The following is a 144,179-nucleotide window of genomic DNA, read 5'->3' as shown; positions in this document are numbered from 1 at the left end:
GTGGAAATCTGCAGAAGAGCGGAGGGGTTGGGGGGGGGGGGGGGGGGGTTGTTTGGCGGGGGCGTTGGGGGGGGGGGAGATCAAAAAGGAAATGGTGGGGAGCATTCAAAAAGGAAATCGGGAGGGGCATTCAAAAAGGAAATCGGGAGGGGGGTGCGTACAAAAAGGAAATGGGGAGGGCACAGGCCCAGCATGTTCCCTCTTGAGAGGAGGGGGAGGAGGAGGGAAGGGGGGGACGTTCAAAAAGGAAATGGGGAGGGTACAGGCCCAGCATGTTCCCTCTTGAGTGATCCAAAGGAGTAACAAACTCAGAGAACCATGGATAACCAAAGACATTCAGGATTAGATGAGAAGGAAACAAGAGGTTTTTAGCAGGTACAAAGGGAGGAAATGAACGTAGACATTAGTGGAGTAGAGAAAGCGTGCGTGGAGCTTAAGATTAGGAGAGCAAGGAAGAGATATCAGAAAGCTCTGACTGATAGAAGTAGGGAAAATTCTGAGATATTCTATAAACTTATCAATGGAAAGAGGGAAAGCAGAGAACGAGTAGGACCCATTAGTGACCAAGGGGGAAATCTGTGGGTGGAGCCAGAGGACATTGGTAGGGTATTGAACAAAGACTTCACATCTATCTATCTTCACCCAAGATAACGAGGAGGTAGGTATGGAACTCAGGGAGAGACACTGTGAGGTTCTTAAGTAAATTGACATTGGGAGTGACAAGGTATTGGAGGTGTTGGCAGCCTAACAAAATCTCCAGGTTCAGATGAATTGTGTACCAGGCTGCTGTGGAAGGCACGGGAAGAGATTTCATGGGCTTTGACCCAAATTTTTAATTCCTCTCTGGCAACGGGGAAGTGCCAGAGGACTGGAGAACAACTAATATGGCTCCATTATTAAAGAATTGTTGTAGAGATCAGACAGGGCACTACAGACCAGTGAGTCTCACATCAGTGGTATGGAAAGTATTGGAGCAAATTCTGAAGGAGAGAATTTATCTCCATTTGGAGAGGCAAGGTTTGATCAGGGATGGTCAGCATGACTTTGTCTGAGGGAGGTCATTCCAAACAAATTTGACTGCATTTTTTGAGGAGGTGACTAGGTGCACAGATGAGGGTAGTGCAATTGATGTAGTTTATATGTATTTTAGCAAAGCATTTGACAAGGTCCCACATGGGAGATTTATAAAGAAGTCCAATGCACAGGGAAACAGGGGACACAGTTCAGCGATCCAGTTTCACCCGGCAACTTTGTAGGTGCCAGGATGTATTCTGCAAGAGCCCCGAATCGAGCTCTGCGCCGGGTTGATCGCAAGTCACCCGTCTCGCTCCACCCAGCATAGTCTGGATTGCTTCTTCGCTGGGTGAGATCCAGATCTGCAGATTTAAATCAGCCATTGGGCTCATTTAAATACCCAGATGCTGGAATCAGCCGGTGCCCGGGACTCAATGGACTGTGAGACTTTGCCAGATGCCATTTAATATTGGTCCACACATAGGGGAACCAGTCATAACGGCACCTCTTGGGGTCTCGCGGGCCATTAGAGACACCCGGGTGGTTGGGGGCAGGGCAGGGTAGGACCCTGGCACACAGGCACCTTGTCACTGTCATCCTGACACACTTGCAGTGCTACCTGGGCACCCTGGGAGTAAACAGAGAATTGGGTGCATGGTTTTCGCTATCACTCTCGTGAGACTGGGTCTCATAGAGCCAGCAACGCCGGCTCCACTGACATCAGGGCGCCATCTTTAAAAGGCGCCATGATCTGCGTGAAAGTAAAACTCCTTGCAAGCAGCCCCACCAAAAGCATTGGGGCAGCACCCCCTCCCCTCCCAAGCATTGGTGCAACAGTAAGGGGATCAAGGGTTATGGGGATAAGACAGGAAAGTGCAGTTGAGGATCCTATCAGATAAATGGCAGAGTGGACGTGATGGGCCGAATGGCCTACTTCTGCTCCTACGCCTGAAAGAAATGACAGATCAGTTCAACACCCGCCACCTCGCATAAAGGGATCCCCCCCCCCCCCCAATGGGACTCCCCAGAGGGCCCATCCCGGCACTGTCACCCTAGCACTGTCAGGTTGTGACTGCTGGGGGGCACTGCCTGAGAGTATCCCTCTCCCCCTCTTAAGTGGGTGAGGTATGAATATTCAGTGACCAGGAAACATACAGTGGGGAACCCCTATAATGATATTTAAATTGATTGAAATGAAGTTCCTGCCTTTTCTGGGCATGAACCTCGTTACGCCATGGGCGAGGGGGCGTGGAAAATTGGGAAACGAGATCTCGCCGTCGGGAATCCCGTTTCCCGACTCTCGTGTGATTTCGGACTGTGTCGCCGTTAACGCTGACGGCTGACATGGATTCGAAACCGTCCCATTATCAAATTTTGTTTTGTCCTAATCTGAACAGTCTTTCCTTCTTCAATGTCATTTTTTACACTGGTTGATTACGTTTGTCTGGTTTGGATATTTCGCTTTAAATTTTATTTGGTTTTCCATCTCATTTATTTCATCCGTCTGTCCTCAGCCCCTGTTCCCCCACTGCTGCCTTTCCTTTCCAGAGGCCGCTAAATCAATGTGAAACTTGTATGGTGAATTTTTAATTATTAATTTTAAAGTAATGTTAGTATTTAAGATTTACTGTCAATATAATATATTATGTAACAACCCTGTGTGAAAGGTAATTAAATTGATTCATGCACATATTCATATATTATCCGATTACAGGCTGGCAGCCCACGGTCAGTCCTCTCTGTGTCTGACCTTTCTCTCCTCCATTAACCGCAATGCCGGTTTCATTATTTTTAAAAGCATAAGTGAACTGTGCGTTTCGGGAATTCGACCCATTGGAGGTGGAGAATCATGGAGGCCCCAGAGAATACCCGCTAATGATATGCAAACGGCGTTTACTATATAGGCGTACCAGAAATCATTGACACTGCTGTCGAGGCAACGGAGAATTACGATTTGGTGTGAAATCAGCGGCCACCACGATTTCAGCGATTCTCCGCCAATCACCGCATATTTTTATTTCCTAACCGACTCGATATCCGCCACAATAATTTGCAAGAAAAACTATTTGGGATGCGAGTTCCCTTCATACCTATTAATTGTGACTATAAAGCTTATGCTTACATATATGTTATACTTGATGGAACCCTAAGGATTCTAAATTGGAGGAATTCCGAAAAGTAAGGGCCCAAGGAATCCAAGGTAAAGTGGCTCATTGTATCCAAAATTGGCTGAGAGGCATGAAGCAGAAGGTGATAACGGAAGGATGTTTCTCTGACTGGAAGTCTATCGGTGTTGGAAGCCGTGGGATTTTTGGTGTACATTAATGATTTGGACTTAAATGTAGGAGGTATGATCAAGAAGTTCATGGATAACATGAAAATTGAGTGGCAAATAGTGAGAAGGACAGCCATAGACTGCAGAAATATATCAATGGACTGGTCAGGTGGGCAGTGGAATGGCAAATAGAATTCAACTCAAAATGGTAGGACCTTGGATAATACTGAAGATCAGAGGGACCTTGGAGTGCATATCCACAGATCCCTGAAGGTGGCAGGGCAAGTAAATAAGGTGATTTAAGTAGGTATATTAAATTCTTGCCTTTATGAACCAAGGTAAAAAATACAAGGACAGGGAGGTCATGCTGAAACTATATAAAACGCTGGTTAGGCAACAACTGGAATACTGTGTGTAGTTCCGCTCACCGCATTATAGGAAAGATGTGATTGTGCTGGAGAGGGTCCAGGGGGGATTTACCAAGATGCTGCCTGGACTGGAGGGTGTGAGCTATGAGGAAAGATTTGAAAAGGCTGGGGCTATTTCCTTGGAGCACCAAAGATTAGGTGGGGACCTGATCGAGGTGTATAATATTATGAGGAACATAGAGAGTGGATATGAAGGCACTTTTTCCATTAGTAGAGGGATCAATGACCAGGGGAAATAGATGTAATCTGAGAGGAAGACGGTTAAGAGGGTAAGCTGAGGAGAAGCCTTCTCAACTGGGGGTGTTAGGAGTCTGGAACTCATTGCATGAAAGAATGGCTGAATCAGAAACTTTGGTAACATTTAAGAAGTATTTAGATATTCGCTTGTGCTACTGTAACCTCCAGGACTATGGGACAAGTGCTGGAAAATGAGATTAGTGAGATTTGTTGGAAAACATGGACACGATGGGCTGAATGGTCTCCTTCTGTGATTTAAAGTGTATGAATCTATGAATGTGAAATGGCTTTGCCAAGAGTACATTGGTCTACTGCCACAATTAAATAATACCAGTTGATCACAAAAAACTGTTTGAGCTTTGCATGATTTCATTTCATGTCAATTGATCACCAATGATGTCAGTTCATCACCATTTGATTATTTGAGATACAAAAATGGGACGGCAAGGTAGCACTGTTAGTTCACAGCTCCAGGGACCCGGATTCGATTCCCGGCTTGGGTCACTGTCTGTGCAGAGTCTGCACGTTCTCCCTGTGTCTGCGTGGGTTTCCTCTGGGTGTTCCCGTTTCCTCTCACAAGTACTGAAAGACGTGCTGTTAGGTAAATCTCCCCATTAGTGACAGAAATAACTTTCAGGTTTCACAGTGCTATTCCAATTTACTCCAAAATCAATGTACAGTGTGATCTAGCTACTTATTATAAAAATAATTGCTAAATTATTACTTTTGAATGCAAGGAACACACTTAAGTGCATATTAAGTTGTTGACCATTGTTAAATGCAAAATGAAGTCAAAATCTTTGGAAGGGTTTTTTCAATAAATTTGAGATCAATTAAATTAAATTCGCATTGAGAATTTTCTCTAATATTTCTGTTTATATTCCCAAATCACTATAAATGGAATAAGATCCATCACATTGCATTTGACATCAGCTGGAAGCAGTAAAGCTTTCAAAATTCATTTATGGGATGAGGACATTTATCGCTCATCACTAATTGTCCTTCAGGGGGTGCTGGTGATCTAACTTCTTGAACCGCTACAGTCCTTGAGGTGTATATACACCCACACTGCTATTAGGGAGGGAATCCCAGGATTATGACCCAGTGACAGTGAAGGAGTAGCGATAAATTTCCAGTCAGGATCGTGAGGGACTTGTAGGCGAACTTCCAGGTGGTGGTGTTCCCATATATCTTGTCATTTAAGATGGCAGTGGTTGTGGGTTTGGAAGGTTCTGTCTAGGGAGCCCCGGTGCATCTTATAGATGGTACACATGGGTGCCTTTGTTCTTCGGTGGCGGAGGCATTGAAAGTTTGTGGAAGGGGTGCCAAGATGGTGTTGAGGTTGTATAGATGGTGTTGAGTTTCTTGAGTGTTGTTGGAGCTGCACTCATCCATGCAACAGGGGAGCATTCAATCACACTCTTGACTTGTAGATGGTGGACAGGCTTTGGTGGCTCAGGAGGTGAGTTACTCGCCACAGGGTTCCTAAGCTCTGACCTGCTCTGGTAGCCACAGTATTAACATGGCTAGTCCAGTTCAGTTTCTGGTCAATGGCAACTCCCAGGATGTTCATAGTGGGGGATTCAGTCATAGTAATGCCATTGAATGTCAGGGGACAATAGTTAGATCATCTCTTGGTGGAGATGGTCATTGCCTGGCACTTGGGTGGTGTGAATGTTATTTCCCACTTTTCAGTCTAAGCCTGGATATTGTCCACGTCTTGTTGCATTTGGACATGGACTGCTTCAGCGTCTGAGGAGCTGCAAATGGCGCTGAACAGTGTTCAGTCATCAGCGAACATCCCTACTTTTTGCATTATAATGGGAAAAAGGTCATTGATTTTCACAGTAACTTTATTGCAGTATTAATGTAAGCCTACTTGTGACACTAATAAAGATTATTATTTTTATTATTATTGATAAAGTAACTGAAGATGGTTGCGCCTAGGACACTACCATGATGAACTCCTACAATGATGTCCTGGGACTGAGATGTTTGAGCTCCAAACACCACAACCATCTTCCTTTGTATCAGATATGACTCCAGCCAATGAAGAATTTCCCCCCTGATTCCCATTGACTCTGATTTTGCTGGGGCACCTTGATGCCAAATTTGGTCAAATGCTGCCTTGATGTAAAGGGCAGACACTCTCACCTCACCTCTCGCATTCAGCTCTTTTGTCCATGTTTGAACAAACATTGACCCTGGCGGAACCCTAACTGTGCGTCCGTGAGCAGGTCATTGCTGAGTAAGTGCCGTTTGAAAGTGCTTTTGACAACCAATTCCATCATTTTATTGATGACTGAGAGTAGAGAGAGGGGACAGTAATTGGCAAGATTGGATTTGTCCTGCTTTTTGTACACAGTACAAACCTGGGCAATTTTCCACATTGCCGGGTAGATGTCAGTGTTGTAGCTGTACTGGAACAGCTTGACAAAAGGCACAGCAACTTCTGGAACACAGGTCTTCAGTACTATTGCTGGAATATTGTCAGGGCCCATGGTATCTAGTGCTTTTAGCCGCTTCGTGGAGCGAATTGAGTTGGCTGAAGACTGACATCTGTGATGCCGGGGACATCTGGAGGAGACCGAGATGGGTCATTCACTCGACTCTTCTGGTTGAAGGCTGCTGTGACTGCTTCAGCCTTGTATTTAGCACAGATATGCTGGGCTCCTCCATCATTAATAAAGAGGAGGTGTTGGGCATCATAAAAAGCATTAAAGTAGATAAGTCCCCAGGGCCTGCTGGAATCTACCCCAGAATACTGAGGGAGGCAAGGGAGGACATTTCTGGGGCCTTGACACTAATCTTTGTATCCTCATTGGCTACAGGTGAAATTCCAGAGGACTGGAGAGTAGCCAATGTTGTTCCATTGTTTAAGAAGGGCAGCAGGAATAATCCAGGAAATTATAGGCTTTACGTCAGTGGTAGGGAAATTAGCTGAAAAGATTTTTAAAGACAGGATTTACTCACATTTGGAAATAAATGGACTTATTAGTGATGGACAGCATGGTTTTGTGAAGGGGAGTTTTTCAAGGAAGTGACAAAGATGATAGATGAGGGAAAGGAAATAGATGTTTGTTAGATCTGCACTTCTGTTATTGTATATCTGTGACACCGCACATACAACTAAACATGCAGAAAGTTTGACTATTCGTCTCGGGTGCAAAGTAATTTTATTTGTGTATCTATTGATCGAGTACAAAAGGAGTTCTTGTTACAGAATTTAAAACATTCTCAATTTAGACCCTGCAGAAGACTTGGTCGAGATGATTGTCCTTAGTAATTACAGATAGTTTAAATTCAAAATACAGTAACAGTTCTTAGGCATAGTTTAAGACAAGATGCGCAGTTTAAGATAGAATGAGAAACTAACAAATAGGATGGTCAATAGCAGAGAATGATTCTAGAATGGAATTTTCAGTCTGTTACCATGATTTTTAAGAAGTTTGTTATCAATCTAAGTCAATCTAATCCTTGCCCCTTTAACGCGTTGATTGGCTTCAATCAATCTGTAATACATTTGATTTCATCTGCGTGTTTGTCAATCCAGTAAATGAAACATTATTTCAGCAATCTTAGAATTAACAATTATGTTGCTTCAACACATTCTTTGGTGGTGCTTATCATATATTGGGATTTAACATCTATGCTTATCATATATTGGTATGTGGTTTATCCAGGGCACGTAGCTGGATGATAGCCAATTTTCTCTTTCGGACAAAGGATTGTTCATGTAAATATTCAGTGTCGACCTGACCTTGTTAGAATGTTGCATTTGCTAGTTCTTTTGCAAGCTGTCTGCTTTTTGCAAACAGATATTTATTTTGCACACTCATGGTGGAATCCATATTTGACTGACTTTACGATTGCCTTTAAATCAATTATTAATTAACCCTCTTTTACCGATAAGAAATAGTTAGTTTCCTTCAATGTTGTATACATGGACTTCAGTAAAGCCTTTGACAAGGTACCTCATGGTAGACTGGTACAAAAGGTGAAGTCACATGGGATCAGAGGAGAGCTGGCAAGTTGGATACAGAACTGGCTTGGGCACAGAAGACAGGAGATAGCAGTAGAAGAGTGCTTTCCTGAATGGAAGGCTGTGACTAGCGGCATTCCACAGGGATCAGTCCTGGGATCTTTGTTGTTCGTAGTGATGTGTTGGGTGTTCTGGATCACATACAGGTCACCAACACTTGAAATAGTGCAACACAATTTTATTGAATCATTAACTGTTTAAACTTACTTAGACTGTGGGTTAATACGATACCAGCTTTAACTAAAGGCCTTTGCCTTTTCCTAACCAGTCGATGCACTCAGCACATGGTGAATGTTTGTGTTGCAGGCTGTGAGCTCTGTCCTCCTAGCTAGCTGCAACTCGAATGAGCGGGAACTCTGATGCCCCCTGTCTTTATAGTGCGTGTGCTCTCATTGGTGATTGGCTGCGGTGTTGTGTGTGTTGATTGGTCCCACTGTGTGTCCATCAGTGTGTGTCTGCACCATGATATACTGGTGTATATTATGACACGTAGTGTATATAAATGATTTGGAAGAAAATGTTGCTGGTCTGATTAGTAAGTTCGCAGCCGACGCAAAAATTGGTGGAGTTATGGATAGTGACGAGGATTGTCAGCGGGTACAGCAAGATATAAATTGGTTGGAGTCTTGGGCGATAAAATGGCCGATGGAGTTTAATCCGGGCAAGTGTAAGGTAATGCACTTTGGAAGGTCCGTCCAATGCATGTAGGAATTAAGCAGAAAATGGTAGAACTCTTGCGAGTATTGACAGGCAGAGAGATCTGGGTGTGTATGTCCACCGATCACTGAAAGTGGCATCGTACGTGGATAAGGGATAAGGTGGTCAAGAAGGCACATGGAATGCTGGCCTTCATCGGTCCGGGCATTGAGTATAAAAATTGGCAAGTCATGTTGAAAATGTACAGAACTTTAGTTAGGCCTCATTAGGAATATTGTGCACAATTCTGGTCGATTTGATGTGATGCTTTGGAGAGGCTACAGAAGCGGTTTACGAGGATGTTGCCTGGTATGGAGGGCATTAGCTATGAGGAGAGGTTAGATAAATACGGGCTGTTCTCACTGGAACAACGGAGGTTGAGAGGCGACCTGATAGAAGTCTACAAGACTATGAATGGCATGGACAGAGCGGATAGTCAGATGTTCTTTCCTAGGGTAGGAGAGTCAAGTGCTAGGGGACATAGGTTTAAAGTGCAATGGGAAAAGTTGAGAACAGATGTACGAGGCAGGTTTTTTACACAGAAGGTGGTAAATATATGGAACGTGCTGCCTGGGGAAATGGTGGGAGCAGGTACGATAGCGGCATTTAAGGGGCATCTAGATAAATATGTGAATAGGGTGGGAATGGAAGGATATGGACTCCGTAAGTGCATACGGTTTTAGTTTCAGCAGCAGGCTTGGAGGGCCGAAGGGCCTGTTCCTGTGCAGTAATGTTCTTTGTTCTTTGTTCATTGAGGATGGGGATATTTGTGCAGCCTCCCACTCCAGTGAGCTGTTTAATTGTCCACCACAATTCACGGTTGAATGTAGCAGGACTGCAGAGCTTAGATTTGACATGTTGGTTGTGGAATTGTTGGCTCTGTCTATTACTCTCTAGTTATGCTGTTTGGCACACAAGTAGTCCTGTGTTGTAGCATCACCAGGTTGACACCTCATTTTTCGGTTTGCCAGGTGTTGCTCCTGGCATGCTCTCCTGCACTCTTCATTGAAGCATTGTTGATCCTCTAGCTTGGTGGTAATGGGGGATATGCCAGGACATACTGCTGCTGCTGATGGCCCACAGTCCCTCATAGATTTCCAGTCTTGAGTTGCTAGACCTGTTCAAAGTCTATCCCATTTAGTATGGTGGCACTGCCACACAACACACTGGAGGATATCCGCAGTCAATATCCAGCAGTTGTGTCCTTTAGGACCCAGCCAGCTCGGTCTGGGATGGTATTACTGAGCCACTCTTGGTGATGGAAATTGAAGTCCTCCACCTAGAGGACATTCTGCACGCTTGCCATTCTCAGTGCTTCCTCCAAGTGGACAAAGAACAAAGAACAAAGAAAAGCACAGCACAGGAACAGGTCCTTCGGCCCTCCAAACCCGTGCCGACCATGCTGCCCGACTAAACTACAATCTTCTACACTTCCTGGGTCCGTATCCCTCTATTCCCATCCTATTCATATATTTGTCAAGATGCCCCTTAAATGTCACTATCGTCCCTGCTTCCACCACCTCCTCCGGCAGCGAGTTCCAGGCACCCACTACCCTCTGTGTAAAAAACTTGCCTCATACATCTACTCTAAACCTTGCCCCTCACATCTTAACTTATGCCCCCTAGTAATTGACCCCTCTACCCTGGGGAAAAGCCTCTGACTATCCACTCTGTCTATGCCTCTCATAATTTTGTAGACCTTTATCAGGGCCCCTCAACCTCCGTTGCTCCAGTGAGAACAAACCGAGTTTATTCAACCGCTCCTCATAGCTAATGCCGTCCATACCAGGCAACATCCTGGTAAATCTCTTCTGCACCCTCTCTAAAGCCTCCACATCCTTCTGGTAGTTTTGCGACCAGAATTGAACACTATACTCCAAGTGTGGCCTAACTAAGGTTCTATACAGCTGCAACATGACTTGCCAATTCTTATACTCAATGCCCCGGCCAATGAAGGCAAACATGCCGTATGCTTTCTTGACTACCTTCTCACCTGTGTTGCCCCTTTCAGTGACCTGTGGACCTGTACACCTAGATCTCTCTGACTTTCAATACTCTTGAGGGTTCTACCATTCTCTATATATTCCCTACCTGCATTAGACCTTCCAAAATGCATGACATCACATTTGTCCGGGTTAAACTCCATCTGCCATCTCTCCGCCCAAATCTCCAAACAATCTAAATCTTGCTGTATCCTCTGACAGTCCTCATCGCTATCAACATGAGGAGTACTGATTCAACAGCTGAGGGGGACAGTATGTGGTGATCTGCAGGTGGTGTCCTTGGCCATGTTTGACCTGGGACTTCATAGGGTCCAGAGCCAATGTTCATGACTGGCAGGGCAACTCCCTGTCGACTATATACTTCAGTGCCGCCACCACTGCTGGGTTCGGAACGGTGATGGCGGTGTCTGGGACGTTATGTGTAAGGTGTGATTCCATGAGCTTGACTAGTCTGTTAGACAGCTCTCCATTGTGGCTCTAGCCCCCAAATATTAGCAAGGTGACTTTGCAGGGTTAACATGGCTGTGGTTTCCATTGTAATTTCCGGTGCCTAGGTCAATGCCAAATGGTCCGTACGGTTTCATTCCTTTGCAATGGTTGAATAGTAATCGCTTGCTAGGCCATTTCAGAGAGCATTTATGAGGCAACCATATTGTTCATTGTCATGAGTCACAAAAAGGCCAGACCAGGTGAGGATAGCAGGTTTCTTTCTCTAAAAGTCATTCATGAACCAATTAATTTTTTTAATGGAAATCGATAATGGCTTCATGGTCACCATTAGACTTTTAATTCCAGATATTTTATTGAGTTTAAATCCAACATCTGCCATGGGTAAAAACAAATTACTTCGGATGCTGGGATCTGAAACCAAAACAGAAAATGCTGGAAACTCTCAGCAGGCCTGACAGCATTGGTAGAGAGAGAGCAGAGCTAACGTTTTGGGTCTGGATGATTTTTGATGAAGAGTCATCTGAACTCGAAACATTGTTCTGTTCTCTCTCCACAGATGCTCTCAGACCTGATGAGATTTTCCAGAATTTTCTGTGTATGTCTCTAGTCCGACGATAAAACACTGTGCCACCCCATGAAGAAATGAAGTCCAATCTTTCCTTTATTTAATATTCATTTATTTAGTCTTGGTTGAACCATCAGCTTTGTGCCATACTGTCTTCCCGTATATTCTCATAAAATATTCAACTTGACTAACTCTATTGATTCATATCTCTAATGATCATAGAATCCCTATCATGCAGATGGAGGCCATTCGGCCCATTGAGCCTCCTTCAAAGCCCTCCGAAAAAGCACCTTGGCCCACTCCCCCACCCTATCCCTGTAACTTCATAAGCGCACCTGACCTATGGACGCTAAGGGACAATTTAGAATGGCCAATCCACCTAACCTGCACGTCATATTCTCTAAGCTCTTCCTAATAACACTTCAGTTACTTTTCCTCTCTGGTTGCCGTTCTTCTTGACAATTTTCCTTTTCATTTACTAACTTATTTGTTCTATGGAGAATTGAGGCGAATGGAATCCAGACAGGCAAATGCTGTGCCTTGTTTCAATGCACCATCAGAAATACGTTGCTGGGGGTTGTAAGGAGTAAAAGACAGATACACTTCTCTAGCAATGAAAGAAAATAACCTGCTGCTGTGACCAAGAAGGCATGGTTAGATGTTGAGGTGGGCAGCAACAGAAGCATAATGCCACATTCCTACATCCTGTGCTAAAATGGTTAATAAACTAAACAGATCAGGAAAGGTGTTGACAGTGGTACATTTATCTACATCTTGTTATGTCCATCACCCCAACACTCTCAATTTGCTTTCTGAACCCAACTCTAACACATCATTCTTCACACGCAGGTCCTTCACAGGTGCAACAACATTCCCTTTAAGTGTTTTCCCTCTAATCCCCATCTGTTCATCCATCATTCCCACTATCATCCTTTTGAATGTCATGCCTGTCCCTCATAGTCACCCTCACTAAGTGCACTCCATCAATCAGGCAAGCTGTGATACTGCATTCATTTTTATATATGCCTGTTCTTTCTCCCGCTACAGAAGAGAACAAGAAGTCCAGGGAGAGTGTAAGTGCTAAAATCTGGGCCATGTGAAAATAATTATTTCAGGTACCTGCAGAGCAGTTGGACTATGCTACACCCCCACACCCAGCACCAATAATCTGTCCCCATTAAAATCAGAAATGTGGCCTGGGGCGAAATTCTCCGGTATCGGCGCGATGTCCGCCGACTGGCGCCCAAAACGGCGCAAATCAGTCGGGCATCGCGCCGCCGCAAAGGTGTGGAATGCTCCGCATCTTGGGGGGCCGAGCCCCAACCTTAAGGGGCTAGGCCCGCGCCAGACTAATTTCCACCCCGCCAGCTGGCAGAAAAGGCCTTTGGTGCCCCGCCAGCTGTCGCGGAAATGACATCTCCGGGCGGCGCATGCGCGGGAGCCTTAGCGGCCGCTGACGGCATTCCCGCGCATGCGCAGTGGAGGGAGTTTCTTCCGCCTCCGCCATGGTGGAGACCGTGGAGAAGGCGGAAGGAAAAGAGTGCCCCCACGGCACAGGCCCGCCCGCGGATCGGTGGGCCCCGATCGCGGGCCAGGCCACCGTGGGGGCACCCCCCGGGGCCAGATCGCCCCGCGCCCCCCCCCAGGACGCCGGAGCCCGCCTGCGACGCCTTGTCCCGCTGGTAAGGTAGGTGGTTTAATCTACGCCGGCGGGACAGGCATTTTAGCAGCGGGACTTCGGCCCATACGGGCCGGAGAATCGCGGGGGGGGCCCGCCAACCGGCACGGCGCGATTCCCGCCCCCGCCGAATATCCGGTGCCGGAGAATTCGGCAACCGGCGGGGGCGGGATTCACGCCAGCCCCCGGCGATTCTCCGACCCGGCGGGGGTTTGGAGAATCTCGCCCCTGGGACAAAATTCTCCGTTATCGGCGGAAAGTCCGCCGATCGGCGCAAAAAATGGCGCAATCCCACTTGCGTCACGTCATAAAAATGGGACGATAGTCTCCGGCCCGAAATGGGCTAGCAGCGACGTAACGGGATCCGCGCTTGCGCAGTGGTTCACGCCGTGCAGCGTCATACGCGCTGCATGGCGTGACGGCTCATAAGGCCGCGCAGCTCCCCCCCACCCGACCGCAACACCCGACCGCAACACCCGACTGGATGGCTGGCCGACGCTCAGCCCCGAGGTTCGAGTCACGCGATGTGGAGGCGCTCCTGGACGCGGTGGAGCAGAGGAGGGACGCCCTGTATCCCGGGCACGGCCGCAGAGTTGCCCCACGCCACAGCCGGCGTCTGTGGAGGGAAGTGGCAGAGGCCGTCACCGCTGTGGCCCTGACACCACGGACAGGCACCCAGTGCCACAAGAAGGTGAACGACCTCGTCAGAGCAGGCAGGGTGAGCCTCCCCTCCCCCCTCCCCCATAACCCCCCTCCCCATATCCCCCATATCCCCCTCCCCCATATCCCCCATATCCCCCCTCCCCATATCACCCCCTCCCCCATATCCCCCCTCCCCCATATCCCCCCTCCCCCATATCCCCCTCCCCATATCCCCCATATCCCCCCCTCCCCCATATCCCCCCTCCCCCATATCCCCCCTCCCCCATATCCCCCATATCCCCAAGTGAATCCAGCCCTAACCTTAACCTCTGCAATGCACGCGCAACCGATGGCGTGCATTCATATACCTGCCTAACACTGTTGCCTTTTACCCCTGCCACCACCCCCCCCCCCCTCCACAGGAGAAGCACGCACACAACAATAGGGAGCATGTGAGGACTGGAGGAGGGCCCGCTGATGAGAGGCCTCTGACCGTACACGAGGAAAGGGCCCTGGAACTGGCTGGCGGACCTGAGGACCGGGAGGTTGCTGATGCAGAGGTCGGGGGCCCACCAGCAAGTGAGCCACCGACAGCCCGTCCCCATATCCCCCCTCCCCTGTATCCCCATCCCCCGTATCACCTGATCACTGCCTGATGTCTAACCATGCATGCTTCATTGTGTATCGCAGGACCAAACGTCCAGGCACCCATCCCCGCAGAAGCACACCGCCCGCAGGATGCCCCTCGGAGACCACAGGAGACGGAGAGAGCCGCACCCTCCAGCATGCGACGCCCGCAGGATGCCCCTCGGAGACCACGGGAGACGGAGAGACCCGCACCCTCCAGCATGCGACGCCCGCAGGATGCCCCTCGCACACCACGGGAGACGGAGAGACCCGGACCCTCCAGCATGCGACGCCCGCAGGATGCCCCTCGGAGACCACGGGAGACGGAGAGACCCGGACCCTCCAGCATGCGACGCCCGCAGGATGCCCCTCGGAGACCACAGGAGACGGAGAGACCCGCACCCTCCAGCATGCGACGCCCGCAGGATGCCCCTCGGAGACCACGGGAGACGGAGAGACCCGCACCCTCCAGCATGCGACGCCCGCAGGATGCCCCTCGCACACCACGGGAGACGGAGAGACCCGGACCCTCCAGCATGCGACGCCCGCAGGATGCCCCTCGGAGACCACGGGAGACGGAGAGACCCGCACCCTCCAGCATGCGACGCCCGCAGGATGCCCCTCGGAGACCACGGGAGACGGAGAGACCCGGACCCTCCAGCATGCGACGCCCGCAGGATGCCCCTCGCACACCACGGGAGACGGAGAGACCTGGAGCAACAGGGAGACGACACCCCCGTCACGTGCGGGAGCGACCACCCAGCGATGAGGGGGGCAGCCACAGGCCCCCGTCACATCCGAGCCAGGACACCACTACCCAGGACACCACTACCCAGGACACCCCTACCCGGGACACCACTACCCAGGACACCACTACCCAGGACACCACTACCCAGGACGCCCCTACCCGGGACACCACTACCCAGGATACCCCTACCCGGGACAGCACTACCTAGGACACCCCTACCCGGGACAGCACTACCCAGGACACCCCTACCCGGGACAGCACTACCCAGGACACCCCTACCCGGGAAGACGAAATACCGGACAGTGACTCAGAGTGGATGGGTAGAGACGAACCCCCACCCCAAAGTGCCATGGAGTCAGAGTGGGACGAAGAGCACGACACAACGCCACTGCTGTCACCAACACCCTCCACCATCGCAGAAACACTCACCACGGTTGGGCACTTTAGTGATGAGGCGTCTGGTACACTCACTGGTGCGCACAACACAGCCGTCCCAGTACAGCAGGTGGAGGAAGGAGCAGCAGAGGGACCGGGCGGTCGGAGGGCAGCCCAGGCCAAGCGAACATCTGCCGCCCAGATGGATCCCGGGTTCCTGCAGTTACCACACCCACACATAGATCCGATGCAACCACCGACACGGAGACGAGCGAAGAGGGTGACGGGCGGCTTGCGGCGGCTGCGGTCGCAGGTGGAGGAGTCCACCCGCGTCCAGGAGCTGGGAGTGGTCCCGGTCATGCGTGCCACCCAGGCTGACACCGCACGGGTGGCGTCCGCGGTGGAGGCAATGGTTGCGACGGTGTCAGACATGGGGAACAGTTTGCGAGGCCTGGGGCCTTCCGTGCAGGCGGCGTCTGTGGCCCAGGAAATGGCTGCCCTCTCACAGGAGGCCATGAGCCAGTGCAGCGCCAGATGGCAGAGGCGCTCAACGCCATAGCCCAGTCTCTGCAGGCCATGGCCCAGTCTCAACAGGCTATTGCCCAGTCTCTGCAGGCCATGGCCCAGTCTCTGCAGGCCATCGCTGAGGGCATCGGCACCAGTGGCCATGTGCGAGCCGGCGTCGCACTGTCACAGACAGGGTTGGCCAACACCCTGGGCTCCATGGCTGCAAACCTGCAGACCCCTGTCGATACCAGCACGGGCCTCCAGGACTGGCAGCGCCAGATGTCGGGGGGGCGTCGGATGGCCAGTCCGTTCGCATCCTCCACCCATGTAGAGGCCTGGGGGCCATCGGGCACCCCGAGGGAGGAAGAGGTGGTGTGGTCCGTCCCGGCTCCCTCTGTAGGGGAGGTCCCGGTACACCGCGACATCTCGGACTCCCCCCCTTCCGTCCCAGGTGCATCGGGTGGGCAACGGGCAGGACAGGCTGGCAGCTCGCCATCCCAGTCACCCGGGCCGCAGCCTGGCCCATCTAGGCCAGGACGTCCCAGGAAACGGCCGCCAAAGGGATCCAGTGTCAGAGGGCAGGAATCACAGGAGTCCACCTCCAGTTCTGCTGTACCGTCTGGGGAACCACGTAGACGTAGTCAAAGGGCCCGTAAGGCCAAACAATTAGACACTGAGTAAGTTGGCACGGGTGCAGGGCACAGATGAGTTTTAGGGGCTAGGGCACGTGCATGAACTCCTTTGGTTATTAAAGTCAATGTTACACCTACTGAAGCTGCCTTTGTGCTCTGTCCAAAGTGTGCGGGCGTGTCATGTACGTTGAGCGCAAGTGTGTGTGTGAGGGGTGGTCTTACCTCAGCCCCAGGTGAGTCTGCCCCCTTCCCCCTGGGCCGCCATCAACATCCCCCGGGCAGAGGACGGGACCGTGCGCTGCAGTGTCACAGCCGCATGCAGGGATGGTCCGGGTGGATGGTGGTACTGTGGCCATGGGTCAGACATAGTCCAACGATGTAGAGCCAGGAGCTCATCGCAGGGCGGGTTGGCATCATCCTCCATGGCCTGCGATAGACACGCGTCCACCCGCAACTGTGTGAGCCCGGCCCGTTGTGCCGCCGGTGGATCGGCAATGGGGGGGTGGGGGGGGGGGTGGTGTGCATGCGGGTGGGGTGGGTGGGGTTGGGGAGGGGGTTGAGGGTGCTGGGTGGGTGGATGGGTGGGGGGTGTGGGTGGTCGGCTGTTGCCATGGTGTGCGGTCTGTGGCCATACTACCCGATTCCGACGCCCATCTATTCAGTGAAGCGGGCGGCTATCAGTCTGTCCCGTGCCCGCTGGGCCAGCCGGTAACGGTGGACAGCCACCCGCCTGTGTCTACCCCGTCTGCCCTGACCATTGCCCCCATCCCCCTCATCTGGGGAGGACTGTGCCTCTTCCTGCTGCTCCTCCACTCCGCCCTCCTCTGCCTGCGGCACATCGCCCCTCTGCTGGGCGATGTTGTGCAGGACGCAGCACACCACAATGATGCGGCCGACCCTTTCTGACAGATACTGGAGGGCGCCCCAGAGAGGTCCAGGCACCTGAAACGCATCTTCAGCACGCCAAAGCACCTCTCGATCACTCCCCTTGTCGCTACATGGGTATCATTGTAGCGGTTCTCCGCCTCATTGCGTGGCCTCCGTATAGGCGTCATCAGCCACGATCGCAATGGGTAGCCCCTGTCGCCCAGCAACCAGCCACTCAGCCGGGGATGGCGTCCCTCGTACATGACGGGGATGGATGACCGCGACAACACGAATGAGTCGTGTACACTGCCTGGGTGACGGGCGCAGACGTGCAGGATCATCATGCGGTGGTCGCAGACCACCTGTACGTTCATCGAATAGGTCCCCTTCCTATTAGTGAACACGGCCCTGTTATCTGCAGGTGGCCGCACGGCGACGTGCATCCCATCGATCGCGCCCTGGACCATGGGGAACCCGGCCACAGCAGAGAAGCCCACGGCCCGGGCATCTTGGCTGGCCCGGTGCACGGGGAAGCGGATGTAGCGGTGCGCCATGGCATAAAGGGCATCTGTCACTGCCCGGATGCATCGGTGCACCGATGTCTGCGATATGCCGGACAGGTCCCCACTCGGTGCCTGGAGTTACCCCGTTGCATAAATGTTCAGGGCCACCGTAACCTTGACGGACACGGGGAGAGGGTGTCCCCCGCCAGTGCCACGCGGTGACAGGTGTGCCAGCAGGTGGCAGATGTGTGCCACGGTTTCCCGGCTCATCCGGAGTCTCCTCCTGCATTCCCGGTCCGTGAGGTCCTGGTATGACTGCCGGGGCCGGTACACACGGGGCGCCCTCGGGTGCCTCCGTTACCGTGGGGCCGCGACGTCCTCCTCCCCCTCCTCGTCCTGTCGGACAGGTGTCCCTCCAGCCTGGGCGGCTGCCGCCTGCCCCTCTGCGGCAGCCTGCGCCGCCTCTCTGGCACGCTCCTCCTCCTCCTCCTCATCCAGGGCAACATAGACATGAGCGGCTGCCACCACGGCGGCCAACATCGCTGGATGATCTGAAAACATGACGGCCTGGTGGGGGGGAGGGGAACGACGACATGTCATCATTGCCCATATCCCCTCCTCCCCCCAGCCAGGTGGCATGGACCGCATGGGTCCAACTGTTGGAGGCTGGCACCTGGCCAGGTGGACCAACTCATTTGCCCTCCCATCACCCTCCTCGGCACGGACCCCCTCCCCAACCTCCACCCCAGCACGGACCCCCCCCAACCCCCAACCTCCACCCCAGCACGGACCCCCCCCCCCCAACCCCCAACCTCCACCCCGGCACGGACCCCCCCCAACCTCCACCCCGGCACGGACCCCCTCCCGGCACTCCCCCGGAGCCCAGCCTACTCTAAACACCCCCCCCCCCCGCCGCACACACATACACACAAGCCGAGACACACCTCTCCTCACGCAATCAGTCTGCGGCCACGCCATTTCCTGCCCAGAGCCAACCCCCCAGGCCGTCACTCACCTCCTCGCTGGTCGGCGTGAGCCTGGAGCACCGGGTCACGCCGATGAAAAGGAGGTTTGATTCACGTGAACGGTCATCACGTCGACGGGACTTCGGCCTATCCGGGAGGGAGAATATCGGCAGGCCGAAAATCGGCTGCCTTGCGCAGACCCGTGACATTCTCCGCGGCAGCGGCGCCATTAACGCCCCGCCGACTTTTCTCCCTTCGGAGACTTCGGCGGGGGCGGGATTCACGGCGGCCAACGGCCATTCTCCGACCCTCTGGGGGGTCGGAGAATGACGCCCAGGGTTTCTATATTTTTTTTTAATCGTCGCCTAGCACCACAACCGCCAATCTCCTGCAGTCCGCCTACAGTTCTGTGGAAGAGTCATATGGACCCGAAACGCTGACTGTTTTTGTCTCCACAAATTCTGCCAGACCTGCTGAGTTTATCCAGATTTTCTAATTTTAGTTCAGATTTCTAGCATCTGCAGTATTCTCCTATTATTTCGATCTTCAATGTTTGCTCAGAGTTCGGGAAATGTATGGGAAGATGGAAAAACAACCCCTAGATGTAGTACAGAATTATTTGGATTGAAATCATTTCATTTTTGAATTTGCATCTTTTAAAAGCCATGTTTTGAAGAAAACATGTGCAGATGCTGCATTCAATTCAAAAGAAAAAAGGTAATTGAAGAATCTGAAGAAATGAAATGAAAATCACTTATTGTCACAAGTAGGCTTCAAATGAAGTTACTGTGAAAAGCCCCTAGTCGCCACATTCCGGTGTCTGTTACGGGAATCAAACCGTGCTGCTGGCCTGCCTTGGTCTGCTTTCAAAGCCAGCGATTTAGCACTGTGCTAAACAGCCCGGGATCAATAATATGGAATGATACAAAACTGGTAGCATTAAACATAAAAATGTTGCATTAATTTTATGGCATAGACCACGATAATCTTTTGCTCACATTGAAACAGGAGATAAATCTGAACCATTCTTTTGAGACCAATTAAGTCAGTAAGACAATCGTATTAGAACTGAACAACAAATTTCACGATAATGGTATTTAATGACTGAACTGCTGAACTTCTGACAAGTTTACTGTCTTCATATTGCCAACTGTCTAAGGATTTTTATATAATTCATTGTAACTGGTTTAATTTGATTACATTTTTACACTTTAGTTGTTCTGCTCTTTACAATATAAACAAAGGATGAATTGGTTGCCACATCTAGGTTACTTAACCAGCTAGTCAGACTGTCAGAGGGGTGTTGCTTACTCACAGTTGAAGGTGAAAGATAGGGAAAATCTCCCAAGTGTGTCTGATGATGTCACCATGTAATCATGTAACACATTACACAGAAATGCAATGGTTTACAAAACGTAACAATTGGCAAAAGATAGTCAACATCGTTTCCCAAAGGTGGAGGAGTCTAGAACTAGAGGGCATAGGTTTAAGGTGAGAGGGGAGAGATACAAAAGAGACCAGAGGGGAAGTTTTTTCACACAAAGGGTGGTGAGCATCTGAAACGAGCTGCCAGAGACAGTTGTAGAGGCGGGTACAATTTTTCCTTTATAAAGCAATTAGACAGTTACATGAGCCGGGTGGGTATAGAGGGATATGGGCCAAATGTCGGCAAGTGGGACTAGCTTAGTGATAGAAACTGGGCGGCATTGACAAGCTGGACTCTATCTGTGGACTACGACTCGATCACCTTTTTTTCATCTTTTAAGTTTTCTTCTCCTAATGATGCATTGCTTTAGCCTTACTTTAGCTCTTTAAACTTATCTATTTTTAGTGAAGGTTGAAGTACCTTGATCAATGTCCACCCAAGGATGTTCACCGGTGTGAGTGGAGGCAGTTTAAACTAAATTGGCAAGGGGATGAACACTCACATACTAAGGTTTGACAGGACAAATTGGAACAGAAAAGTAGGCAATCATTAAAGCAGGGATTTTTCAGGTACATGCGAGGTACATTCCAAAAAAGAGAAATGTAGAGGAAACCAAAGTAAGGCCTCCTTGCATGATGAGTGAGATTGATAATATAATGAAAGATGCATATTAGGTGAATTCTTCAAGTGAGAACCAGGCCAAATGCAGTAAGTTAAGAAGGGAAAAGAAAAAGAAAATATGACTCGCAAAGAGAGAATATATGAATAGAATGGCAGTTTACATAAAAAGGAACCCAATAATCTTCTACCGGCATGCAAGTAGTAAGTGGATATAAGAAGTGGGGTGAGGCCTGTTGAGAGAATAAAGTGATATATGCTAAGAGGCACAAGCCAAAGCTAAAACGTTGAATGGATATTTTCTATATTTAGGACAAGGATAACAAAATATCCATGGAAGCGAAGATAGTAGAGGTAATGGATGGGGTGAAAACCGATAAACAGGATGCACTGAAAAGGTTAGCTATGCTCAGAGACCCTAGCCACCTGGTCTGGATGGTTTTCATCCCAGTTTACCATGGAAGTTGGGGTGAAGATAGCAGAAGGTCCTTCCATAATCTTCCGAACTTCCCTAGATATGGGGGAGGTGCCAAATCATTAGAAAGTGGCAAATGCAACACATTTGTTCAAGTAAGGATATAAGGGCATTCCTAGAAACTACAGGCCAGTCGGTTTATGCTCAGTGCTGATGCAGTTTCAAAAACAATAACCAGTGCACACAATGTGGCTTGGCCAAGAGCCCAGACAACTATTAGATTATGCGAACATCTGTTCCCCAGAGGCAAACTATCTTCTCACTTGACATTGAATACTGTGCAGAAAGACTGCAGGTGGAAATTCTCGATCACCTGGAGGTGCCTTTGAAACACAGAAACATAGAAATTAGGAGCAGGGGTAGGCCATTCGGACTTTCAAGACGACTCCAACAGTTAATGTGATCACAGCTGATCATCCATCTTAACACCTTACTCCCACGCTCTCCCAATACCCCATGACATCTTGAGAGTCTAGAAATCTATCCTTTTAATAAAAAATATTTTTATTGGCATTTCCAACTTTAAAATATAACAGTTTGATGTGTAAGCACATGGGACGAGGTTCTCCGTTGCCCAACGTCGATATCTTATTCAGCGATTGGGCAGAGAATCCCTTCTGATGCCCAAATCGGGGGTTTGACGCCGGTTTTCAATTTCCCCCCCCCCCTGAAATGGCATCATTGCAACACACACAGCCCACCTTTGGAACGGCATTGGCGCATCAGCTGAAGGACCTCCCCCGATGCTCAGCCCCCGATGGGCCATGTTCCCGACCGCGCGGTTGACATGTGGTCTGAACGATCAGGAAACCGGCATGGTAGCCGTGGACTGTGTCCAGCGCCGCCACAGTCGGCCTGGGCCCGTGCTGCTGCCCGGGGGGCTTCCACGAGGGCTGGGGGGACAGGTGGCGTGGGTGCCCCCCCACCCACTTTCTCTTCCTAGTTAATGTTTGCCTCAAATAGGTCTTGGAACAGGCTGATGAATGACCCCCGCACTTTGTGGAAGCCCTCGTCCGACCCTCGGATGGTGTACTTGATCTTTTCCAGGTGGAGAAATTCCGCCAGGTCTGCTAGCCAGACTGCAACCTTGGGTGATGCTGCCGATCGTCAGCTGAGAAGGATTCACCTGCGCGCGATTAGGGCCCTCTTTCCCATATGAATGACTGGCTGGTCCGATAACCCGAAGCTTGCCACTCTTGGGCACGGTGCCACCCTCACCCCCACAACCTTGGATAAATATTCAGTGACTTTGCTTCCTCAGTGCTCTGCGGTAATGAATTCCACAGATTCGCTACCCTCTGAGAAAATAAATTCCTCCACATCTCTGTCTTAAGTGGACAACACCTTACTCTGAAATGTTATCTTCTGGTTCTAAACTCTCAGACAAGGAGAAACAACCTCTCAACGTCAGCCCTGTCAAGCCCACTGAATTTCTGTCCCAATTGCCAGCTGAACTTGCATGCTGGTGTTTTGAGATTTCTGAATGAAGGCATCCAAATCCCTCGGTGCTGCAGTTTTCTGCAGTCTTTTTCCATTTAAATAATATTCAGCTCATTTATTCTTCTTTCCAAAGTGCATAATTTCACATTTTCCTACATTATATTCCACCTGCCAAATTTTTGTCCACTCATTTAGCTTGCCTAGATACCTCCGTAGACTCTTTGTGCTATGCCCACCATTTGCCTTCCCATCTATTTTTGTGTCACTCGCAAACTTGGCAATAGTTTATTCACTTCCCTTGTCCAAGTCATTGAATCATATCGTAAATGTGGCCCCAGCAATGATCCCTGTAACATTTCACTAGTTACATGTTGCTATCCTGAAAATGCCCCACTTAACCCAACTATCTTTCTTCTATCAATTAACCAATCCTCTATCCATGCTAATATACTACCCCCAACACCATGAGCTCTTATCTTTGTAGGTAGACTTTTGCGCAGTACCTTATCGAATGCTGTTTGGAAATCCAAATATATTATATCTACTGGTTCCCCTTTATCTATCCTACTTATTACCACCTCAAAGAATTCTAATACATTTATCATGCATTATTTCCCCTTCATGAAGCCATGCTGACTTTGCTTGACTATATTATGTAATTATCCTTCATAATGGTTTCTAAAATGTTCCCAATGACAGATGTTAAGCTAACTGATCTATAAACTATCTGTTTGTTGTCTCTGTCCCTTTTTGAACAAGGATGTTGTATTGACAATTTTTGAATCATCTGGGGCTGGCTTCTCCAATTTTGAGACTCAGTACTGACGCCACAGTGAAAACTGTGGACTTTAACGACGGTAAAAATGGCACAACAGGTTTAACGATTTAGCAACTCCAAAGGGGCTAGCACCATCGTCATGTGAAACGCAAGCGTTTACAAGCGAAATGGCGACGGATTCGCCGGGTCCGTGATTGCCGCACAACTGCAGCCGCACTTAAGTGATTCAACCCACTTTCTTGCTCCATGTGGCAGGCTGGGAGCAGTTCCAGTCCCCAGGGTCAGCATGTGTGCAGTAAGTGTCTCCAGTTACAGCTCCTGGAAGCTCGGGTTTCAGAGCTGGAGCGGCGGCTGAAGACACTGTGGAGCATCCGCGAGTCGGAAAGCATCGTGGATAGCACGTATAGAGAGGTGGTCACACCACAGGCTCAGACTCCGCAGGCAGGAAGGGAATGGGTGACCACCAGACAGAGCAAGAGAGCGAGGCAGGTAGTGCAGGAATGTTTTGTGGCCATTCCCCTGCAGAACAGATATACCGCTTTGGATATTGTTGAGGGGAATGGCCTCTCAGGGGAAAACAGCAACAGCCAAACTCATAGCACCACGGTTGGTTCTGCTGCAGAGGGGAGGGGTGTTAAGTGTGACAGTGCAATAGTTATAGTAGATTCAATTGTATGGGGAATAGACAGGCATTTCTGTGGCTGCAAATGAGACTCCAGAATGGTATGTTGCCTCCCTGGTGCTAGGGTCAAGGATGTCTCGGAGCAGGTACAGGACATTCTGGAGGGGGAGGGTGAACAGCCAGTGGTCGTGGTACACATCGGTTCAAACGACACAGGTAAAAAAAGGGATGAGGTCCTAAAAACAGAATACAGGGAGCTAGGAAGGAAGGTAAGAAATCGGACCTCGAAGGTAGTGATCTCAGGATTACTACCGGTGCCACGTGCTAATCAGAGTAGAAATGGCAGGATATATAGGATGAACATGTGGCTGAAGGGATGGTGTCACGGGGAGGGTTTCAGATTCCTGGGGCATTGGGACTGGTTCTGGGGGAGGTGGGACCTGTACAAACCGGACGGGTTACACCTGGGCAGGACTGGAACTGATGTCCTAGGGGGGCTATTTGCTAGAGCAGTAGGGATGTGTTTAAACTAATGTGGCAGGGGAATGGGAAACGATGCAGGAAGTCAGAAGGTAGTAAAACAGGGATAGAAACAAAAGTCAGTAAAGGGGAAAGTGTAAGGCAGAGAAGCCATAGTCAAAAATCAAAAAGGGCAACAATATAAGGTACATGACTGAGGGGAGCTCAGTGAATAGGCCCAGTAATATTAAAAGAAATAAAACGGGAAGTCAAAACATAAATGGAAAGCGACGCGGTAGGTTGTTACATGAAGATATGGGTTCAACGACAAGGAAAATGAGGAGAAAAGTGAAGAGGAAAAATAACTTAGGAGAGGTTACTGATCAAAGTGTTAAGATTCAAAACAGAGGTATAAAAGCCAGCATAAGTACGAATGCTCGTAGTATTCGAAATAAGGTAAATGAGTTGATGGCGCAAATCATCGTGAATGACTATGATTTAGTGGCCATTACTGAAACATGGTTAAAGGATGATCACGACTGGGAGTAAAATATCCAAGGGTATCAAACTATTCAGAAGGACAGAGTGGATGGTAAAGGAGGTGGTATAGCTCTGTTATTTAAGGATGACATCCGGGCAATAGTAAGGGATGCCATTGGTGCTATGGAGGATAAGGATGAATCCATTTGGGTGGAAATCAGGAATAGTAAGGCGAAAAAGTCACTGATAGGAGTAGTCTATAGGCCACCAAATAGTAACATTATGGTGGGGCAGGCAATAAACAAAGAAATAACTGATGCATGTAGAAATGGTACAACAGTTATCATAGGGGATTTTAATCTACATGTCGGTTGGTTTAACCAGGTCAGTCAAGGCAGCCTTGAGGAGGGATATATAGAATATATCCGCGTTAGTTTCCTAGAACAGTATGTAATGGAACCTACGAGGGAACAAGCCGTCCTAGATCTGGTCCTGTGTAATGAGACAGGATTGATTAATGATCTCATAGTTAGGGATCCTCTCGGAAGGAGCAATCACAATACGGTGGAATTTAAAATACAGATGGAGGGTGAGAAGGAAAAATCAAACACTAGTGTTTTGTGCTTAAACAAAGGAGATTACAATGGGATGAGAGAAGAGCTAGCTAATGTAGACTGGGAGCAAAGTCGATGGTGAAACAGTTGAGGAACAGTGGAGAACCTGCCAAGCGATTTTTCACAGTGCTCAGCAAAGGTTTATACCAACAAAAAGGAAGGACGGTAGAAAGAGGGTAAATCGACCGTGGATATCTAAGGAAATAAGGGACAGTATCAAATTGAAGGAAAAAGCATACAAAGTAGCAAAGATTAGTGGGAGACTAGAGGACTGGGATATCTTTAGGGGCAACAGAAAGCTACTAAAAAAGTTATAAAGAAGAGTAAGATAGATTATAAGAGTAAACTTGCTCAGAATATAAAAACAGATAGTAAAAGTTTCTACAAATATATAAAACAAAAAAGAGTGGCTCAGGTAAACATTGGTCCTTTAGAGGATGAGAAGGGAGATTTAATAATGGGAGATGAGGAAATGGCTGAGGAACTGAACAGGTTTTTTTGGGTCGGTCTTCACAGTGGAAGACACAAATAACATGCCAGTGACTGATGGAAATGAGGCTATGACAGGTGAGGACCTTGAGATGATTGTTATCACTCAGGAGATAGTGATGGGCAAGCTAATGGGGCTAAAGGTGGACAAGTCTCCTGGCCCTGATGGAATGCATCCCAGAGTGCTAAAAGAGATGGCTAGGGAAATTGCAAATGCACTCGTGATAATTTATCAAAATTCACTAGACTCTGGGGTGGTCCCGGCGGATTGGAAATTAGTAAACGTGACACCACTGTTTAAAAAAGGAGGTAGGCAGAAAGTGGGTAATTATAGGCCAGTTAGCTTAACTTCGGTAGTAGGGAAGATGCTGGAATCCATCATCAAGGAAGAAATAGCAATGCATATGGATGGAAATTGTCCCATTGGGCAGACGTAGCATGGGTTCATAAAGGGCAGGTCATGCCTAACTAATTTAGTGGATTTTTTGAGGACATTACCAGTGCGATAGATAACAGGGAGCCAATGAATGTGGTATATCTGAATTTCCAGAACGCTTTTAACAAGGTGCCACACAAGAGGTTGTTGCATAAGATAAAGATGCATGGCATTAAGGGTAAAGTAGTAGCATGGATAGAGGATTGGTTAACTAATAGAAAGCAAAGAGTGGGAATTAATGGGTGTTTCTCTGGTTGGCAATCAGTAGCTAGTGATGTCCCTCAGGGATTAGGATTGGGCCTACAATTGTTCACAATTTACACAGATGATTTGGAGTTGGGGACCAAGTGCAATGTGTCCAATTTTGCAGATGACACTAAGATGAGGGGTAAATGGAAAAGTGCAGAGGATATCGGAAGTTTGCAGAAGGATTTGGACAGGTTAAGTGAATGAGCTAGGGTCTGGGCAGATGGAATACAATGTTGACAAATGTGAGGTTATCCATTTTGGTAGGAATAACAGCAAAAGAGATTATTATTTAAATGATAAAATATTAAAACATGCTGCTGCGCAGAGAGACCTGCATGTGCTAGTGCATGAGTCGCAAAAGGTTGGTTTACAGGTGCAACAGGTGATTAATAAGGCAAATGGAGCCTTCTCCTTCATTGCTAGAGGGATGGAGTTTAAGACTAGGGAGGTTATGCTGCAATTGTATAAGGTGTTAATGAGGACGCACCTGGAGTTTTGTGTTCAGTTTTGGACTCCTTACCCGAGAAAGGATTTACTGGTGCTGGAGGGTGTGCAGAGGAGATTCACTAGGTTAATCCCAGATCTGAAGGGGTTAGATTATGAGGAGAGGTTGAGTAGACTGGGACTGTACTCGTTGGAATTTAGAAGGATGCGGGGGGGATCTTATAGAAACATATAAAATTATGAAGGGAATTGTCGAGGAGAATACTGAGATTCAGGTTACTAGACTAGAAGGGCTTGAGATTCATAAGGAGGAGGTGTTAGCAATTCTGGAAAGTGTGAAAATAGATAAGTCCCCTGGGCCGGATGGGATTTATCCTAGGATTCTCTGAGAAGCGAGGGAGGAGATTGCTGAGCCTTTGGCATTCATTTTTAAGTCATCTTTGTCTACAGGAATAGTGCCAGAAGACTGGAGGATAGCAAATGTCGTCCCCTTGTTCAAGAAGGGAAGTAGAGACAACCCCGGTAACTATAGACCAGTGAGCCTTACTTCTGTTGTGGGCAAAATCTTGGAAAGGTTTATAAGAGATAGGATGTATAATCATCTGGAAAGGAATAATTTGATTAGAGATAGTCAACACGGTTTTGTGAAGGGTAGGTCGTGCCTCACAAACCTTATTGAGTTCTTTGAGAAGGTGACCAAACTGGTGGATGAAGGTAAAGCAGTTGATGTGGTGTATATGGATTTCAGTAAAGCGTTTGATAAGGTTCCCCACGGTAGGCTACTGCAGAAAATACGGAGGCATGGGCTTCAGGGTGATTTAGCAGTTTGGATCAGAAATTGGCTAGCTGAAAGAAGACAAAGGGTGCTGGTTGATGAGAAATGTTCAGACTGGAGTCCAGTTACTAGTGGTGTACCACAAGGATATGTTTTGGGGCCACTGTTGTTTGTCATTTTTATAAATGACCTGGAGGAGGGTGTAGAAGGATGGGTGAGTAAAGTTGCAGATTACACTAAAGTCGGTGGAGTTGTGGACAGTGCAGAGTGATGTTACAAGCTACAGAGGGACATAGATAAGCTGCAGCACTGGGCTGAGAGATGGTAAATGGAGTTTAATGCATGAAAGTGTGAGGTGATTCATTTTGGAAGGAATAACAGGAAGACAGAGTACTGGGCTAATGGTAAGATTCTTGGCAGTGTGGACGAGCAGAGAGATCTCGGTGTCCATGTATATAGATCCCTGAAAGTTGCCACACAGGTTGAGAGGGTTGTTAAGAAGGCGTATGGTGTGTTAGCTTTTATTGACAGAGGGATTGAGTTTCGGAGCCATGAGGTCAGGTTGCAGCTGTACAAAACTCTGGTGCGGCCACATTTTGAGTATTGCGTGCAATTCTGGTCGCCGCATTATAGGAAGAATGTGGAAGCATTGGAAAGGGTGCAGAGGAGATTTACAAGAATGTTGCCTGGTATGGAGGGAAGATCTTATGAGGAAAGGCTGAGGGACTTGAGGCTGTTTTCGTTAGAGAGAAGAAGGTTAAGAGGTGACTTAATTGAGACATACAAGATGATCAGAGGATTGGATAGGGTGGACAGTGAGAGCCTTTTTCCTCAGATGGTGATGTCTAGCACGAGGGGACATAGCTTTAAATTGAGGGGAGATAGATATAGGACAGATGTCAGAGGTAGGTTCTTTACTCAGAGAGTAGTAAGTGCGTGGAATGCCCTGCCTGCAACAGTAGTGGACTCGCCAACATTAAGGGCATTCAAATGGTCATTGGATAGACATATGGACGATAAGGGAAACGTGTAGATGGGCTTTAGAGTGGTTTCACAGGTCGGCGCAACATTGAGGGCCGAAGGGTCTGTACTGCGCTGTAATGTTCTATGTTCTATGATAGGATAGACGCGGGCAGGTTGTTTCCACTGGCGGGTGAAAGCAGAACTAGGGGGCACAGCCTCAAAATAAGGGGAAGTAGATTTAGGACTGAATTTAGGAGGAACTTCTTCAACCAAAGGGTGTGAATCTATGGAATTCCTTGCCCAGTGAAGCAGTTGAGGCTCCTTCATTAAATGTTTTTAAGATAAAGATAGATAGTTTTTTGAAGAATAAAGGGATTAAGGGTTATGGTGTTCGGGCCGGAGAGTGGAGCTGAGTCCACAAAAGATCAGCCATGATCTCATTGCATGGCGGAGCAGGCTCAAGGGGCCAGTTGGCCTACTCCTGCTCCTAGTTCTTATGTAACCCCCACACACACCATGGCAGCCAACAAGATGGCTGGAAGGAGAGCAGGACCACGGTTGCGGGATGCTGAGCTGGACACCCTCCTGGACGCCGTGGAGATGAGGCGGATGACCATGCACCCCGGCCCGGGATGAAGGTCGTTAGGCGCTGCCTTTCACCGTGTCTGGGCACAGGTGGCAGACGTGGTCAGCGCCGTTGGCGCAGTCGCCCGGACTGCCATCCAGTGCAGATGAAACTACACAACTTCCTCAGGAGGGCCAGAGTGAGTAGGGAGTGCTGTGCCCCTGGCACCAACCCCCTACCCCTCCACACACATGTAACTTGGACTACCCCGGGAGACGGCCGAACCCCCACCCTGCACCACAAGCCAGCACCCATGCCACCGCAATGGCTGGGTGCACTGACCATTGAGCGATTATCTACCCAACCTCTGGGCTGCATGATGCATGCATGCTGGACTGTCTATCAGTGTTGTTGTTTGTATTTGTCCCTCCCCAGGAGAAGGCCGCATACAGCTGCCAAGAGTGGGAGAAGACCGGAGGGAGACCACCAGACCTGTGTCGCCTCACCATGCCTGAGCAGAGGGCATTGGACGTGGTCGGCGGCCCGGGGGAAAGAGAGGTCACCGACGCAGAGGTCGGCGACGGGCGAGGATGTGACACCCTCTGCTGAGTTGCGGATCCTCATGCCATTTGTGTGCCCCCCCCCCACACCCCCTCACCCTCACCCCTCTAAACCCCCCTCACCCTCACCCCTCATTCCCCCCCCACACCGCCCTCACCCTCAAGCCTCACCCATCGTCCGGCTGTCTAACCATACATGCTATCTTGTATCTTACAGGACAGGTCCAACCAGAGCCCCAGGCCCCAGCCAGTGCCAGAGCCAATGCCCCCAGGCAGACGAGCACTGAGGGGGAGAGCAGCCGGAACACCAGCCCTCTGCCTGAGTCCCAGGACACCAAGAAGTTTGGGTCAGAGGAGGACACAGACTTTCCGTCACAACTGTCTCCAACAGCCTCCACCATCCCAGAGACTATCACTTCGGTTGGGCAAATTAGTGAGGAGACTCGTGGGACACTATCTGGTGCGCACAACACAGTCGGTCCCGTACAACAGGTGGAGGTAGGAGCAGCCGAGGGGCCGGACGATCGGCGGGCAGCCCAGCCCCAGCAACCAGCTGCCGCCCAGACGGGTCCCGGTATCCTAGACCATCCAGTCCCAGCCACAGTGCAGGTTCAGTCAGAGACCCAGGGACTAGAGGAGGGGGATGACGACCGGCTTCCAGAACCTGCAGGCGCAGGTGGAGGAGTCCATCGCATGCAGGAGCAGAGAGTGGTGCTGGTCATGCGTGCCACCCAGGCTGAAACTGCACGGGTGCTGTCCCAGAGGGACATGGCCCACTCACTGGCTGATGTGCCACAGACCTTCGGTGTGGTGGCACAGTCGCAGCGTGATGTAGTGCAGTCACAGACAGAGATGGTCCACTCCCTCTGCTCCATGGCTGCAAACATGCAGACCCTTATCGAGACCAGAATGGGCCTCCAGGACTGGCAGCGCCAGGTGGCGGGGGGCCTCAGGCGATTGCTCCACTCGCACCCCCATCCCATGGAGTAGCTCGGGTGCCACCGGGCACCCCGAGGGAGGATGAGGTGCTGGGGCCCATGCTGGTGACCCCCACAGGGGAGGTGTCGGAACACCACAGCAGCTCAGACTTCCCCCCCCCCCCTCCTTGTCCCTGGTGTATCTGGTGGGCAGCGGGCGGAACAGGGTGCCACCACGCCACCCAGGACGCCCAAGCAGCAGCCGGGTTCATCCAGGCCGGGCCGCCCCAGGAGATGTGTGCCAACATTAACCCTTGTCGCAGGGCAGGAATCACAGCAGTCCATCTCCACACTTGCGGTACCATCTGGGGAACCACCTAGGCCTCGTGTTAGTATCCGTAGGGCCAGAAAGTTAGACACCAGTTAGGTTGGCATGGGTGCAGGGCACAGTTTAGTTCTGGGGGCCAGGGCACAGACTATATATACTTCTTCACAATAAACACCTGTGAACACCGTTGAAACCTGCCTCTGTGCTCTGTCTGATGGATGTCGGGTGGTCAGTGCTGGCGAGTGAGGGGTGAGGGATGGGTGAAGACCCGAGGGTGCACCATGCTCCACCCACCTCCTCCCCTCCCGACTGTCCCCAGCACATCCTCCCGAGAAATTCAGACATGTGATGGACCGGCCATCTCGCATGTAGGGATCAGACATGTGGAAGGTGCTACTGTGGGCATGACTCAGACATTGTCTAACGATGTGAAGCACGGAGTCATCATCCACCATCCCATGAACCAGACCCGCTGTCACTGCCAACCTAGTGCCCCCAGCTCGTAGCGCCGCAGGTATGTATAACGGAGGGTGTGTGGGTGCAGGTGGTTTGTGGTGTGGGAGGTGAGGGGTTGTGGGTCTGGGATGGTGGTGTCCATGCCCCTGGTCAGCGACCCCCCTCCCCCCACTTAGTCTGTGAAGCATGTCACGATTAGTGCGTCCCGTGCGCGCTGGCCCTGGTGATGGCGTTGCACGGCCTCCCGTACCTGCCTGGGCCACATGTCCCGCTCATCTGACGAGGCCTGTCCTTCCTCCTCATCCTCCTTGAGCACATTGCCCCTCTGCTGGGCTATATTGTGGAGGCCGCAGCAGACCACCACGATGGGGGCAACCCTCCTAGCCTCGTACTGGAGAGCCCCTCCAGAGCGGTCCCGGCACCTGAAGCGCCTCTCGACAACACCCCTCATCGCCGTATGGGCATCATTTTAGCGACTCTCCACGCCGTTCTGTGGCCTCCATATAGGCGTCATCAGTCACGTCCACAACGGGTAACCCATGTCGCGCAGTAGCCAGCCCCGCAGCCAGGGGGGGGTGCCCCTCGAAGATGTCGGGGATCACCGAATGCGCCAAGATTAAAGAGTCATGTACACTGCCTGGGTACCGGGCGCAGACGTGCATAATGCGCATCTGATGGTCACAGACTAGCTGAATATTTATGGAGTGGTACCCCTTACGGTTAGTTAGCCCCTGTTATCCAATGGTGGCCGTAGGGCGACATGCATGCCATCGATCACCCCCTGGACACTGGCATCCCGGTGATGGCAGCGAAGCCTGCTGCCCGGGCATCCTGGTGAGTGCGGTCCACAGGGTACTGTATGTACCTCTCTGTCTGGGCATACAGGGCGTAAGTGATGGCACAGGTGCATCTGTGCGCCGATGCCTGTGAAATCCTGCATATGTCCCCACTCAGCGACTGGAACAACCCCGTCACGTAGAAGTTGAGGGCGACCATCACCTTGATGGTCAACAGGAGCAGGAATCCTCCCCCATACCCCTGCGGTGCCAAGTATGCCATCATCTGGCAGATATGTCTGACAGTCTCACTGCTCATCCACAGTCTCCGTCTACATGCCCGGTCCGGAAGGACCTCAAGTGACATGCGATTGCGGTACATGCGGGGCCTCATCCGGTACCTCCTTAGCACCTCCTTTCCTTCCTCGGCCTGTCAGGCGGGCGGCCCTCCATCCTGAGCGGCTGCCAACCGCCCCTCTGCAGCCCGCTCCTCTGCTGCAGCCTCGCCTCCTCTCTGAGAGCCCCCCCCTCCCCGTCATGCTGCCACAGGGCGTCATGCAGAGCTGCAGCCATCGCCACGGCGGCCAGCATCGCAGGTTGATGTCCAAACGCCATTATTGTCTGCAGGGGATGACAGACAAATATGTTAGCATGGCGCATACTCCCGTTCCTGAATGCGCTCTAGAACCCTGCTGTGAAACAAACAGCAATGTTCAATAACATCTAGCAATGAATGTCAGCTCTTGACCATATCAAAAGCGGATAAGTGCTTTTCTCTCAGCAGAACGCACTTTACTGTGGAAACCCAGAAATTTCTATGAAGCTTTATGTCCTAATTTGCTTGATCTTTTGTCACAGTTGACTTAATTATGGGCCTTGTCAAAATGGGTGTTTGTTACCTCATCAATGCATCTGCATGTGGATAGATGTGAGACCCTGCATGGTCCCCAGTCAAGTCCCAGAAAAAAAAATGACTTAGAAATTGAGTGCGGCAATTACTTTCACAGCCACTGGCAAAAGATGTCCTCCATGCCCAATGGCACCAATTCCAGGAGAACTTGCCAAACGTACATTATCCTGGACATGCGGAGGCTTTGACAACACTAGTTCTCAATCAACTGCACATGAGACAGTTGATGGCTGTACACCCAGGGCTTGGAGAGGGACCTTCAGACAACATTGCGGGCAGCATGGTAGCACAGGTGGCTAGCACAGTGGCTTCACAGCTCCAGGGTCCCAGGTTCGATTCCCGGCTTGGGTCACTGTCTGTGTGGAGTCTGCACATTCTCCCTGTGTCTGTGTGGGTTTCCTCCGGGTGCTCCAGTTTCCTCCCACAGTCCAAAGGTTAGGTGGATTGGCCATGCTAAATTGCCCGTAGAGTCCAAAAAGGTTGGGAGGGGTTATTGGGTTATGGGGATAGGGTGGAAGTGAGGATTTAAGTGGACCGGTGTAGACCTGATGGCCAAATAGCCTCCTTCTGCACTGTATGTTCTATGTTCTATGTTCTATTTCTGTTCTCCATGTCCTCTGCATCAGATGGAGGCTTCCTGGGCCTTGGTCTTGAGGGTTTCGCTCCCCCCTTTTGTCAGCCAGACACTGCGGCCACAATCTTCTCCTCTCATGCCTGCAAGTGATTAAGCAGGGAGCAATAAATCCAGGCCCTGTCATCCTGGTGGCCCCCTCCCTACAGTATCAATGAGAAACAGACAAGGGTCAGGATCTGTAAGTAAATCTAACCTTCCTGTCAATGGCTCATGAGTGATTTTGGGTTCACAGCCTTGGTTCCTGTGCCAGAAACATCCCACTGGAACATACATGAATGCAAATGTTTAATCAGGCGATGAAATATGTTGAGGGAAGCCTGAGGCTTATTTTCTGGGAAGCTGTAAGGCAACAAGCTTCAAACGCTTGTCTCAGTGCCCCATTTCTCCGATCTTCTTTATCACAAAGGGGAATTGCCATGCTGTGATCAGGCGTTAAACCCAGGGCATGAATTTTTGCCACTGTAGGATCTCTTATTTTTCAAATCAGAGACAAAGGTCTGGTTGTAATGCGAGATTGAGTTTCATTGGAAAAACTTAGTGCACTCCAAAAGCTACAAAAATACAAAATAAATTAAACAAACTCCCAGCGGGGCATAAGGAAGAAAACAATGGAAAGAGAACAAAGGTCAAGAGAGCAGGCAACATGTGCGCCAGTACCTCTATACCTGTGCGGTTTGATACCAGCCCCCCCCCCGCTCTTTGCTCCGTCTTGGCTAGTAAGTCTTGCATTGTGGCTTCTGATCAGTGGTCTTTACCATCACTCACATTGGTATCTCACTTGCTGGCTGTACTCCCTTTGTTGCATTGTCACATCTGCAGTCTTGGGTCTGTAAAACCGATGTGTTTCCACAGTATACTTCCCCACCGACACAAGGGCCGGGATTCTCCCATACCCGGGGTTCCAGGTGGGGCGCGGGGCGATCTGGCCCCGGGGGGTGCCCCCATGGTGGCCTGGCCCGCGATCGGGGCCCACCGATTCGCGGGCGGGCCTCTGCCGTGGGGGCACTCTTTTTCTTCCGCCTTCACCATGGTCTTCACTATGGCGGAGGCGGAAGAGACCCCCTCCACTGCGCATGCGCGGGGATGCCGTGAGCGGCCGCTAACGCTCTCGCTCATGCGTCGCCCGGCGAAGTCCTTTCGGCGCCGGCTGGCGTGGCGCCGAAGGCCTTTCCCGCCAGCCGGCAGTGCAGAAATCACTCCGGCGCGGGCCTAGCCCCTCAAGGTAAGGGCTTGGCCCCTAAAGGTGCGGAGACTTCCGCACCTTTGGGGCGGCGCGACGCCGGAGTGGTTCCCGCCACTCCATTACGCCAGATTCCCCCGCCCCGCCGGGTACGGGAGAATCCCGGTCCATTTCTTCAATTTGGTGATTCCCTGCAATGTCATTGAGAGACCACCATCTGCCGGCACCTATCTGCTCACGTGGGAATGCACGTGGGATGGCAATCTAATCACTGCCACCCCTCACCACCCCCCCACCACCCCCCCATCCTCCCTCATGGAAGCAGCTGGTGCCCAAGGCACTGCCAGGTTTATTTTCATTTTTCTTTTTTTCAAATATTTTTGTTTGTATTTCCAGTTTTCACAGAGTAACAGCTCAAGTGTATCTGATATTCACAAACGGGTTTGTGTCATATTTACAGCGTTTTTTACATGAGGTCCTCCCACTCCCTTACCCCGCCCCCCACCACATCCCCTTCGCCCCCGCCCCTTCCCTCATTGGTAGTTTAGTTCCCCTCTTAGTGTTGCCATCTGCCCGAAGTGCCACGTATTGGCTTCTTTCTGCTGGGGCTTTTATTTTTTTATTGTTTAGAGTTAAGAGATGGGGGTGCCTGCATGGCCTTTCTCCGCCTTCCCTTGCCCCCATGCTTCATTTTGTGCTTCTCTTGCGTTCCCTCCCCTCCCCTCCCCCCTCTGCCCCTTTCCCTTGTCCGTGCCTTCCCTGGTCTTCCTCCCTCTCATCCCTTCCCCTCTATTCCTATTCACTGTTGGCCTCGAACAGATCTTGGAACAGGCTGATGAATGGCCCCATGCTTTGTGGAAGCCCTCGTCCTACCCCCAGATGGTGAACTTGATCTTCTCCAGGTGGAGATATTCCGGCAGGTCAGCAAGCCATTCTGCAGCTGTGGGTGGTGCTGCTGATCGCCAGCTGAGCAGGATTCTCCGACGTTTAATTAGGGATGGAAAAGCCAGGGTATCGGCCCTCTTTCCAGTATGAGGATCAGGATGGTCCAATACCCCGAAGACTGTCACTCTCGGGCAGGATTCCACCCTCACCCCCGCAACCTTGGACATCGCCTCGAAGAACGTTGTCCAGATCTCGACAAGTCTAGGGCAGGCTTAGTACATGTGGGCGTGGTTAGCCGGGCCTCCCTGGCACCATTCACATTTATCCTCCACCTTCGGGAAGAACCTGCTCATTCGGGTTCTAGTTAGGTGTGCTCCATGCACATCTTTAAACTGCATGAGGCTGAGCCTGATGCAGGAGGATGTGGAGTTGGCCCAGCTCAGTACTTCGCTCCAGAGTCCCCAACCCACTTCTGTTCTCAATTCGTGCTCCTATTTCCATCTAGCTTTGTCCAATGGTACTCTTTCCCTGTCCAGCAGCTGTCCGTAAATGTTCCCACAGTTCCCCCCCGCTTACTGTCCGTGTTGATTAGTTCCTCTAGTAGGGTGTCTCTCGGGGCCCTGGGGTACTTTATCATCTACTTGTGGAGAAAGCGTTTAATTTGGAGGTGCTTGAGCTCCGGTCCCATTGGCAGGACCAAGGGAGACGGTACGTCATGGTCAGCGGTGTCCTAGATGGGACACCAGTATTAAGGTTAATGTGTACGCGCCCAACGACACAGACTTCATAAAAAGGACCATGGCGGAAACATTTGACATTAAAGCACCAACTTATCATGGGGGGCGACTTCAACTGTATACAGAACCCACTGACAAACTGGTCGAACCCCCGATCAGGGAAAAGGACGGGCATGGGTAGGTAGCTGGGAACATTCATGGAGCAGATGGGGCGATGGACCCATGGAGGTTCCTACACCCGGTGAGAAGGAATTCTCATTCTTTTCACCGGTCTACAAAACATACTCGAGGACAGACTTCTTTACAGTGGGGAAAGCGGTGCTTCCAGGAATAGTAAGTGCGAATACTTCGCAATAGTTATCTCTGACCACGCTCCAAATTACTTGGATGTGAGGTTGGAGACATGCCGTGCCCAGTGCCCCACGTGGAGGCTAGACATGGACCTGCTGGACAATAACGTCTTCTGCCAAAAAATATCACAAGCCGTAAGCGAGTACGTTACAAACAACCGGAATGGGGAAGTCTCACCTTCCACGCTTTGGGAGGCACTGAAGGCTGTGATTGGGGAAGAGATTATAGCCTATAAGGCACAAAGAGCTTGGGAAGAGCGGGTGACCAGGCAACAACTGATCGACTCCATTCTGGAGGTCGACAGAAATACGCCAAGGCTCCGGCCGTAGATCTTCTGGCGGAGAGGAAAAAAACTATAAATGGACTTTAATCTGCTATCCACCAGGAAAGCAATGCACCAACTCCGCCAGACATGGGAGACCTTTTACACGATGAAACGGTTGGCCCCCGACAGGCTCACCAGCTGAGAAAGCAGGTAGCCATGAGGTAAATAGCGCAGAAATTCGCACCAGCCTACGGGGCATGGTCATTGACTCGCGAGCGAAGGGCAACCTGCCTCCCATGCTAACACAGGCCATGATATCGCTGATAGCCCAAAAAGACAAGGACCCGATGAAAAGTGGATCGTATAGACCTATTTCACTGTTTAATGTAGACGCAAACGTCCTGGCCAGAGACTGGGGAACTGCGTACCGGAGGTGATCGCAGAGGACCAGACAGACTGTGTCAAGGGTAGGCAGTTAACTGCAAATATCAGGCGACTGCTGGGTTTAATAATGACCCCTTCTGGGGAGAGAAAACCAGTGGTAATTGTCTACCTGGACGCAGAAAAGGCCTTCGACAGACTCAAGTGGAACTACCTCCTCGAGGTACTGGAACGATTTGGGCTGCGGACAGGATTCACCTCATGGCTGAAACGCCTGTATAATGCCCCCAAGGCGAGCGTTCAGGCAAACACCACCAGCTCTGAATATTTCCAGCTACACAGAGGCACAAGGCAGGGATGCCCACTGAACCCGTTCTTGTTCGCCCTGGCAATCGAATCACTGGCGATTGCTCGGCGAGACGCGAAAATATGGAATGGTCTACAAAGAGGGGGCAGAGAGCATAGATTGTTGTTCTGTGCGAATGACTTGGTCCTCCATGTCATGGGCCCACAGAATGGGCTGAAAGCAATTGTGCAATTTCTGAGTGAGTTCAGAGCCTTCTCCGGCTACAAAGTCAATTTGGGCAAGAGCGAAGCATTCCCGGTGAACCCAAATGGGGAAGGGACAGAGCTGGAGGGACTACCATTCAAACTAGCTCAAAACAAATTCCGCTACCTGGGATCCAGATAGCCCATGATTGGACACAGATCCATAAGTGGAGCCTGACCAGTCTGGTGGAGGAAGTTAAAACGGACCTATAGAGATGGAATGTGCTTTCGCTTTCCCTGGTGGGAAGAGTGCAGATGATCAAAATTAACATTCCTCTTCCTGTTGAGATCCATTACTGATTTTCATCCCCAAGGCCTATTTCCACAAAGTAGACAAAATGATATGGCGTTTGTCTGGGGGCGCGGTAAGAACCTGAGGATCCCTAAGTCGACATTACAAAGGAGGAAAAATATGGGTGGTCTAGTCTTGTCAAATCTACAGTACTACCACTGGGCAGTCACAGACGGGAGGGTGAGGGGATGGATGCAAGAGTCAAACATGGAATGGGTGAGGCTGAAGGAGTCCTCCTGCATGGGAACGACCCTCTGAGCACTCGCTGTGGCAGCACTCGCATCCCCCCCCCATCAAAGCACACATCCAATCCAATGGTGGTAGCCACATTGAAGACATGGAACCAAATGAGGCAACATCCAGCAGAGGGCAGTAGAGTGGAGCTGCTGATTGGCTGTTGTGGGGGAAATTTGCATACATGCATTGTGGTCATCCTAACTTGAAGGTGTACCTGAGCAGGAGACCCTAGCTTTTCAAGTGAAGACAAGCATCCAGCAGAGGGCAGTAGAGCGGAGCTGCTGATTGGCTGTCGTGGGGGAAATTTGCATAAGTGATAGCAAGACGAGGAATAGGGAGAGAGAGGAGTTGAATACGTGGCTACAGGGATGGTGCAGGAGGGAGGGTTTCAGATTTCTGGATAATTGGGGCTCATTCTGGGGTCACTGGGACCTCTACAAATGGGATGGTCTACACCTGGACCAGAGGGGTACCAATATCCTGGGGGGGAAATTTGCTAATGCTCTTCGGGAGGGTTTAAACTAGTTCAGCAGGGGCTTGGGAACCTGAATTGGAGCTTCAGTATACAGGAGGTTGAGAGTAGTGAGGTCAGGAGTAAGCTTTCAAAGTTGCAGGAGTGTACCGGCAGGCAGGAAGGTGGTTTAAAGTGTGTCTTCTTCAATGCCAGGAGCACCCAGAATAAGGTGGGTGAACTTGTGGCAAGTACCTGCGACTTTGATGTTGTGGCCATTTTGGAGACATGGATAGAGCAGGGACAGGAATTGTTGTTACAGGTGCCGGTGTTTAGATATTCAGTAAGCTCAGGGACGGTGGTAAAAGATGGGGACGGGTGGCATTGTTAGTCAAGGACAGTATTACGGTGGCAGAAAGGACGTTTGATGAGGAATCATCTACTGAGGTAGTATGGGCTGAGGTTAGAAACAGGAAAGGAGAGGTCACCCTGTTAGGGGTTTTCTAGAGGCCTCCGAAAAGTTCCAGAGATGAAGAGGAAAGGATTGCAAAGATGATTCTGGATAGGAGCGAAAGCAACAGGGTAGTTGTTATGGGGGTCTTTAACTTTCCCAATATTGACTGGAAACGCTATAGTTTGAGTACTTTAGATGGGTCCGTTTTTGTCCAATGTGTGCGGGAGGGTTTCCTGACACAGTATGTAGATAGGCCAACGAGAAGCGAGGCCATGTTGGATTTGGTACTGGGTAATGAACCAGGACAGGTCTTACATTTGGAGGTAGGTGAGCACTTTGGTGATAGTGACCACAATTCCATTACGTTTACTTTAGTGATGGAAAGGGATAGGTATATATCGCAGGGCAAGAGTTATATCTGGGGCAAAGGCAATTATGATGCGATGAGGCAAGACTTAGGATGCATCGGATGGAGAGGGAATCTGCAGAGGATGGGCACAATGGAAATGTGGAGCTTGTTCAAGGAACAGCTACTGCGTGTCCTTGATAAGTATGTACATGTCAGGCAGGGAGGGAGTGGTCAAGCGAGGGAACCCTGGTATACTAAAGCAGTCGAAACACTTGTCAAGCGGAAGAAGGAGGCTTATGTAAAGATGAGACATGAAGGTTCAGTTAGGGTGCTCGAGAGTTACAAGTTAGCTCGGAAGGACCTAAAGAGAGAGCTAAGAAGAGCCAGGAGAGGACATGAGAAGTCTTTGGCAGGTAGGATCAAAGATAACCCTAAAGCTTTCTATAGATATGTCAGGAATAAAAGAATGACTAGGGTAAGAGTAGGGCCAGTCAAGGACAGTAGCGGGAAGTTGTGCGTGGAGTCCGAGGAGATAGGAGAGGTGCTAAATGAATATTTTTCGTCAGTATTCACACAGGAAAAAGACAATGTTGTCGAGGAGAATACTGAGATTCAGGCTACTAGACTAGAAGGGCTTGAGGTGCATAAGGAGGAGGTGTTAGCAATTCTGGAAAGTGTGAAAATAGATAAGTCCCCTGGGCCGGATGGGATTTATCCTAGGATTCTCTGGGAAACTACGGATGAGATTGCTGAGCCTTTGGCTTTGATCTTTAAGTCATCTTTGTCTATAGGAATAGTGCCAGAAGACTGGATGATAGCAAATGTTGTCCCCTTGTTCAAGAAGGGGAGTAGTGACAACCCCGGTAACTATAGACCAGTGAGCCTTACTTCTGTTGTGGGCAAAATCTTGGAAAAGTTTCTAACAGATAGGATGTATAATCATCTGGAAAGGAATAATTTGATTAGCGATAGTCAATACAGTTTTGTGAAGGGTAGGTTGTGCCTCACAAACCTTATTGAGTTCTATGAGAAGGTGACCAAACTGATGGATGAGGGTAAAGCAGTTGAGGTGGTGTATATGGATTTCAGTAAAGTGTTTTTATAAGGTTCCCCACGGTAGGCTACTGCAGAAAATACAGAGGCATGGGATTCAGGGTGATTTAGCAGTTTGGATCAGAAATTGGCTAGCTGGAAGAAGACAAAGGGTGGTGGTTGATGGGAAATGTTCAGACTGGAGTCCAGTTACTAGTGGTGTACCACAAGGATCAGTTTTGGGTCCACTGCTGTTTGTCATTTTTATAAATGACCTGGAGGAGGGCATGGAAGGATGGGTGAGTAAATTTGCAGATGACACTAAAGTCGGTGGAGTTGTGGACAGTGCGGAAGGATGTTACAAGTTACAGAGGGACATAGATAAGCTGCAGCGCTGGGCTGAGAGGTGACAAATGGAGTTTAATGCAGAAAAGTGTGAGGTGATTCATTTTGGAAGGAATAACAGGAAGACAGCGTACTGGGCTAATGGTAAGATTCTTGGCAGTGTGGATGAGCAGAGAGATCGCGGTGTCCATGTACATAGATCCCTGAAAGTTGCCACCCAGGTTGAGAGGGTTGTTAAGCAGGCGTACGGTGTGTTAGCTTTTATTGGTAGATGGATTGAGTTTCGGAGCCATGAGGTCATGTCGCAGCTGTACAAAACTCTGGTGCGGCCGCATTTGGAGTATTGCGTGCAATTCTGGTCGCCACATTATGGGAAGGATGTGGAAGCATTGGAAAGGGTGCAGAGGAGATTTACCAGAATGTTGCCTGGTATAGAGGGAAGATCTTATGAGGAATGGCTGAGGGACTTGAGGCTGTTTTCGTTAGAGAAAAGAAGGTTAAGAGGTGACTTAGTTGAGGCATACAAGATGATCAGAGGATTGGATAGGGTGGACTGTGAGAGCCTTTTTCCTCGGATGGTGATGTCTAGCACGAGGGGATATAGCTTTAAATTGAGAGGAGATAGATATCGGACAGATGTCAGAGGTAGGTTCTTTACTCAGAGAGTAGTAAGGGCGTGGAATGCCCTGCCTGCAACAATAGTGGACTCGCCAACACTAAGGGCATTCAAATGGTCATTGGATAGACATAGGGACGATAAGGGAATAGTGTTGATGGGCTTTAGAGAGGTTTCACAAGTCGGCGCAACATCGAGGGCCGAAGGGCCTGTACTGCGCTGTAATGTTCCATGTTCTATGTTCTATTTCAGCATGGTCGAGATGCCCTCCATGGCCTCCATCTGCGGTAACCACAAACCCCCGCCAGCCATATAGACGCCACCTTTAAAAAATGGAGGCAGGATAGGGGGAAGCTGACGGTTAGGGACTTTTACAGAGGGGCCAGACTCGTGACCTTGGACAAGCTGATAGAGAGCTTGGACCTGTTCTTATTATTCTTTATCTCTGTGCAATTGCTGAAGGTTGAAAGATAGTGATCATGTGTTCTCACTGCCAGGTCAGCTTGGACCCTCCCTGTGCGAATATGGAAACACCCACCCTTCGCTGAGGAAGTGAACGTTAAGATTACCCACCCTCAAAGATTTTCAATCCTCTCCTTGTATTTCTTTCTCCCCCATGTCCTTGTGATGGATGTCTGTTTGTTAGCCCATAGAGGTGGAACTGCCTATGGCCAATGTCCACCACAGCCCTTACCTGCTTGAGTTGTGATCACTTGCACAGTTGAGTATGTACCACCCACACACCCCCACCCTCCGTCAAGCACCTTGACCTTGCAGTCATTGAAAACACAATTCTTTCTTACCACTGGTCTAGAAGTGCTAGCATGCTTGTGAGACCCCCAGAAACTGATGTGGTGCTACCAGTGGAGTTTGGTGCTGAATACCCTGAGCATTTCCCAAATCAAGGCAGGTGAATGAGCCTGGAAGTACAAGCGAAGTGCAGGTCGCCAGGTGCACATTTTACCGTTGTGAAAGACATGAGCGTGGTTGCATGTCCGCGTGGTCTCATTCTCCAGTGTGGAGGGAATGATTCCGGCGAGCATGGCTTATAATGAGAGGCAAACTTATAGAAATGATGTGCCCAACATACAGTGCCGGGCACCATGACCCATCATTGACAGGAGGAGTAGATGATCGCAATCTGGTTTTGGAGCAACGTAAAACTGATTTTCGAGAACTTTTGATATTTTCTGCTCCATCCGATGCATCCTAAGTCTTGCCTCATCGCATCATAATTGCCTTTGCTCACTTATGATGCCCGTTACAAATGAGAGTGGAATATCCTGGCCAAAGTTAGAAATGTAGCTGCCTGGCTGCTCATGTATGTCTTGCTCCACTGCAATTTGCATCCCGCCGCAACAGGTGCACAGCAGATGCTATCAGCCTGGCCCTACACTCATCCCTGGAGCATCTCGACAACAAGGACTCCTGCGTCAGACTCCTATTCATTGACTACAGTTCCACCTTCAATACCATAATCCCAGCCAAACTCATATCAAAACTCCCAAACCTAGGAATTGGCTCCTCCCTCTGCAACTGGCTCCACGACTTCCTAACCCATAGGCCACAATCAGTCAGGATAAACAACAACACTTTCTCCAAGATGATCTTCAATACCAGGGCCCTGCAAGGCTGCATACTTAGCCGCCTACTATACTCCTTATATACACTCGACTGTGTGGCAAAATTTGGCACCAACTCCTGGGCAGGACTGGAACTGATGTCCTATTTGCGAGAGCAGTTGGGGAGGGTTTAAACTAATATGCCAGGGGCATGGGAACCTATGCAAGAAGTCAGAGAAAGAGGTGGCAAGGACAAAAACAAAAGGTAGAAAAATGAATAAGAAAAGTGATAGGTGGAGAAACCAACGGCAAAATTCAAACAGGGTGTAGCACCATCGATCACACACGAGGCGAGACGTAAAGAACTTCAATCAAGGCTTTATTGAGCAGACTTGTTCAGACACGTTCCCCAGCAGCTCAGTCACAGAATGCAGCTGCGGGGATTAAACCCAGGTTCTTATACCCCTCCTATCTGGGTGGAGTCCAGTAGGTGGAGGATCCAATCGGGATCGCACGCAGCCTGTGGGTAGGAACATGGCGGCGCCCGTCCCCCCCTCGTGGTGTCCGGGGTCCAAAATAGCGGCGCCCGTTGGCCGCCCGTGGGTCGCTGGGGGGGTTGAGCCCGTGGTCCCATTTGTTCCCCGGAGATAGCGGCGACCCCACGGGACTGGCACACCGCCATTCCTGGTGTACCGTATTACCCCTAATACACACCACCACACAGGGCAATAGAGAAAAATATTGGGAGCAAGACAAACATTGTGAAAAAGACAAACTTAAAGGCTCTGTGCCTTAATGCACGGAGCATTTGCAATAAAGTGGATGATCTATTCGCACAGATAGATATAAATGGGTATGATATAATTGGGATTACGGAGACATGGCGGCAGGGTGAACAGGGATGGGAACTGAATGTCCCAGAGTGCTCAGTATTTAGGAAGGACAGGCATAAAAGAAAAGGTGGTGGTGTGGCACTGCTGGTTAAAGAGGAAATTAACACAGTAGTGAGAAAGGACATTAGCTCTGACAATGTGGAATCTGTATGGGTAGAGTTGTGAAAAACCAAGGGGTAAAAAACAGAAGTGGGTGTCATATATAGATGACCAAACTGCACTGGTAAGTTTGGGAATGGCATCAAACACGAAATTAGAGATGCATGTAAGAAGGGAATATCGGTGATCATGGGTGATTTTAATCTTCACATAGATTGGACAAATCAAATTAGCCACAATGCCGCAGAGGAGGAATTCCTGGAGTGTATACGGGATGGTTTTCTTGACCAATATGTGAAGGAACCAACTAGAGGGCAGGCCGTCTAGTCTCCCACTGATCTTTGGCCTATAGATTACTCCTATCAGTGACTTTTCCGCCTTACTATTCCTGATTTCCACCCAAATGGATTCAACCTTATCCTCCACAGAAGTCGGTGCTGGCGGTGGTGGAGGTGGCACCAATGGCGGTGGTGGCGGTGCTGATGCTGGCCAGTCTTCAAGGAACTCCGGGAGCCTGCCGAAGTCCTCTTCGTCCTCTTGTGCGGAAAAGGGGAGGGGGGGTGGTCTGGTGGGTTCAATATTGGCGGCGCGGTGGGGGTGTGTATTGGGGTGGAACCTGACGGTGCCAGGTCCCCGAGTGAGACAGTATCTTGGCGGCCGTCGGGGAACTCAACGTAGGCATAGTGAGGATTGGCGTGGGGCAGGTGAACCCTGTCCACCAAGAGGTCCGCTTTGTGGAGTCGGGCGTGCCTACGGAGAAGGACCGGTCCTGGAGCAGCGATCCAAGTCGGGAGCAACACCCCGGATGTGATTTTTAACTTCCTGGGGAAGATAAAAACCTGTTCATGGGGTGTGTTATTAGTGGCGGTGCACAATAGTGACCAGATGGAGTGTAGAGCGTCAGGGAGGACCTCCTGCCAGCGAGCGGCTGGGAGGTTTCTGGACCATAGGGCCAGCTGGACGGTCCTCCAAACCGTCCCATTCTCCCGTTCTACTTGCCCGTTTCCCCGGGGGTTGTAGCTGGTCGTCCTGCTGGAGGCTATACACCTGCTGAGCAGGAACTGAGGCAACTCATCGCTCATGAATGAGGATCCCCTGTCACTGTGGATGTAGGCGGGGAAACCTGACAGAGTGAAGATGGTGCTGAGGACCTTGATGACGGTGGCAGATGTCATTTCAGGGCATGGGATGGCGAAGGGGAATCTGGAGTACGCATCGACCACACTGAGAATGTACGTGTTACAGTCGGTGGAGGGGAGGGGCCCTTTCAAATCCACACATTCAAAGGGGCGGGAAGCCTTCACCAGGCGCGCATGGTCTGGCGGGTAGAAGTGTGGCTTGCACTCCGCACAGACCTGGCAGTCCCTGGTGACTGTCCTTACTTCCTCAACGGAGTAGGGCAGATTGCGAGCTTTAACCAGATGGTACAATCGAGTGACCCCCGGGTGACAAAGGCTATCGTGAAGGGCCCGGAGTTGGTCCACTTGTGCGCTGCCACATGTACCTTGGGAGAGGGCGTCTGGGTGCTCGTTGAGTTTACCGGGGCGATACAAGATCTCGTAATTATAGGTGGAGAGCTCGATTCTCTACCGCAAAACTTTATCATTTTTGATCTTGCCCCACTGTGTGTTATTGAACATGAAGGCTACCGACCGTTGGTCCGTAAGGAGAGTGAATCTCTTACCGGCCAGGTAATGCCTCCAATGCCGCACAGCTTCAACAATAGCTTGGGCCTCCTTTTCGACGGAAGAGTGTCGAATTTCAGAGGCGTGAAGGGTGCGGGAAAAGAATGCCACGGGTCTGCCTGCCTGGTTTAGAGTGGCGGCAAGGGCGACGTCTGAAGCGCGCTTTCTACTTGGAAAGGCAGTGACTCATCCACTGCGCGCATCCCGGCCTTGGTGATGTCTGCTCTGATGGGGGCGAAAGCGTGTTGTGCCTCGGCCGCGAGGGGGAATTGGGTGGACTGAATGTGTGGGCAGGCCTTGTCCGCATAGTTTGGGACCCACTGAGCGTAGTAGGAAAAGAACCCCAGGCAGCGTTTGAGGGCCTTCGGGCAGTGGGGGAGGGGAAGTTCCATGAGGGGGCGCATGTGGTCGGGGTCGGGCCCGAGAAGTCCGTTTTGGATGAGATAGCCGAGAATGGCTAACCGGGTCGTGCTGAACACACACTTCTCTTTGTTATAGGTCAGGTTGAGAAGAGTGGCAGTGCGGAGGAATTTATCGAGGTTGGTATGTGGTCCTGCTGGTCATGGCCGCAGATGGTGACATTATCTAAGTACGGAAAGGTGGCCCGTAAACCGTACTGGTCGACCATTCAGTACATCTCCCTTTGGAAGACCGAGACCCCATTTGTGACACCGAGAGGGACCCTAAGGAAGTGGTAGAGGCGACCATCCGCCTCGAAGGTAGTGTATGACCTGTCCGACTTCCGGATGGGGAGCTGGTGGTAGGCGGATTTCAGGTCAATTGTTGAGAAGACCTGGTACTGCGCAATCTGATTGACCATATCAGATATGCGTGGGAGGGGGAACGCGCCGAGCTGCGTGTACCGATTGATGGTCTGGCTGTAGTCCACGACCATCCTGTGTTTCTCCCCAGTTTTAACCACTACCACTTGGGCTCTCCAGGGGCTGTTGTTGGCCTCGATAATACCCTCCTTAAGCAGTCGCTGGACTTCGGATCTGATGAAGGTCTTGTCCTGGGTGTTGTACCGTCTGCTCCTAGTGGCAACGGGCTTGCAATCCGCAGTAAGATTGGCAAAAAGGGAGGGGGGGTCGGCCTTGAGGGTCGCGAGGCCGCAAACGGTAAGGGGGGGTAAGGGCCCGCCAAATTTGAGGATGAGGCTCTGGAGGTTGCACTGGAAGTCCAGGCCCAACAGGAGTGCAGCGCACAGATTAGGAAGGACATAGAGGCGGAAGTTACTAAATTCTACGCCCTGGACTGTGAGGGTGACTGTACAAAAGCCTCGGATCGGGGCGGAGTGGGATCCGGAGGCTAGGGCGATCCTTTGATTGGCAGGGTGGACCGTGAGGGAGCAGCGCCTTACCGTATCTGGGTGAACGAAGCTGTCGGTTCTCCCGGTGACAAGCAGGCACGAGGTCGCATGGCCGTTGATTTTAACCGTCGTCGACGCGGTGGTCTGGTTGTGCAGGCGAGATTGGTCCAACGTCATCGAAGCGAGCTGCGGGTAGCCATCGGATGCTTCGGATGGCGAGCATGTGCGGTTCCGATGTCGGGATGTCCGGAGACCCTGTGGGGGACAAGATGGCGGCGCCCATGGTGTGCACATTGCGGGGTCGGGACAAGATGGCGGCGCCCATGGTGCGCACATTGCGGGGTCGGGACAAGATGGCGGCGCCCATGGGGTGCACGTGGCCGAAGGGGGACAAGATGGTGGCGCCCATTGGTCGCACATGGACCTGGGAGGAGAAGATGGCGGCTCCCATTGTGCGTCTGGCGTGGGGGAGCGGGCGATAGCGTGCGTGATCGCAGCGACTGCGCGGACCTGGCACACAGCCGCGAAGTGGCCCTTTTTACTGCAGGCTTTACAAACTGCAGTGCGGGCCGGGCAGTGTTGGCGGGGGTGCTTCTGCTGACCGCAGAAGTAGCTGCGGGGACCCCCAGGGTGCGCGGATTGGCGTGCGGCGCAGGCGTATTGGGAAGGCTGAAGAGGTCGCCGGCGGGGTCCAGGAGGGGTAGGAAGGAGTAGAAGGTTGGGCAGCGCGGCGGGAGGGGTACGATTGTACGTTACGGGATGCGACCATCATGGAGAGCGCCAAGGTTTTCATCTCCGCCAGTTCAAGCGTGGCCCCATCCAGTAATCGTTCTCTGATGCGGTCTGATGCAATCCCCATCACGAAGGCATCTCGCATGAGGAGATTCACGTGTTCGGCGACCGTAACGGCCTGACAGTCACAGTCCCGGACGAGGGGAATTAGGGCCCGCCAGAAGTCTTCGATGGACTCACCGGGTAGTTGCGAGCGGGTGGCGAGTACGTGCCTGGCGAAGAGCGCGTAGTGTTCCTTAAGGAGTTCCATTGCTTTTGTGTAATTTGTGGCGTCTTGGATCAACGGGAACACGCTGGAGCTCAGTCTGGAGTACAAGACGTTTATCTTCTGAGCCTCCGTTGGCGCAGGGTCCACCACATTGATGTAGGCCTCAAAACATGCTAGCCAGTGAGCAAAGTCTTTCCTGGCGTTGGGCGAGTGCGGATCCAGCTGCAGACGATCGGGCTTAATGCTTCACAGCTCCAGGGTCCCAAGTTCGATTCCGGCTTGGGTCACTGTCTGTGCGGAGTCTGCACATCCTCCCCGTGTGTGCGTGGGTTTCCTCCGGGTGTTCCGGTTTCCTCCCACAGCCCAAAGATGTGCGGGTTAGGTGGATTGGCCATGCTAAATTGCCCATAGTGTCCAAAATTGCCCTTAGTGTTGGGTGGGGTTACTGGGTTATTGGGATAGGGTGGAGGTGTGGACCTTGGGTAGGGTGCTCTTTCCAAGAGCTGGTGCAGACCCGATGGGCCGAATGGCCTCCTTCTGCACTGTAAATTCTATGAATTCGGATATCCATTCTGTGGAAAATCTGACTGTAATAAATTGATGCATGATCAATTGCACAAAGATTAAAGTTGGGTACAACTGTGGCTTTATTGCAGTCAGATGCGTGGCCTCCTGCTGCAGCTGGCGAAATGGCAGGGCACTGGAGGGCATGCATATTTATACAGTTCTCCGTGGGCGGAGCAATCCGGCAGAAGCTACCGGCGAATCTGCAGTGCAGGTCCTACCTTACACCTCCTATTGCAGTGGTTCACCACACACTGTTGCTTCACAGTGCCAGGGTCCCAGGTTTGATTCCTGGCTTGTGTCACTGTCTGCGCGGAGTCTGCATGTTCACTTCATGTCTGCGTGGGCTTCCTCCGAGTGCTCCGGATTCCTCCCACAAATCCCGAAAGACGTGCTGTTAGGTGAGTTAGACATTCTGAATTCTCCCTCAGTGTAACCAAACAGGCGCTGGAGTGTGGTGACTAGGGGATTTTCACAGTAACTTCATTGCAGTGTTAATGTAAGCCTACTTGTGACAATAATAAAAATTATTAAGATTAGTATCTGTCCTGGTCCACCCACTTTGGCACAACGACCAAGAAAGCACAACAGCGCCTATGCTTCCTGAGTAATCTAAGGAAATGCGGCATGTCCACATTGACTCCTACCAATTTTTACAGATGCACCATAGAAAGCATCCTATCTGGCTGCATCACAGCCTGGTATGGCAACTGCTCGGCCCAAGACCGTAAGAAACTACAGAGAGTCGTGAACAGAGCCCAGTCCATCACGTCAACCCACCTCCCATCCATTGACACTGTCTACACCTTCCGCTACCTTGGGGAAATGGGCAGCAGAATCAAAGACCCCTCCCACCAGGACTATTCTCTCTTCCAACTTCTTCTGTCGGGTCGAAGATACAAAAGGGACTTCCGGTTGCGGCTATGCAGAGCTAAGCCTCACGTTCGGCAGCTCCCGCTTGGAACGGACTTTTGGGCTCTTTTCAGGGCTCCCAACGGCATTTGTTCGACATTTCCCGGTGTGGGAAGAAGACTGCAACATTCCCCCGACAGTGTATGGCTTGGACCAGGAGCGGGGCGACAAAAAAAGGGGTGGTGAAGCCAAAGAAAGTGCGAGGGAAGAAGAGCAAGATGGCGGCGGGTGGGGACCAGGCAGCGTGGATGCAGTGGGTGCAGGAGCAGCAGGAGGTTATCCAGCACTGCTTCAGGGAGCTCAAGGCGGATCTGCTGGAGCCGATGAAGGCCTCTATTGATAAGCTGCTGGAGACCCAGACGGCCCAGTGGGTGGCGATCCGTGAGGTCCGACAAAAGATCTCAGATAACGAGGATGAGATCTTGGGCTTAGCGGTAAAGATGGAGGCGCACGAGGCACTCCACAAGCAATGGCAGGAACGGTTCGAGGAGATGGAGAATCGGTCGAGGCGGAAGAATCTGCGGTTCATGGGCCTCCCGGAGGGGCTGGAGGGGTCGGACGTGGGGGCCTATGTGGTCACCATGTAAAACTCGCTGATGGGAGCGGGGTCCTTCCAGGGGCCCCTGGAGCTGGAAGGGCCCATAGAGTGCTGGCGAGGAGGCCCGGGTGTTCGCGCACCTGAAGGGGCTGAAGGCGGATGTGGTCATGCTTCAGGAGACACACCTGAAGGTGGCAGACCAGGCAAGATTGAGGAAGGGGTGGGTATGTCAGGTGTTTCATTCGGGGCTGGATGCCAAAAATCGGGGGGTGGCGATCTTGGTGGGAAAGAGGGTGTCGTTCGAAGCGTTGAGCGTTGTGACAGACAATGGCGGCAGGCACGTAATGGTAAGTGGTAAGCTGCAAGGGGAGAGGGTGGTGCTGGTCAACGTGTACGCCCCAAACTGGGATGATGCGGGTTTTATGCGGCGCATGTTGGGTCAGATCCCGGACTTGGAAGTGGAGGGCCTGATAATGGGGAGGAACTTTATCATGGTGTTGGATCCGGTACTGAATCGCTCTAGGTCTAGGACGGGTAGGAGGCCAGCAGCGGCTAAAGTGCTGAGGGGGTTTATGGACCAGATAGGAGGGGTGGACCCTTGGAGATTTGCAAGGCCGGCGGCTAGGAAATTTTCATTCTTCTCGCACGTTCATGAGGCCTATTCCAGGATCGACTTTTTTGTTATGAGCAGGGCGCTGATTGCGCGAGTAGAGGATACCGAGTACTCAGCAATAGCCATTTTGGATCACGCCCCGCATTGGGTAGACATAGAGCTGGGGGAGGAGAGGGACCAGCGCCCGTTGTGGAGCTTGGAGGTGAGGCTGTTGGTGGACAAGGAGGTGAGCGAGCGGGTCCGAGGCAGCATACAGAGATACCTGGAGGCCAACGATAACGGGCAGGTCCGAGTGGTGATGGTCTGGGAGACGCTGACGGTGGTGGTTAGGGGAGAGCTGATCTCCATTGGGCCCACAAGGAGCGGAGAGAGCAGAGGGAGAGGGAGAGGCTGGTGGGGAAGATGGTGAGGGTAGACAGGAGGTATGCGGAGGTGCCGGAGGAGGGACTGTTGAGGGAGTGGCGTGGCCTCCAGGCCAAATTCGACCTGTTGACCACAAGGAAGGCGGAGGCGCAGTGGAGGAAGGCCCAGGGGGCGATTTATGAATATAGGAAAAAGGCAAGTCGGATGCTGGCGCATCAGCTTCGGAAGCGGGACGCAGCTAGGGAGATCGGGGGAGTTAAGGATAGGGGAGGGAGTGTGGTGCGGAGTGGGGTTGGCATCAATGGGGTCTTCAGGGACTTTTATGAGGAACTGTATTGGTCTGAGCCCCCACTGGAGGAGGGAGGGATGGGCCGCTTTCTGGACTAACTGAGGTTCCCAAAGGTGGAGGAGGCACTGGCGGCGGGATTAGGGGCGCCGATTGGGCTGGAGGAGCTGGCCAAAGGAATAGGGAGCATGCAGGCGGGGAAGGCACCGGGGCCGGATGGTTTCCTGGTCGAATTTTACAAGAGATATGTGGACCTGTTGGGCCCGTTGCTGGTTCGGACCTTCAATGAGGCAAGGGAGGGGGGCTTTGCCCCCGATGATGTCCCGGGCACTGATCTCCTTGATCCTGAAGCGGGACAAGGATCCCCTGCAGTGTGGGTCTTACAGGCCGATTTCATTGTTAAATGTAGATGCCAAGGTGCTGGCGAAGGTCTGAGCCACGAGAATTGAGGATTGGGTGCCGCAGGTCATCCACGATGACCAGACGGGGTTCGTGAAGGGGAGGCAGTTAAATGCAAATGTGCGGAGGCTCCTGAACATTATTATGATGCCGACGAGGGAGGGGGAGGCGGAGATAGTGGCGGCGATGGACACTGAGAAGGCCTTCGATAGGGTAGAGTGGGGGTACTTGTGGGAGGTGCTGAAGAGGTTTGGGTTTGGGGAGGGGTTCGTCAGGTGGGTTAGGCTGTTGTACGAAGTCCCGATGGCGAGTGTGGCCACGAACAGGAGGAGGTCCGAGTACTTTCGGTTGCATCGAGGGACGAGACAAGCGTGTCCCCTGTCCCCCCTGTTCTTCGCACTGGCGATTGAACCCCTAGCTTTGGCACTGAGGGAGTCAAGGAACTGGAGGGGGCTGGTGTGGGGTGGGGAGGAGCTCTATGCGGACGACTTGCTGCTATATGTGGCGGACCCGTTGGGGGGAATGCCGGAGGTAATGAGGATCCTCAGGGAGTTCGGGGACTTCTCAGGGGTCAAGCTCAACATGGGGAAGAGCGAGTTGTTCGTGGTTCACCCAGGGGACCAGGAGAGGGGGATTGGCGAGCTCCCACTAAAAAGGGCGGAGATGAGTTTTAGGTATTTGGGGGTCCAGATGGCCAGGAGCTGGGGGCCCTGCATAGACTTAATTTCACGAGGCTGGAGGAGCAAATGGAGGAGGAGTTTAAGAGGTGGGACGCGTTGCCGCTGTCCCTGGCGGGTAGGCTGCAGTCAGTCAAGATGACGGTGCTCCCAAGGTTTTTGTTCCTGTTCCAGTGCCTCCCCATTCTTATCCCGAAGGCCTTCTTTAGGCGGTCAACAGGAGCATAACAGGGTTTGTGTGGGCGCGAGGGACCCCGAGGGTGAGAAGAGTGTTCCTGGAGTGGAGTAGCGATGCGGGGCGGCTGGCGCTGCCCAATCTCTGCAGGTACTACTGGGCCGCCAATGCGGCGATGGTGCGCAAGTGGGTGATGGAGGGGGAGGAGGCGGCATGGAAGAGGCTGAAGATGGCGTCTTGTGAGGGTACGAGTCTGGAAGTGCTGGCAACGGCGCCGCTGCCGCTCCCCCCAATGAGGTATACCACGAGCCCAGTGGTGGCGGCTACCCTCAAAACCTGGGGGTAATGGAGGCGGCACAGGGGGGAAGTGGGGGCCTCGGTGTGGACCCCGAAATGGGGGAACCACTGGTTTGTCCCAGGGAGAATAGATGGAGGGTTTTCGGGGTGGCACAGAGAAGGGATAAGAAGATTGGGGGACCTGTTTGTGGATGGGAAGTTCGCGAGCCTGGGTGAGCTGGAGGAAAAGTATGGGCTCCCCCCGGAGAACACCTTTAGGTATCTACAGCTAAGGGCGTTTGCCAGGCGGCAATTGGTGGAATTCCCGCTGATGCTGCCACGCACGGTACAGGGACAGGGTGCTCTCGGGGGTGTGGTTGGAGAGGGGAAGATCTCGGCAACATACCAGGTGATGCAGGAGGAGGAGGAGGCCTCGGTGGAGGAGCTGAAAGGTAAGTGGGAGGAGGAGTTGGGGGAGGAGATTGAGGAGGGGATGTGGGCCGATGCCCTCGGGAGGGTGAACTCTTCCTCTTCATGCGCGAGGCTCAGCCTCATACAGTTTAAGGTGCTGCACAGGGCACACATGACCGGGACAAGGATGAGCCGGTTTTTTGGGGGTGAGGACAGGTGTGTTAGGTGCTCAGGGAGCCCAGCAAACCACACTCATATGTTCTGGGCATGCCCAGCGCTGGAGGAATTTTGGAAGGGCTTAGCGAGGACGGTGTCGAGGGTGGTAGGATCCAGGGATAAACCGGGCTGGGGGCTCGCAATATTTGGGGTTGCAGAGGAGCCGGGAGTGCAGGAGGCGAAAGAGGCCGGTATTCTGGCCTTTGCGTCCCTGATAGCCCGGCGAAGGATTCTTCTTCAGTGGAAAGGTGCGAGGCCTGGATCAACGATATGGCGGGGTTTATTAAATTGGAGAGGGTGAAATTTGCCTTCAGGGGATCGGTGCAAGGGTTTTTCAGGTGGTGGAAGCCGTTCTTAGGCTTCCTGGCAGAACGGTAGACAATGGTCAGCAGCAGCCCGGGGGAGGGTTCTATTTTTTTTTTGTTTGTCTATATGGGGGGGATCTGAGGGGGTGTATATCTTTGCTATGTTTGCTGTGTTTCGGCTTGTGTTAATTTATTATTTATGTATAGTGGGGAGGGGGCACTGGGTTCATAGAATTTACAGTGCAGAAGGAGGCCATTCGGCCCATCGAGTCTGCACCAGCTCTTGGAAAGAGCACCCTACCCAAGGTCAACACCGCCACCCTATCCCCATAACCCAGCAACCCCACCCAACACTAAGGGCAATTCTGGACACTAAGGGCAATTTATCATGGCCAATCCACCTAACCCGCACATCTTTGGACTGTGGGAGGAAACCGGAGCACCCGGAGGAAACCCACGCACACACGGGGAGGATGTGCAGACTCCGCACAGACAGTGACCCAAGCCGGAATCGAACCTGGGACCCTGGAGCTGTGAAGCAATTGTGCTATCCACAAGGCTACCGTGCTGCCCCATAGCTGTTTTGTTTTGTTTGCTATTCCATTCTATTGGGTTCCTTTTACATTTTGTTGTTGATATTTTGTGAAAACTTTAATAAAAATTATTTTTTTTAAAAAGAAGATACAAAAGGCTCAGAACACGCACTAACAGATTAAAGCAGCTTGTTCTCCACTTTTACCAGACTCCTAAATGACCCTCTTATGGACTGAACTGATCTATCAAAGTATCTTCTCTACTGAGTAGCACTACACTCCGAATGCTTCATCTGATGTCTATGTCTACGTATTTACATCGTGTATCTATCGTATGTCCTATGTTTTTCATGTATGGAATGATCTGCCTGGAATGTACGCAGAATGATACCTTTCACTGTACCTCGATACAAGTGACAATAAATCCAAATCCAAATCATGACTCGATGAGTCATGCCTAAACCAAATTTGTGGATGAACCTCAGTTAAATGCTGCTGGAAGACTGACAGTTTATTTTTGTTAAACTGCAATGTAGCACACTGGGCTAAATCGTTGGCTTTTAAAGCAGACTCAGGCAGGCCAGCAGCATGGTTCAATTCCCATACCAGCCTTGCTGAACAGGTGCCGGAATGTGGTGACTAGGGGCTTTTCACAGTAACTTCACTTGAAGCCTATTTGTGACAATAAGTGATTTTCATTTCATTACATGTAGAATGGAAATCCTGCGCAGACATAATGTAGCACATCCTTGTACAGTGTCGGAAGTCCTGTTTTCCTGACCCAATATACTACCAACAGATGTTGAAATGACAGTTCAATGGTACAGACTGCATGGCTATGGGAATGACATTGATGAGCCATGAGAGTAACTAATGAGAATGTTTGGGCTGACTTATAATTGGGAAACCAGTTAACTGGCAATGTGGAAGGTTGAACTCGTATTCATTTTCTCTGGCAGGATCTGCTTTGAGTCAAAAATAAAGAGCTAATGTGGTAATCTAACCTTTTTATAATTTACCTTACTCAGAATTTAGTGACACATAGTTGATTTAAAATTCAGTTACACATTAATTGACAGTGTTGCAGAATGAATAAAGTACAGAATTAATTGCTCTCTATGGTACGGAGCATCACATGTGACTGAATATGTGTCTTCCTTTTAAAAAAAGGTGACATTTTATAACTGGATTAATTTAGAGTTTGCAATTGTGCAAGTGAAGTAGCAAAAAATTTAAATATAATGACATCGTTTACTTGTAAATTGTAAAATATTAACATGCGTCTACTGCAGGTGGAATTCTCCCAAACAAAATGACAAAGTGACCGAAAACCGGCACCCAGAGAAACAGCCATATTTTCTCTCCAAATCTTCTGACACTTGGTCAAAAATAGGTGTGGGGGGCATGTTTTGCACCATCACTCTGTTGGGGCATGATAGGGTCAGTAAGCCCGACTGCACAAGGTTCAGGGCACCGTTTTTGAAGGGTGCCCCAATCTCAAGGTGAAGCTATCGGCCCCCCCACCCAAACATCCACCAGCATCGGAACTTCAGTTCCCCCCAACCCCACTCCCCACCTCCACACCCCACATTTCTGCCACAGGGGCCCAGTGCCCCCCCACCCCCATCGCCGGCATCAGGACTGTGTTGCCACCCCTTCCCCAACACAGTGGGACCTCCCCCCCCCCGCTCAAATTGATTTCCTGAAGGTCCCACTCCCTGGCCTCACCCCTTCAGTGGCAGGTTGGCACTGCGAGGGTTCCTGGGGCACTGCCCAGTAAGGCTTCTCACCACTCAAAGGGCTATACTCACCCCCAGCCCCCGACTTGGAAAACAGTAGTGATTACCACCGACGGGAAATCACAGGGGGTGGGGAGGGGACATCTGACATCCCCAGAAGTAACGGCGTCAAGCCGTTTCAACATATTTAAATTAATGATAATATATTATAATCATGTCCACGAGCTCGCTGGACGAAAACCTGATTAAATCAGTGGGGAGGGCCCGGGAACGTTGCATTCTGAGTTCCTGTTGCCGCATATCCCGGTACGGGCTCTCGCAAGTGTTAGTGGCCATAATGGTTTTGAACCTGCGGCGAACGGGCCTGGAAAATCCCCCCTGTATTATTCAGATGAACTGAACAAACAAAACTTTTTTTATTGACCCTCAACTTGATTCATGTGTGAGGTGATTCATTTTGGAAGGAATAACAGGAAGACAGAGTACTGGGCTAATGGTAAGATTCTTGGCAGTGTGGATGAGCAGAGCGATCTCGTTGTCCATGTACATAGATCCCTGAAAGTTGCCACCCAGGTTGAGAGGGTTGTTAAGAAGGCGTACGGTGTGTTCGCTTTTATTGGCAGTGGGATTAAGTTTCGGAGCCATGAGGTCATGTTGCAGCTGTACAAAACTCTGGTGCGGCCGCATTTGGAGTATTACGTGCAGTTCTGGTCGCCGCATTATAGGAAGGATGTGGAAGCATTGGAAAGGGTGCAGAGGAGATTTACCAGAATGTTGCCTGGTATGGAGGGAAGATCTTATGAGGAAAGGCTGAGGAACTTGAGGCTGTTTTCGTTAGAGAGAAGAAGGTTAAGAGGTGACTTAATTGAGGCATACAAGATGATCAGAGGATTGGATAGGGTGGACAGTGAGAGCCTTTTTCCTCGGATGGTGATGTCTAGCATGAGGGGACATAGCTTTAAATTGAGGGGAGATCGATTTAGGACAGATGTCAGAGGTAGGTTCTTTACTCAGAGTGTAGTAAGTGTGTGGAATGCCCTGCCTGCAACAGTAGTGGACTCGCCAACACTAAGGGCATTCAAATGGTCATTGGATAGACATATGGATGATAAGCGAATAGTGTAGATGGGCTTTAGAGTGGTTCCACAGGTCGGTGCAACATCGAGAACCGAAGGGCCTGTACTGCGCTGTAATGTTCAATGTCTATGTCTATGATTCTGTCTACTTTCCTGTCAACTCCCTGTGACTTTCACTCTGCTGTTCAACAAGAATCTATCGAACTCGAACAGCATATAATTCTATTTTTTCAGTTTGCGAGCTTCAGTTATAATGCAGATAGAGATAACAGATTCAAAAATACTGGAGTTTCTGGACATCTGAAATCAAAATACCAGAAAAACTCAGGAAGTCAATCAGTATCTGTAGGGGGAGAAACAAGTTGACAATTTCAATTTTAAGCTCTTCGAGTGGGCACAAATAATCGAGCAAGTGTTTTTTTTAAAAAAATTTAAATTTTTTTTTCCAATTAAGTGGCAAATTAGTGTGGCCAATCCACCTACCCTGCACATCTCCGGCTTGTGGGGGTGAGACTCAAGCAAACACATGCAAACTCCATACGGACAGCGACCCGGAGCTGGAATCAAACCCGGATCCTTTGTGCAGTGAGACCAGAGGGTGAGTGTGTGGATCAGGAGAGGGCACTTGAGCACGGTCTCGCTAATGTTTGCACTGACTGCTGAATTTGGTGCATTTTGAGTGCTATAGTAAGAGTTTGGTGACCGAGGGTGTATAAGGCTTCATTTTTATCTAAAGTTTAGTCTTTCTTTTATTTAGTTAATTAACTTAAAAGTTGCTGTTTGGTTTAGAAGAAGGTGAATTTTCAATCAACTTTAAACAAGCTTCTACTTGTAGGCACTTGCAGCTGAAGCTGCATTAGTTAATTAGTTAATTGGATTATGCCAATTTTCAGAGGCTAGATTCACAGTATAAAAGTGATCCCCTGCAGTGCAGACTTTGTTTGCACTGAGTGCTATAGTAAGAGTTTGGTGACCGAGGGAGTGCTGAATTTGGTGCATTTTGAGTGCTATAGTAAGAGTTTGGTGACCGAGGGAGTGCTGAATTTGGTGCATTTTGAGGGCTATAGTAAGAGTTTGGTGATCGAGGGGGTTAGGTGAGGAGGGAGTAAGGTTCTCCTTTCATTTTGTTTCCGACATTTCCGCAAAGAGTGAAAAGAGAGCCAGGAGTTTACAGAAAGTGTAGCTGACTGGGAGCAGAGTCGGAGGGCGGAGATCTAGTTAGTACACAGGGCAGCTATATTCTGTCAGGTAAGAGGGGATGGAGACTAGGCCAGTTGCATGCTCCCCCTGTAGGATGTGGGTGGTGAGGGATACCACCGGTGTCCCCGCTGACTATACCTGCGGGAAGTGCACCCAACTTCAGCTCCTCAAAGACCGTGTTAGGGAACTGGAGCTGAAGCTGGATGAACTTCGGATCATCCGGGAGGCAGAGGGGGTGATTGAGAAGAGTTACAAGGAGGTAACCACACCCAAGGTACAGGACAAGAATAGCTGGGTTACAGTCAGGGGGAAAAAAACAAACAGGCAGACAGTGCAGGGATCCCTCGTGGCCGTTCCCCTTCAAAACAAGTATACCGTTTTGGATGCTGTTGGGGGGATGACCTACCGGGGGAAGGCCCTAGCGGCCAGGTCTCTGGCACTGAGTCTGGCTCTGGGGCTCAGAAGGGAAGGGGGGAGAATAGAAAAGCAATAGTAGTAGGAGATTCAATGGTTAGGGGAATAGATCGGAGATTCTGTGGTCGCGAGCGAGACTCCCGGAAGATATGTTGCCTCCCGGGTGCCAGGGCCATGGTTGTCTCGGATCGTGTCTTCAGGATCCTTAAGGGGGAGGGTGAGCAGCCAGAAGTCGTGGTGCACATTGGTACCAACGACATAGGTAGGAAACGGGGTGTGGAGGTAATAAACAAGTTCAGGGAGTTAGGCTGGAAATTAAAAGCCAGGACAGACAGAGTTATCATCTCTGGTTTGTTGCCGGTGCCACGTGATAGCGAGGCTGGGAATAGGGAGAGAGTGCAGCTGAACACGTGGCTGCAGGAATGGTGTAGGAGGGAGGGCTTCAGGTATTTGGATAGTTGGAGCGCATTCTGGGGAAGGTGGGACCTGTACAAGCAGGACGGGTTGCAACTGAACCAGAGGGGCACCAATATCCTGGGAGGGAGGTTTTCTAGTACTCTTCGGGAGGGTTTAAACTAATTTGGCAGGGGAATGGGAACTGGATTTGTAGTCCAGCAACTAAGGAAGCCGATATTCAGGACGCCAAAGCGTGCAATGAGGCAGTGGGGAAGGGAACATTGACAAAGGAGAGTACCTGCAGGCACGGAGATGGTTTGAAATGTGTATACTTCAACGCAAGAAGCATCAGGAATAAGGTGGGTGAACTTAAGGCATGGATCGGTGCTTGGGACTACGATGTGGTGGCCATCACGGAAACCTGGATAGAAGAGGGGCAGAAATGGTTGTTGGAGGTCCCTGGTTATAGATGTTTCAATAAGATTAGGGAGGGTGGTAAAAGAGGTGGGGGGGTGGCATTGTTAATAAGAGATAGTATAAAAGCTGCAGAAAGGCAGTTCAAGGAGTATCACCCTACTGAGGTAGTGTGGGTTGAAGTCAGAAATAGGAAAGGAGCAGTCACCTTGTTAGGAGTTTTCTATAGGCCCCCCAATAGTAGCAGAGATGTGGAGGAACAGATTGGGAAACAGATTTTGGAAAGGTGCAGAAGTCACAGGGTAGTAGTCATGGGTGACTTTAACTTCCCAAATATTGAGTGGAAACTCTTTAGATCAAATAGTTTGGATGGGGTGGTGTTTGTGCAGTGTGTCCAGGAAGCTTTTCTAACACAGTATGTAGACTGTCCGACCCGAGGAAGGGCAATATTGGATTTAGTACTTGGTAATGAACCAGGGCAAGTGATAGATTTGTTAGTGGGGGAGCATTTTGGAGATAGTGACCACAATTCTGTGACTTTCACTTTCGTAATGGAGAGGGATAGGTGCTTGCAACAGGGCAAGGTTTACAATTGGGGGAAGGGTAAATACGATGTTGTCAGACAAGAATTGAAGTGCATAAGTTGGGAACATAGGCTGTCAGGGAAGGACACAAGTGAAATGTGGAACTTGTTCAAGGAACAGGTACTACGTGTCCTTGATATGTATGTCCCTGTCAGGCAGGGAAGAGATGGTCGAGTGAGGGAACCATGGTTGCCAAGAGAGGTTGAATGTCTTGTTAAGAGGAAAAAGGAGACTTTTGTAAGGCTGAGGAAACAAGGTTCAGACAGGGCATTGGAGGGATACAAGATAGCCAGGAGGGAACTGAAGAAAGGGATTAGGAAAGCTAAGAGAGGGCATGAACAATTTTTGGCGGGTAGGATCAAGGAAAACCCCAAGGCCTTTTACACATATGTGAGAAATATGAGAATGACTAGAGCGAGGGTAGGTCCGATCAAGGACAGTAGCGGAGGATTCTGTATTGAGTCTGAAGAGATAGGAGAGGTCTTGAACGAGTACTTTTCTTCTGTATTTACAAATGAGAGGGGCGATATTGTTGGAGAGGACAGTGTGAAACAGATTGGTACGCTCAAGGAAATACTTGTTAGGAAGGAAGATGTGTTGGGCATTTTGAAAAACTTGAGGATAGACAAGTCCCCCGGGCCTGACGGGATATATCCAAGGATTCTATGGGAAGCAAGAGATGAAATTGCAGAGCCGTTGGCAATGATCTTTTGGTCCTCACTGTCAACAGGGGTGGTACCAGGGAATTGGAGAGTGGCGAATGTCGTGCCCCTGTTCAAAAAAGGGACTAGGGATAACCCTGGGAATTACAGGCCAGTTAGTCTTACTTCGGTGGTAGGCAAAGTCATGGAAAGGGTACTGAAGGATAGGATTTCTGAGCATCTGGAAAGACACTGCTTGATTAGGGATAGTCAGCACGGATTTGTGAGGGGTAGGTCTTGCCTTACAAGTCTTATTGAATTCTTTGAGGAGGTGACCAAGCATGTGGATGAAGGTAAAGCAGTGGATGTAGTGTACATGGATTTTAGTAAGGCATTTGATAAGGATCCCCATGGTAGGCTTCTGCAGAAAGTAAGGAGGCATGGGATAGTGGGAAATTTGGCCAGTTGGATAACGAACTGGCTAACCGATAGAAGTCAGAGAGTGGTGGTGGATGGCAAATATTCAGCCTGGATCCCAGTTACCAGTGGCACACCGCAGGGATCAGTTCTGGGTCATCTGCTGTTTGTGATTTTCATTAATGACTTGGATGAGGGAGTTGAAGGGTGGGTCAGTAAATTTGCAGACGATACGAAGATTGGTGGAGTTGTGGATAGTAAGGAGGGCTGTTGTCGGCTGCAAAGAGACATAGATAGGATGCAGAGCTGGGCTGAGAAGTGGCAGATGGAGTTTAACCCTGAAAAGTGTGAGGTTGTCCATCTTGGAAGGACAAATATGAATGCGGAATACACGGTTAACGGTAGAGTTCTTGGCAATGTGGAGGAGCAGAGAGATCTTGGGGTCTATGTTCATTCATCTTTGAAAGTTGCCACTCAAGTGGATAGAGCTGTGAAGAAGGCCTATGGTGTGCTCGCGTTCATTAACAGAGGGATTGAATTTAAGAGCCGTGAGGTGATGATGCAGCTGTACAAAACTTTGGTAAGGCCACATTTGGAGTACTGTGTACAGTTCTGGTCGCCTCATTTTAGGAAGGATGTGGAAGCTTTGGAAAAGGTGCAAAGGAGATTTACCAGGATGTTGCCTGGAATGGAGAGTAGGTCTTACGAGGAAAGGTTGAGGGTGCTAGGCCTTTTCCCATTAGAACGGAGAAGGATGAGGGGCGACTTGATAGAGGTTTATAAGATGATCAGGGGAATAGATAGAGTAGACAGTCAGAGACTTTTTCCCCGGGTGGAACAAACCATTACAAGGGGACATAAATTTAAGGTGAAAGGTGGAAGATATAGGAGGGATACCAGAGGTAGGTTCTTTACCCAGAGAGTAGTGGGGGCATGGAATGCACTGCCTGTGGAAGTAGTTGAGTCAGAAACATTAGGGACCTTCAAGCAGCTATTGGATAAGTACATGGATTACGGTAAAATGATATAGTGTAGATTTATTTGTTCTTAAGGGCAGCATGGTAGCATTGTGGATAGCACAATTGCTTCACAGCTCCAGGGTCCCAGTTTCGATTCCAGCTTGGATCACTGTCTGTGCGGAGTCTGCGTGGGTTTCCTCCGGGTGCTCCGGTTTCCTCCCACAGTCCAAAGATGTGCAGGTTAGGTGGATTGGCCATGATAAATTGCCCTTAGTGTCCAAAATTGCCCTTGGTGTTGGGTGGAGGTGTTGAGTTTGGGTAGGGGCTCTTTCCAAGAGCCGGTGCAGACTCAAAGGGCCCGGGGATATGACGGTACCGGGACAGAAGTCCTAACTGACTGCCCCCTGTCGTGGGTGGGGGGGGGGCGGGGGGGGCCTCCTCCAGGGCGGCCAGTTGTCAGGGTCGGCCCGCAGTATGGGTCTGCCATGTTGCGCGGGGCTGCCGCCGCATGCACAGCCGGAAGTGCAGGGCCCCGTATCGGCAGCTGGAGCCCCCTGCAAAACGGAGAATCACTCTGGACTTTCGAATGACTAACGATGTTTGTGCACCTTGGGCGGATGATGGCGCCCCCCTTTGGGTTCCACCTCGGCCTGATGGGTGGCCGGATCTGCAGAGTGTGTGGCAGCCCTTTCACCTCGGGTGCAGCCTCCAGCCTGCTGCCTTCTCCGGCCTCAGGCTGCCTGGGTCTGCCACCAGCACCACGAGGGCTGCCGCTGTGGCATCAACAACATAATCTATCTAGTTTCTATGAGGAATTGTAGAAGGAGGGAGATTGGCAGTCAGTTAAGACTTCTGTCCCGGTACCCTCATATCCCCGGGCCTCCCCCCACCTTCTCTCAGAGTGCCATCCACCCAGCCAGTTGTACTGTGGGACCCCACTCTGCACACTCACCCCCAGCCACAGCGGGAGCCCCTAGACCCCAAACCCCTGGCGGGAACATTAGCGAGACTGTGCTCAAGTGCCCTCTCCTGATCCACACACTCACCCTCTGGTTGCGCGGATATCCCCAGTGCTGAAGCTCAGCTCTTGAGTGTTTGATTGTTGGTTGCTGCCTCTGTGGTGCCAACGCTCCCAGGCTTCAGGCAAAATGTGCAGGCCTCACTATTTGATTGAAATGCTTGGTAATAACACTCATCTGAGACATGGCGCGTGTACCCACGAGAATGTACTTGAGAATATTTTGTTTATTAAACAGTCAACAGTAATAAACATTTGAAAATCAACTATGTAACATTCCACACATCACACAAACCATTAAACAACAAGGAAACATCACTGTTCCACACTGGTACCAATACAAAGCTCTACCAGCTAATTTCACAAAAAAACAAACACACGGTATCCCCCCTCGCAGAGTCGGCAACAGAAATGGAGGATAAGCCTGAGAATGTGTTGTCACATCCAGAACTTTGTTGTAGAAATGAACTGTCCATCAATGTGTTACTTGTTCCTCGTGTCAGTGCCATTCTCCATCCAGGAGCCGCAGCTGTGCAGGCCCTCCCACACGGCCCAATCTCACTGGGACCAAATCCTGGCATCCACATATTCCACTGGTGCTCAAGGTGCAGTTGAACATCCTTGACTTCCAATGTGTTTAACCCACAGTGACGTGCCAGTTACATGCAGCACTCACCACACCAGCAACAAAAGCATCAACAACCTACAAAAGCATTTCTTCAACAGTGTTAGCAGGTGCCCATTTTAGATCAATGTCGCACACCAGGTTCTGCAGCATCTTCTTGCTTCAAACCGGATTGCCTTCTGGACTCATACCTCCCCCTGGACCTGGTGTTCCAGGATCCAAATCGCTTAGCAAAAATTGTCATTCTTTCTGGTTACAGAAAAGGAAGGAAACAGCAACAGCAGCCACCAGACATTTGCAGCCACTAGCAGGAGCAATGAGCAAACACAACCTGCAGCTGTGAAGTGCTCTCACAACTAACACGGCCATCCCTCCTTAGCATAGCCTTCAACTGTGCAGTCAGAGGCTGTTCACAGCCAAAGGGAGTTAAAATGACTCTCAGTATATAACCAAGAGCAGGGCTATGTCCTGGAAGTGTTTTGTAGGACAGACAGGCAGCAGCTGTAGTTGCCACAGCTATGGGTATGCACAATATTGGAGGGACCTGTAGCTCCCGCAGAAACTGGGCCCTTCACCCACCCCAGCCCAAGGTCAACCCCCTACCTATGGCACCCAGCATCCAGCCCAGGCCCGTCCCCCCTCCCAACCCCTGAGCACTGGGGCAGCAGCTCCAGTGCACCTGGGTTGCATGTCAGGGGTTGGAAATAGCTACTCACCTCCTCAGTTCCCCCCAGTAACCATTGCACTACCTTCCCATTTTTAAATAGGAGCCCGCGCAACCTCTCACTGCGGAGCTGGTTAGTTCCCAGGAGGCTGTTAGATTGGGGTTCCATCCCGTTAATGAGATGGAGATTGCTCGTAATTTGTCTCAAATGGTGTCTCATAGAATTGTAGAATCCCTACACTGCAGAAGGAGGTCTTTCAGCCCATTGAGTTTGTACCGACCCTTCTAAAGTGCGCTGTACCCATGTCCACATTCCCGTTCACCCACCCTATCCCCGTAACCCCATAACCTAAACTGCACATCCCTGGACACTATTTATCATGGCCAATCCATGTAGCCTGCTGAGATACCCTCAATTACAACTCGAGAGAGATGATTGGTAATGCAAAGGCTTTAATTAGCAGAGAACCAGGCAGTTGCCGAGAAGTCTGCTCACTGCAAGTTGCCCACTGAACATTACCTTATATACGGTTCCCTGGGGGGGCGGAGCCGGAGGCAGAGTCCCCCAGGGTTCCAAGCCCGGTCTTAAAGGGATCATCACATTAGAGGTACAGTTATCATTCATCACATTCACCCCCTGTTTTTAAAAAAACGCATAGTCCGCCGGGGGTGAAGTGGAATTACATGTCCTTTTTTTTGGGTGGTCTGGTTGTCCGTGTTGACCTTCTCAGCTCTGGCAGTGGTGCGGCAGATACGGCCGTCCTCGGTAGGGGTATATCCGGGAGCACGGTTGTCTGAGCCTTTGCCCGTGTTGGAGCAGGGGGGGTATCCGGCGTGACTAGGGTGATTGGTGCCGGCGCTGGCGGGGGGGAAGGGGGCGCTGGGGGGGGGGTGCTATCAGGTAGGGCCTGTTGCCAGCGGGAGGCCGGGAGATTTCTGGACCGTAGGGCCAGCTGGACGGCCCTCCATACCGTCCCATTCTCCCTTTCTACCTGTCCGTTTCCCCGGGGGTTGTCGCTCGTCGTTCTGCTGGAGGTGATACCCCTGCTGAGCAGGAAGTGACGTACCTCATCACTCATGAATGAGGATCCCCTGTCACTGTGGATGTAGGCGGGGAAGCCGAACAGAGTGAAGATAGAATTAAGGGCTTTAATGACGGTGGCAGAGGTCATGTCGGGGCATGGCATGGCGAAGGGAAACCGGGAGGATTCATCGATCACACTGAGGAAATATGTGTGTCGATCGGAGGAAGGGAGGGGGCCTTTGAAATCAACGCTGAGGCGTTCAAAGGGGCGGGAGGCCTTCACCAGGTGCGTGTGGTCCGGCCGGTAGAAGTGCGGCTTGCACTCCGCACAGACTTGGCAGTCCTTGGTGATCGTCCCTACTTCCTCGACGGAGTAGGGCAAATTTTGTGCCTTAATGAAGAGGTACAACCGAGTGACCCTTGGGTGACAAAGGCTGTCGTGCAGGGCCCGGAGTCGGTCTACCTGTGCCCTGGCACATGAACCTCGGGATAGGGCGCCTGGGGGCTCGTTGAGTTTGCCAGGGTGATACTTAATCTCGTAGTTATAGGTGGAGAGCTCGATTTTCCACCGCATGATTTTATCATTTTTGATCTTGCCCCGCTGTGTGTTGTTGACCATGAAGGCTACTCCTCCTGGCCAGGTAATGCCTCCAATGTCACACAGCCTCAACGATAGCCTGGGCCTCCTTTTCAATGGATGAGTGACGAATTTCGGAAGCATGGAGAGTGCGGGAAAAGAATGCCACGGGCCTGCCTGCCTGGTTGAGGGTGGCAGCAGGGACGATGTCCGATGCGTCGCTTTCTGCTTGGAACGGAAGTGTTTCGTCTACAGCGCGCATTCCAGCTTTGGCAATATCAGCTCTGATCCGGGCGAAAGCCTGTTGGGCCTCGGCCGTCAGAGGGAAATGAGTGCTTTGTATGAGTGGGCGGGCCTTGTTCGCATAGTTTGGGACCCACTGTGCATAATATGAGAAGAATCCCAGGCAGCGTTTGAGGGCCTTGGGGCAGTGGGGGAGGGGGAGCTCCATGAGGGGGCGCATGCGGTCAGGATCGAGCCCCAGAACTCCCTTCTGGACTACTTAGCCGAGGTTGGCTAAGCGGTTTGTGCGAAGCACACACTTCTCCTTGTTATACGTGAGGTTGAGGAGAGTGGCGGTGCGGAGAAATTTAGCGAGGTTGGCGTCGTGGATCTGCTGATCATGGCCGCAGATGGTCACGTTGTCTAGATATGGAAACGTGGCCTGCAAACCGTACCGGTCGACCATTCGGTCCATCTCCCTTTGGAAGACTGAAACCCAATTGGTGATGCCGAAGGGGACCCTAAGGAAGTGATATAGCCGGCAGTCTGCCTCGAAGGCGGTGTATGGCCGGTCCGATTTACAGATGGGGAGCTGGTGGTAAGCGGATTTCAGGTCCACCGTTGAGAAGACCTGGTACTGTGCAATCTGGTTAACCATGTCAGATATGCGTGGGAGGGGGTACGCGTTGAGCTGAGTGTACCTGTTGATGGTCTGGCTGTAGTCCACGACCATTCGGTTTTTCTCCCCAAACCTAACCACTACCACTTGAGCTCTCCAGGGGCTGTTGCTGGCCTCGATGACTCCCTCCTGAAGCAACCGCTGGACCTCGGACCTGATGAAGGCCTTATCCTGGGTGCTGTACCGTCTGCTCCTGGTGGCGACGGGTTTGCAATCTGGAGTTAGATTGGCAAAGAGGGAAGGAGGATCGACCTTTAGGGTTGCGAGGCCGCACACAGTGAGGGATGGTAAGGGTCCGCCAAATTTAAGGGTCAGGCTCTGGAGATTGCACTGGAGGTCCAGGCCGAGGATAAGTGCAGCACAGAGGTTAGGGAGGACGTAGAGCCGAAAACCATGGAATTCTACGCCTTGGACTGTGAGCGTGACCGTGCAGTACCCCCGGATCGCTACGCGATGGGATCCGGAGGCCAGGGAGGTACTTTAATTGGTAGGGTGTACCTTAAGGGAGCAGCGCCTCACCGTATTCAGGTGTATAAAGCTCTCGGTGCTCCCGGAGTCCAGTAGACAGGAGGTCACATGGCCGTTGACTTTCACGCTGGTAGATGCGTTGGTCAGAGTATGTGGTCGGGACTGGTCGATTGCCATGGATGCGAGCCGTGGTTGATCGTCGGGTAGTGAGGCGACCGTTGAGTTGGGGTCCTGAAAAGCCGTTGGTATCCATGTGCTGCGGGGTGGACAATATGGCGGTGCCCGGAGGTCCTGTGGATTACAAAATGGGGGCGGCCATGGAACGCACGATGCGGGGGTGGAGCAAAATGGCAGCTCCCATGAAACGCACGTGTTGTGTGGGGAGAAGATGGCGACGCCCATTGCTTGCACATGGCCTCGGGGGAGAGGAGGATAGTGGCGCCCATTGTCCGTGACCGGGGGGGGGGGGTGGGGGCGACCGCGGCCGCTGAGCGGGCCTGGCACACCGCTGCGTAGTGGCCCTTCTTCCTGCATGCCTTACAAAGGCCTGCGCGGGCAGGCAGCGTTGGCGGGGGTGTTTTTGCTGGCCGCAAAAATAGCATCGGGGCCCCCCGGAGATCACTGGCTGGCGCGTAGCGCAGGCGTATTGGTTGGGTAGCGCCCCCGCTGGGGCGGCTGCCTGTGGGGCCCATGAAGCGTAGGAGGCGTGGGCCACACGGTTGCGAGCGTAGGACTGGACATTGCGCAGGGCGACCGTCATGGAAAGCGCTAGTGTTTCAGTCTCTGCGAGGTCGCGCTTCTAGGAGCCGCTACCTGATATCATCAGACCCAATCCCAATTCCAAAAGCGTCCCGCATAAGAAGATCTGAGTGCTCCTTAGTTGTAACATCTTGGCAGTCACAGTCCCGAACTAGTGGGATCAGGGCCCTCCAGAAGTCCTCGATTGACTCACCAGGTAGTTGAGTACGCGTTGCGAGCGCGTGTCTGGTGAAAAGCGTGTTCGTCTGTTCATAATTTTCTTTGAGTCGAGTCATGGCATCAGCGTAATTGGGTGCATCCTGGATCAGCGGGAAGACCTTGGAGCTGAGTCTGGAGTACAATATTTGAATCTTCTGAGCCTCTGGAACCGAGGTCGGCACCGCGTTGATATACGCTTCAAAACAAGCGAGCCAGTGCTGGAAATCCTTTCTGGCGTCGCTTGCGTGTGAATCCAGCTGCAGGCGATCTGGTTTAATCCGGAGGTCCATCTTCTGAATCTGATACTAATAAATTGAAGCACGATCAATTTGACTGGAGACTAAGTTGAATCCAAACTGAGGCTTTATTAGTATCAGATGTGTGGCCTCCCACAACAGCTGACGAAATGGCTGCGAACTGGAGCCCATGCATATTTATAACCCGGCTCCTGGGCGGAGCTAGCAGGCAGGGGCCCCAGGTGAACCTGTAGTGCAGGTTCTACAGTCCAACCTCTAATATCAGACCACAGTGGTTTACCACAAGTCCACCATTTGATGCATCAACCTTTGAAAAACGGAGACTCCATTTGTGATGCCAAAGGGGACCCTGAGGAAGTGAAAAAGCTGACCGGCTGCTTCGAAGGCCATGTAGGGGCGGTCCTCCAGGCGGATAGGTAGCTGAGGATAGGCGGATTTTAGATCAACCGTGGAGAATACTTGGTACTGGGCGATCTGGTTCACCATTTCTGCTATGTGGGGAAGGGGGTACGCTTCGAGTTGCGTAAAATGGTTTATGGTCTGGCTATAGTCCACTACCATTCGTTGCTTTTCCCCAGACCGGACTATCAATATTTGTGCTCACCAAGGGCTGTTGCTAGCCTCTATGACCCCTTCTTTTAGTAGCCGCTGAACATCTGACTTGTTGAAAGTCATTTCTTGGGCACTGTACCGCCGACTCCTGGTGGCGACGGGCTTACAGTCGGGAGGGATGTTCGCGAAGAGGGGGGGTGGTGCAACTTTAAGTGTTGCCAGGCCACATACCGTGAGTGGGGGCAGGGGTCCGCCGAACTTCAGTGTCAGGCTCCAGTGGCTGCACTGAAAGTCCAGACCGAGCAGCAGGGAGGGCGCAGAGGTGAGGGAGGATATAAAGTTTAAAACGGGCATATTTGGTGCCTTGGAGAGCGAGGTTCGTGACACAATACCCTGTGGTTTGGACCAAGTGGGACCCAGGTGCAAGGGCGATAGTTTGGGAGGCGGGATAGGTGCGCAAGAATCAGCGTCTTACCGTGTCTGGGTGAATAAAGCTCTCCGTGCTCCCGGAGTCAAAAAGGCAGGGGGTGTCGCGACCGTTGATTTTGACCTGCATCATTGAGTTCCCAGGTGCTTCAGCCATGATTGATCGAGCGTGATCGCTCCCAGTTGCGGGTAGTCAGAGTCCTCAGTTGAGTCGGACTCACAAAATGGCCACCGGGTGTCACAAAATGGCCGCCGCTGTTGGTCGCAAGTGTGGATTTTGAAGATAGCCGCCGCCAAGATGGCCGCCCCATGACTCACACGAGGCCGATGACGCGTCAGAAGTGGCGTGTCCGGCCGACGCGCAGCCGCATTGCGGGGCCTGTGGGCCCAGGAGTTCGATTTTTGGGCTTGATGAGACTTTTGTTTCTGGCCTTTGGGCCCAGCCAGGCAGACCTTTATGAAGTGTCCCTTCTTTCCGCAGTCATTGCAGATAGCGGAGCGAGCTGAGCAACGCTGGCTTGGGTGCTGGCCTTGCCCGCGGTCGCCGCGTGGTGCAGGCCTGTAGCGTGGCTGAGTCTGGAGGGGATCGATAGGGGTTCGCAAGGTTCATGGAGTACATGCGGAGATTATGGTGGGCCGCTTCCAGAGAAGAGACAAGCGTTACCATGCCTTGGAGGTCCTTTACTCCATCTTCTAGGAGCCGCTGCCTGGTGTATGTGGATCGTATGCCGGACACGAAAGCATCTCGAATGTGCAAGTTCATATGGACTTCTGCCATCACCTCCTTTTCGATCACGGAGGAGAGTCTGTGTCCCACCCGGGCATGTAGTAAGCTCAGCTTGCGAGGTCCGTCGACTACAGTCTCTGAGGAGTTCAGGTAGGCCTCAAAGCACCGAAGCCAGTATTTAAAAATTTCAGCAGCCTCGGGCGACTGAGCGTCCAAATTGAGCTTCTCCGGCTTTAGACCGCTGTCCATCTCGAAGTATTCTGCTAATTAAATTGAGATACCCTCAATTACAACTCGTGAGAGATGATTGGTAATACAAAGGGTTTAATTAGCAGAGAACCAGACAGCTGCCGAGAAGTGTGCTCACTGCACGCTGCCCACTGAACATTGCCTTAGGGGTGGAGCCGGAGGCGGAGTCCCTCAGGGACTTAAAGGGATCATTACATTAAGGGTACAGTTATCATTCATCACACCTGCGCACCTTTGAACTGTGGGGAGAAACCAGAGCACCCAGAGGAAACCGCATAGACACGGGGATAATATGCAAACTCTACACAGACATTGACCCAAGGCCTGAATTGAACCTGGCTTGCTGGCGCTGTGAGGCAGCTATCCACTGTGCCATCGTGCCACCCCATCTCATCACGTCTGGGAGGGATCCAAAACCTGCCAGTGGGAACAGGCCAGTTAGATCGCGAACCGATTCGCGCTCGACGCGGATCCCGATTTCTACCTCTCCCGCAATTTAACCGATGCACTCAGATTCGCGCCGGTCACAACACAGCCCTTAAATTGCGCCCAATGTCTCCCAAGATCCAATTCACCCATTCTTGAGTGAAAATACATCTCTATGTGTCTAATTCTGAGAACCACACATTAGGAAATATGTCATTGCCTTTGAGAAGGTGTAAAGATTTACCAGAATGCTTTCAGAGATGAGGACCATCTGTTATGTAGAAAGCATGGCGGGATTGTGGTAGTTTGCTTGGAATAGAAAATGCCAGGAGAAGAGTTAACAGAGTTGTTCAATATTATGACAGGTTTTGATTGATTAAATGGGGAGAAACTGTTTTCACTAGCAGGAGGTTTGGTAGTCAGAGGGCACAGACTTAAGGTAATTGACAAAATAACCAGAGTGGAACTGAGGAAAAATATATTTTATTCAGCGAGTTGTTATGATCTAGAATGTACTGTCTGATAGGGTAGTAGAAGCAGGTTTTATATTTGAAAGAATTTTGCGAAAAAACAGGGGGTGTGGAACTAATGAGATAGTTCTCATTCTCCAAAGAGCTGACACAACTATAATAGGTTGAATACTCGTCTTCTTTTCCATGAAGATATGGTATCTGTTTTGTTGTACCATTTTAGCCACAAATACTCTGGGGAACCAGGGTGGAGAAAGTGTAGTGGGTAGGGAAGTCAGAAAGGCATAGTTCCTGGAGATCCTGCCAAATTTAATGGCAGGACTTGTCTTTTTTAACCCTTGTTTCCAGCCGTAAGCCAGTCAGATTGAGGGATAGGCGATGTATTGGCTGGAAAGGTCTGTGGCATGGACGGCATGTTAACACAGTGGTTAGCACTGTTGCTTCAGAGCGCCAGGGTCCCAGGTTCAATTCCCGACTTGGGTCACTGTCTGTGCGGAGTCTGCACATTCTCCCTGTCTCTGCGTCGGTTTCCTCCCACAAGTCTCAAAAGACATGCTATTGGGTAATTTGGACATTCTGAATTCTCCCTCTGTTTACCCGAACAGGAACCTGAGTGTGGCGACAAGGGGACTTCCACAGTAACTTAATTGCAAATGTAAGCCTACTTGTGACAATAATAAAGATTATTATTGTCATTATAATAACGAGGCCACAGCCAAGGAACAGCAATAGATTTTAGGCTGTGTGGACATTGTGGAGAGCCTTGCGTATATTGGGAAGGACACGTCGGATCACAGATGGGTACGATCTGCACGTGTTTGATTGCATGAAAGGTCCAAGTGAACTTTTCGAGGATCCAAGTGTGGGTAATGATATTGTTCAATTGCAGGGAAAGAAGCAGATTAACTTGGGGGTTTGCGGTGGGATGGGGGTGATGGAGGAAGGGGGAGCACCCCTGCTTCCCCTTGGCTTGAGACAATGCTCAATGTCATGTCAATGCACCAATTAAGAAAGTAGAGGCAGAGGATTCATAGATCAGTTAATCTAATGTCTGTTGGGAATTTACTGGAGGACATAATGGAAAATAATGTTCAAATGCCTTGAAAACTTTCAAACGATGTGGACAAAGGAGTATCAACGGACGTAAAGTATTTATATTTCGAGCAGGCTTTTGATACAGTCCCCCATTAGCAGCTGTTAGCTACAGTTGATGTTCATGGGATTGAAAGAAAATTATTCAACAGTTCAGGAAATTGGCTGAGCACAGGAACAGACTGCAGGGATAAAGGGCAGGTAAGTTAATTGACAGGATGTGACTAGAGATGTTGCACAAGTATTTGTGTTAATGCTCACTATATTTATTAATGACTTTGATGATAGGATAGAAAAACAATATCTAAAGTTGTCGTTGACATAAAAATAGGCGGCATTGTAGGTTGTTTAGATGGAAACATAAAATTACAAATAAACATTATTAGACTAGGTGACTAGGCAAAATTGCGGCAACTGAATTTCAATTTACTCTCTTTGTTTTCAACTCTCCCAAGCTATTCACAAGGCAATCCAGTTGCTCGCCTGGGAGTTTGCATCATCTCTTGGAGACATCCAAGATCAGGATATTGGCACCAGCTGGTTCTGAGCATCACCAGATGTGACTCTCTGAACAGAACTCTGAACACAGACAGCTGTCACAGCACTGGCTGTGGTACAGATCACTCCCTAGTCTGCGCCACAGTCTGGATGCAATCCTTGAAGATTTGCATTCAAAGCAGAAATTCCACCTTTTCATCAATGTCTACCATACTGAGCACTGCTGCCTCACAGCGCCAGGGACCCGGGTTCGATTCCGGCTTTGGGTGACTGCCAATGTGGAATTTGCCCATTCCCCAGTGTCTGCGTGGGTTTCCTCCGGGTGCTCCGGTTTCCTCCCATAGTCCAGAGATGTGCGGATTAGGTGGATTGACCATGTTAAATTGCCCCTTCATGTCCAAAAGGTTAGGTGGGGTTACTAGGCTATGGGGATAGGTTGGGGGAGTGGACTGAGGTAGGGTGCTCTTTCAGAGGGTTGGTGCAGACCTGATGGGCCGAATAGCCTCCTTCTGTACGGTAGGGATTCTATGATTTTATGATACTGCCTGGCCAAGTAAAAACCATGGGCGGGATTCTCACTTCTGATGGCAGAGTGGTGACGCCATTGTAAAAACCAGAGAGTTTAACGACGGTGTCATCGGTTCGCTAAGTGTAGCAATCCTTTGCCCTACATGGGGCCGGCATAGCACTGGAGCGACTCACGACATTCCAGCTGCCGATACCGGCGTCAAACGTGTGCCGCGGGTCTGCGCATGCGTGCTGCGACCGGAGTGAACTCGTGCATGTGCGGTAGCTTCCTTCTCCGCGCCAGCCCCGACGCAACATGTCGTAGGGCTACAGCGGCCGGCGCGGAGTAAAATAGGCCCCCACCAGGAGAGGCCTGCCTGCCAATCGGTAGGCCCCGATCGCGGGCCAGGCCACGGTGGCCCCCCCCCAGGGTTGGACCTCCCTGCCCCTCCACCAGGCTGCCACCGACAGGATGGATGCCGAGGTCTCGCCGGGTAAGACCACAAGTAAATGGCGCCGGCGGGACTCTCCAGTCACCGGAGTATCGGCGGACCGGCGTCGGGGCTGCTTCGTGCCCGCCGATTCTCCGAACCGGCGCGGGCTGAGAGAATCCTGCCCCATCAGTTCCCCGACCTGTTTGGAAAGGAGCCCTTGTTATTCCCACACAGAGTGCAGAAGTGAAATGGAAGGTAATTTAATACTACACTTTCAACATATGGAAAATTTGGAGCCTCTGACCACCTGTTGAATTATTTCACTTAAATTTACCTGGCAAGATATATTTTCCAAAGGACCATGAGTTCATCGGTTGATTGGTAAAGCACAGCAATTTTCAAAATGCAGGTATGGCCATTTCAACAAAGTTACAGTTAATGTGCATTAAGACAAACCTGCTGAAGCTTTTAAAAATGAAATAAATATTTCTAAATCCTTTATAATAGAGGTTCTTGTTCGTGAGATTTTCCAAAGTAATTTCTCCAATTTTGACCCTGAGAATAAATGCTTTATTTTGCACAGAGACCTGCGGCAATGCTGAGACTTTTCCTGCTTATTTAAGATTTAGGTGTGCTGTTTGTGACTGGACAGTTGCTGCTGTGAGCATGTATTCTGCCTGAGCGGACTGATATATCCAAAGTATGAATTCTTTGACATGAAAACTTGATGTAAATGGATCGATTCAATCACAATCCAAATGTGAGGAAAAGTCACTGAAATTAATATCCAAATCGGTAAGCCCAGCAGTGTGCAGATTAAATTCTGTTTTATTGCAAGCTGCTAGCAAAAGAATAACTATCTTCTGTCCGTCAGAAAGACATGTGTACATGTTTCTCAGACCCTTGTTTTCATTTTGAAAATGTGCACTTTTGGGTTTCAGTTCACCCTACTTCAATTATTTTTTGAGTACATTTTCATTCCATGATCTTCCATTTACATGCGCAAACAGCTGTTAGACTGGGTTGCTTAGGAACCGAATGCATTATTTCCTTGCAGTCAAAATGATATATATATTTTTTTTAATGATTCCCTTGTATCGCTCAACAATCCTTGGCGAATGAAACTGAATACCAGATGAGCACTTTCGATTACAAACATTGCTTTTGAATGTCTTGCATTCTTTACTGTACTTATTAAGTTGACCAAAGTAATTCAATATGTCCAAGTCAAATAGCTGCATTGAACACATTAGCAGAGCACTTTTCCCTTGAGTGTTCATTTTTAATTGGCAATGTTTTTCCTTTCTATTGGCATTCCAAAGAACTTATTCTGATGCTTAAAGTCAAATATACGATCAATGTATTTTTTCAACTTCCCACCGTGGGCAAGATTCTCCGACCTCCCGCCGGGTGAGAGAATTGCCGGGGGTCGGCGTGAATCCCGCCCCCGCCATCTTCCTAATTCTCCCGCCCCAAAAAACTTGCCCCGGCGTGAGTCGCGCCGACCACCTCGGACAATGGCGGGGTCCGGCGCAACTCAATAGGCCCCGGGGCCGCCCAAATTCTCCGGCCCATGATGGGCCAAAGTCCCGCCCGTTCTTTGCCTGTCCCGACAGCGTAAATTAGAGTAGGTCCTTTACCGGCGGGACCTGACGGTGCAGGCGGGCTCGGGTTCTTGGGGGGTCGTGGAGGGATCTTGCCCCGGGAGGTACCCCACGGTGGCCTGGCCCGTGGTCGGGGCCCACCGATCCGCGGGCGGGCCTGTGCCGTCGGAGCACTCTATTGTTCCGCACCGGAGGCTGTGGTCTTCCACCATTCCCGGTGCGGAAGCAGCTCCCTCTGTGCATGCGCGGAGATGACGCCAGCACGCGCTGGTGCTCCCGCGCATGTGCCAACTCGCGCCGGCTGGCGGAGGCCCTTCGGCGCCAGTTGACGTGGCGCCAACCCCCTTTCCCGCCGTCCGGCAGGGCGCCGACCACTCCGGGACGATTCCGCACCTTTGGGGCGGCCCGACGGCGGAGTGGTTCACGCCACTCCGCCCAGCCGGGACCCCCCCGCCCTGCCGGGTAGGGGAGAATCCCGCCCTGTGAATTCCCAATAAATATTCCTATGTTGCAATGCTGCTCTATAACTGGAACAGTTTGTAGAAAGGTGCAGCAGTAAAATATATGTTCATGTAATGTTAATGAATTTTACACAATATTTTCTTGCTTGTTTATAATATAATTATGACCCATTACAAATACGATTGCTAATTTGAAGTGAGAATCCAGACAGGATTTTAGAATATCTCAGTTTTGGGGTCTTGAAATTTGATTATTGCAAAATGAGATCCGAAAATTTGCTCTCAATGGTGCCTGGGGGAAAACTTATGAAAATAATATGACGCTTTTTAAAATTCTCTCTTGGGATGCAAATATTGCTGGCAAAGGCGCTTATTTGTTCCTCATCCCTAATTGTCTTTGAGAAGATGGTGTGAACCTTTTAGAAAAGCAAAATACTGCGGATGCTGGAAATAGGAAATGAAGAAAGGAAATTTTAGAAATATTTAGCTAATTTGGCAGCATCCGTGGAGAGAGAAACGTTTTCTCTCCTCAAATGCTGGCAGACCTCTGATTTGTAACCCCAACCGGTTTTCCAGATATTCTCCAACACACTGACTTGGTGTGGCCTAGTTTACTGCAATGAAAACATCTAACCGCTTACATATCTCTCAGACCTCCAACAGACTTTTGTTTTGAGGTGAAAACTCCTTGGAGTTTCTGAGCACTCCCTCTCATTCTGACCTGTCATCTCTCACACCTTCCCAATTTCCAGCTTTCTCTGGTTTAAAAGTGAGTATAAAGAAAGGCTTTGTTTTATGAACCAGCTCAAAGTCATCCGCAAGCTCTGCAGCCTGCCTAGCAGTTCTAACTTTCTACTCCTCAACATGTGTTCGAATCATTGTAGGCAATAAATCTTTAAATTCATCCAACAGAATCATCTCTCCAAGGGCATCATAGCTTTCTTCTATTTTCAATGCTCGCAGATACCTATCAAAATGACCTCGTTTAACCCTTTTGAATTCAAAGTAAGTTTGTCCAGACTGTTTTCTTACAGCTCAAAATTTCCATCTGTACTCCTCCGATACCAGCTCATAAACACTTAATACAGCTTTTTATCTCATAGTCCCCAGACCTTTTCTCTGACAGAGAGCATAGACTTCACTAGCCCTACCTACACATTTAGTCTGTTAGGATGGGATCCAAATATCTTGTGGCCATTTCATCTGTTTAGCTATTTTCTCAAAAGCACAAAAAAAACCTTGGCATCTCTCTCATTGAATTCTGGGGAAACTTGTACGCATCTGAACATCTCCCTACTAGTTTCCCATCTGGAAAAACTGTCTTCATGCATTGATGTACCGGTTGCAATTTGCTGAATCTAAATTTAATTTTCCCTTTCTTTATTCATGCCCCCCCATTTTCTGTCACAAACCACACTGATGTTATCTGCAAGAGTATCCCAACTTGGAACACCGGTTCGTAGGGGTGTATAGTTTTGTGTTTGGAATGGTGCGAGAAGTCAAGTGAAACTCCAGTGAGAATAAACAGCCCATTCATCGCGTAACAATTATTAAAGACTATTTATTGAAGAACAGCCAAATACACATGAACAGGACTATTTAACATTAAGGCAAATAAGGAACTCAATAACTAAAAATGCCCACAGTTTATATAGAACATATCGCTTGTTCTAAAATATATCTTCGATCCCTCAACTCCTTAGTATTTCCCCTTTCCCACAAACAACATCCAAATTAAACATATCTATAAATTAAAATTAGCTTAAAGTTACAAATTCAATGATGATAATCATGTCTGGGAAACACCTTGTGATGGTCCAGCGAACATTTTTAAACTACTGCTACGAAGGTTTTCTGCATTGCCTGGGCTCTAAGACTTGGAGGCTGTCAAATATAAAACTTGGCTTCTAGGGTGCTCGCTGGAAAGTAGCTTGCCTGTTTCTGAGGCTTTTAGGTCTCAACTGGCCTCCTTTGCTTCTGTGGGTCCTAGCTATTATACCTTTGTTCAAATTTGATTCTGTATTCTGAGTATTTGGCTGTCTGCCACTATCAAATTACTTGACTCTAAACATTAGCATGTGTATATCTAATTGGTCTTCCCAATTGTCTTGATACTCTGTTTCTACTAATAAGATATTCACATCAGATTCTATCTAAATGTCTTCTAATCTCGTTACTGGAGAGACTCATCTCATCCGGCCTTTTGAATATTAGCTTCTGCTGTCACTGGGCAGATTTCTACCTTTTGTTGAGCAGCTCACCTCCTATTGAGTCTTGTTAAATTTGTGTCAGTGTTGGCACTCGGAAAATCTATGACGGGCAGAAAACCATTATATCCAAATTTGCTGATGACCCAATATTAGATGTTATTGGAAGGAGTATAGATATAAGATTAGACATGATGGGCATGATCCTCCCAATTTAAGTCCAAGTGCTGCCACCAGCGGGGGAACCGGAGTGCTTCCCACTGGTGCTGTCAGCCCTGCAGAGTTGGGATTCAATCCCACACAGAAACATTTTTGGAGAGGGGAGGGTTTTGCGTTGGCCTTGAGAGGGATGGGACGTAAGCTTGTCGACAAGTTCCTTTGCTCAGAGATCGGGATGCCCTGTTTAAAGGGTGCCCTGATCCAAGAATAATATTGCGTCCCCCCACACCCATCACTGGCAAGCCGGCCCCCACAAATGAGTGACACCCCGGTATGCTCTTTGTCTACGCACATGCTCTTTCTATGAAGTACTTCAGAAAAATAAGCAGCCTCTTTAAAAAAATTAATGTGAAGAGCTATAAAAAAATTTAAAAATCCAGCCCTCCTTTGAAATTACCTTGGCCTGTCAGTCAAGAGGCTTGTGAAAGCTAATGGGCCATGACATTGAATGTAAACAGTACAATTCAAAGCTTTTAGGCATCCCACCATGCACAGAGGCTAGAAAACGTTAAATGGGAATGAAATTAACTGTGAAAATGGCACTTCAAAGGTTTTCAACATATCAAAGGGAACACTTTTAATTTCTTCTGAAAGATCATTGATATTGACATGCAGTGAGAGACAACAAAGTAGCCCAATACATCAGAGGGAAGACTTTCAATTAAAACTTGACATGCTGAAAGGCAAGTCAATGATTTTCAAAACTATTGATGGAAGACCTGTCACACAACGTTCAGCCTGGGAAAGACCCCCAGCCTAAGCCCTCCAGCCGAGCTCAAGGGACCCTGAAGCCCCACCTCCTTTTAATAACTCCCCTCAGCATCCTGGGGATAAGTGCAGAGAGGGTGCTAACCGCCTTTCCCCCCTCAATGTCCACGGCGAGAACCTGACTGGGACCAGTGGAACCTGATCGGGACCAGCTCACTCAGGGCTGGTGCAATGGGCTGGGAGGTTCGCAACAGGATTAACGCCCAGCGGGAATCCCATTTTGACCCTCATGCCCAATTCAACAGGCCATCATGATTCCCTCCTGAGGTGAGTGGCCCTGGAGAATCGCTCCTGACCTCTTTGAACAGTTTAAAGGACTTAATAGCTCATTCCAGTTCCAAGGTTCCCATTGCTACGACCCCCTGGGCAAGTGCCAGAATCAGAACTGAAACCAAACTGCAACCCTCCTGACTCTGAAAACATTCCAGTGCGATCAGATCCAATCACCACCTATTACCATTTAGAACACAGTCTTTTGGGCCAATTCATTGGCCACCAGCATGGTTACACAGTCATTAACACTGCTGCCTCGTGGCGCTGAGGTCCCAGGTTCGATCCCGACTCTGGGTCACTGTCCATGTAGAGTTTGCACATTCTCCCCGTGTTTGCATGGGTTTTGCCCCCACAACCCAAAGATGTGCGATTGGCCACGCTAAATTGCCCCTTAATTGGAAAAATAAAAAAATAAGCAAATTTCATTGGCCACCAGCCAAATTAATCAAACTGAGTCCCAGCCAATCTCCTAGCCATTGGTGCTGGACACTACACCACTCCCGTTGAACCAGCACAGACTAACAAAGTGGCCGCTCTTGCTCCTGAAACCCTCTGCTTGAATTAAAGGCACAGGCCACTGCTTTCGTCATCTTGAATTAAAGATAAAATCTGCCTTAATGACACATGTCCACAAATCATCCATGGATCAAAAATGCAACGGAAAAAATAAAAGAAAGAGAAATAAGGGAGTGTACAGAAAATAAACAGGAAGGACCCCTCCACCATCCGACTATAAAGAGCGCTGTGTTTATTTTTTTAGATATTTATTGTCACAAGTAGGCTTACATTGCAATGAGGTTACTGTGAAAGCCCCTAGTCGCCACACTCCGGCGCCTGTTTGGGTACACAGAGGGAGAATTCAGAATGTCCAAATTACCTAACAGCACGTCTTTCGGGACGAGTGGGAGGAAACCCGAGCACCCGGAGGAAACCCACACAGACACAGGGAGAACATGCAGACTCCTCACAGAGAGGGACCCAGCTGGGAATCGAACCTGGGACCCTGGCACTATGAAGCCACAGTGCTAATCACTGTGCTACCGTGCTGCCCATGCTCTCGGCTTATTGCTGTGGCATGGACAAAGAACAAAGAACAAAGAAAAGTACAGCACAGGAACACGCCTTACGGCCCTCCAAGCCGGTGCCGGCCATGCTGCCCGACTAAACTACAATCTTCTACGCTTCCTGGGTCCGTATCCCTCTATTCCCATCCTATTCATGTATTTGTCAAGATGCCCCTCAAATGTCACTATCGTCCCTGCTTCCACCACCTCCTCCGGTAGCGGGTTACAGGCACCCACTACCCTCTGTGTAAAAAACTTGCCTCGTACATCTACTCTAAACCTTGCCCCCCGCACCTTAAACCTATGCCCCCTAGTAATTGACCCCTCTACGCCGGGGAAAAGCCTCTGACTATCCACTCTGTCTATGCGCCTCATAATTTTGTAGACCTCTATCAGGTCGCCCCTCAACCTCCGTCGTTCCAGTGAGAACAAACCGAGTTTATTCAATCGCTCCTCATAGCTAATGCCCTCCATACCAGTCAACATTCTGGTAAATCTCTTCTGCACCCTCTCTGAAGCCTCCACATCCTTCTGGTAGTGTGGCGACCAGAATTGAACACTATATTCCAAGTGTGGCCTAACTAAGGTTCTATGCAGCTGCAACATGACTTGCCAATTCTTATACTCAATGCCCCGGCCAATGAAGGCAAGCATACCATATGCCTTCTTGTCTACCTTCTCCACCTGTGTTGCCCCTTTCAGTGACCTGTGGACCTGTACACCTAGATCTCTCTGACTTTCAATATTCTTGAGGGTTCTACCATTCACTGTGTATTCCCTACCTACATTAGACATTCCAAAATGCATTACCTCACATTTGTCCGGATTAAACTCCATCTGCCATCTCTCCGCCCAAGTCTCCAAACAATCTAAATCCTGCTGTATCCTCTGACAGTCCTCATCGCTATCTGCAATTCCAACAACCTTTGTGTCGTCTGCAAACTTACTAATCAGACCAGTTACATTTTCCTCCAAATCATTTATATAAACTACAAACAGCAAAGGTCCCAGCACTGATCCCTGTGGAACACCACTGGTCACAGCCCTCCAACTAGAAAAGCATCCTTCCATTGCTACTCTCTGCCTTCTGTGACCTAGCCAGTTCTGGATCCACCTTGCCAGCTCACCCCTGATCCCGTGTGACTTCACCTTTTGTACTAGTCTACCATGAGGGACTTTGTCAAAGGCCTTACTGGAGTCCATATAGACAACATCCACTGCCCTACCTGCATCAATCATCTTTGTGACCTCCTCGAAAAACTCTGTCAAGTTAGTGAGACACGACCTCCCCTTCACAAAACCATGCTGCCTCTCACTAATACGTCCATTTGCTTCCAAATGGGAGTAGATCCTGTCTCGAAGAATTCTCTCCAGTAATTTCCCTACCACTGACGTAAGGCTCACCGGCCTCTAGTTCCCTGGATTATCCTTGCTACCCTTCTTAAACAGAGGAACAACATTGGCTATTCTCCAGTCCTCCGTGACATCACCTGAAGACAGTGAGGATCCAAAGATTTCTGTCAAGGCCTCAGCAATTTCCTCTCTAGCCTGCTTCAGTATTCTGGGGTAGATCCCATCAGGCCCTGGGGACTTAACTACCTTAATATTTTTCAAGACGCCCAACACCTCGTCTTTTTGGATCTCAATGTGACCCAGGGTATCTCCACAGCCTTCTCCAGACTCAACATCTACCAATTCCTTCTCTTTGGTGAATACTGATGCAAAGTATTCATTTAGCACCACGCCCATTTCCTCTGGCTCCACACATAGATTCCCTTGCCTATCCTTCAGTGGGCCAACCCTTTCCCTGGCTACCCTCGTGCTTTTTATGTACGTGTAAAAAGCCTTGGGATTTTCCTTAACCCTATTTGCCAATGACTTTTCGTGACCCCTTCTAGCCCTCCTGACTCCTTGCTTAAGTTCCTTCCTACTTTCCTTATATTCCACACAGGCTTTGTCTGTTCCCAGCCTTTTAGCCCTGACAAATGCCTCCTTTATCTTTTTGACGAGGCCTACAATATCTCTCGTTATCCAAGGTTCCCGAAAATTGCCGTATTTATCCTGGTCCTGAATTCCTTTTAACTGACATTTGAAAGCCTCCCACATGTCAGATGTTGATTTGCCCTCAAACATCCGCCCCCAATCTAGGTTCTTCAGTTCCCGCCTAATATTGTTATAATTAGCCTTCCCCCAATTTAGCACATTCACCCTAGGACCACTCTTATCCTTGTCCACCAGCACTTTAAAACTTACTGAATTGTGGTCACTGGTCCCGAAATGCTCCCCTACTGAAACTTCTACCACCTGGCCGGGCTCATTCCCCAATATCAGGTCCAGTATAGCCCCTTCCCTCGTTGGACTGTCGACATATTGTTTTCAGAAACCCTCCTGGATGCTCCTTACAAACTCTGCCCCGTCTAAGCCCCTGGCACTAAATGAGTCCCAGTCACTATTGGGGAAGTTGAAGTCTCCCATCACCACAACCCTGTTGTTTTTACTCTTTTCCAAAATCTGTCTACCTATCTGCTCCTCTATCTCTTGCTGGCTTTTGGGAGGCCTGTAGTAAACCCCCAACATTGTGACTGCACCCTTCTTATTCCTGATCTCTACCCATATAGCCTCACTGCCCTCTGAGGTGTCCTCCCGTAGTACAGCTGTGATATTCTCCGTGACCAGTAGCACAACTCCGCCACCCCTTTTACATCTCCCTCTATCCCGCCTGAAACATCTAAATCCTGGAACGTTTAGCTGCCAATCCTGCCCTTCCCTCAACCAGGTCTCTGTAATGGCAACAACATCATAGTTCCAAGTACTAATCCAAGCTCTAAGTTCATTTGCTTTACCCATAATACTTCTTGCATTAAAACATATGCACTTCAGGCCACCAGACCCGCTATGTTCAGCAACTTCACCCTGTCTGCTCTGCCTCAGAGCCATAATGTCCCTATTCCTTAGTTCTCCCTCAATGCTCTAACCTTCTGACCTATTGCTCCTGCGCCCACCCCCCTGCCATACTAGTTTGAACCCTCCCGTCTGAAACTAGCAAACCTCGCGGCCAGGATATTTATGCCTCTCCAGTTTAGATGCAACACATCCTTCTTATATAGGTCACACCAGCCCCGGAAGAGCTCCCAGTGGTCCAGATAATGGAAACCCTCCCTCCTACACCAGCTGTTTAGCCACGTGTTTAGCTGCTCTATCTTCCTATTTCTAGCCTCACTGGCACGAGGCACAGGGAGTAATCCCGAGATTACAACCCTAGAGGTCCTGTCTTTTAACTTTCTGCCTAGCTCCCTGAACTCCTGCTGCAGGACCTCATGCCCCTTCCTGCCTATGTCGTTGTACCAATATGTACAACGACCTCTGCCTGTTTGCCCTCCCCCTTCAGGATGCCCTCTACCCGTACGGAGACATCCTGGACCCAAGCACCAGGGAGGCAACATACCATCCTGGAGTCTCTTTCACGTCCACAGAAGCGCCTATCTGTGCCCCTGACTATAGAGTCCCCTATGACTATTGCTCTTCTGCGCTTTGACCCTCCCTGCTGAACATCAGAGCCAGCCGTGGTGCCACTGCTCTGGCTGCTGCTGTTTTCCCCTGATAGGCTATCCCCCCCGACAGTATCCAAAGGGGTATACCTGTTCGAGAGGGGGACAACCACAGGGGATTCCTGCACTGACTGCCTTCCCTTTCTGGTGGTCACCCATTTCTCTGCCTGCACCTTGGGTGTGACCACATTTATATAACTGCTATCTATGACGCGTTCCGCCACCTGCATGCTCCTAAGTGCATCCAACTGCTGCTCCAACCGAACCATGCGGTCTGTAAGGAGCTCCAGTTGGGTGCACTTTCTGCAGATGAAGCCATCCGGGACGCTGGAATCCTCCCGGACCTGCCACATCTCACAGTCAGAGCACAGCACCCCTCTAACTGACATTGCGTCAATTAATTAGTAAATTAAAGTTAAAAGTTTTTTAAAAAGTTACTGTTAACTATATGTTTCCTCGCACTAGATTTCTGCTACAAATGTGAAAGCTAAATACAGTACTGTCCGATCTCTGGCTTAGACACCCCTCTAAATTATAATTAAGTCATTATGTTTAATTAGTTTACCAATGCTTAATTTTTAAAATTTAGTGTAGATTCCCAACCAGCCAATCAGGCCGCAGCTTTTCTGTGATGTCACTTCAGTTTCCCCCCCCCCCCCCCCACACACACACAATTTGAAAAGGTAATAAAAGTAAAAATGAGTAAAGATCACTTACTTACCTTCTGAGGGTCTCAGATGCTCTCAGGTTCTCTCCCTGCTGATTAAAAGTTACAGGCCAGAAGAAAGAGAGAGAACAAAACAGTAGGGAAAAAGCACCTTCTCCCACTCTGCACCGAATTACCTCACTGCACCAAATTACCAAGTTTCAAATTCCCACTCTGGATGTGTCTCACTCACTCAGGCTGTGTCTCTTTGACCTGTGCAACACTGACTGAGTGCTTTTGTCTGTCTTTCATACAGACTTCAGGATGACTTATAATACTTAAACTTCAAGGAGAAGAATACAATGTGTACCTTTGTGCCCCTAAACAGGCCTCAGGTGACTGCCAGATAACTGCCTCTCAGCACGGCAGCGATTTACAATTAGGAGTGTAATGGAATACTCACCACTTGCCTGGATGAGTGCAGCTCCAACAACACTCAAGAAACACAACATCAGCCAGGACAAAGCAGCCCGCTTGATTGCTACCCCTTCGACAAACATTCAAACCCTCCATCATCAACGAACAGTGGCAGCCATGTGCACCATCTACAAGACGTACTGCAGTAACTCATCAAGGTTCCTTAGACAGCACCTTCCAAGCCCATGACCACAATCATCCAGAAGGACAAGAGCAGCAGATACCTGGGAACCCCAACACCTAGAGGTTCCCCTCCAAATCAGGGTGGTCACCAGCCTGATTTGGAAACATATCGCCGTTCCTTCACTGTCACTGGGGCAACATGCTGGAACTCCCTTCCTAACAGCACAGTGGGTGTACCTATGCCTCAAGGACTACAGTGGTTTAAGAAGACAACTCAACACCACCTTCTGAAGGGCCACAAGGGATGGGCAATAAATGCTGGCCTAAGCAGCGACGTCCACATCCCGTAAATTAATTTTAAAAACATGATGGAAGAAAATTCATTTGCAGAGAGATATTTGCAGTTTGTAATCAGTTTGTAAATAGAAAGACCAACCCAAATCTCCAACAGACCAAATCCAGTTTACCATGAATTTGCTTGAGATTGCCCACTTAAAGGTTCAATTTGGTCCAAATCCTGTACTGCTGACTCCATTTTTACTGTATACCAGGGGGGAAAAATGCTATTAGCTTTATTTCGAATACTTCATTTTGAGAGCGGCAATCTTTCCCGAAAACAGATTTAAAGGCAGGTAGCACAGTTCACTGATAAATACTTCCCATTTACTATTTATGTTCACTGTCAAGGAAATTAATGTCAGGCACATTACCGGCACTATTTCCTTTTCAATAATGTATCTCGGAAAACATGATACTGTAAAGTTAAGATTCATATAGGAATGGGCAGTGAAATTCAATTAATTTTGTTCAAATTTTAATTGTATTTGAATAGCTGTGGGCAATTTGGAGCCTTTAATTCGCCCATTGCCCATTAAAAATGGTTAAAATAGCAATTTACCGAAAATTTTACAAAATAAAATGTGCAGAATTGGAATTTTATTAGGATATGTTACATCACCAATTTGTGGCATCTCAATTTTTTTAATCGCTTCCGTGAGGCTGTTAACCAGCCATTGGAGAATACATAATCGCTGTGGAATATTTTCTGTTCACTGCTGAAATATCATTCGCACCCTTGATCCTTCCATCTCTCTGCACATTGTAATGAGATAGACTAGATTAAATGATGCAGGTTGATCCCTTGTGGTTTAGGCCACAAATTGAAGGAAGAAAATTTGTCTCTTGTAACTTATCTGCTTGTCTGCCATTTTCAATGTTTCCATCTTTCTCTCTCTGTCATCTTTATTTCTCACGCTCACCCTATTTTCTCTCCTGCACACAGCTAATGAGAAATAAAACAATTGACTTCTCCTGTAAATTCTGTACAGTTAGTATCCTAACAGAATACATATTGCGCACCAAAGAAAATGCTGTGATACTATGAAAGCTACTGGGTTGAATTCTCCGTTTGAGAGACTAAGTGCTGACTCCGAGACTGAATCAAAGGTGTTCTACAGCCCCGGCAAAAGCGCCAGTCCCAGAGCAATTCAGGACATGCTAATGGACCAGCACCAGAGCCATGTGATATTTGTGCGATTCCAACTGACGCCGGATTCGGATTCGGTGTGATCAGGATTTGCAGCGGAGTGCCTGACAAGCTGACAAGCTGGAGCTGCATATATCTATAAATATATAGATATATGCACAGGACCTCGCCACGCATTCTCATTCCAGCCAAGAAGATAGCACCCAGGAGAGTAACCCCAAGATTCGCTTACGCAGAGCTGGAGACACTGTTGGATGCTTTGGAGGAGAGGCAGGACACCCTGTTCCTGGGGTGGGTAGGCGGCTACCGCCCGCAGATGTCAACTCGGCCTGGCGCAGGTGGCAGAGGCCGTGTGCGCCATGGGCCCTGCTGCCAGAACTGGGCAGCACTGCAGGAAATAGCTGCAAGACCTCCTCAAGGTGGCCAGGGTGCGTCACCACCATCACCGAGTCCCTGGCACTAACCCTTACCCTATAACCCCCTCCCACACCCATCACCCTTCGCACAGCCACATGCGGCCCCCTTCGGGCTGACTAGTAGGCAACGCTAGGTGAGGATGGGCAAACCCCAGGGCAGTCAGCGTGATTCACCACCACGGCACCAATCTCTTCCTACACACTCAAACCCCACCCGCCAACAGGCTGCGCACACCCCACCCTGCACCACATGCCAACACCCATACTTCCCACAATGACTGGGTGACCCGCACCCACAGGCCACTGGCCATGCACGGACCCTCTGCGCTGCCCACGTCTGAGTGTCTCACACTCTGCATTATCTGTCCCACGAGGAGAAGGTAGCCCGCAACCACAGGGAGGGGTAGAAAACTGGATGGGGCGCCCTGGACATGCGTCACCTCACCGTCGCAGTGCAGAGGGCGTTGCACCTGGTCGGCAGTGTTGGAGGGCGGGCAGTCGCCGAGGTGGAGGTCAGCATCAGAGACCAAAGTGAGTCCTCAACGAATGGTTATGTCCTTATGGCACACCTACCAGCGATTTAACCGTGCGTCTTGTCTTACTTGTCTTGCAGGATCACCTGGCAGCAGGGCAGATCCATCTGGGGTTCCTCGCCCACCGCCGCAACCCCGAGATTCACCTGGTGACGAGCCGGGACCTGCTGGTGACGCGCACCCTCGCCACAAACCTGCGATACCCCAAAGCACATGACCGGGGCCGGGGCCGACTTTTCGTCACTGCTATCACCAACACCCTCCACTATCCCAGAGACACTCGCCTAGGTTGGGCATGGTCGTGAATAAGCTCCTGGGACACTCCTGGTGCGCAATGCACATGTGCTGCAGTGCATCAGGTGGGTTGGAATACCCTAGGTGCCAGTTGGTCAGAGGACGGTTAACCCCAGGGACAAGCTGCCATCCACCTGGGCCTCGGGCTTCTGGAAAGGATGGTCCCATCAATGTTAGTGGTGCTGATGCAGAGCTGGGGCCTACATGAGGTGCCTGCTGCCAGTGTGCCATCCAGTGCCTACAGGTGCAGTTGAGACCAACTGCCTGCATTGGCAGGAGGCTGTGCCAACCATGCGTGCCACCCAGCCAACAGCACACGAGTGGCATCTGCGGTGGAGGCCTTGGGTGTGAAGTTATCGGCCATGGGTCAAGATGGCCAAGGCCTGAGGCTCTTGGTGCAGGGGGTGATGGAGGCACAGGACAGGGTGGCTATGTCACAGGCTGCCATGTACCAGAGCAACGTGGACATTGCAGCTCCAGAGTTGGCCCAGTCACAACTAGTCATGGTTGTAGGCATCAAGGGCATTGGCCTGGCTGAACTGACCCAGTCCCTGAGTGAGGTACTACTGTCCCTGTGCTCCATGGCCACGAGCATGGAGACCCTAGTAGAGACGAGAGCGGGCCTCCCGGTTTGGCAGCGCCATGTGATGGTGGAGCCTCCAGAGCTTGCTCCTGGCACACCCCTGTCCGAAGGAGTACCCGAGGGAGGAAGAACTGGCCTGTGTCAGTGACTCCCACAGGGGAGTTGCTGGAACACTGCAGCACCTCTGATTTCCCCCCAACTGCCCCTGGTTCAACCGATGGGCAGAAGTCTGCCTCCACTTCCAATGTACTGCTTGGAGGACCCACTAGAAAGAGCGTCAGGGCACGTAAGGTTCGAACGTTAGACACCAGTTAAGTTGGCACGTGTGAAGCACACAGGTTAGTGTTAGTGGCTAGTGCACAATACTTGTATATTTCACGATAAACACTGGTTCACCAACATTTCGAACTGTCTCGGTCTTCTGCATGGAGGGTGTGATGGATGGGCTGGGTGCAGAGAGTGTGCCGGGAAGGGGGGGGGGGCACAGGTGTTGGAGGTGGACATGCAGGATGTTTGAGGTGAGGGATGCCGTTAGTGTCCCTGCTGATTTTACCTGCAGGAAGTGCTGCCATCTCCAGCTCCTCCAAGACCGAGTTAGGGAACTGGAGCTGGAGTTGGAAGAACTTCGGATCATTCGGGAGGCAGAGGGGGTCATAGATAGCAGCTTCAGGGAATTAGTTACACCAAAGATTGGAGATAGATGGGTAACTGTAAGAGGGACTGGGAAAAAGCAGTCAGTGCAGGGATCTCCTGCGGTCGTTCCCCTGAGAAACAAGTATACCGCTTTGGATACTTGTGGGGGGGACGACTTACCAGGGGTAAGCCATGGGGTACGGGCCTCTGGCACGGAGTCTGTCCCTGTTGCTCAGAAGGGAAGGGGGGAGAGGAACAAAGCATTAGTAATTGGGGACTCGATAGTCAGGGGCACAGATAGGAGATTTTGTGGGAGCGTGAGAGACTCACGTTTGGTATGTTGCCTCCCAGGTGCAAGGGTACGTGATGTCTCGGATGGTGTTTTCCGGGTCCTTAAGGGGGAGGGGGAGCAGCCCCAAGTCGTGGTCCACATTGGCACTAACGACATAGGTAGGAAAGGGGATAAGGATGTCAGGCAGGCTTTCAGGGAGCGAGGATGGAAGCTCAAAACTAGAACAAACAGAGTTGTTATCTCTGGGTTGCTGCCCGTGCCACGTGATAGTGAGATGAGGAATAGGGAGAGAGAGCAATTAAACACGTGGCTACAGGGATGGTGCAGGCGGGAGGGATTCAGATTTCTGGATAACTGGGGCTCTTTCTGGGGAAGGTGGGACCTCTACAGACAGGATGGTCTACATCTGAACCTGCGGGGCACAAATATCCTGGGGGGGAGATTTGTTAGTGCTCTTTGGGGGGGTTTAAACTAATGCACCAGGGGCATGGGAACCTGGATTGTAGTTTTAGGGTAAGGGTGAATGAGAGTATAGAGGTCAGGAGCTCAGATTTGACGTCGCAGGAGGGGGTCAGTGTTCAGGTAGGTGGTTTGAAGTGTGTCTACTTCAATGCCAGGAGTATACGAAATAAGGTAGGGGAACTGGCAGCATGGGTTGGTACCTGGGACTTCGATGTTGTGGCCATTTCGGAGACATGGATAGAGCAGGGACAGGAATGGATGTTGCAGGTTCCGGGGTTTAGGTGTTTTAGGAAGCTCAGAGAAGGAGGCAAAAGAGGGGGAGGTGTGGCGCTGCTAGTCAAGAGCAGTATTACGGTGGCGGAGAGGATGCTAGATGGGGACTCCTCTTCCGAGGTAGTATGGGCTGAGGTTAGAAACATGAAAGGAGAGGTCACACTGTTGGGAGTCTTCTATAGGCCTCCAAATAGTTCTAGGGATGTAGAGGAAAGGATGGCGAGGATGATCCTGGATAAGAGCGAAAGTAACAGGGTAGTTATTATGGGAGACTTTAACTTTACAAATATTGACTGGAAAAGATATAGTTCGAGTACAATAGATGGGTCGTTTTTTGTACAGTGTGTGCAGGAGGGTTTCCTGACACAGTTTGTTGACAGGCCAACAAGAGGCGAGGCCACATTGGATTTGGTTTTGGGTAATGAACCAGGCCAGGTGTTGGATTTGGAGGTAGGTGAGCACTTTGGGGACAGTGACCACAATTCGGTGACGTTTACGTTAAGGATGGAAAGGGATAAGTATACACCGCAGGGCAAGAGTCATAGCTGGGGGAAGGGAAATTATGATGCCATTAGACGTGACTTGGGGGGGATAAGGTGGCGAAGTAGGCTGCAAGTGTTGGACACACTGGATAAGTGGAGCTTGTTCAAGGATCAGCTACTGCGTGTTCTTGATAAGTATGTACCGGTCAGGCAGGGAGGAAGGTGCCGAGCGAGGGAACCGTGGTTTACCAAAGAAGTGGAATCTCTTGTTAAGAGGAAGAAGGAGGCCCTTGTGAAGATGAGGTGTGAAGTTTCAGTTGGGGCGATGGATAGTTACAAGGTAGCGAGGAAGGATCTAAAGAGAGAGCTAGGACGAGCAAGGAGGGGACATGAGAAGTATTTGGCAGGAAGGATCAAAGAAAACCCAAAAGCTTTCTATAGGTATGTCAGGAATAAGCGAATGACTAGGGAAAGAGTAGGACCAGTCAAGAACAGGGATGGGAAGTTGTGTGTAGAGCCTGAAGAGATAGGCAAGATACTAAATGAATATTTTTCGTCAGTATTCACTCAGGAAAAAGATAATGTTGTGGAGGAGAATGCTGAGCTCCAGGTAAATAGATTAGGTGGCATTGAGGTACGTAGGGAAGAGGTGTTGGCAATTCTGGACAGGCTGAAAATAGATAAGTCCCCGGTACCTGATGGGATTTATCCTAGGATTCTCTGGGAGGCCAGGGAAGAGATTGCTGGACCATTGGTTTTGATTTTTATGTCATCATTGGCTACAGGAATAGTGCCAGAGGACTGGAGGATAGCAAATGTGGTCCCTTTGTTCAAAAAGGGGAGCAGAGACAACCCCGGAAACTATAGACCGGTGAGCCTCACGTCTGTAGTGGGTAAAGTCTTGGAGGGGATTATAAGAGACAAGATTTATAATCATCTAGATAGGAATAATATGATCAGGGATAGTCAGCATGGCTTTGTGAAGGGTAGGTCATGCCTCACAAACCTTATCGAGTTCTTTGAGAAGGTGACTGAACAGGTAGATGAGGGTAGAGCAGTTGATGTGGTGTATATGGATTTCAGCAAAGCGTTTGATAAGGTTCCCCACGGTAGGCTATTGCAGAAAATACGGAGGCTGGGGATTGAGGGTGACTTAGAGATGTGGATCAGAAATTGGCTAGCTGAAAGAAGACAGAGGGTGGTGGTTGATGGGAAATGTTCAGAATGGAGTTCAGTCACAAGTGGAGTACCACAAGGATCTGTTCTGGGGCCGTTGCTGTTTGTCATTTTTATCAATGACCTAGAGGAAGGCGCAGAAGGGTGGGTGAGTAAATTTGCAGACGATACTAAAGTCGGTGGTGTTGTCGATAGTGTGGAAGGAAGTAGCAGGTTACAGAGGGATATAGATAAGCTGCAGAGCTGGGCTGAGAGGTGGCAAATGGAGTTTAATGTAGAGAAGTGTGAGGTGATTCACTTTGGAAGGAATAACAGGAATGTGGAATATTTGGCTAATGGAAAAGTTTTTGAAATTGTGGATGAGCAGAGGGATCTAGGTGTCCATGTACATAGATCCCTGAAAGTTGCCACCCAGGTTGATAGGGTGGTGAAGAAGGCCTATGGAGTGTTGGCCTTTATTGGTAGAGGGATTGAGTTCCGGAGTCAGGAGGTCATGTTGCAGCTGTACAGAACTCTGGTTCGGCCGCATTTGGAGTATTGCGTACAGTTCTGGTCACCGCATTATAGGAAGGACGTGGAGGCTTTGGAGCGGGTGCAGAGGAGATTTACCAGGATGTTGCCTGGTATGGAGGGAAAATCTTATGAGGAAAGGCTGATGGACTTGAGGTTGTTTTCGATGGAGAGAAGAAGGTTAAGAGGAGACTTAATAGAGGCATGCAAAATGATTAGGGGGTTGGATAGGGTGGACAGTGAGAGCCTTCTCCCGCGGATGGAAATGGCTGGCATGAGAGGACATAACTTTAAACTGAGGGGTAATAGATATAGGACAGAGGTCAGAGGTAGGTTCTTTACGCAAAGAGTAGTGAGGCCGTGGAATGCCCTACCTGCTACAGTAGTGAACTCGCCAACATTGAGGGCATTTAAAAGTTTATTGGATAAACATATGGATGATAATGGTATAGTGTAGGTTAGATGGCTTTTGTTTCGGTGCAACATCGTGGGCCGAAGGGCCTGTACTGCGCTGTATTGTTCTATGTTCTATGTTCTATGGGTCAGGGCCCCCTGGGCAGTCGGAGACCATCCCTGGGAGACAGCAGAGGTGGGAGCCAGATATGTTGCTGCTGCATGTGATAGGGCCTATCCGATGAGTGACCAAACACTGCACAATGCTCCGGTAACCAGACCGGCCCCCCTTCTCCCCGATCCCTCCACCCGCCCCCCCCACCCCCCCCAACCCTGGACTTTGCCCCACCCCTGCGACCACAGGGATTCGATGGGACCATGGATGGAATGGCCAGCACGCATACAGGGATCACCCAGGCAGATAATGGAATGTGCCACCGAGGGCAGGAGTCAGACCTCATCAAATCAGGTGGAGCACCAGAGCTCATCACAAAGCATTCCGCTGAGCGCCTGGCACCAACCTCGATTTTTGGCAGATGTACGATTCTCTGCTCGATTGCCCACTGTGTCTCATTCTGTGACATATGGATGATGTCTTGTGATGTTTTTGAAATTTAGTGTCATTGTGGTACAGTGGCAGAGCCACATTCTGACCGATGGGGCTGAATTTAATGGCTGCGGCAGTGGCTCAATTTACCAGCCAGAAAACCGCAACCATCCCTGAACATGCCGATTAAAATGTTAACTGGCTGCCACAAAGGTTACAAACCTTTAAAGGAAAAATATCCCATCTCTTAGAGTTGCTGTTCAACTAGATGGCTCACAGCTCTTCAGACCCAGCAGTGCCACCGGGAGCAGTGGCCACTGCTGAGATTGCAGCAGGCCTTGGATCAGAAGCATTGTTGGAGACCTATAAGTGGGGTGAGAGGTAACGACTCACTGGAATCAGTCAGGCAGGACCCATTAAGGTGGAGGTGGGGAGGATGAGTGTGAAGAGTAGTGGGGAAGTGGATGGGCACATTAAATGGAGAAGCCCTTTCTGCTGGTGGGGCCCTCCATGGGGCAAAGAGTGCCCAATTTGGAGGACCCTCCTGAGATTGCAGGCCAGGCACCAGGTTATATTTTAAATCTGTTACCTTACATATTTAATATTTTATTGACAGTAAACATAAGATTTATTATTATATGGCTAGAGTAATAGAAATTTGGAGCACTCCCTCCCAGAAGGTAGTGGCTGCTAAGATAAGTGAATCTTTCAAGATTGATATCAATGTTTTATTTTTGTTAGTTAAAGGAAGCAACTAACTATGATGCAAAGCAATGCAAATGATGTTGAAGAGCACATCAGCCATGAACTGTGTCATGGGAGTGCCCCCTTTTGTCTTATTTCATGGCTTCAGTGATGTCATTGTGTGGGTGGAGCTGGGCTGTGGCTCTGTGAGTTTTACTTTTGCTTTGAGTTTTGGACTGGTTTGAGCTGTTCAGGTTGAAAGAAGTGTTTTTCTCTATCTTCCATTTTAAAAGCTGCTCCAGACTACTGGGTAACTTAAAAGAGAATTGCTTTCTGGAAGGAATTCAAACCTGCTGTTTAAAAAGGGGAACAATAACAAGTCTTATACCAGTGAGAATGCCGTGTGCTGGGCCACACCTTTGAAAAGGGGTTTCTGGTTTTACTTGGATTTTGGTATTTAATTGGAACAGTTAAGGGGGAATTCATTGAGGGTTATACGTAGATTACTGTAGCTGTGTGGGGTCTTTATGCTTGTCGTTGATAAAAATTCTTGCTGTGTGTATGTTTATACAAATGCTAATTAAATTCTTAGAATAAAAGTTTTTTTTTTATTAAAAGCGCCGAAGAAGTCTGTTGAATAACACCTGAAAGGCAGTCTCTGCTGTTCATCCCAACCAAATTTAACAAACAGTTATAGGTCAGTTGAGCTCCATAATATACTTTGGGGTTTTTTAACCCCTGGCCCATAACACCTACTATATGTGCTCATGTAAAAATCGATCCCATGATTTTTGGCCTCAAAAAACAATTATTTTTTATGTGCCTCATGTAAAAGACTTTTAACAGGATGCCAGAGCCCCAACAGTTGAGAATCAAAATATTACCAGTACAATCACATCCAAAATCTAAACTCATTATTCATTAAATAAGTCATAAAAAATTAAAGTTCGGTTTTGGGTGCGTTTGGCGGGGGGTGGTTCGTCACATTGGCGAGATCGTGGGCCATATTCAACTGCACTTGGTGCCAACAAGGAGCCCCATTCAGATTATCAACATTACTGGCTCCCTCACTGTCTGATTGACCAGCCCATGGCTCAACTACATGCTGTTAACAAGAGGGAGTTGCTTTTAAACACTCCCTCACCACTCACTCCCAGTCAACACACAGCATGGCAGCGTGCAGAACTGTTCCTCGCTTTAGGGATGCCAATCTCACAAGGCTTCTTGATCCCATGGATGAGAGGCCCCCCGGGGGGGGGGGGGGACTCGGAGGATCAGCAGCAGGGTGAGAAATGCCGATAGGGAGACAGGGGCAGAAGCTGTCAGTGAAGGCAGCATGATAAGGAAGACCGCTGTCCAATGTAGGAAGACCTCCAACGGGTTGCAAGGGTACATTGCCACCTCCTGGAATCAATCCCACCTGCCACCACTCAAATTCCCAAACCCGCCCACACTACCCCTCAATCCACTGGTTGACACCTCACACCCTCCCCCACATCCAAACTTTAAGCATGTTCCTCGAACCCCTTGGCACCCACCAGCACAACCCCTTGATGTCCAGGTGTGGTGCCCACACATGCCACCTGTTATGGACCACCCTAACCCATCAAGCGTATGGCTCACAATCTCACAATGCCGCTCTTTGGCCTTGCAGGGGAAATAGCCAATAATCAATGGGAAAGGGCAAAGCGGGGGTGGGGGTTGGGGGGAGGGGGTGGGTAATCCCAGAGAATTGAGTCCTGACCGTCTATGAGGAATGGGCCTTGGACCATGAGGTTGTCCGAGGAGGGAGCAGTCACCGACAGCGAAGTTGGCCTGCTCCAGAGAGGTGAGGGTCCAATGCCCCTTCAAGCAGATGACCTGTCTCAACAGTGTTGTTCATGTCAGACAAAATGATCCTTCCCTCTCACTGACCATATGCCCATTGTCTCACAGGATCTCCACCTGATGTGGCTGGGCCATCCGGAGCTGTGCCACTACATGCCACCCAAGTGAACACCTCAGAGAAGAGCATCAAGGAGAACACCGGCAATGCGTCACAGCTATCACCCGCACCTTCCACCAGCGCAGAGACATACACCTCGGTGGGTGACGTTAGTGGACAGGTATCTGGGGCACAATCTGGTGAGCACCCACACATCTGCTGATGCACATCAGGTGGAGGCAGGAACATCCAAGGGAGACAGCAGTCAGTGGTCTGCTGGATCCCAGGACACAGTTGGGTCCCAGTCAGATGCGGAGACAACGTTCTCCCAGAGATGATGCAGATGATAGGACACAGCCATGTGGATGAATGATTACAAGACACCAGACAGGGCGCAAGCCCTGGAATTATCCGGTGGCATAGAGGTTTAGAGGTCCGTTGACTTTCATGGTCACAGGGAGCGGCTGTCCTCTTCCTCCACAGGGAGTCATGTGATGCACTGTCTATCTGCTCAGATACAGTCTTCTGCAGCATATGTTGTCCATCATCTCATGTAATGACCAACAATGCTTGTACACCTTGGGAAGTTGTTGGCCTCCCCTTCTGGGTCCCTCCTCAGCCTGATGGGAGGCCAAATCTTCAGGGTGCGCTGTGGCCACCTGAAAATGTGGTGCCACCTGCAACCTGCATTGGCATTGCTGCCTTCTATGTCGGCTGCCCTCCTCAGCTGCCACCAGTACAGCGTGGGCAGCCTCTGCGCGATCTACACCAGCAAACATTGTTTTATCTGGAAGGAATTGGAGAAGGAAAGAGACCAACTATAGTTACTGTTTCCATCCTGGGACACTTAAATCCCACAAGTCTCTGCCATCCTTACCATGACTGCCCACCTTCTCTCAGTATGCGATCCAGCAAGCCAGTTGTGCTGGCAAACCTTGCTGCACAAACTCACTACCGGCCAAATCAGGAGGTCCGAGATCCCACACCTCTGTTATCAATATTAGGGAGGCCGTGATCAACTGCCCTCCGCTCATCCAGACAGTTAACCTTTGGCCGCGAGAGGATGTTCAGAGGAAGCCCTGCTGTTTAGTGTTTGATTGTTGGCAGCTGCCTCTAGAGTACAGGCACACTGTTCAGGTTTCAAAGATTGCTGGACATGCAGTGCACTAGTCATCCTCTGAGACATGGCACATGTGCCTTCAAGAAGGCACTTGATGGAGTTTGCACATTCTCCCCGTGTTTGCGTGGGTTTCGCCCCCACAACGCATATATGTGCAGGATAGGTGGATTGAACCGCTAAATTGCCCCTTAATTGGAAAAAAATGAATTGGGTACTCTAAATTTTACAAAAAAGAAGGCACTTGAGAGTTCAAGAGTGCAAAGTGTCCTCACAATGAACAAGGCTAATTCTTCATTTGATATAGCCTTCAGCTGTGAAGCTAGTGGCTGCTCACAGTCAAAGGGAATGAAGTTGACTTTCAGGAGAAAAGGTGCAGCAGGGCTCTGTCGTGGGGGAGCTTGGTAGGACAGACATGTTACAGCTGTGGTTGCCCCCATTATGGGTCTCCACAATATTTAAAGATGGCTTGAAGGCCTCACAGAGGCAAACCCCATCATCAACCATGGCCCAGAGGCGACCTGTGACTGGAATGCTTCAGCCCCCAACCAAGCCCAACACTCCCTGAAGACCCCCCCCCCCACCCCCCAGCAGCCACCCGAGCACTGGGGCAGCAGCTTTGATGCCATTGAGCTCATGCCAGAAAATTGAAATGGCTCCTCACCTCCTCAATTCCCCTCAGAAGCCATTGTGCAGCTTTACGATTTTGAAAAATAATACTGATCGACGCCCATGCATTTTCCCACGAGGGAGTCAGGTAATTCCCAGGAGGCCACTTCATTCGACGTCAATCTCGTTAATGAGACTGACATGAATGCAAATTAGGATTGATGACATTCCCCCATTTCCGGGCGTGATCCGGAACTTGTAAACGGGAGAGGGCCGGTTGAATCGCAAAATGATTCGTGCCCGGCGCGAATCTCGATTTTGGCTTTTCTCGCTATTCACCCAGCAGGCCCAGATCCATGCCGGGTGCAACGCGGTCGCTGAATCGTGTCCATCGTATTTCTTCCAATCCTTACTGAACAATTAAGACAGGAAGATCGAGTTTGATTTTTGGGGGAGAAACTAGCAGATCAGATAAACAGTGCACATGGAAACAGGGCGGAGGGCCAAGTTCCAGAGTGACCTTTAAATAAAGGAACGCCTGGCTCTTGCATCTTCAGTCATTTCCCTGGCCTTCCTGAGGAGGAGAGGGGAGGCACAGGCCTTGTCAATCAGCTCCTTGCAAATGTCGATACAGTGCAATATACCCTGAAGTAAGGCCTAGGTCAAGGCTTGGGAGCAATCAGCATGGCCTTTCCAGCATTCCTTTCTTTTCCTTTCCTTCTCCTGACTCCGAGCAGTCGTGAAACTACAGGCTCGGCCGTTGTTGCCTTTTCCTTTCCTAGTGTGTGGGGGATGCAATGGAGTAGGCTCTTAACAAAAACATAAAAAGGGAGAGGGCTTCAATGAACAGGTTGTGTGGGCATCACTTTACAATTAACTTGTGGATTTGTTTGAGAGCCATGCAAGATGTGCCAGGTGGGTATGTTTAGATGAAAGTCAACTCCTAAAAAATATTACCCATGTAAAAGTTGACCCCTTAAGGTTTTGTCTATAACACAGGCCGTATAAACTCAACTTTTACAGGAATATGTGCAATATTAATCGTGGGGCAGATCTGAGGTGCCAAGTAACCTATTACTGTTTCTAATGCTCTTATCAATCAAAAAAAGAATCTATTGCATTAGAAAGCGCAGACATCTTTCTAAAATTGCACTAAATTGCAGGCTAAGTCAATGTAAGATATTTCAACTCTCCACATTATTTCACTGATTGCAAGTATTCAATGGCCAAGAATGTGCTGGGAAATAACAGGAATTCAGAGCACCGAGCACTTATTAGTGCATGAAATAACCTACCATTTTTGGCAAGGAAGGGATGCACCACGAATTGCAAATACCACAAACTGCTGGATGATTTGCCATTAGCCGAGCAAAATTGAGATCTCGTCGACAACCTTCCCATGAGTCACAACATATTGCTAATTTGTACTGGAAATATGAATTGCATTTGAAGCAGAAAGTTAGGACTGCTATTTTACAATGTAAGAATTCTGCTCATGCTGAATTAATGGTCTTGAATGAAGTCTCAATCATACAGCTAGCATGTTGAACCCGAAACCACTGTTAAAATAAGTGATGGAATTTTCCATTATTTAAGGGTAATTGCTACAGAAATTTCAAACTGGAGAGTAAACGGGTGTTTTTAATTTCAATATCCAGGCGACATGGTAACGCAGTGGATAGCACTGCTGTCTCACAGAGCCGATGACCTGGGTTCGAACTGGCCCTGGGTCACTGTCCATGTGGAGTTTGTACATCCTCCCCGTGTCTACGTGGATCCCCACAACCCAAAGATGTGCAGAGTAGGTGGATTGGCCACACTAAATTGCCCCTTAATTGGTATAATTTTAAAAAAAATGTTTTAAATTTGAATATCTAAAATTTGCTGTCTGAGTTGCATTGCTTCGCGAACAAAAAAAATCTCGCCCATAGTCTCCCGTTTTCATTTATGTCATTACTGTATTTACTCGATAATTATCCATTAAATCAGCTGCAGAAAATCAAACCTTGTCCAAGGGAACATGAGTATCTTTCGACCAACATGATCTGTGTTAATTAATGACAATCAGCCTCTCAATTTTGAATTGATAAAGTGGCCTGCTTTCTAGACCATCGAGAATTTGGCCCATCAGAGACAGAGCTTCGTGGGTGGGCCAGCTGATGATATACCAATCCGTTGCGACTGCACGTGACGTGCATCCCAATGACGCCGATTTGGAGGGAGCAGAGCATCGCAAAACGGCGTCAAACCGGCGCCTGCCCCGATTCCGGCATTGGAAGCCATTCTCCACCCGATCGCCGTTCCCGATTTCAGCGTTGCGCTACGGAGAATCCAACCCTATGTTCTCCCGCCGGAGCTGACTTGCTGGGAGGACAAATGAGGAAGCAAATCTTTCACCGTGCAAATTTATGCATGGCAAGGACTGCGAGGTGTTCTCTGGCCCGATAGTGAGGTCCTGTGACTGGCCACACCCTCCTACATCACAATTCAGCACTCCCCAGCCCCCTCCACCCCCCACTGCACAATTAAGACCCCCATCCCAACATTTTCTGGATCTGCCCCTCAGTATGGGGGTGACCCGACCTGCCACCCCCCCCCCCCCCAAGAGACCCCCTAAATAAAGAGACTTCCCTGAGACCCCCATTGTAAAGGGACCCCCACTAGATCTCCAGAAGACACCCCTATCAGGAAGCCTCCCAGAAGAGAAATACCTGTCTGGAAGCTCGAGAACAGTCCAGACACGGGCAGTGAATAAAATCACTGCTTTAACACTCACCTGGGCAATACACCAGCTGGCACAGACACAGGAAGCAGCACCTGTCAATTCCTGGAAAGAGAAAACTAATCAGCTGTGTTTACACCCCCTCAGATCTCCTGAAAGCTGTTCGTCCATTTCTCTTTGATTTTAACTTCACTCAGCTGTGATTGACAGCTTCCACATACACACAGCTGTTAGTATTGCTCCATTCATCTTCTTTCATGGTTGAGCAGTGATACTCGATCAATAACTCCTGAAGCGAGATTGGAGACAATTGAAGGCTTTATTGTACTAGATGTTTCCTCCAGCAGCGCAGGCACAGAATGCAGCTGCTGGGGAGACACAGGCTCTTATACTCTGCCTTACTGGGCGGAACCAGCAGGCAGGCTTCACCAATGAAATAGCAGTCTCAGGTACCTCCCACACCAATAGTCTTACAGCATTATTCAGGGTACCGTTATACCCCTAATACCGACTACCACAAGCACCAAGAGAAATGACTGAAAAAGGACAATGTAGGAAAAATGCCAACAGAATTAAAAGGAAAGATAGAGTGAAGAAAAACCATGGAGAAAATCTGATCTTTACTAGAGTCCTTTGATCATGTTTAGGGCCTGCATTAAGCCAAGAAGTGGCAGAACTTATATTGGAGGTTTAACAAGTACAGAACAGCTTCTGGACTAGCAGAGAAACCTGGCAAGGAACAGGTCAGAAATCTTCCCTACAGAATAGGAAATAGTTGAGAAGAGGTCATGTTCAGCCTTGATGCATATTTCAGCCTGAGAAGGAATATCCATTATCGAGAGGGCGAAGTTCAATATACACATCCAAACATCAAGAAGGTGTGTGAATTCTCTCATTAATAATTCACATCAACTAGTTTGTCTTCCTTCCTTCCTCCCTTCTTCCTTCTTTCCTCCCTCCCTCTCTCCCTTCCTTCCGTCCCTCCCTCCCTTCCTGTCCTTTCTTCTTCCTTCCTTCTTCCCTTCCCCCCTTCCTCCCTCCCTCCCTTCCTCCCTCCCGCCCAGGCTTTGTGATAATTGACCCTTGATTATCTTTTAAATATGGTTGGTGGCCTGTAGATGTTGACATCCTCTCCTCCTGTATTATGGGGCTCGAGGGTGGTTGGGAAGGTACTTGGGAGATCTCCCGCCAACGTTTTCATACTCCGCACCAAAAATGCACCCAGCGAACACACAAAAATTGTAGACCATTCTTACGCAGCCCTGTCGAAGAGTCTGAACAAGAGGGCATAAATGCATCAAAGACGTGGCCGTCAAATTTCTATGAAGCACCAACATAAAGACAAGATAAAATTTGAAAAGCACAAAAAGAATATGAAGAATGTAAAAAAATCAGGAATACTACATCAATAGATGACCAGAATATATCCAAATAACATCATCTTGAAGCAATGCTTCGAGCAACGAAGATATTTCAGTGCTGGAGGTTACTTGCCAACTTATAATGATAATAATCTTTATTAGTGTCACAAGTAGGCTTGCATTAACACTGCAATGAAGTTACTGTGAAAATCCCCGAGTTGCCACACTCCGGCACCTGTTCAGGTACACTGAGGGAGAATTCAGAATGTCCAATTCACCTAACAGGTACGCCTTTCAGGACAGGGGTGGCACGGTAGCACAGTGGTCAGCATTGTTGCTGCACAGCACCAGGGTCCCAGGTTCGATTCCCGGCTTGGATCACTGTCTGTGTGGAGTCTGCACATTCTCCCTGTGGGTTTCCTCAATGTCTGGTTTCCACCCACAAGTCCCGAAAGACATGCTGTTAGGTGAATTGGACATTCTGAATTCTCCCTATGTGTACTCGAACAGATGCAGTGTTAATATATGCCTACTTGTGACAATAAAGATTTTTATCATTATATTGTATTATTATTATATTATACATTATATGTATTATAGTTTCGGGACTTTAGTGGAATTTTTTCAGAAATTACCAGTGTGGTAGATAACGGGGAGCCAATGGATGTGGTATATCTGGATTTCCAGAAAGCTTTTGACAAGGTGCCACACAAAAGGTTGCTGCGTAAGATAAAGATGCATGGCATTAAGGGTAAAGTAGTAGCATGGATAGAGGATTGGTTAATTAATAGAAAGCAAAGAGTGGGGATTAATGGGTGTTTCTCTGGTTGGCAATCAGTAGCTAGTGGTGTCCCTCAGGGATCAGTGTTGGGCCCACAATTGTTCACAATTTACATAGATGATTTGGACTTGGGGACCAAGAGCAATGTGTCCAAGTTTGCAGATGACACTAAGATGAGTGGTAAAGCAAAAAGTGCAGAGGTACCGGAAGTCTGCAGAGGGATTTGGATAGGCTAAGTGAATGGGCTAAGGTCTGACAGATGGAATGTTGACAAATGTGAGGTTATCCATTTTGGTAGGAATAAAAGCAAAAGGGATTATTATTTAAATGATAAAATATTAAAACATGCTGCTGTGCAGAGAGACCTGGGTGTGCTAGTGCAAGAGTCGCAAAAAGTTGGTTTACAGGTGCAACAGGTAATTAAGAAGGCTGATGGAATTTTGTCCTTCATTGCTAGAGATATGGAGTTTAAGACTAGGGAGGTTATGCTGCAATTGTATAAGGTGTTAGTGAGGCCACAATTGGAATATTGTGTTCGGTTTTGGTCTCCTTACCTGAGAAAGGACGCACTGGCGCTGGAGGGTGTGCAGAGGAGATTCACTAGGTTAATCCCAGAGCTGAATGGTTAGATTACGAGGAGAGGTTGAGTAGACTGGGACTATACTCGTTGGAATTTAGAAGGATGCGGGGGTATCATATAGAAACATATAAAATTATGAAGGGAATAGGTAGGATACATGCGGGCAGGTTGTTTCCACTGGTGGGTGAAAGCAGAACTAGAGGGCATAGCCTCAAAATAAGGGGAAGTAGATTTAGGACTGAGCTCAGGAGGAACTTCTTCAACCAAAGGGTTGTGAATCTATGGAATTCCTTGCCCAGTGAAGCAGTTAAGGCTTCTTTATTAAATGTTTTTAAGATAAAGATAGTTTTTTGAAGAAAACAGGGATTAAGGGTTATGGTGTTTGGGCCGGAAAGTGGAGCTGAGTCCACAAAAGATCAGCCATGATCTCATTGAATGGCGGAGCAGGCTCGAGGGGCCAGATGGCCTACTCCTGCTCCTAGTTCTTATGTTCTTATTATACTTGTGAGAGGAAACCCACGCAGACACGGGGAGAACGTGCAGCCTCTACACAGACAGTGACCCAAGCGGGAATCGAACCTGGGACCCTGGTGCTGTGAAGCAACAGTGCTAACCAATGTGCTACTGTGTCACGCTTGAGAGATTGGTCATAACTACTCAGACTCGATCCTTCAGGGAATGCACTTAGGCATTACAAAGTCTCCTGCTGGAGAACAAAATTCAGTTTTGAACCAGGGATTGCAAAATCATTTCAAGGAATGTTTCAAACTGCATGACCAGGGGCAGTATGGATTTGTGACCAGATTCGCAAATGCTCCGTTTTGGGGGAAAACACTACGGGCGCGATTTAACTCTAAAAAGCAGTCTGTTCTGGGTAGGATGAGCAGAATAAGCGCCGGAAACACCCTGCTGTCGAACTCTTTTGTTTATGGGCCCTGATGGGGAATGTCCCCTGAGGCTGCACTTTGTGTCATTTCCTGCACTGAGGAGTTCCATTTAAAAATGATATCCTGATCACCCAACCCCCCTGACATGATCCCGAGACTCTCCAAAGCCCCAACTCCTCTGTTGGGAATGATCCTCAGGCCCCTCCGCACCACAGTATATACTGGCAGGGCAATCCCGTGCCCAATTCCCAGTGTGGGCAAAATGTTACCTGGGCACATTGGCACTGCCAGCCTGGCTCCCTGGCAGTGCCCTGTCAGCCTGGGAGCGCTACCTGGGCAGTCTTGCAGTTTCAAGGTGGCAGCCGGGTGTCACTGGCAGGGTGCCCAGGTGGCACTGTCAAGGTGCCAGGCTGGCAGTACTAAGGTGTCCAGGTGGCACCAGCAGTGCCAGGGTGCCAGCTTGGCCAGAGGCCAACCACCCAGAGTCTTCCGATCGCCTGGTAGACCTCCCAAGTTCAGTTCCATCCGGCTGGGGTCTCGTCAGCGAGGCTGATAGATGCCGAGTGCTGGTGGCGGCATAGCTAAGTGAGTTTTTAAGCTCTTTTAACTATGCAAGTCTGGGTCCCACCCATTGTGGGCAGCATCTCGCGATATCTCGTTACATTTTGCGAAGCGCAGCAACCGTTAGGAATCCTGGGAGATCTACACGCCATGTCCCGTCCCAATTCTGGCAGGATGTGGCCGGTAAGTCGCACCCAAGATCTGTGATCTTATCTTGTAGAGACTAAAAATTAGTTGTGAAAAGCAATAGGAGCATTGTTTATCGACAAAAAGAAAGCAATCAATGGAACGCACCAACTACCCAGACGATCAGGAAGCCACTGGTTTCTGATGATTCATTTGATACTCTACAGAGTTTTAGAGAGGATATGGTCCACCTGAATCCCATTCAACCAGTGAGAGAGTTGAGAACCAGGTCAGGGAGTTATAACCACAAAGTTTATCTCTGTGAATCAGAGGTGAAGACAGAGGCTTCAATGAGAAATGTAGGGAAATGTAAATTATATATTTAATAGTGTCAGAGACTTGGGGAGATCTAATGCGAAGGATTAATGTTAAGTGTGCAAATAGACAGTCTACATCATCAGTGATGTAAGATCACATGACAACAGAGTGTGCTGAAACAAAGATCCAGGTGAAGCCTCATCATAAGCTTGTACACTACATATTTGATGGAATGTTCAAGAGAAAGTAGCATTTACAAACAGCTTTGCTTCCTGCAGTTTCTATCAATCCTTACTGAGCACAACCCAATCTAAGACCCACAACAATGATAACAGATTTCCCTGGCAACTACAGGAAGCTGAACAAGAGTGTTTATAACCTCAGTGTAATATTTGCCCCTGAGGTGAACTTTCTAACAAGTACCCATGCCGTTGCTAAGACTACTTACATTTGTACCTTCAAAACATCATTTGGCTCCATCCCTGCCTCTTCTCATCTACCACTGAAAGCCACATCTGTACTTTTACCAACTCTAGACTTGACTATCTAATGCTCTCCTGGCCAGCACCCCACACCCTACACTTTTTAACCTGAACACAATCCAAATCTCTAATGTCCACATCTTAGCTTATAAGAACATAAGAACTAGGAGCGAGAGTAGGCCATCTTGCCCCTCGAGCCTGCTCCGCCATTCAATGAGATCATGGCTGATCTTTTGTGGACTCAGCTCCACTTTCTGGCCCAAACACCATAACCCTTAATCCCTCTTTTCTTCAAAAAACTATCTTTATCTTAAAAACATTTAATGAAGGAGCCTCAACTGCTTCACTGGGCAAGGAATTCCATAGATTCACAACACTTTGGTGGAAGAGGTTCCTCCTAAACTCAGTCCTAAATCTACTTCCCCTTATTTTGAGGCTATGCTCCCTAGTTCTGCTTTCACCCGCCAGTGGAAACAACCTGCCCGTATATTACCTATCTATTCCCTTCATAATTTTATATGTTTCGATAAGATACCCCCGCCTCCTTCTAAAGTCCAATAAGTACAGTCCCAGTCTACTCAACCTCTCCTCGTAATCCAACCCCATCAACTCTGGGATTAACCTAGTGAATCTCCTCTGCACACCCTCCAGCGCCAGTACGTCCTTTCTCAGGTAAGGAGAACAAAACGGAACACAATACTCCAGGTGTGGCCTCACTAACACCTTATGCAATTGCAGCATAACCTGATAGTCTTAAACTCCATCCCTCTAGCAATGAAGGACAAAACTCCATTTGCCTTCTTAATCACCTGTTGCACCTGTAAACCAAATTTTTGCGACTCATGCACAAGCACACCCAGATCTCTCTGCACAGCAGCATGTTTTAATATTTTATCATTTAAATAATAATCCCTTTTGCTCTTATTCCTACCAAAATGGATAACCTCACATTTGTCAACATTGTATTCCATTTACCAGACCCTAGCCCATTCACTTAACCTATCCAAATCCTTCTGCAGACTTCCGGTATCCTCTGCACTTTTTGCTTTACCACTCATCTTAGTGTCGTCTGCAAACTTGGACACGTTGCACTTGGTCCCCAAGTCCAAATCATCTATGTAAATTGTGAACAATTGTGGGCCCAACACTGATCCCTGAGGGACACCACTAGCTACTGATTGCCAACCAGAGAAACACCCATTAATCCCCACTCTTTGCTTTCTATTAATTAACCAATCCTCTATCCATGCTACTACTTTACCCTTAATGCCATGCATCTTTATCTTACGCAACCTTTTGTGTGGCACCTTGTCAAAAGCTTTCTGGAAATCCAGATATACCACATCCATTGGCTCCCCGTTATTTACCGCACTGGTAATGTCCTCAAAGAATTCCGCCAAATTAGTTAGGCACAACCTGCCCTTTATGAACCCATGCTGCGTCTGCCCAATGGGACAATTTCCATCCAGATGCCTCGCTATTTCTTCCTTGATGATAGATTCCAGCATCTTCCCTACTACCGAAGTGAAGCTAACTGGCCTATAATTACCTATTTTCTGCCTCCCTCCTTTTGTTTGCTAATTTCCAAACCGCCGGGACAACCCCAGAGTCTAGTGAATGTTGGTAAATTATCACTAGTGCATTTGCAATTTCCCTTGCCATCTCTTTTAGCACTCTAGAATGCATTCCATCAGGGCCAGGAGAATTGTCTACCTTTAGCCCCATTAGCTTGCCCATCACTACCTCCTGAGTGATAACAATCATCTCAAGGTCCTCACCTGTCATAGCCTCATTTCCATCAGTCACTGGCATGTTATTTGTGTCTTCCACTGTGAAGACCGACCCAAAAAACCTGTTCAATTCCTCAGCCATTTCCTCATCTCCTATTATTAAATCTCCCTTCTCATCCTCTAAAGGACTAATATTTACCTGAGCCACTCTTTTTTGTTTTATATATAGTTGTAGAAACTTTTGCTATCTGTTTTTATATTCTGAGCAAGTTTACTCTCATAATCTATCTTACTCTTCTTTATAGCTTTTTTAGTAGCTTTCTGTTGCCCCCTAAAGATTTCCCAGTCCTCTAGTCTCCCACTAATGTTTTCCACTTTGTATGCTTTTTCCTTCAATTTGACACTCTCCCTCATTTCCTTAGACATCCACGGTCGATTTTCCCTCTTTCTACCGTCCTTCCTTTTTGTTAGTATAAACCTTTGCTGAACACTGTGACCCCATTCACTCAACATCCATGTGCTCACTAACCTACACCAGCTCCTGGCTAAGTAATGTCTCAATTTTAAAATTCTTATTCCCATCTTCAAAGTCCCCTGTGGCTTCACCCCTCCCTATCTTTGTAATCTGCCCAGTCCCACAACCCTCCTAGAGATCTGCGCTAAATCTGGTCTTTTGAGCAGCCACAATTTCATCAGTCTATCGAAAGCAACCATATCTTCAGCTATCAAGGCCCTCAATGCCATAATTTCCTGCCTAAATCTCTCTGCATCTATGTATATATATGTAATTGTGTGCTCGAGTGTTCTACCAATTGGGGTGATTTGGGGCCAGCGTTAGCCGATTTTTCATGTCCCTCTCACCGATGGCGTAATGAGGTTCCCATTCACAAAGGGCAAGAACCTAAAATGAATAAGTTTCAATGTTATTAACAAGCCGCCGCCACATGGCCCCCTCACTTAATATTTATACTTATAGGGCAGCACAGTAGCACAGTGGTTAGCATAGTTGCTTCACAGCTCCAGGGTCCCAGGTTTGATTCCCGGCTTGGGTCACTGTCTGTGCAGAATTTGCATGTTCTCCCTGTGTCTGCGTGGGTTTCCTCCGGGTGCTCCGGTTTCCTCCCACAGTCCAAAGATGTGCAGGTTAGGTGGATTGGCCATGATAAATTGCATGAGTGTCCAAAAAGGTTGGGTGGGGTTACTGGGTTATGGGGATAGGGTGGGCTTCAGTGGGGTGCTCTTTCCAAGGGCCAGTGCAGACTCGATGGACCAAATGGCCTCCTTCTCCACTGTAATTTCTATGATTCTATGATTCTTTACCTGTTTACAACAGGAAGATATTGGCGTGAATCATTTGAGGGGATCTGCTGAGGGGGAAGGGGTAAAGGTAAGTATAGCCTCCTGGGAAGAAAGGGACACGGCAAGGAACTGCCTCCAGCACAGGCTGAAACTCCTGTCTGGCACTGGTTGGTACCTCCATGGCACAGGTTGGCACTGCTACCTGTCATTGGTTAGCACTGACACCTGGAACAGGTTGGTACTGAAACCTGGCGCAGTTTCGCACTACCCCAGCACATGCTGGCACTGCCATCTGGCACAGGTTGGCACTGCCCTGGCTCATGTTGGCACTGCCACAGCACAGGCTGACACTGCACAGGCACAGGTTGGCACTAACAATTTAGCAGTGCCCATCCGGCAGGGCCAGCCTGTGCCAACTTGTGCCAGGGGCAGTGCTGGGGAGCCCAATTAGGGAGGGGCTGGGGTCTGTGGTGGGCTGGAGAGATCCCTGTCAGTTTTAAGGTAGAACCTGACACTGAGAAATTATGGGGAAAATCCACCCAATGTATCAGGCTTAAACAATCAAGGAAATCTGGACATGCCAATGCTTCAGAGTAAATCTGGCAGACATCCACTATCTGGTCATTTGGTTGAAAAAATGGGACATCACCGTGGAAGACAAGGAAATTATGTCCTCATGTCCAAGTGAGAAAACCTTCAGACATTTTAGACACACATGGCTGTTGTACGCTGGAGCTATGCTTCAAATGGAACCAAGCTTAAATGATGTAAGACAGACTCCCTAAAGAGCATGTGGCTTCAGTCTGTTTCAAAATCAAACTGCAACCTGTTTCTGGAGTTATATTTGCAATTTCCTTAACAGTGAGGCAAATAATAATACAATTATCGGTTAATATGCAGATAAAGCAGTTAAGATGTGTATACCTGGTTCCTGGCAGTATTATTTGAGGAAAGGCATTAACTTTTCTTGTAATAAATGCCCTAAAGTAATGATGGAAGGAATTCTCTGCACACATCTTAAATACATCAAAAGATCATGATTGGAAAATGTTTCTTGTGTTGCCCGCAGGTTTGGACGACTGGGGAAAGCAAATCTCATCTTGCTCTCCAGACGGAAAGGAGTCAAGGGTATCCAACAAGAACGATCATAAAGCTTGATTTTGATGATAACTCTGATTTCTACACAATTCAGTACAAGGGTGCAGTAGTTACAAAACAATGTTTTTGAGAGTTGCAACGTGAGTTGTTGTTCAATAGAATTAAAAAATAAGTGTCAGATGCTAATCATCAAAGGAGACAGAAGTGAATTGAAAACTAGATGAAATAAAGCGTTAGAGGAGGCCAAACACTTTAATTATGCACTAGAACAACAGAAAAAGGCATGCACTGGAGAATAGTGAGACTTGATCAGCTCTTACACACATGAGGCGAGATTCTCCGACCCCCCGCCGGGTCGGAGAATCGCCAGGGGCTGGTGTGAATCCTGCCCCCGCCAGTTGCTGAAGTCTCTGGCACCGGATATTCGGCGTGGGCGGGAATCGCGTCGCGCCGGTTGGCGGGCCCCCCCGCTCGATTCTCCGGCCCGGATGGGCCGAAGTCCCGCTGCTAAAATGCCTGTCCTGCCGGCGTAAATTAAACCACCTACCTTACCGGCGGGACAAGGTGGCGCGGGCGGGCTCCGGGGTCCTGGGGGGGACGCGGGGCGATCTGGCCCAGGGGGGTGCCCCCACGGTGGCCTGGCCCGCGATCAGGGCCCACCGATCCGCGGGCGGGCCTGTGCCGTGGGGGCACTCTTTCCCTTCCGCCTCCGCCACGGTCTCCACCATAACGGAGGCGGAAGAGACTCTCTCCACTGCGCATGCGCGGGAATGCAGTCAGCGGCCGCTGACGCTCCCGCGCATGCGCCGCCCGGAGATGTCATTTCCGCGCCAGCTGGTGGGGCACCAAAGGCCTTTTCCACCAGCTGGCGGGGCGGAAATTCGTCCGGCGCCGACCTAGCCCCTCAATGTTGGGGCTCGGCCCCCAAACATGCGGAGCATTTCGCACCTTTGGGGCGGCGCAATGCCCATCTGATTTGCGCCGTTTTGGGCGCCAGTCGGCGGACATCGCGCCGTTTCCGGAGAATTTCGCCCATGATGAGGGTCTGGAAGTGCAAATTGTAGTGACCTCTGTATGTGTTAATACATGTTTAGTTAATGTGAAGTTAGTACAGACAGATGATCACTAGATGGCAACACTAACAGGACCTATAAAAGCAGTTTCCCGCTCTTTCTTTAGTTAGTGTGTGTGGAGAAAAGCTAGATTGAAGACGTGATCAGATCAGAGTGTAGTGTATTATCATAATTGTCAATTTAATCTAATCTCACTTATTTGTTTTACTAGTCAAAGTATTGAAGTGAAAGAACTGACAAGATAATTATTATATTTTTCAATAAATAATTTGTCATCATCTGGAAGACTTTGACTGTTTCTCATCAGAATTCAATAATCGCTTATTGTCACAAGTAGGATTCAATGAAGTTACTGTGAAAAGCCCCTAGTCACCACATTCCAGCGTATGTTGGGGGAGGCCAGTGCGGGAATTGAACCCACGCTGCTGGCATTGGTCTGCATTACAAGCCAACTGTTTAGCCCACTGTGCCAAACCAGCTGCCAGCTGGAAAGGCAATTGGGGAAACTTACCAACTTAATCCCTGCCGGAATAGTGGGAGCATTTCCAGATCTGGAACCTCACTTTTAGAATTGCGTGCTTGGCAGTTGCTCTTTACCAGGACAAATCAATTACCATCTTGCCTCTGGACACGTTTTGAGCAGTTCGGTACTGTGGATGGGATGGCGCATCCATTCTGACAAAGGAAGATATGTAATTAAAGGGGCCAGGAAATGGGTCACAAGGGCTAACCAGCACTTAGATTTTTCAAGCTTCAACAACCACAAGAATGAAGACTGGACCTGGGAAGATTCTACCAACCAAGCAAGTGTGGATGGTGCTTGTTGAGGAAATCAGAAGCAGGAGTGTGTTCCCTTCAACCTGGAGGCAGTGCACCACAGAGAATCCTCGAATTCAGGAGGGTATGATAGGTGAACAGCACAACAGTTTCATGTATCAGGCCTCACACAATGACTTGCCCAGCATTTTGGGCCAAAGCACGCCTCAAGTCATTTTCCAGCTCCAATCATCCCTTTTCTCTGCAGGCACCTCACATTCCCATTTGAACAGCCAACACTCATTCTTATCCTTAATCAAGTGCCCTTTTACTCCCATACCTGACAAAAGATGTCCTCCCCTCCTCTGTTTTGAAAGTGAGCAGGGAAGCCCTTTGGGTTTGTTGGGTAAGTAAATAAAATGTTGAGGTTGATAAGAAGTCAATTATGATGGGCGGCATGGTGGCACAGTAGTTAGCACTGCTGCCTCACAGCGCCAGGGACCCGGGTTCAATTCTGACCTCGGGTGACTGTGTGGAGTTTGCACTTCCTGTGTCTGCGTGGGTTTCCTCCGAGTGCTCCGGTTTCCTCCCATATGAAATGAAAAATGAAAATGAAAATCGCTTATTGTCACAAGTAGGCTTCAAATGAAGTTACTGTGAAAAGCCCCTAGTCGCCACATTCCGGCGCCTGTTCAGGGAGGCTGGTACGGGAATTGAACCATGCTGCTGGCCTGCCTTGATCTGCTTTAAAAGCCAGCGATTTAGCCCAGTGTGCTAAACCAGCCCCTGACCAAGCCAAACCGTAGTCCAAGGGTGTGCAGATTAGGTGGATTGGCTATTCTAAATTGGCCCTAGGTGGAGATACGGGGACAGTATGGGGTGGTGTAGACTTGATGGGCTGAATGGCTTCCTTCTGCACTGTAGGATTCTATGATTCTATGATCTGATTTATTATTGAATTATTGACCTGTTTCCTGAGCTGTCAGCAACTCACCAGAGTCACCGAGGTAAGTGCACAGTGGGAAGAGCTTCTTCAATGAAACTGCAAGCGGGGAAACCTTAACCAGTTACACTGACGAGCTGTATGGCCATTGAGGGATTGCTTCTCCCAGATTGTGATTTCTCTGTTTTAGAACAGCTTGGACAGCACTTCACTCAGCGAACTATTACTCACCTTCAACAGCATGCTGTATAACCTGGGAGCGGCTAATAGAGCTCCATTGTCCACATGTGATCAGGGTCAAGGGTAGGGACACCAGCAACATGAGTAACACTAACAGCAGCACCAGCTTGCTTCTACCCAACCACTGACTCCTCCATAGAACAGACAGAACTGGCATGGACATCACAGTCCAGTTGGAAGGAGGTGAGATCCCCACATATGATCTACAGGCAGAGGGTCAGCTTTCCTGACCAGTACCTCGGAAGTCGCAGACTCTCACAGCGGGTTATTATCTCTGTGATTTCAAGCCCCACAACTCTCTTAGACATCAGTGCTCATCTATCATACCCTCCTGAAGTCCTGGATCTTATTGTTGAAGTGAGTACATTGTGGCTGCTGCATTCCTCAGCCACTTCCCTTCATGCTTGCTGGGTCGAGTTGTCCTTGGTAGAGTTCAGCTCATTTCAGCCCCTCAGACTGTGAAATTGGACCTCGAAGTTAGAGTGAGGGACTCTTGGGGCAGCCTGCCCAACCCTCAGCTCCATTACAGTGGATGCTGCGACCTGAAAAAACCCAAGTGCTGCTGAGCTTTTCTAAAACATGCCATGGTCCCTTTCACCAGAAATCTTTCCTCTGTCAAAATCATTATGCCACCGTGGTACAGTGATTGGCAATCTGCCTCACAGCGCCACCAACACGGGTTCGATTCCGGCCTTGGGTGATTGTGTGGAGTTTGCACGTTCTCCCCATGTCTGCGTGGGTTTCCTCCAGGTGCTCCGGTTTTCTCCCTTGGTCCAAAGATGTGTAGGTTACGTGCATTGGCCATGATCAATGTGCTGGGTTAGGGGGATAGGGTGACAGCAAGTGGGCCGAGGTAGGATGCTCTTTCGGAGGGTCGCTGCAGACTTGATGGGCTGAATGGCCTCCTCCTGCACTGTCAGAATTTGATGGATTCTGCCATCCCCTCCCCGATTAGCTGGAAAGACCCAAGGTGGGCTCTGAATTTGTTTGCACTTGGAAAGAACAAACAGACGGGACACTGTGTGGTGTGCAGCACAGAAGGGCTGCACCGTTGTGTCAGTGACGAAGGGAATAAGATCCTGTTGTTTCTTTGGGTTGCAGAACAGAGCGCATGGATAGAATGTCACGATTCGCATGGTTGAAAGTCTCCTGTGTAACTACATGAAAGCTTCACATTCTCATAAAAGGTGCAACAAGATTCTCTGCCAGCCCTTGGAAATGTGAACATAGAACATAGAACAGAGAACAGTACAGCACAGTACAGGCCCTTCGGCCCACGATGTTGTGCCGACCATTTATCCTATTCTAAGATCAACCTAATCTACACCACTTCAATTTACTGCTGTCCATGTGCCTGTCGAAGAGTCGCTCAAATGTCCCTAATGACTCTGACTCCACCACCTCTGCTGGCAGTGCATTCCACACACCCACCACTCTCTGTGTAAAGAACCTACCTCTGACATCTCCCCTATACCTTCCTCCAAACACCTTTAAAATTATGTCCCCTCGTCACATTCATTTCCACCCTGGGGAAAAGTCTCTGGCTATCCACTCTATCTATGCCTCTCATCACCTTGTACACCTCTATCAAGTCACCTCTCTGCCTTCTTCGCTCCAGTAAGAAAAGCCCTAGCTCCCTCAACTTTTCTTCATAAGATATGCCCTCCAGTCCAGACAGCATCCTGGTGAATCTCCTCTGTACCTTCTCCAAAGCATCCACATCCTTCCTATAATGAGGAGACCAGAAGTGAGGACTAACCAGGGTTTTATAAAGCTGCAGCAAAACCTCACGGCTCTTAAACTCAATCCCCCTGTTAATGACACCCAACACACCATACGCCTTCTTAACAACCCTATCAACCTGAGTGGCAACTTTGAAGGATCTATGTACGTGGATCCCAAGACCCTTCTGTTCCTCCACACTTACAAGAATCCTGCCTTTAAACCTGTATTTAGCATTCAAATTTGACCTTCCAAAATGAATCACTTCACATTTTACTAGGTTGAACTCCATCTGCCACTTCTCAGCCCAGCTCTGCATCCTGTCAATGTCCTGTTGTAACCTGCAACAGCCCTCGACACTATCTACAACTCCACCAACCTTTGTGTCATCAGCTAACTTACTAACCCACCCTTCCACTTCCTCATCCAAGTTATTTATAAAAACCACAAAGAGCAGAGATCCCAGAACAGATCCCTGCGGGACACCGCTGGTCACCGACCTCCAGGCGGAATACTTCCCATCCACTGCCACTCGCTAGCTTCTTTCGGACAGCCAATTCTGTATCCAGACAGCCAAATTTCCCATATCCCATGTCCCCTAACCTCCTGAATGAACCTACCATGGGGAACTTATCAAATGCCTAACTGAAATCCATATACATCACATCCACTGCCCACCCTTCATCAATGTGTCTCGTCACATCCTCAAAGAATTCAAGGAGGCTTGTGAGGCATGACCTGCCCCTCACAAAGCCATACTGACTATCTTTAATCAAACTGTTTTTCTAAATAATCATAAATCCTGGGCGAAATTCTCCCGAAATGGCGCGATGTCCGCCGACTGGCGCCCAAAATGGCGCCAATCAGACGGGCATCGCGCCACCCTAAAGGTGCGGAATGCTCCACATCTTTGGGGGCCGAGCCCCAACATTGAGGGGCTAGGCCGACGCCGGAGGAATTTCCGCCCCGCCAGCTGGCGGAAACGGCCTTTGTTGCCCCGCCAGCTGGCGCGGAAATGACATCCCCGGGCGGCGCATGCGCGGGAGTGTCAGCGGCCGCTGACAGTTTCCCACTCATGCGCAGTGGAGGGAGTCTCTTCCGCCTCCGCCATGGTGGAGACCGTGGAGGAGGAGGAAGGGAAAGAGTGCCCCCACGGCACAGGCCCGCCCGTGGATCGGTGGGCCCCGATCGCGGGCCAGGCCACCGTGGGGGCACCTCCCGGGGCCAGATCGCCCCGCGTCCCCCCCAGGACCCCGGAGCCCGCCCACACCGTCTTGTCCCGCCGTTCAAAAGGTGGTTTAATCCACGCCGGCGGTACAGGCAATTTATCGGCGGGACTTCGGCCCATCCGGGCCGGAGAATCGAGCGGGGGGGCCCGCCAACCGGTGCGGCCCGATTCCCGCCCCCGCCGAATATCCGGTACCGGAGACTTTGGCAACTGGCGGGGGCGGGATTCACGGCAGCCCCCGGCGATTCTCCAACCCGGCGGGGGGTCGGAGAATGACGCCCCCTATCTCTCAGAATCCTTTCCAATATTTTGCTCACCACAGACGTAAGACTGACTCGTCTGTATTTCCCACGGATTTCCCTATTCCCTTTCTTGAACAGGGGAACAACATTTGTCTCTCTCCAATCATCTGGTACTACTCCAGTGGTGAGTGAGGACGCAAAGATCATCATCAACGGCATAGCAATTTCTTCCCTTGCTTCCTGTAATAAACTTGAGTATATCCCGTCTGGCCCAGGGGACTTATCTATCCTGATGCTTTTCAAAATTTCCAGAACATCCTCCTTCTTAATATCAACCTGTTTGAGTCTATTAACCTGGATCACACTGTTCTCATGAGCAACAAGATCCCTCTCTCTCGTGAATACTGAAGCAAAATATTCAGTTAGGGCCTCTCCTACGTCCTCAGACTCTAAGCACAAGTTCCTTCCACTATCCCTGATCCCTGTCACTCTGATCATGCTCTTATTTCTCACATAAGTGTAGAATGCCTTGGAGTTTTCCCGAATCCTTCACGCCAGGGCTTTATCATGCCCCCTTCTAGCTCTCCGAAGTCCATTTTTTAGTTCCTTGCTGGCTACCTTGTAAGCCTCTAGAGCCATGTCAGATCCTTGCTTCCTCAATGTTACGAAGGCTTCCTTCTTCCTCTTGACCAAAAGCTCCACTTCTCTTGTCATCCAAGGCTCCTTCACCTTACCATTCCCACCTTTGTGGGACAAAACTATCCAGCACTCGCAGCAGGTGCTCCTTAAACAACCCCCACATTTCTGTTGTGCATTTCCTTGAGAACAACTGTTCCCACTTTATGCTCCTCAACTCCTGTCTCATAGCAGTATAATTTCCCCTCCCCCAATTAAATACCTTCCCATACCATCTGTTCCTATCCCTCTCCATGACTATGGTAAAGGTCAAGGAGTTATGGTCACTGTCACCAAATTGCTCACCCACCGAGCATCTGACACCTGGCCTGGTTCATTGCCAAGTACCAAATCCAATATGGCCTTCCCCCTAGTCGGCCTAACTACATATGAGTCAGGAATCCTTCCTGGACACACCTGACAAAACTGCTCCATCCAAACTATTTGCAGTAAGGAGGTTCCAGTCAATATTCGGGAAGTTGAACATAAGAACATAGGAACTAGGAGCAGGAGTAGGCCATCTGGCCCCTCGAGCCTGCTCCACCATTCAATGAGATCATGGCTGATCTTTTGTGGACTCAGCTCCACTTTCCGGCCCGAACACCATAACCCTTAATCCCTTTATTCTTCAAAAAACTATCTATCTTCATCTTAAAAACATTTAATGAAGGAGCCTCTACTGCTTCACTGGGCAAGGAATTCCATAGTCACCCATGACAACAACTCTGTTACTTCTGCACCTTTCCAATGTCTGCCGCCTAATCTGTTCCTCTATCTCTCTGCTGCTATTTGGGGGGTCTATAGAAAACTCCCAAAAAAATAACTGCTCCTTTCTTGTTTCTGACTTCCACCCATACTGACTCGGTAGAAGTATGTTGTTTGCATGTTGAAGTAGCAGGCCTTCATCATCTAAATTGTAGCAATATGCCAGGAGGCAGAGAGAAGAAACATTCATCATTGTTGCTGTATTTCAAATATTTGTTCCTGTCTTTTCGTCTGCAAATACATTTCACTTTTGTAGCTGATCTGGAGTCAGCACGTGTATAAATTGCATGTTGATTTCATGGCTGAGATGTAGACACGCATGTTAACTCTCACAGCAGCATAGATAATATCTTAGAAGTAGCCAGGGTACAACAAAACCTGAACTATATGCATCAGACAAGAAATGGCAGATGTTTATGGTTTAATTCTATTAATGTGCTGTACTCTCCATATGTATGGCGTCTTGTTTTTCAAGGTGCTTCTGTAGCTTCCTGAAGGACAAATGAATTATTTACTGGTGCAGCTAGCTGCTTGGTAACAAAGTTTTGTCCACATCAATCGCATCCTTGAGCCCCTGCTTCGCTCTGCTCATCTCCTGACAGCTTGAGCTCATTAGTCTTCCACGTGCTGGAGCTACTCTTGCCTGTAATACTGTGGAGTGTGTAGCACACCATCATTATCCTTCAACATGGAATCTAGGCTGGCACTCCATTGTATAGGGACAATGCTGTGCTGCCAGAGAGATGTTTTTTTGAGGTATTAAGTCGAGACCAAAGCTGCTCTCTATTGTGAGATCCTGTGCCACTGTGTGATGCCTAAATAAAGCGAGGTTCACGTCTGCTGTTAACAATCGTGAAACAGGCACGTGGCTGCTGAGGGAGAGATAGGGGGTACAGAAAGGGGCAGCACGGTAGCCTTGTGGATAGCACAATTGCTTCACAGCTCCAGGGTCCCAGGTTCGATTCCAGCTTGGGTCGCTGTCTGTGTGGAGTCTGCACATCCTCCCCGTGTGTGCGTGGGTTTCCTCCGGGTGCTCCGGTTTCCTCCCACAGTCCAAAGATGTGCAGGTTAGGTGGATTGGCCATGATAAATTGTCCTTAGTGTCCAAAATTGCCCTTAGTGTTGGGTGGGGTTACTGGGTTATGGGGATAGGGTGGAGGTGTTGACCTTGGGTAGGGTGCTCTTTCCAAGAGCCGGTGCAGACTCGATGGGCCGAATGGCCTCCTTCTGCACTGTAAATTCTATGAAATTCTATGAAAGTGTGCAACAACGCTATAGTTTTCTGACAGTTGTGCTTCTGCCAAGGTCAGAGGGAGTAGCGGGGTACACCAGGAGACAGGCTATGTGGTCATGGTTGTCAGGCATGGAACACCATTGTCGCAGCCTTAAAGGCAGCCATACAGCTCGGCACACCGCTGACAGCCCACTGTAAACTTAGGGCCACGGGTCGTATGGGTGTTCCCCCCCCCACCCCCCCAGGCCACTCCTCTAGATACCCTTTAACCCCAGCCAACCCATCAGCAGGATGGGTGCGTTCCAGCACAACCAGTGCCGTCTTATTGGCTGTAATGAGTGTGTGTGGGGATTGTAATGTGTATGTGCAGCTGCAGCTTGTCAGCCTCCTGAGTGTCAATCTCGGACCCGGTGAACCCAGCACCGTTTCTCATTGGAATCGATTGTGTTCCATGTAGCTCTGGTGCTAGCCACTCCACGGTCACTGAATCAGTCCAGGTGCGCCTCCAGTTTTGCTGACGGAGGAGTCCACGAATTCTGCCCTGGCGTCAACACATCGTCTCAGGAATGGAGAATTCCACGGCATGAATATTCAAAATAAACAAACATGACTCGAAACATATTTCAAAAGCCATTAGTCTGTACAAAAACTCATAAATTTGTAAATCCATCAACCCACATTCCCTAGGACAGCTGAATAAACAAACTCTGCGCTTCAGATCCAATGGCGTTTTCGAAGGCAGTCAAGCCTTCAAACTCAGGAAGCTGAATAAAAAATTCTGTTTTTTCAGAATCTGTTCGACTTTCTGAAGACAGCCAGAAGCTCATACATCTGGGAAAACTTTCAAACAGCCAAACAGGTGGCTGAACTGATCTTCAAAGAATGAATGAAAGTATTGAGTAGATTTTAAACAATTAGCTCTGGATTTCACACTGAGCTAATATAATGCAGAATAGCGCTTCAGGTGGACTATCTATTCTAAAATATTTGAAGACTTTTCCACATTTATAATGTTGTTCTTCATTTGTCAGACTCCCATTTATCAGAAGTAACAACCTGGCAGCCACACTACTTAACGTTCACTTATCTAATTACAGCACTCGAGTAATCCACTTTGGTAAGAATAGATAAAGCTCAGACATTTCATGATGAACCTTTTATACTCTTCCCTCCTCCAATCCAATCATGCCTCCACTGTTCAGGTGTGATTTTGGATCACTTGCAAATCCTGGCTGCCTCCATGAAAATTTCAGGTGTTCTGAAATGGTGCATTTCTACAATAATGCTAGCAATGTATAAAGAGGATTAGGTGGAATGGCCATGATAAACTACCCCTTTGTGTCCAAAGAAGTGCAAGTTAGGTAACGGGATTGCGGCGGTGGAGTACGCCCCGTTTCAGGACCGTATAATTCCGGCATAGGCCTTTTGAGTTTCAGCTGCAATTTCAATCAAAATGGACTATTGTGAAGACTGCACCTTCACAGTCTACTTTTGAATCATCGTGCAGCAAACACAACAGTGCATCAGCTGGAGCGTTCTCCTTTAAAATGCAGAATTCAGAAATGTAGTTGTACTGGGATAGAAGTCCAGCTGCGTCCTTAATGCTGCCATTGGCAGGATTTCAGGTTTTGGATAGACCGACCTGCAAAAATGATAAAACAGCTTAACTCTGATGATGATTTAAAATCCTTCATTTTCATCTGCAAATAGTTCCAATCACTTTTGTGAAGGGTATGAAACATGAATACTATGGGGGCGATTCTCCAATGTGGAGCCCAAGTGTTCGCGCCATCGTGAATGCCGTCGCGTTTCACGACGGCGCGAACCGGGCCCGGGTACGACCAATTCTGGCCCCCACAGGGGGCCAGCACGGCGCTGGAGCAGTTCACGCTGCTCCAGCCTCCTTTCACGGCGCCCATTTGGCGCCGCGCCAACCCGCGCATGCGCAGTTGAGCCGCGCCAACCTGCGCATGTCCGGGGGACTTCTTTAGCGTGCCGGTCCCGACTCAATATGGGGTCGGTGTTCAGGAGCCGGCTGCACCAGAAAGTAGGCCCGGGGGGGGGGGAAGAGGCCGGCCCGCCGATCGGTGGGCCCCGATCTCATGCCAGACCCCTTTGGAGGCCCCCCCCTGTGAAGAATCCCCCCTCCCCCCCCCCACAGGCCATCCTCTTTCCTTTCCCGCAGAGTTCCCGCCGGCAGCGCCCAGGGGTGAACGGTGCCGGCGGGTCTCTGTCGTATCGGAGCGGCCGCTCGACCCATCCGGGCCAGAGAATCGGCGGTCCCGCCGATCCCAGCGGACTGCGGCTGGCACCGCGCCAAACGGCCGGCGCAAATAGCGCCAATTCTCCGCACCTCGGAGAATCGCTCGCCGGCATCGGGGCGTCGTGGCGCGGTTGCGGCGATTCTCCGGCCTGGAGCGGGGCTCGGAGAATCGCCCCCTATAAGTTTCTTGTGAGCAGCACCAGTGACGTGGCTGATCAACCTCATAGCTTGAATCATCACATGCTAGTTTCAGGTCACAAGTTTTGTCATAATAAACAAGTATTGAATCACAGAGTCCCAGAGCACCAGAGGCTGGAGAGGTTTCCAATTGTTCACATTGATTTCCATTTGTTTTTGCTAGTGTTTATGCGGTTATACTGATGAGATTCTCAGTAAATCTGGCCCTAAACTCACCTGAGAAAAAGTTCAGAGAAACCAATGTAATTGTGGTGTTAGTTGGATCGAGGCAAGTGGGCACCCGGCTAAAAGTCTAACAGGGAAATGAACCAGTAAATAAAGAGGAACCTGCATTTCTGCTGTCACATTGATGCCAACTTTCTGACGCAAAGATTAGTTGTCAAATGTGGTGTGGTGTTGGGTGCTCTGGTGCACAGATGAGCCAACACAGTTGTATGTGGTACAACTCTATTTTATTTTAACTCTTATAATACAGTTCGTTCTGGATACTCTGCACGTGCTGTCTCCCTGAGTGTGTTTGGTAACAGATGTGTCCTGGTTCTCCTCCGCAGCTAATACTGACCACCAGGGGTCATGTCTGTGCTTTTATATCTTTCTGTCATTGGTTGTGGTGTTGTGTGTTCTGATTTGTCTGTTGGTGTGTCTATCATGATGTGTGTGTTTGAATATCATGACATCCCCCCTTTTTACAAAGATATGTGCCTACGTGGTTATAAATATAATTGTGTCGTGAGTGCATCTAAGAGTGTGTGTGTGTGTTGTGTACAGCGTGTGTATATGACGTAACTATTTACATGGGGCGATGTCGGGTGCGTCACACTAACAAGGTTGTACCATAACAAAACTTGGATGCGAGAGAAAAAAAAACTTGAACATTGGTCTGGTCAGACGATATCTGGAACAATAAACAACAACAGGTTATAATACAGAAGTGTTTGACTTTTTGAACGTATGAACAGCGTTATAAGTCCAGTCTAATGGGTGACCGCCTCAAGAATGGGCTGGTCCTCAAGCCGGTTCAGCTGTGGAGATTTGGGGTCACACTGGTTCACCTTGGACTGTTGGAGGTGATGCTGTTGCCGAAGTCTCTACTTTACCATTTGTTGTACTTCGTGCAGTGCTTGGTTTTTTCATTCGTGCAAATATAACATTCAACATCTTTGTAAGTGGTGCCTTGGCTGTGGTTTGGTTCTGGTGGCGATGGAAGGGGCATGATCCGTGGCATCTCCACGAAGTCATCCTTGGGAACCAGTGGAGGATCCGGCGTGTGCGTACGGTTCAGTTGCGAGCGTGGAAGGCGGCGCAAAGCTCGCTGATTGCGCCTACGTACCAATCCATCCGCCCTGCATGCCAGGAACAAGGTGGAGTCTTTTTCTTTTTATGTTTGTGGTGGACGGCATCTTGTAGCCGATGGGTCGTTGCCATCGAAGTAGCACCATCACTAATATCATGCAAGGCGATGACTGTGCCAGATGTGGAAGTTGGCCGAGACCGTGCACGCTGGTTCCGGCCACCTGCTGTGCCGGAAGGGTGACTCCGCAGAGAAACGTCGAAGCATGTCGCCTTGGAGAGAGAATTGTTGCTCGCATCAACGTCTGGCGATGGCGCAAATTGGTGTGTCCATCTTGGACCGCCGGTGCTGGTTGCCACTGCCGACCCAGTGGGAATGCCACGCGATTCCCTGTCGCCGTGGCATCCGCCGTCACCCTGAGCGTGCCATCACCGAGGCCGCGACACCGCCCGTCCGGAGCAAGGTCTGGCGTGCGCAAATCAGAGTCGGCGCTTGGCTGCTCCCCATCTGGAGTCCGGTCTGCCTTCCGTCGATGCCCCCCGTCCGGAGTCCCAACAGGTTCACTGGAGGCAGCCGAGATTCCCTGAAGCTGCACTTCTGGAGTCGGAACATGCAGGAATGCACCAACCAGTGGAGAGGGTCGAGCCATCGAGGGTGGAAGCGGTGCGCTGCCACCGCAGTCGTCAGTGGTCCCACCGTGATCGTTGAGTGCCTCGGTACGCACGAGGCGAGGTCTGTCACCTTGCACCTTTTGCATGGGAAGTGGGATGCTGTCGTCACTCGTCTCACATCCCGTGGATAGATCCTCATTAGCAGCTTGCTGTTCACTAGGGTTGGGTAAATTGTCAGAGTTTTCATCTGGTGGTGCACACCATGTCGGTGGACTGTCATTGTCTTGCCGTTGTCCTTCATTTGGGCTTTTCTTCTTTGGAATTTTAAATCTTCCCCCAGACATTGCAGAACCTTGTTTATTACCCCCAAATTCTCCCATATGTATGGTCTCGAATATAGGATCCAATGTTTCTATCGACATTGTACTATTTTCCAAAGAACATTCCGTTTCACTTTTCTTCTCAGGTACCTCATATGTATCTTTGTCTAATGTACATGCCTTCATGGTCTCTGGGTCTGATTTTGCTGGGACTGGCATGGTCACAGTCTCTCTTTTACTGTTCTCAATTGCCCACATTATACTCCCCATACATAACTGCTTAATCACTGGGGTTAGTGTGGTACAATGGATAATCGGGTCGACCTTATCTGCATCTTCACCATTAGTGGAAAGCACACTTGGTTCACTTGAAACTGCTGTGGGTTTTAAATTCGTTATCTGGCTACTCGATGTCGGTGTCCTCAGGATTCTTGCTCCAATGTTCTGCTCATTTATCAGTGGAGTGTGTATAGGTTCAATGCAATTAATGTTCCCCTCAAGGTTTGAAGAGTCATTACTGACTAACTGCTGGTCTCCGAAGTTGGGATTTTGCGGCGTTGTGTTGAAGGGAGACATTTGTCCCTGCTGTAGATATGATTCGGGTTGTGTTATTTCCATTACCTGAGGATCAATGTCTTGTCCATTTTTTCGATCCGTACTAAAACACTGGCAATTCTCAGTCTGCTCCTTGCAAGTTAAACATTCAATTAATTTCGTTAGCAAATCCTCAGCATCCTTCTGTGGCCGTGCAGCATTATTAATCTCTGTTCGGCTATAATGATCCTGAAGGTCAGCGCATAAACCTTTTTTTTTCGGGCTTGGACGAGGCGATTCCTTTGGCTTGTCTTCAGTTGGGCTTGAACAGTCTTCAGCACTGTGCCCTTCATTGTAGCATGAGAGACCGTCATGGTCATGCTGCTGTGTAGTGGAGCATAGTAGACTTGCATCGTCTGCCGCTGGTTGGTCAGGAGAGGTTGCTAGACCCTCATGGTCTTGTTCCTGCAAGGGCTGCACATTGGAGTCTTGCGTTGCTTCTATCGTGGAGGCTGTCCACGAGCTCTCTGTGGAGGCTTGTGACACTGGAGTCACTTCTTGTTCGTGCAAGGACTGCGCTCTGGAGTCTTGCGTTGCTTCTATCATGGAGGCTGTCCACGAGCTCTCTGTGGAGGCTTGTGACACTGGAGTCACTTCTTGTTCGTGCAAGGACTGCGCTCTGGAGTCTTGCGTTGCTTCTATCGTGGAGGCTGTCCACGAGCTCTCTGTGGAGGCTTGTGACACTGGAGTCACTTCTTGTTCGTGCAAGGACTGCGCTCTGGAGTCTTGCGTTGCTTCTATTGTGGAGGCTGTCCACGAGCTCTCTGTGGAGGCTTGTGACACTGGAGTCACTTCTTGTCCGTGCAAGGACTGCGCTCTGGAGTCTTGCATTTCTGCAATTGTGGAGTCTGTCCACGAGCTTGCTGTGGAAGCTTGTGACACTGGAGTCACTTCTGGTTCATGCGAGGACTGCACTCTGGAGTCTTGCATGTCTTCTTTCATAGAGTCGGGAACGTTGAGCGGGACGTGGACCACGCTCTGTGTGGCAGCAGGGCGCTCTCCGTGTGCTTGCACCGCTCCCTGTCTGTTCATGTCAGGCTGCAGCATCATCCGGTACTGATAAGTTGGAACGTCATATCTGCTGGATTGAAGATCCTCAAATCCGAAAAATGAATCCGCATCTGCGTCGGATTCAATGTGGGGGCCGCCAATGTGCAACACGAAAGGTTCGTCCGAGTCATAGTCGTATAGGACCACGGAGCTATCATTGGGCTCGCGAGGTCCGGAAACACTGTAAAGATCGTCATCGAAGTATTCGAGGTCGGAATCATCGGCTTGTGCGTAGGTAACTGCTTGTCGGAGGGTTCTTCGGAGGTCAAATTCATCTCCTGGGTCAATTTGCGGCACTGTGCTGTCATTCCAGGTGAGGGAAGGTTGTTTTACAGCTTTAACAGATTTTTGTTTTTTTGATTTGGGACGTTTCCCTTTTAAATTGGATTTGGGACGTTTCCCCTTTAAATTGGTGCAGTCTGGGGCCTCTGACATCCTGACGCTCGGTATGTAGCACGTAGGAAGCGACTGCGCATGCTCAAATCGCTGTTCCTTTACCGATGGCCGTTTTCTTGACTGCGCATGCGCAGCATCTCGCGCATGCGCAAACGAAACTTCCGGTTCTGCGCACTTCTCGCGCAACTGTGCTAGCGTGATACCTTTAGCAAGATGGCCGCCGACCTCGACCCAGCCCTCTCTCAGGCCCGGGATTTCGGCCTCTGGGAATTCGGGCTCCGGGATCCCAGCCACGAGGTGAGTACTGCAGCTTTTCTTACCTTTATTTGCCGATTGGATTGTGTTTTCTTCACAGTACTTGGAGAATTTGTCCAGGACTGCCTGGTAATCGTACCTTTGCTGCCTCCTGAAGAACCTGAACCTTGTGAATATTTCTCTTGCCCTTGCACCGGCGATGGTGAGGAGAAATTCAATTTTTTCCCTATCATCCAGGTCTTGGAGTTCAGCTGCCACCAGGAACAATTCGAACCATTGCCGGAATCGCCGCCAGTTTTCGCGGAGATCGCCGTAGCACTGGAGCGGCTGCGGAACCGGGAGCTCTATCATTTTGCCTGGGCACTGCTGGTTGTCTGTGTACACTGAGGTATGCCGGCAGGTATCGATCCACTCCTGTACCATGTGGTGTTGGGTGCTCTGGTGCACAGATGAGCCAACACAGTTGTATGTGGTACAACTCTATTTTATTTTAACTCTTATAATACAGTTCGTTCTGGATACTCTGCACGTGCTGTCTCCCTGAGTGTGTTTGGTAACAGATGTGTCCTGGTTCTCCTCCGCAGCTAATACTGACCACCGGGGGTCATGTCTGTGCTTTTATATCTTTCTGTCATTGGTTGTGGTGTTGTGTGTTCTGATTTGTCTGTTGGTGTGTCTATCATGATGTGTGTGTTTGAATATCATGACATGTGGTTCACAAGAATGTGTGTCAGCTGCTTGGATATTTTTTATCTCAATAATTACGACTTCCTTCAAAAAGACCTGGGATTTAAATTTTTTTTTTCGCAGTAATTTGGTTGTGATTTCCCCTGTGATTCCTTGTACTGAGACAACAGATGGTATCTTTGTTCAGGACCATTTTTCTCAGGAGCGTCTTCATATTGTCACTCTTCATGTTGTCTAGTTCTTAATTGGCTGATTACATTTTTTGCTGGTCCACAAAAATCAACAGGGGCAATATTATTGTGCTTCGGTGTTTTATTTTCTTTGAATTAAACATGCATAATTTGCATGAAACTGCTCGCAGACAGAATATTGAACATAGTTTTAAAATATAAAACCGAACATGGGAAATCCTTATCCCTTAATTATACGTGCATCATTTGTTCTCCATTATCAACTTATGAGGCTTGAAATTACTGTTTATAATATCAACATATGGCATTCTTCGCTACACCATTTGAATGGAAACATTATACATTTTGTTTAAATCAGCTAATCGTTCTGTTGAAATTCTGTATAGAAGGATATCATGTAAATACATTAAGTATACATCCATTAATATTGCAAGCATTAATTTCCAATTTTAAAATGCTACCCCTAATATCCTTTGGTTTATTCTTTTATTGAATACAATTATTCTTAATCTATTATTCCTGCTATTGATTCAGAATATACTTGTGTAAAATTATGTTCATCTTTAAATGTAATAAACTTCGCATTTGCACTTAGATTGTATTTTCAACCTTTAACAAGATAGATGATATTCCATCCTGAAAAACGGAGATCCTGCGTGCTCTGCTGGTTCCAGTGGCTGTTCCATATTCCAGTATTTTCAACAGACTAATATTTTATCCCTGAGGTGACCCTAGATCCATGTCTGTGAGTGACAATCAATAATTTGGTCATAAACAGAGCATGTTATTTGTGTATAGTAATTGTACTACTTGCATTCCGTTGTCAATGTAAGAAACACAATGTGAGAATTCGTGGCCAATTTACATAAGTTAATTCAATAAAGGAATACATCATTATAGGATTCTTACCACAGTAAATTGGTTTAGTGAATTAGTTGTAACTAAAAATGTTTTGCAACTGCTAGCATCTTTGTTTCAGGAACTAAACAAAGTCAGGAATATGGCGCCGGAATTCTCCATTGGCCGACACCAAAATTGGGGCAGGAGCTGGTTTAACGCTGGTCAGCCATGCTCCTTCTCTCGGAAATGGCTTCATCGCGCGGCCCGCGCCGGTGCAACACCGTTAGTGGGTCATTGGCCGGCCCACCCGTGATTCTCCGCCCCCGATAGGCCGAGTTCCCGGTGGCACAGGACACATGTGGTCTCAGCCGCGCGGGAACCCGCTATGGCGGCTGTGGACTGTGCCCAGCGCCGCCACACTTGGCCGGGCTCTGTGCCGCTGGCCAGGGGGGCTTCCACCAGGGCAGGGAGACTGGTGGGGGGTGGCCAGGGCGTGGGCTGTGGGGTCGCGGATGGCGGGTTGGGTCCACGTATGGTCAGTGCCATGTTGTACGACGTGACTGCTGCAGGCCGTCAGCCGTGCGCATGCGTGGCCATGGACCTGGCCATTCTCTGGTTGTTTTTGACACGGGTGTCGGGGGTTTCACTCGGCGCCGGTGCTAGCCTCTCACCAGTCCCGGAATCGGTGAGGATTTCACGCCGATTTTGTGGTTGTAAAAACCACACATGCCTGGTGCCGGCACTTAGCCGCTGAACCCCAACCCATGGTGTGAATTTTCATGGAGTTTTCCGAATCTTCCAAATGGAGATTCATGAGAGACCCATACAATTTCTGAATTATATCTTCAAGCTCTTTACAAGGCTTAGTAATCAATTGGCATCAGATAGTTTTCTGACATGCGGTGGAGATAGATAAATGAACCCACTACCCATGGACCTGATCTGAGCTCTGCCATCCTGTCACATCCAGACATGAATGGTGGTGGACAATTAAATAAATAACGACAGGAGAAAGCTCCACATATATCCCCATCCTCAATGATGGCAGGGCCCAGTAAGTCAGTGCAAAAGACAAGAATGAAGTGCCAAGTTAGTGATCCATCTCAGCCTATACCTGAAGTTCCCAGCATACGAACAAATGAACATATAGATTAGGAACAGGAGTGGGCCACACTCTGCCTTGCCATTTAATAAGATCATGGCTGATCTGATTGTAACCTCAACTCAATTTTCCTGCTTACTCCCAATAACCTTTTGCCCTCTTGCTTATCAATAATCTACCTACCTTAATACATTCAAAGACTCTGGAAACACACTACTGAACCTTCTCCGAAACACGTCCATTATAGGGATTTCACTCCTTGAATAAGGAGACCAAATGTGTACACAGTGCTCCCTCTCCAGGAATGGAGAGGAGCCAGGTCTGAGACAGAGACCGCTGGGAAAAGGCAAGAACTACAAAAACCTTACCTTGGGGATTCGGGCCTTCATTCCGGGAGCGGTGAGGAGCCAGGTGAGAGACAGAGACTGCTGGGAAAAGGTAAGGACTACAAAAACCTTACCTCGGGGATTCAGGCCTTCATTCCGGGAGTGGAGAGGAGCCAGGTGAAAGACAGAGACTGCTGGGAAAAGGTAAGGACTACAAAAACCTTACCTCGGGGATTCAGGCCTTCATTCCGGGAGTGGAGAGGAGCCAGGTGAAAGACAGAGACTGCTGGGAAAAGGTAAGGACTACAAAAACCTTACCTCGGGGATTCAGCCCTTCATTCCGGGAGTGGAGAGGAGCCAGGTGAAAGACAGAGACTGCTGGGAAAAGGTAAGGACTACAAAAACCTTACCTCGGGGATTCAGGCCTTCATTCCGGAAGTGGAGAGGAGCCAGGTGAAAGACAGAGACTGCTGGGAAAAGGTAAGGACTACAAAAACCTTACCTCGGGGATTCAGGCCTTCATTCCGGGAGTAGAGAGGAGCCAGGTGAGAGACCCATTGCTTATTTCAGAATTTGAAATAAAAACGGTAACGTGACGTCACTGTGACCTGATTGGCTGAAAAGGAGACTGGGCTAAATTTGAAAATCTGTTGAGTTACTGATTTAAATTGCTATTTTTAATTTGATTTCAGATCAAGAGGGAAAAATAATCAATTTCTGAAAACATTTAAAATGAAAGCTAATTAAATAAGATGTGAGACTTTGGACATAATCTGAAACAAACCAGCTTGCAGAAGTTTAATTTAAAGGGATAAGACATGGCAGGACAGCTCCAAGATGTGATTTGCTCCTCTTGCTCCATGAGGCAAGCTGGGGACAGTTCCAGTCCCCAGGGTCAGCGTGTGTGCCTGGAAGCTTGCGTTTCAGAGCTGGAACGGCGACTGGAGACACTGTGGAGCATCCGTGAGTCGGAGAGCATCGTGGACAGCACGTATAGAGAGGTGGTCACACTGAAGGCTCAGACTCGGCAGGCAGGAATGGAATTGGTGACCACCAGACAGAGCACGAAAGCTAGACAGGAAATGGAGGAATCTCCTATGGCCATTCCCCTGCAAAACACACATACCGCTTTGGATACTGTTGAGGGGAATGGCCTCTCTGGGGAAAACAGCAACAGCCAAACCCGTGGCACCACGGTTGGTTCTGCTGCAGAGTGGATTGGCACTAAGGGTGCCAATGCAATAGTTACAGGGGACTCAATTGTAAGGGGAATAGACAGATGTTTCTGTGGCCGCAAACGAGACTCCAGGATGGTATGTTGCCTCCCTGGTGCTAGGTTCAAGGATGTCTCGGAGCGGGTACAGGAAATTCTGGAATGGGAGGGTGAATAGCCAGTTGTCCTGGTACACATCGGTACAAACAACATATGTAAAGAAAAGTGATGAGGTCCTAAAAGCAGAATACAGGGAGCTGGGAAGGAAGACAAGAAATCAGACCTCAAAGGTACTGATCTCAGGATTACTACCGGTGCCACGTGCTAGTCAGAGTAGAAATGACAGGAGATATTGGATGAAGACGTGGCTGAAGAGATGGTGTCAGGGGGAGGGTTTCAGATTCCTGGGACTTTGTGACCGCTTCTGGGGGAGGTGGGACTTGTACAAACTGGACGGGTTACACATTGGTAGGACTGGGACTGATGTTTGCTAGAACGGTTGGGGAAGGTTTAAACTAATATGCCAGGGGGATGGAAACCTATGTAAGGAGTCAGAGAAGGAGGGAGCAAGGACAAAAGCAAAAGGCAGAAAAATGAATAAGAAAAGTGATAGGTGGAGAAAACAAGGACAAAATTCAAACAGGGCAAAAGAAAAAAATATTGGGAGCAAGACAAGCATTGTGAAAAAGACAAACTTGAGGGCTCTGTGCCTTAATGCACGGAACATTTGCAATAAAGTGGATGAACTAATCGCGCAGTTAGATATAAATGGATACGATATGATTGGGATCATGGAGACATGGCTAGGGATGGGAAGTGAATGTCCCAGGGTATTCAGTATTTAGGATGGGCAGGCGTAAAAGAAAAGGTGGTGGAGTGGCACTGCTGGTTAAAGAGGAAATTAACAAAATAGTGGGAAAGGATATCAGCTCAGACAATGTGGAGTCTGTATGGGTAGAGTTGAGAAATACCAAGGGGCACAAAACATTAGTGGGTGTCATACATAGACTCCCAAACTGCAGTGGTAATGTTGGGAATGGCATTAAACATGAAATGAGAGATGCATGTAATAAGGGAATATCGGTGATCATGGGTGATTTTAACCTGCACATAGATTGGGCAAATCAAATTAGGCACAATGCCATAGCAGAGGAATTCCTGGTGTGTTTGGGATGATTTTCTTGACCAATATGTGGAGAAACCAACTAAAGAGCAGGCCATCTTAGACTGGGTACTGTGTAATGAGAAGGGAATCATTGCCAATCTGGCTGTACGAGACCCCTTGGGGGATGAGCGACCATAACATGTAAGACTTTTTTATCAAGATGGAGAGTGAAGTAGTTGATTCGGAGACTAGCGTGCTGAATCTTAATAAAGGGAACTATGAAGTTATGAGGCATGATTTGGCCTTGATAGATTGAGGAGAGTTACTTAAAGGGATGACAGTGGATAGGCAATGGCAAACATTCAAGGAATGCATGGAGAAACTACAGCAACTGTTCATTCCTGTCTGGCACAAAAGCAAAATGGGTAAGAGGGTCAATCCATGGCTTACATAGCAAATTGGAAATAATGTCCGATACAAGGAAGAAGCATACAGATTGGCCATGAAAATTAATAGGTCTGAGGATTGGGAGCAGTTTAGAATTCAGCAAAGAAGAACCAATGGATTGATTAAGAAGGGAGAAAAATAAACGAAAGGAAGCTTGCAGGGAACATAAAGACTGACACTAAGAGTTTCTTTAGATATGTGAAGAGAAAGAGATTGGAAAAGACAAATGTTGGACCCCTTCAGACAGAAACAGGATAATGTATAATAAGGGACAAAGAAATGGCTGAGCAATTGAATACATAGTTTGTTTCTGTCTTCACAAAAGAGGACACAAATCTGGGGCGGGATTCTCCGCAATCAGCGCGATGTCCGCCGACCGGCGCCAAAAACGTCGTGAATCAGTCCGGCATCGCGCCGCCCCAAAGGTGCGGAATTCTCCACATCTTGAGGGGCCGAGCCCTCACCTTGAGGGGCTAGGCCTGCGCCGGACTTATTTCCGCCACTCCAGCTGGAGGGAAAGGCCTTTGGTGCCCCGCCAGCTGACGTGGAAATGACTTTGCTGTGTGGCGCATGTGCGGGAGCGTCAGCGGCTGCTCACGGCATCCCCGCACATGCGCAGTGGAGGGGGTCTCTTCCGCCTCCGCCCATAGTGGAGACCATGGCGAAGGCGTAAAGAAAAGAGTGCCCCCACGGCACAGGCCCGCCCGAGGATCGGTGGGCCCTGATCGCGGGCCAGGCCACCGTGGGGGCACCCCCCGGGGCCAGATCGCCCCTCGCCCCCCCCCCCCCCCAGGACCCCGGAGCCCGCCCGCGCAGCCTTGTCCCGCCGGTAAGGTAGGTGGTTTAATTTACGCCGACGGGACAGGCATTTTAGTGGCGGGACTTTGGCCCATCCGGGCCGGAGAATCGAGCCGGGGGGGCCCGCCAACCGGCACGGCGGGATTCCCACCCCCGCCGAATATCCGGTGCCGGAGACTCCGGCAACCGGCGGGGGCGGGATTCACGGCAGCCCCCGGCGATTCTCCGACTCAGCGGGGGGTCGGAGAATCTCGCCCATGGACTTTCAAAAGGCGTTTGACAAAGTCCCGTTTAAGAGATTATTATGCGAGATTAAAGCGCATGGGATTAGGGGAAGCGTATTGAGGTGGATAGAAAACTGGTTCGCAGAGAGGAAACAAAAAGTAGGAATTAATAGGTCCTTTTCAAATTGGCAGGCAGTAACTAGTGGGGTGCCACAGGATTGGTGCTGAGACACCAGCTACTCACAATATATATTAATGGTTTGGATGCGGGAACAAAATGTAACATCTCAAAGTTTGCAGATGATACCAAGATCGGTGGGAGGGTGAACTGTGCCGAGATTGGGCGAGTGGGCAAATCAGTGGCAGATGCAGTATAACTTGGGTAAGTGTGAGGTTATTCACTTTGGAAGCAAAAACAGGAAGGCAGATTACTGCCTGAATGGTTGTAAATTGGGAGAGGGGAGTGTGCATTGGGACCTGGGTGTCCTTGTACACAAGTCGCTGAAGGTAAGCATGCAGGTGCAGCAGGCGGTAAAGAAGGCTCATGGCCTTCATTGCGAGAGGTTGCGAGTACAGGAGCAGGGATGTGTTGTTGCAATTGTACAGGGCCTTGGTGATGCCACACCTAGAATATTCTGTGCAGTTTTGGTCTCCTTTTCTGAGGAAGGATGTTCTTGCTCTTGAGGGAGTTCAGCGAAGGTTTACCAGACTGATTCCAGGGATGGCAGGACTGTCAAATGAGGAGAGATTGATTAGATTGGCATTGTTTTCACTAGAGTTCACAGAATCATAGAATCATAGAATTTACAGTGCAGAAGGAGTCCATTCAGCCCATCGAGTCTGCACTGGCTCTTGGTAAGAGCACCCTAACTATCCCCATACCCCAGTAACCCCAACTAACATTTTTGGACACTAAAGGCAATTTAGCATGGCCAATCCACCTAACCTGCACATCTTTGGACTGTGGAAGGAAACCGGAGCACCCGGAGAAAACCCCCGCAGACACGACAAAAACGAGCTGACTCCGCACAGACAGTGACCCAAGCTGGGAATTGAACCTGGACCCTGGAGCTGTGAAACAACTGCGCTAACCACTGTGTTATCGTGCTGCCCTATTGTCATGTGAGAGTACCTTTAAGACATGGATGTTTAAGCAATGTACCTTTAAGAAAACAGTGATGTCAGAGAGTGGGTGGAGCTGAGGTCAGGTCAGCCATTTTACAGTTTAGCTTTGCAGTTTGGCGGAAAAGAGCTGGGTGTGTGTCTGTGTTTTGCAGTGAGCTGGATCTCTGCCATGAAAGACTGTCTCTGGATCATTTGGGTGATTTAAACTTAGAATAGTGAAGCCTTTAACCCGATGTGATTTTGTTTAAAGGTGTTAAGTCTCTTGGAAGTTTGAAGGAACATTTTAAGGAATTATTTACTGTTGCAATATTTTCTGGGTTATCTTTGAAGTAAGGGGTGTTAAGAGATCCAATGTTTATTTAAGATGTTAAGTTGAGTTCCTGGAATAAACAGTGTTTTGTGTTTAAAAACCCACGTGTCCATAATTGTAATCCCACACCTAGGGAAAAAGCCGTGTGCTAGGAAAAGGAAAAAATCCATTAAAGGGAGAGGCTGGTTGAACTCCATGATACATTTTGGGGTTCTGAAAACACCTCGCCCATAACATTATCGTGAGTTCAGAAGAATGAGGGGGTATCTCATAGAGACTTATAAATTTCTACCAGGACTAGACAGAGTAGATGCTGGGAAGATGTTCCTGATGGTGGGTGTGTCCAGAACCAGGGGTCACAGTCTGAGGATTCAGGGTAAACCATTTTGCACAGAGATGAGGAGATATTTCTTCACCAAAGAGTGGTGAGCCTGTGGAATTCATTACCACTGGATGTAGTTGATGCTAAAACATTAAATATATTCAAGAGGAGTCTTAATATATCACTTGGGGTGAATGGCATTAAAGGTTATGGGGAGAAAGCAGGATTAGGCAGTTGAGTTGGATGAGTAGCCATGATCGTGATAAATGGCGGAGCAGGCTCAAAGGGCCAGAAGGCCTCCTTCTGCTCCTATCTTCTATGTATCTATGCTCTCTGCAGTTTTAACAGACTTCCCTCCTTCATCCCCCTGACAATAAACATTCCATGTGTCTTCTCAATTACTTGCTGTACCTGCAAGCCAACTTTTTGTGATTTATGTCTGATGACATCCAGGTCCCTTTGTACCAAAGCATTTTGAAATATCTCTCTATTTAAATAATATTCTGCATTTCAATTCTACCTGCCAAAATGGAAAATACTCAACAGTCATAACTTCCGGTTCTCCAGTGTCGGATGGGGAGTTACCCCGAAGGTGCACTTGGGAATCCCTTTCAGAACTTCACATGTAAGCATTGGCACAGCAATTGCCCAGTAATGCAAACTTCCTCTGCGTAATTTTACTGCACTGTGAATCATCCAGAAATGCTGCACAAATCACAAACTTCGGATGGTTCCGGATGTGTCTCACAAATGGAAACGGCTGCTTCACAGCGCCAGGGACCCAGGTTCGATTCCCGTCTGTGCGGAGTTTGCACTTTCTCTCTGTGGCTGCATGGATTTTCTCCAGATGCTCCGATTTCCTCCCACAGTCCAAAGATGTGCAGGTTAAGTGGGGTTACAGGAATGGGGGGGGGAGTGAGACTCGGTAGGGGGCTCTTTCAGAGGGTCGGTGCAGCCCTGATGGTCCGAATGGCCTCCTTCTGCACTGTAGGAATTCTATGGAGCAAGCAGCAAGAACAGGCCATTTAGCCCATTGAGCTTCCTCCACCATTTACTGGGATTATGGTTCTGATAGTATGGTATTGGCACTTTAAGGTAACTCAGCAAATGAAGGCTCACATGGCCTGTGTGTCCAATCGTGACAAAGTGTGGAATCAACCAATGGAGAGATAGGCTCCTAGGCAGAGACATTTTGGGTGCAAGTTACAGTCAGGAGGATGTTGTACGATACTTATTAATAAATAGCAACCTTGTGTGTTCTGATATTATCCTGACATTGCCTCTGCCCTGCGACCCATGGGTTTCCTGTTTTAATCGAAGTCTGAAAAAGAAAGTACTCACCAGAATAGTGAGTACACTTTGGGTGAATAGTCCCATTTGACTCCTCCACGGAATACTGGACACAAAATGTTACATACCATGGGTATTACTTCCAAGCAAACAAAATAGTGGAGGAGATGAGATGCAAAGCAATTCTCCTAACTGTTGGTGGCACGGAACCTCCAACCATTTTTGCAGTCTTACAACCCCAAGCATGCTCAACTCCAAATCATTTAGTGAGCTCGTGGAATTAGTAAAGACTCAATTGTAACCTCAACCATCAGTCATACACCAGAGGTTCAAATTTAATTTGACGGTGAGAGCCCCAGGTAAATCAATCATAATTTACATTGCTAAACTGAAGGAATTATCGAAGCATTGTGATTTTGGAGCCACGCTAAATGACATGTTGTGGAGTAGGTTAGTCTGTGGTGTGAACAACAGTGCTATTCAACGCAGATTGCTTGTAGAGCATAAATTGTAAACAAGTAATGAAGATAGTGCTGGCCATGTAAAGCTCTGAAAAAGATGCGTAAGAGCTGCAGAGTGCACAAAATGAGCCATTCACCAGCTGGGAAGGAACCTACAGCCAGCGGTGGCACCAAAACCATAGATGCAGCCCCAGGGTGTCTCTATGGGGGTCCCTAAAGTGAGGGGACATCTTCAGTTAGGGGTTTCCTGGGGAACACCCTATTAAGGAGGTTCCTAGGGTGGGGGGTATCTCCCTATTATGGGGTCCCTTGGGGTGTTCCTACTAAGGGGGTCCCTGGGGGTCTCCATATTAAGGGGATCCATGGGTAGGGCTCCCTATTAAGAAGGTCCCTGTGGGGGAGTCACCCCAGTTGGCGAGGCTCTGGGATGACGGGTGCAGGTCGGGGCACCCCCATACTTGGGGAAAGGAAAGGCACCTAGTGAACCTTCATTTGACCTATTCCAAGATATGGAGAGTAAAACTTCACCCAATGCCCCACCTGAGGTCTTGTCAAAATCATTTACAAAGCCCCACATACCCATATTTGGTTCATAGAATTTACAGTGCAGAAGGAGGCCATTCAGCCCATCGAGTCTGCACCATCAGGACACCAGAAATATTTCGGGGATGTCCTCAAAATCTCCCTGAGGATATGAAACATGCCTATACATGCAGGGAAGTCCTTGGCTTGTGACCAACCAAAATGGAGAAGGTTCAATCAAGGTAGCACCAAACACATCATGCGACATAGTCAGGAACATGCAGAGGTGAAATCTAGGCATTGGAGAGAGGGGAAAAGACTCCAACGATCTCACTTACTCAATCTTTAAGTTTAGCAATGTAAATTATGATTGATTTCCTCCCACAGTCCAAAGATGTGCAGGTTAAGTGGGGTTATGGGAATGGGGGGGGGGGGGGGAGTGGAGGGGGGAGTGAGACTCGGTAGGGGGCTCTTTCAGAGGCCATCTTGTCCAGCATGTGGCAGAGCCTACAGACCACGCATTGGACTCAACTACCTAAGAGCCATCGAATTGCAGTGGATGCAAGTCACCCTTGATTCTAAGGGACTGACTCAAAAGATACAACTGAACATGAGAACATATGAAATTATGAACTAGGAGCAGGAGTAGGCAATTCAGCCCCTCAAGCCTGCTTCACTATTCAGTACAAACATGGCTGATCTCATCTTGGCCTCATCAGCACCTTCCTGCCCCCTCCCCATAACCCTTCACTCCACTATTAATTAAAAACCTATCTATCTCCTCCTTAAATTTATTTCGCTTTCCGGAGTTTGCTGCACTCTGGAGTAGAGAATGCTACAGGTTCACGACCCTTTGTGTGAAGTAATTGTTCCTCATTTCTGTTTTAAATCTGCCACCCCTTAGCCTAAAGCTATGGTCATAAAACTATTCGAATGAGATGTCCTTGTTCTTCAGATCCAATCCCCTTGGAAAAAAAGCTAATATCCCATTTGTCTTTCTAATTATTTGTTATACCCCATGCTAACTTTCTGTGCTTCTACTTCAGGTCCACCCAAGGCACTCTAAACATCAACATTTGCAAGGTTCACACCGTAAAAAAATTATTCTGCGTTTCTGTTTTACCAAAGAGAAATAAACTCACACGTCCCCATATTGTACTGCATCTGTGAACTTCTCGCCCATGCATTTAACCTATGTCTTTTTCAGTACATTTGTGGACTCCTCGCAGCTTACATTCTCACCTAGCTTTGCATTGTCAGCAAACTTGGAGACAGTAATCTCAGTCACTTCATCTGAATTCTTAATATAGATTGTAAAAGGTCCAGCACTGATCCTTGGTCTGGGGGAGTGGGTTGCAGATATGGCAAACAGTGGGCCTGGTGGCTGGAAGTGGGAGGCTCTAAATGGAGTTTCTTGTTGACCTGAAGTCAACAAGACCATGTAGTTTGCACAGATTTCAGCAAAGCCTTTGACAAGGTCCCACATGAGAGGCTTTTAAAGCAGGCAAATGCACATGGGATACAGGGTGATTTGATAACGTGGATTCATAATTGGCTTAGTGGTAGGTGACAGAGGGTGATGATAGATGGCTGCTTTAGTGACTGGAAGCCAGTGACCAGTGGAGTACCACAGGGAACCGTGCTGGGTCCCCTATTGTTTGTCATTTATATAAATGACATAGATAACTGTGTAGGCTTAAGATCAGTAAGTATGCGGATGACACATAGATTGGCCGGGTGGTTAACAATGAGGTTGACTGTCTTGGGTTACAGGAGCATACAGACGGGATGGTCAAATGAGTGGATAAGGGGCAGATGGAATTTAACCCTGAAAAATGTGGCGTTATACAGTTTGGAAACAGTAATTTAGCAAAGAAGTGTACCATGAAAGGTCTGACACTGGGAGATTCCGAAGGACAAAGGGACCTTGGCATGTTTGTCCATAAATCTCTGAAGGCAGAGGGCAGGTTAATAGACTGGTGAAAAAGGCTTATGGGGCACTCGCTTTTATCAATCAGGGCACAGATTAGAAAAGCAGGGAGGCCATGATGGAGTTGTGTAGGACTTTGGTGAGGCCACAGCTGGAGTACTGTGTGTAATTCTGGTCACCACATTATAGGAAGAATGTGACTGCACTGGAGGGGGTGCAGAGAAGATTCACCAGAATGTTGCCTGGGATGGAACAATTAAGTTATAAAGAGAGGCTGGATAAGCTTGGGCTGTTTTCTCTGGAACAGAGAAGACTGAGGGATGACCTGATCGAGGTGTGCAAGATTATGAGGGGCATGGACAGGGTGGATAGGGAACAGCTGTTCCCATTGGTTGAAGGGTCAGTCATGAGGGGTCACAAGTTCAAACTGAGGGGGTCGAGATTTAAGAGGGATTAGAGGATAAACCTTTTTACCCAGAGAGTGGTGACGGTCTGGAATTCACTGCTGGGAGGGTAGAGTAGAGGCGGGATACCTCACATCCTTTAAAAAGTACCTGGATCAGTATTTGGCACATCATAACATTCAAGGCTATGGGCCAAGTGCTGGCAAGTGGGATAAGGTGGGCAGGTCAGGACCTTTCATGCGTCGGTGCAGACTCGAAGGGCCTCTTCTGCACTGTAGTCTGCGATTCTCTGAGAAGTCAGGTGCAGAGCTTCAGACCTTTCAGGTTGAGAATTCCACTTTTCTTAAAAGCCAGTCGGTCAGATCATTTCACTGAATTACTGCTGTTTCTGCCTTAGAGTAGCTTTGTGGCTCCGAGTATATTTGAAAAGCCCACCACAAAATCACAGAGCTGGCCAAAGGTCAACAGCAGCAATTAAGAGTTTTTCTTGTATGAAAAATAGTAAATTAAACCTCTATTTTAAAACCAAGTGACTGCTGCAAAGGTGGTGGTCGTGGGAGGTTGGGGGATGTTGGAGAGATGGGAGGCTGCTGGAAGGGTGGGGTGCTGGTTGGGGGGGGGGGGGGGGTGGGTGAGGGTATGTTAGGGTGTTATGGAGTAGTGGGAGCTTTGTTGGGAGGTGTCAGAAGGGTGGGGGAGGTAGATTGAGGGCTCTTGGAAGGATGGGTTGTGGAGTATTGGAGATGTAGGAGGATGATGGATGGCTTGGGCAGGTTGGGGACAATTCGGAGAAGGTGGGGGGAGGCTAGGACTGTTGAGGAGGTGGGAGAAGTCGGAGGGATTTGGAGTGGTGGGAGAGAGATTGGGGAGTGTTGGAGCAGTGGAATGGCACCTTGAGGGGCTCTTGGGAGGATGGGAATAGTTTGGAGGCTTTTAAGGACATGGAGGTTGGTCAGCGGTGTGATGGGGTGGCAGTAGATCAGGGTGTTGGAGGGATGGTGGCAATATGGGAGATCTATTGGAGAGATGGGAGAGTATCAGGGGCTATTGAAGGAATGGATGGCGAGACTGGCATGGCATGGGGGTGTCAGTCTCTTTTGATACTTGGGATTTCTTATTTATTAATTACATTTTCTATTTTTGGCAGTAAATTCACAGTATACAATGATATTTTTACAACAATACATGGGAAGAGGGGAAACAATGCTACTTAAGTTAAGGCCACATTGAATTTATATACCCTGCGTCATTCTTCTCTGGAAAATTCAGATCAGCAATTCAATCTGCTGTACATTTTTCCTTAGCTGGAGGTAAGTGCCTGACTGGCAAATCCTGGGGAGAGTGCCATTTGCGTAAAGGGAGCATATGCCATTTATTGCATACTTTGGATTGGCACAAAGTTATATTAGCTGCAGAGCTGACTTGTTTTTTTAAATGTCGTGATTTCTTTGTGCCCACTTTCCCAACATCAGTTGATTGCTCTGTGATTAGTTATACTGAGAGAATCAGCGTCACGTCTTCACCTTTACCATTTTCACAGTCACTCTGCACTACTGCATGTAATAAAAAAAAGACAAAAACCTACATTTTTTTTATTCATCCAGCATTTATTGCCCATCCCTAATTGCCCTTGAAGGGGCAGTTAAGTCAAATGTAGGCTAGACAAGGAAGGCAGATTTCCTTCCCCAAAGGACATTAGTGAACCAGATGTTTTTTTATGAAAAATGACGATGGCTTCATGGTCATCATTAGAGGTTTTTTTTAATTGCAGATTTTTATTGAATTCTTCAGTGGTGGGATTTGAACCTGTGTCCTCAGAGCATTGCTATGGATCTCTGGTTTACCAGTCCAGTGACAATACCACTATGCCACCGCCTCCCCCGATGGGGGCAGCATGATGTTACCAAATGGTGTTAGCAATGCTGCCTCACAGCGCCAGGGACCTAAGTTCAATTCCAACATCAGGTGACAGCCAGTGCGGAGTTGCACTTTCTGTATGTGTCTGCGTGGGTTTCCTCCGGGTGCTCCAGTTTCCTCCCACAGTCTAAAGATGTGCAGGTTTGGTGAATTGGCCATGCTAATATTGCCCAAAAGGTTAGCTGGGGTTATGTGGATAGGGGCGGAGATTTGGGCTTTGGTAGGGAGTGCTATTGGAGCATGAGTCAGTGCTGAATTGATGGGCCGAATGGCCTCCTTCATGGCTTCTATGATTCTATGGCACTGGATCAAGGGACTGAATGGCTTACCCCAGCTCCTAATACATTTGCAATTCTGGATGGATAAGGTGAACTGGGTGAGATGGACTTTGACATCCAAATATCTTGGAAACATGGGGCGTGATTCTCCGACCCCCCGCCGGGTCGGAGAATCGCCGGGCGGGCGGCGTGAATCCCACCCCCACCGGCCGCCGAATTCTCTGGCACTGGAGATTTGGCGGGGGGCGGGAATCGCGCCGGGCCGGTTGGCGACCCCCCCCGATGATTCTCCGGCCCACGATGGGCCGAAGTCCCGCTGCTGTAATGCCGGTCCCGCCGGTAAGGGAGGTGGTTTAATTCACGCCGGCAGGACCGGCATTACAGCAGCGGGACTTCGGCCCATCGCGGGCTGGAGAATCGCCGGGGGGGGTGGGGTGCCTGCCGACGGCGCGGCGCGATTCTCGCCCCCGCCGAATCTCCGGTGCCGGAGAATTCGGCGGCCGGCGGAATTCATGCGGCCTTCCGGCGATTCTCCGACCTGGTGGGTGGTCGGAGAATCCCGCCCTAGTTTATTTTGTTCCTTTTAGAGCCTTTTCCATTGAATTCAGTTTTGTCTTTCTGCTACTCACATTTTGGGCGAAATTCTCCGGAAATGGCGCGATGTCCGCCGACTGGCGCCCAAAACGGTGCAAATCAGTCGGGCATCGCGCCGCCCCAAAGGTGCGGAATGCTCCGCATCTTTGGGGACCGAGCCCCAACCTTAAGGGGCTAGGTCGGCGCCGGACAAATTTCCGCCCCGCCAGCTGGCGGAAAAGGCCTTTGGTGCCCCGCCAGCTGGCGGGGAAATGACATCTCCGGGCGGCGCATGCACGGGAGGATCAGCGGCCGCTGACGGCATTCCCGCGCATGCGCATTGGAGGGAGTCTCTTCTGCCTCCGCCATGGTGGAGACCGTGGCGGAGGCGGAAGGGAAAGAGTGCCCCCACGGCACAGGACCACCCGCGGATCGGTGGGCCCCGATCGTGGGCCAGGCCACCGTGGGGGCACACCCCGCGCCCCCCCCAGGACACCGGAGCCCGCCCGCGCCGCCCATGTCCCGCCGGTAAGGTAGGTGGTTTAATTTACGCCGGCGGGACAGGCATTTTAGCGGCGGGACTTCGGCCCATCCGGGCCGGAAAATCGCGCGGGGGGGCCCGCCAACCGGCGCGGCGCGATTCCCGCCCCCGCCGGAGACTTCGGCAACTGGCGGGGGCGGGATTCACGCCAGCCCCCGGCGATTCTCCGACCCGTTGGGGGGTCGGAGAATCTCGCCCATTATTTCACCCTATCTTAGTGCTTTTATGAGATTTTAGAGGTATTGAAATATAGTGATAAAGTTGTGTTGCATAATAGATGTTGAAAATATAGAGCAGTGAGAATCAGCAATCAGCAGCATCTTCAAACTTGCTGATCAAGAAAGCACAGATACAATTGTGAAGCATGTCTTCTGGCTTCTTAAAGTTGTGTCACACAAAGACATCTGAGGACTCATCAAAACGTGGGGCAGGATTCACCATTTGGGAGACTGTGGGGTGGATTCTCCATCCAGGGATGCTGAAATCGGGAAACCCGATAGGGGGGAGAATCCCACATTAGCCGAAAATAGACACTGCGCTGGGCGCCTGACGGAATACCGTGCTCCGTTGCCTCGACAGCGGCGTGAATGCATTCCACGTTGCACGCTGGCGTGGGCATGCAAATTGTACAGCAAATGCCATCGGCAT

The sequence above is a fragment of the Scyliorhinus torazame genome, chromosome 9, assembly GCF_047496885.1.
Source record: "Scyliorhinus torazame isolate Kashiwa2021f chromosome 9, sScyTor2.1, whole genome shotgun sequence".
In the NCBI taxonomy this organism is placed as follows: Eukaryota; Metazoa; Chordata; class Chondrichthyes; order Carcharhiniformes; family Scyliorhinidae; genus Scyliorhinus; species Scyliorhinus torazame.
This window is presented reverse-complemented; position numbering follows the sequence as displayed.